The following is a 144179-nucleotide window of genomic DNA, read 5'->3' as shown; positions in this document are numbered from 1 at the left end:
CGGAAGGGAACGGAACAATTCTGAGTAGCACGTTAGCGATACTCGGTCGAATCTTTTATTTATAGGTTATTTGGATGTTTGAGTCACCTTCCGTAATGTGGTTATGTTTATGTAATTATCATAGTCGAATATTATAATCAACTAGCTACCCACCCCGGCTTCGCACGGGTGCAATACTGATACTAAATATACTACAGAATTTGTTTATATACGACATGACATCGCAAACTTCTAAAATTATCAGTGTTTCTTTACTATATTGTTCATGTATTATATACACAAACCTTCCCCTAGTCTAATTTTGCTAAGTCTATTTTTGCTTTATTCGCAAGTTTCCTTTGAAATTGTCCTCGTTGTCTTGTTTTTTGATAGATATACTGTAGGGTTTTATTGGCTGACACCGGCTCCAAATATACCAATAACTATAACTACATGATATAATCGTTAATCGACTTTTAAGTAGTCTAATATTTTTCATTTCATTTAACTTAGGAAGACTCTAAAAAATATGTTGAATACGCAATTATTTTTATTACTTTTTCGTGCATATTCATTTGTTTTAAAATAGTGTTTTGTTTGAAGTCGGTTTTTCTTTTTGTTAAAATTTTATTTATTATAATAAAATTCCACAGACATTTTTAACTTTGCAGTTTCATAAAATCAAATAATTTATAAAAATACATTGGTCAAGGAGGCATATTAGTCAGTACAAAGATAAAGATTAAACAGACGATAACAAAAGCATGGAATTAATATTTGTCGATTTCCAGGCAGGATATATGTAATACATACATATACATATAATTGTAATTAACTAAAATGACTGTATTTTTAAATGTTGAAAATGATCGAGTTACTTTGCCGGTTCTTTTCGGTAGAATCTACGTTCCTTCACTTCAGCTTCACTTAATATGTAATAATTGATGATTCAAAAGTGCTTGTAAAAGTCTACTTGAATAAATTTTGTTTTGATTTGATTCCATGGATCGCTCCTACATGATCATATAAGGGATTGTTGAATTGATAATTCGAATTGAAATATATGTATTTATTAGAACAACAGTATTAACTCACAAAAAGTAACTTTGCTTGCAGTAGCAAAAGCAAAAGCTAAAATTGGTAAAGTACTTTACCTAGATAAATTGCAAATCACAAATATAATTAGATAACATTATCCAACTGTAATATAGTAACAGTATAGGTAAAAAAGAATAAAAAGACCTTCGGCATCAGCGTCATATCCACATCGATGTAGCCAAAAGCCTGCGTTGTGCTTGTACGTCGTGATATTAAATGAAGGAAATCTTTGATTTCCTTATAATTTTTCATGTCTGGAATAAAAACAGTTATGACGTAGCAACTGTATTTGATATACTTTATTATAATATTATCTACTAGCTGTACCCGCGATGTCGTATATCTTTGAATATAACAAAAAAATATTATTGTAGACTAAGTTACTCCTTATTATATCAGTTATCTGCCAGTAAAAGTCTCGTCAAAATCAGTCCAGCCGTTCCAGAGATTAGACGGAACAAACCGACAGACAGACAAAAATTGTAAAAAATGTTCTTTGGTAAATGTACCGTGTATAAATACAAATGCATCGAGTAAAAAAGGACTATTTTAATATTAAAAACAGACACTCCAATTTTATTATATGTATAGATATGTTTTTACATTTCTAGCTCGTTTATCTCCTGGCTAAGATTCATCAAGTCTGATGATCTGAGCAGCACCGAGTATATGAATTTGAAGCGACATTCCCGTCCCTGGTAAAACACTCAACGCCTTTGGTCTTGTGTCTAGACTCTTTCTAGTTTTATCAGATTATCCGGGCCATCGGATTATTGTGTGAAGGAGTAGAAGGAACATATATGACACATACACACACACACACACACGTGTATTACAATATATCTTGCGTAATAGACGACTCCAAGTTGAGAATTATTGTCGAGCCTAAATCTGCTAGGTCAGACAAGACAGTTCAGGAGACCATATTTTAATGAGATACTAAAAATAAACACTGTACCCGTAGATACCGTCTGCAGAAGCATTTGCCCGAGGTAACGCCGCAATGTATTTATACTATTAAGGAGCCTTTGCGCACTTCGACACAAGGTAAACAGAGCAGTTAGAAGTACTGCAATCCTGTATACGGTCGAAATAAGTATGTATAATGTAAATACACCCTGAAAAATAAAAGATATTACTAAATAAAAAGTTTCAGAAAGTGTAATACAAAATATTTACTTTCCATGCACCATCATTATCGTCATCCTCCTGCCCTTATACCAATTTACTTGGGGTCAGCCCAGCATGTCTTCTTCTTTCATACTTCCCTATTCGACGTCAATTCACATGTAACATTTTTTCCAGCCATACAATCTTTCAAACAATCCATCCTTCGTTTAAACGGTCGTTTCCTTCCTCTACATCCATCCACATTCATGCAAAATCTTCCTCACAATATGTTCCTCATTCCTCCGCATTACATGCAAATACCATGAAATCCGCCTTTCCTATAACTTCTCGGCTATCGATGCCACTTTCAAATTTCCTCCTATTTAAAGTCCATACGTAAAATAATATTCAAGTTTATTTTTTAAAATTTATTGTGAAAATGCCTAAAATAGTGCTGTCTGACTTTTGTGTGAATGACTACATCAATTTCAAATATCACTAAATTACATAAAAAGATACGTACATGGATACTAGCAGAGACCACGGTATACAGGCGTATGATAAAGAATATTGTTGAGATCATCAAAAATAACGTAATCTGAATTGAAAAGAACAATATTAACATATTTAGTATTTTCTAAAGGTAAAAAAGGAACCAGTGAGTTTCACGGCCCGGCTAATGCCTCTTTGCTTGCCAAGTTTGAGGAGAGGGAGGACTATTCTACCACTCTGCTCTAGTGCGGATTGGTGACACACTCGTTAATAGTTTGTTTATCTTTTTCGTGCAGTTTTTCTTACGATATTCAACTCCATCGCCATGCATTTATCAATTATAAAAACAAGCACATGTAAAAAGAATCTTCAGGTTTCAGGTTATAAATCCTGGACCATCTTCGATCAAACTAATTTAATGTTATTATTATTATCTAAGAAAGTTTTAAGAAGACATATTTACATATCTTATTAATATATTTATCATTTATATATTTACATTCCATTACTTTTTTGTTAATAATGCGAATAATGACAGTTTTAAAAAAAGTCGATATGATGACAAATGAGTTGATAAAGATGAAATTGAAACTGGACCAGATTAAATCTGATAACTGTCATTTATAAATGCATTGTCTAACCTGAAATCCGAATATGGAATTAAATAAGTCCGAGCATATTTTGATGTTTATATAAACATCCGTCAGCTGATCGAAGTTGACCTCTTGCTGGTGATATGGAGCCTCTGCACTCGAATCCTCATTCACTGGTAATGTGATGGCGACATTCTCTCTCGATATTTCTCTCGTTATACAATTAACTTGCTCAGATAACAAATGTAACAAAGACCACATTAAAACATATTCGACCATAAAGCGATAGTTGCACGTGAAAGAATTGATCGAATAGAGTACATTAGTAAAGATGTAATATGGACCATAAATAATATTCTTATAGAGGTGTACACTAAAAAGCGAAACGAAATTAACAAGATAAACACACCATACAACTTTGTACATCCAGTTCACGTGATGTAAATATACAGAGTCCGTTGTAAAGTAAGCGTGTGTCGTCGAAATCTTTGTTGAGAGGTTAATAAATTTCCTTGAATGATATATTGACAAAATCGTCACAGAAAATGAGTAAAAAACGTTTAACGTATAAAATGAATTCTCACGCCGATCCTGTTCGGCATGATACCAGTGGATATAAAACCAAGTAATATTCAAAGCGATGTAAAGCAGTAGTCTTGATAAGTTAATCAGTCTTGATACTTTTGAAAGTACGGAATAATTTCTAGTAACGCCCATTAAATTCTCAACTGTGATCTGCGTGTTTAAGTGTCTAATGTTAACTTCAAGTGCCATTGCGCTACACACTTCTGAAAAGTACTGGTTGTGCATTGGCCTAAAATACTTCTTATATTGTAAAAGGTAATCTTTACACCGTCTATAAATAATTTGTTTTATTAGCGTTTAAGTACAATTGTAATTCCATATAATATAAAAAACTAATCATAATAATGGATACAACAATGTATTAACATTATATAAAAAATCAATACCATAAATTTTGACACATAGAACCATTTCACACTAGCGACAGAATCACTAAAAAATATAAAATGTATACGATTGCACGATCTTATTTATTACAAACTCAAACTAAAATTTCTATTATTCAACATAGAAGCATTACACTTACTTATTGATGGTCAAATCAAATACTACCACCGGTTCGAAAAAACCTTGGACTGAGGAGAACCGACGAAAGAAACTCATTGGGTCTTTTTTTGCCAAATTAATTAAATACATAATTGTATATTCATAGAAATAGCCAGGAGGCGATCGTTTCATTCCCAAGGTGTGCTATCAAGCATAAACTCACTTATTGTATAGTAGTACCCTTTCGCACACAAGCGTTCCTTAAAATATTTTTTTTTAATTTGGCAACAGAAGCATTTTTCACGCTTTCTGGGAACATGTTGTAGAAACGTATACATTGCCCCACAAAAGAGTTACTGAATCTATGCAGTCGAGTAACTTATACAACGATAAAGGTTACTTACTTTAAGTATTATTTATAAGTGTTCACTTATTAATTATTTAAGAAGAAGAACAAACCAGGGTACAGAACTTTGGGGCATTTGAGACCAGACACCCAGGTACTTACAATATTGGACTTCGCAGGAGATCCAGGTGCTCGATGCTTTAAAATACATGTCAGAAAAGTGTCAGTGATTACCGGCGATATTTGTAGATTGGTGGTTTTGGATAATTTTGTTTTTTGTATGGCTTTTATAATTTAATATATCGTATTTACTCACGCTAAATTTCATTTAATTCATATCAGTAGGTACTGTTCTCTAACCGATCAGTAACATTTTTTCGCTCTCTAAAATTAATTATTTGTTAAACACACTACGGTTTACGGATTACGGAGCGTGTATGTTGCTACCAAAAAACACCAATTATTATTTGTTAAGTTTACTTATTAAAACACCGATAAAATTGAGTTTGAAGCAGCGCATGAGTTAAATCAGTTTTTGAAGTTTCTGAAGTACAAAATCATAACATTGAATTTTATTTTATTTAAATTTCATAGATATAATAACAATGGATATAAAACCTTCAAGCTGAAACAAAAAAAAAATCAGAAAATGTCAATTAGTCGCGATCTCGAATACAATAAAAGAAAATTTTACGAGGTCCCATAACGGGGCATACAATTTCTCGTCCACATTAACGTGTGACATAAATCATGTCCTCGATATTTTATAGGTTTTAATTTAGGTGTTTTATGTTGTGATAACATCTGTAGAGTAATGGGCCCGCCAGACTGTGAGGGCTTTATGAGATCCGTTTTATAGCGACGGTATCACTCGAGTTTTCTTTTCGAAATAATCAGTTCGATCAATTTTCACATTGTTTGAATATTGCGTTACATTAAATATGCAAAATGTGGAAAGGGCCTACCACAGTGAATCTGACATTTATAAGATGGTATATTTTATTTGAACAAACAAATCTTAAATGAGTATCAAGATGACTATAGTATAGTATAGTAGAATATATATTTCTCATTAGCTCGGTGATAGGTCTTTGTGGAAGTACATTTGAATAGCAGCAGTAACTAGATGTACGCGTTCTAACCACTGGGCTATCTCAGCTCCTATTCACTGGGTCATCTTGGCTCTAAGGACATAACACACTATTGGAAAGTTGGTAGCATTGGTGATATAAGAAATGGAGTATTTATTTCATTGTGATGGTGATCACTTACAATTATGTGACCCTTCTGCACGACTACCTGCCTAATTCATAAAAAATTAACAATTTGTCCATCTACGCATCCATATTACTTTTTCTATACATTTTTTTAAGTCACAATTATCATGATTTTTTAAATATACATAATTTAATTTTAATATATATATAATTTTAATTGGAATAATAATATTTGGTACTGCTTTGATTTTTGAATCCTTTTTTTTTAAATTGAAATAACATTTATTAGTATGATTATTGATTCGGTTATCGACACCGTATTGTGTCACTCCCGGCACTTCCTATCGTGGCGTGGTGCGGCGAGCTGGTACTGCCTGGCAAGAGAAAAACAAAAGGCGGTTGATTTTGAGAAGATAATGGGGTTCTGGAATGGGCGGTAAAAGTGTATAATTAATATACAATAAGCGGATAATTAATACATGCATCAATTGTTAAATTAATATCGTGACATAATTTAATGTTATGTGAGTAGTTCAATTACACATAACTATGAAAACTACATACGCATCAAGCATAAAAGTCTCTTTCGAAGTCTATTAAAAATAGTTCTTTGTTCCTGCAGCCACGTTCAGGAGAAAGAACTGTATTAACCGGACGTCGGAAAACTGATGATTCGATTTGCATAACTCGTTCACATCCTCGTATAACTTGATTTCTGTTGACGGGTTAACACCCAACTTCGTTAAATGTTTTTGTTATCGAAGAGAAAATGTTTCGATGTAGAATAAATCTGATACAAATGAAAGGAATGTGTGATGATAGGTAGTATGAAACAAGTACTTAATAATTGATATGTACAGTCGGAGTAAGAAAAGGTTCGCCACCTTAAGATCTATTTTCGTGTGCTTAGTAAATAATAACGCCATTAAAATAATCATGTTGATAAAAAACTAGACGTAGTCCAAAGATGTTACACAATTTTGAACCAAGTTGTTATACCATGTAAGTTTCATTTTATATGCAGTTGTCAGTTTAGAGTTTTAGTTTCAAAATACACTAAGAGGTTATGACTTGACAAAGGAATAAATTTAAAAACTGACGAACGTTTTCTTACTCTGACTGTACATTCATTGATCTCCTTCTAATATAAAATGAAATGAAAAATATTAGACTACTTAAAAGTCGATTTACCAATATATAACGTAGTTACAGTTATTGTTATATTTGGAGCCGAGTCCCCATACTGACTTGTGAAAATAAAGTAGTCGAGGTGAACCCCTATTCTTCAAGTATTGCAACGGCTAGTGGAAAAAAGTCAACTCGAAGAGACAGTGTGGTTACCGCTAAATTTAAATACGTATTTTGGCTTTAGGAGGCAGAGATACCCACTTAAGCTTCGTATGGAGAAATGCTTCAATACGTTTTTTCAGTGGCATAAAAAACGCTATTAAATAGTATTATTTTAACGGTTTAAGTAAGACTAAGACTTTCGCCAAAAGTCTAATTTAATATTCCAAGTATCCTAAATTGATCCATCAACCCGCAGTGGAGCAGAGGAAAGTGATAAAAATGTAACTAATAAGCATTTATTAATTTTTAATGAGTACAATAATAACTAAATATGTACTGAGCAAGTGATTAAATAAAACGATATCTGCTAAATCGATTTAATAATTTATTTAACACAAAACACTATTAAATTACACAATATTACACAATATTAAATTTTAATTACACAATATTAAAGAGTATTAGAATAACATAGACAATACACAATGGTTAACCTCTACTAATATTATATGTACTTTAAACTACATATTACTTTCAAGAAACACCTTCTCTCAAAACGAATACCTTAAAACACACACAATTTTATATGCACTTCAAAGTCACTGCGTAAAAAAACAATAAAAGCACAACGCTCTCAGATTTAATAAATCAGTATAATTACACGACGTCATTTATCTGTAAAGCTAGAATAGTGTTGGTAGTAAAGAACATTATGTATTTGGGCACAAGCGTCATGTCCACGTCGATAGAAGGCACCGCCCGAGTGCGTATCGGTCGATTCGATATTAGGCCCAACAAGTTTTTAATTTCTTTGTAGTTTTGCATATCTGAAAAAAGAATAGTTGGTTAGTGATAGTCGTTATTCTGATGAATTTAACATACGATTTTAACAAGTGAAATTACTGCATAACCAAGCCCAACCTAACTATTAATTATTTATTCTATATTATTCTATATATAGGTAATATAGCAGAATATTAATATTCTATTTGTTCATTTTTAGTGCGACGTGTTGGTCAAATTCCATAAAGTCATATATGTACATACGGTAAATGATTAAAACGATGAGGATTAATATTGTACGTAGGTCTTACTATAACAACGGCAACAATATAATTAAGGTCGTAGATAAACATACTCGTGGACACCGATTGCAGGAGCAGTCTTCCCAAGCGACGACGCAGCACATCCACAGTGTTACGGACGCGTTGAGCGCTCCGACATAAGCTTACTATTAATACTTGTAAAAATATTACTTTAGCAACCCAAACACATACACGAAATGGTGTAACTGAATCCTGTATAATACGTATTTTCTTAATATCAATATAGAATCCGTTTTTGACAATCATACAGACAATTTTATTATACATTATACATACTTGAATGCTGACACGTATTACGCTATACAGAATTAAAATAAAGATGAGTGATGTCGACAAAAGGTAAAGTGTTATCTGCAAAGAACTTTCATATTTATATGTCATATAGAACCAATAAGCAAACTAACAGTTTAATCAGCAAATTGATGAACAGTTATCATCTATACAGGTCTCACCTGCAAGCCAAATATAGTGTTCATTAAATCTGAACAGGTTTTGATATTCCTGTAAATGGCTGTCCACTTGTCGAAGTCCAGATCACTCGAAACCAATGCCTCACTATCCGTTGCGATTGCGGGTACGTTCTCTTCCGGTATCTCACTAGTTAAAGCTACCAGCTGCTCAGATAATATATGCAATAAGGAATACGTTACTATCAATTGTGTAACCATACGAATTTGGTGCATTAGTGTATTAATGGTACTAATTGTATTGAGCAGTATGTCAGAGAAGTTACAAGAGAAACAAAAGGTCTCGAGGTAATGGTAAAATTGTACAAATATTAGTATAATACAATTGTAGGCATAAAAATATATTACATATTTATACTTGCGTTTCAAACTCTCTACATATGAAGTGTTCATAGTTAAAAACGAATGTGTTTGCGAGAGATTCGTAATAAGAATTTGATATTTTTTAGAATTATAAAAAGCCATAAACAACAGATATCGAATACACCACATTTACAGCGTAGACCAGGTATGGTATCGCATTACTTTCTAGTGAAATTGTAAAATAACTCCTACGAGTTATTACGTTAAACGCAGTCCAAGCTATTTCAAAAATAAGTCCAGTACAGCTCAAAAACACATATCTTAAAGAGGAATAATTTCTATGGATATACACACTGTGCTCTATAGCGGCGAAGAACGATAGAAACTTCTTCATTTTTACTTCCTATGTTCAACTCGCGACGCGACGACCTCGGTCGTATTATGTATCTCAAATATATTATATGTTTGTATTCATTGACAGTGTCTGAGCTAATTATTTAAACTGACTACATAGAAACTACAGTAATGATATATATTATATTCAACTATTCAAAGAAATATTTCCTGTTATAATTGTACGTAATATAAAACACAATTTCTAAAAAATATTAAGTGTCATTCAATCTCGTAAAACACAACGCGCGAGCTGTTACAAAGTTAACTCGAATGTTCAGAATTATTTTTATCGCTACTTATACATTAATCACTGAAATATGTTTGAAAAATAATAAAAAATATATTCTTTATTTGGATAAAGACCTTTTCCATAAAAATCAATCAACAAATTACATCAAAGGTAAGTGGTCATCATGAAGATTGGCTATTTACGAAGGAATGAGTAGCTGATCGTTCAATATAATTTGATACGCTCCTTGTATTTATTATTCTACTGAATCAAATGCTATTTACTAGATCACGGTACGGTAAAACATGTTTGACATGCTATTCCTCTTCTTCTTCGTGAGCTTCATTACTGAAGGTCGTGCTGGTCCTGAAATGCTTTCACCGATGTGCCGGCTAGCTTCTTCAAAAGCAATCTGTCTTCGGTTATTCTCAGGGTAGTCGGAATATTATGTTTAAAATTTAATACAGTACGCATAAATAATTTTGACATTAATGGCATGTTTCCTGACCTCATGAAACACGGAGTTTTACCAAAATTAAAATCAGGTAGTTTTTCAGACCGTAACAATTATGGCCCATCTCTGCAAAAAGTTTGACAAGATATTACTAAATCAAATGTTAGTCGTTTTAACAATAACAAGTTGCTACACGAGAAACAATTTGGATTTACAAGAGGCTTTTGTGAATTATCTAAGGCCTTTGATTATGTGCAGCACGAAACTTTGGTCAGGAAGCTACGTCATTATGGAATTAGAGATCCTGAACACAGGCTTCTGGTTTCGTATATAATAAATCGGATTCAGAGAGTTGATATATTATGAAGAGAACTACCAGGGATCCAGTAACTATGGATCAAACAACCTCAAGGATCAATTCTTGGCCCATTTATCTTCCTTGTTCATATAAATGACCTGTCACATCTCTTAGGTGTTAAACTCGCCATCCTATTTTTTGCTGATGATACAGCTCTATTTTTTAAAATAAGAAGACTTCTTTCAATACATGATGATGTGAACAATGCTCTCTCTGAAATAGTACATTGGTTTAGTGTTAATAATTTCCTATTAAATAGTAAAAGGATATAATTTACAACTCCCATTGCTATAATTCTATATCGATCTATGAAGTTGGACCTTCGTTCAAGTTTCAATTAGTTTGTTGTGCAACCACAAGTAATTATGTTCTGGATGATAATCCAAAAATAATCCAGTGTGGTTGCTTTTCATTAGATGTTCATATTGTTCTATTTAACAACTATTATTTTTGTCTCATCTAACAGAAAAATAAACTTTAATTCATGAAAACTAACAAAGTACCCCACCTACATTTTATCATATTTTTAATAGACGATGAATGTTGGCAGATATCAGATTAACATGTTCATTAGACGGTCGAACTTGACATAAGTAATGAAGAAAAAGTTAAAGAATCTTCAGTAAAAGCTAAGCTAAAACAGAAAATCTTCCCCTGCCTTAGTAAAATTCCATTATTGTAATACAAAGATAAGTGATAACACCTCTATTTTTTATCCGTGCAGAGACGGAGAATGAATAAAATTTGTCCTTCCCTTCGCCCTTTCCTTTCACCTTTCCTCCCATGGGTGCCGTAAGTGGCAACTAGGGGATATCTAAGTGACCAACTGCTCATCTGGAGGTAGAGAATTAATCAAACATTTGGCTTCTTGCTACCGTACGCATGGTGGACAGCTAGACCCGAAGAAACAGTTTTTCTGCTGCCTCACCGTGGTATAGTATAGAGATTCGAGCATGCCTAACCAGCTCGAGCGGCTGACACAGCATGCCAAGCATAATCTCGATATGGACCGTCTTGCTAGTTGGTGACCAGGTGGTGGGGTCCCGCCGTCAAATTCCGGGGGTATTTCTCTTCCATTCAGCGGATCAGTATATTTTCTCTTTTAGCAGCTTCTTGGGGCAACACTTCCCTGTGCTTTGACCACTTCAGTCGTGACATAGTGTCGCTCAATTCACGCCTTCTTTAAAAAAAACATATATAAATACAATTTGGTCAATTACTACACAAAAAATAATGTACTGGGTAAGCGACGAAATAAAACGATTAATCTTTAATGCTTTTAGTAAGTACATTTAACACAGAACGCTTATAATGCTGTCAAACATCACTCAAAGATGAATACCATAGATTAGTACCTAATATTAAATAGTATTAGAATAAATAACATAGACAATACACAATGGTTAACCTCTACTTGTATTATATGTGGTTTAAGCGTACATAACACTTTCAAGAAACAACTTCTCTTAAAGCGAATACCTTAAAAACACACTATTTTATTTGCACTTCAAACTCTGGTCACAACGTAATATATTTAAAATTAAAACAAAACGCGTTAAAGTGAATAGCAGCATACAAGAAACAATGAGAGCACGATACAGTCTGATTCAATAAATCGGTATAATTACACGACGTCATTTATCTGTAAAGCTAGAATAGTGTAGGAAGAAAAGAACATTATGTATTTGGGCAGAAGCGTCATGTCGACGTCGATAGAAGGCACCGCCCGAGTGCGTATCGGTCGATTCGATATTAAGCCCAACAAGTTTTTAATTTCTTTGTAGTTTTGCATATCTGAAAAACAAAAGACAGTTCTTGATAGTCATTTTTGATAATCGTTATTGTGATGAATTTAAAACACGGCTTTAACAATTGAAATTACTGCTTAACCAAGCCCAACCTAACTTTAATTTTATTTTCCTATAATATTAATTGTCTATATATATATATATATATATATATATATATATATATATATATATATATATATATTGTTATTTTATATATATATATATATATATATATATAAAATAACAAGTTCTGACTGACTCATCATCGCCGAGCTTAAACTGCTAAAGTTAGGCCCTTAACCTCTAAGGAGGTAAAATAGGGGTTAAACGTTTGTATGGAAATCCGTCAATTTTTAAGTTAGAAACATGACATTTTATTTTTGGATACTGATTAAAATTAAGTCGATACCTATTTCAGCATTTTTGGATTTTCTATTCCTAAAGGGGTGAAATAAGGGTTGAAAGTTTGTATGGAAGTCCGTCAGTTTTTAAGTTAGAAATTCGGCGTTTTTAGATATTCTATCCATAAAGGGGTGAAATAAGGGTAAAACGTTTGCACGGCAGTCCGTCATTTTTAATGTTTGAAACATAAAATTTGATGTTTCCGAAACTGATTAAAAATAAGTCGATACCTATTTCAGCGTTTTTGGGTATTCAGCCCCTAAAGGGGTGAAATAAGGGTTGCCATTTCATATTTATGTTAGTCTAACAGTCAGCCTATCTTGAAGTTAGATCCATGAAACTTTTTTCTTAAGAATTCTTTGTAGAAAAATGTAGATACATATTGAAGCATTTATGGAAATTATTTTTGGGATATTGGTTATGAATAAGTTTATACATATTTTAATTTTCTGGGTACTTCAGCCTTCGGGGGTTAATAAAAGTCTTTGATGTTAAAGACATGAAACTATATTTTTGGGAAACTGGTTAGAAATTATAAGATACGAGATGGCCCAGTAGTTAGAACACGTGCAAGATGAACCGATGATTTTGGGGTTTAAACCCAGGCAAGCACCACTGAATATTCATAAGCTTAATTTGTGTTTACAATTCATGTCAATTCAAACCTTTATGTGTCTAATTTCACAGAAATTCTGCCACATATGTATTCTACCAACTCGGATTGGAACAGCGTGGAATATGATCCAAATCTTCTCCTCAAAGGGTGGGGAGACCTTAACTTAGCAGTAAGAAATTTACAGGCTGTTGGTGTTTTTGTTGTTGTTGGTAAGAAATGAGTAGATATTTATTTAAGCGTTTTTGGATATCCTGTTCTGTTGATTGTGAGTGTGATTCTTTCCTAAGTGTTGAAATAGAAGTTGAAATTTCGTATACGAGTACAGGTTAGTCTTGATATACGTCATTTTTAAGTAACTAGATTGTCGTGCCAGTAATATTACTAAGTGATTTAAGACCTCCATATACAACGGCACCAGACTAATAGTTAAGGCACTCCATCGGAATGTCATACAGGGGCTACAGTTATCACTTGATGATGGATGGATAGATGAGAAACAGTGTAATATTTCTTTTAATTTCAAAAGGGAACAGTTCGCGCTTAAGTGAATTAACAAAACACAAGGTCAAATCTTTAAAATGGTCTGCTTAGACATTAATGAACCACCAGTGTTCTTTACAAAGAGATCTTAAACCAAAGTAATATTTTAAATTAGTCTATTAAGTTATTTAAAACCATTTTTCACGCGAAGAAAGCTGTGCCAACAGCTAATATAACATAAAATTAATATGATATTTGTTTATTGTTAGCGCGACCACAATAGCCTGTAAATTTCCCAATACTTTACTAAGGCCTCCTCTTCCTTCCAAGGAGAAAGAAAGCGGTTTGGTGGAATACACATGTGACAGAATTTTTAGGACATTAGACGAATGCGGGTTAAGATGCACGTGACAGATTAAGTAAGAAATTATTAAATAATTAGATTATTATATAAATATTTACATTATTTATTATATGGTTTAATTAAATATGTAATAATAATAATAAGATTTAAAGTATTTTTGAATTGTATTATACTTTATATTCAATAAGAGGGGACATTGACTTTTCTGTTCATTATTGTGAATCACGTGATTTGTAGTGAGGTTAATATAAGTGAGGGAAGCTCCTAATACCGAGACACTCTTTTTCGTGGACTAGCGAGGTGTTGACAATTAAGGTACGATATAACTGTGTGTTAAATTATAATTGTTGTTGCTTGTTAAATTATTGATAAATTATATGAATTGTTTATTGTATATAAATTGTAATTATCAAGATACAAAGTTAGTTTTGATATTTTGATAATTAGTTTGGTTGTAAATCAATACATATAATAAAATTGTAAGAGGTCGGTGTCTGTACATGGAAAATAAATATGAAAAACTTTATTAGGGGAACTTTATATATACAATAGAACCCAAAACAATGATTTTTAGAATTTTTGTCTGTTTGTCTGTTTGTCTGTACGTTTGTTCGCGCTAATCTCAAAAACGGCTTAACCTAATTGAATGCGGTTTTCACTATTGCCTTGTGGTTTTCTGGAGTTAACATTTAGTCTTTGTTTTATTTCAATCGGTTCATAAATAAAAAAGTTATGTCAATTTAAACAATCGCATCATTCCATCAATCAATCAAACCAAATTAAAAATAAAATGCCACAATATTGTATTTATCCTTATGGTAATAAGTAATTACATATTCAAGTCTGTTTCAACACCTACTAATTAATTTTTGAATTACTCAAATCGAAAATTCCATTCAAAATAAATGAAACTCAAAGCGCGACGGTTTAAATTTCTTCGTAGTTTTCGTTTAATTTGCCTAGATGGCTCTGTACCGTCTGTCACAGTTTCTAAAACGTAGTGTTACGATTTTTGTGAAAATAATGATCCTCCCAGGCAACTTTCCTTCGTGCAGGTTCTATCCGTTTGTGATAAATATTGGGTCGATTGGTCAATAATAAAAAGTAATCAATTCGGTAAATTAATTAATTGATAATTGTTTATTTTAACTCCTTGCAGGTTCTATCCCCGATTCGATGGGTATGTGGGGTGTTGTTTCGTATGCTTATGAGAGTAGGTCGTGAACTTAAAATAAATATCCGCTCTCAGTGTCAGCTCAGGTTCTATTCCTGACGCGAATTGTATGTGGAGTCCACATACACTGTGGAGCGAAAGTCGTTTCGCAAATTTAAATACTCGCTCTCAGGGTGTTAGGGTGTATCCCTGAATCGATCTATATGTGTAAGTCGATTCGTATGCTAAAGACAGTGAGGAGTATCGTAAATTAAAATGAAAATCACTACATAGTATAAAACAAAGTCGCTTTCTTTGTCCCTATGTCTCTTTGTATGCTTAAATCTTTAAACCAAGAAACGGATTTTAATGCGTTTTTTTTTAAATAGATAGAGTGATTCGAGAGGTATTTTTTGTATATAATACATAATACAGTAAAGAAACACTGATAAATTTAAAAGTTCGTAACGTGATTTCGTAAATAAATAAATTCTATAGTATATTTAGTATTGGTATTGCACCCGTGCGAAGCCGGGGCGGGTCGCTAGTATTATATAAAATTATATTAGATTTCTAAAGATGCTGTAATGGTTGAATAAATTATGTACATATATAATAGTAACTAACTAACATGATTGTATTTTTAAATGTTGAAAAGAGTCCCCAATGAGTTCCTTGCCGGTTCTTCTCGGTAGAATCTACTTTCCGAACCGGTGGTAGCTTACTTAAAATAGTTGTTAAATGACGATTCAAAGTGCTTGTAAAAGGGTACTTGAATAAAGTATATTATTGATTTTGAAATATATTTTCTTATTCATATCATCTTTTATTGCTTTAAAACATAAAATATTATGAAATGATAAATAAATAGATGTTATTTTTCAATTATCCTGACGTAATATTGTCATATTAAAAATATCTAAAAATATCTAACACACGCGTTCTAACCACTGGCCTATCTCATCTCTAACAAAGGAATCAGTCATTTCATAATTTAGATCATATATGAACATACTTGTAGAAACTGATTGCAGGAGCAGTTTTCCCAAGCGACGACGCAGCACATCTACGTTGTTACGGACGCGTTGAGCGCTCCGACATAAGCTTACTATTAATACTTTTAAAAATAACAATTTAGCAACCCAAATACATACTCGAAGTGATGTAACTGAACCCTGTAAAATACGCATTATCTTAATACCAATATGGAATCAATTTTGTGACAATCATAAAGACAATTTTAATACACATTATACATACATAAATGCTGAACCATATGACGGTATACAGAAGTAAAATAAAGACGAGTGATGTCGAGAAAAGGTAAAATGTTATCTGAAAAGAACTTTCATACTTATATGCTCTGTAGAATCAATAAACAAACGAACAGTGTAATCAGCAAATTGGTGAAACGCTGTCATTGATATGGTCTCACCTGCAAGCCAAATATTGTGTTCATTAAATCTGAACAGGTTTTGATATTCCTGTAAATGGCTGTCCACTTGTCGAAGTCCAGATCACTTGAAACCAATACCTCACTATCCGTTGCGATTGCCGGTACGTTCTCTTCCGGTATCTCACTAGTTAAAGCTACCAGCTGCTCAGATAATATATTCAATAGGGAATACATTATTATCAATTGCGTTACCATACGGATTTGGTGCATTAATAAATTAATGTTACTAATAGTATGGACCAGAGTGTCAGAGAAGTTACAAGAGAAACAAAAACCATAGAAGTAGTGGTAACATTGGAAAAGTATTAAGAGAATACAATTGTAGGCATAAAAATATATTACATATTTATACTTGCGTTTCAAACTCTCTATATATGAAGTGTTCATAGTTAAAAACGAATGTGTTTGCGAGAGATTCGTAATGAGTATTTGAAATTTTTTTGAATAACATAAAGCCGTAAGTATAATAGATATCGAATATACCACATTTACAGCGTAGAAGAGGCGTGGAATCGTATTATTATCTATTGCATTTGTTAAATTAAGCGTACCGGCTAATATGTTAAAAACAGCCCACGTTATTTCAAAAATAAGTCCTATAAAACTCAAAAACACATATGTTAATGAGGAATAATTTCTATGGACATATACGCTGTGCTCTATAGCAGCGAAGAACGATAGAAACCTATTCATTTGTAATAAGTATCTCAAATATATTGTATATATGTGTTGATTGCGCGATGTATTGGTTCAATTTGGTTTACTATTTTACACTTGACAGTGTCTGAGCGAACTATTTAACCTGCCTACGTAGAAACTGCTGTACTATTATATATTATATAAAACTATTAAATCCAATTTTGACGTTTCGTAAAATACAACAAACGAGCTCAATTCGAGTAAACAAAGTTTACTCGTACATACAGAATTAATTTGATTGCTACTAATACATTACTCGCTGGAAAATGTTGGAAAAATAATAGAAATACTAAAGTACTATTCAGGTAGTATAAAGAGACCTTTATCCGTCTCGCATCTAAAATCAATAACCAAATTACACCAAAGGTAAGTGGTCATCATGGAGATTGGCTTTTTACGAAGGAATGATTCGCTGATCGTTCAATTTAATTTGATACGCTCCTTGTATTTATTATTCTACTGAATCTATGCTATTTACCAGATCACGGTACAGTAAAACGTTTTCGTGTTTGACACGCTATTAGGAATGCAAAAATATCTGCATGATATGTATAATAGTCTACCCATCTACCCGTGTACCCGTGACCACGAATGCTGTAAAGTGCCCGAAACGTCGGGATGGTAAAAATAATTAATATACGCGATTTAAATCCGTTAAAACTAGTTTTATTTCAATGATATTATTTAATTTGCATCACATGACTTAAATGCGTAACAATCTTTTCGTAACAGCTTTTGCGTAGCCTGGCTGAGTTCGAGATCTAGCTCGGTTTAGTAAGAGCTTCGGTGGTCAAGCAGTCGCCTATACGGATAGTGGTTGTCGGTGACTTAAACGCAAAGTGGCGATGGCCTGGGGCAATCCTGCCACAAATCTGCTGGGGAGGGCTGTAAAGGTTACCGAGTTGGCACCGATCTTAACGCGTATTTTCAGGCAATCCTACTCAATAAACTTGGTCCCAAACTCCTGGAAGACTACTTTAGTATATCCAATACCTAGAAAGAACAACCGCACAGATCCGTCCGATTATAGGCCTATAGCTATTACTTCTTAATCTTCTAGTTAACCTTACTCACAGATGAGCGGAAGCAATTGAGAGCAAGGGGGAGGCATTAGCGACCAGTTTGGACATAGCGAAGGCCTTCGATTGCGTATAGCACAAAGCGCTTCTTCATAAGCTCCCGTCCTTTGGGCTTCCCGAAATATAATGTAATTGGAACACCAAATTTTTGGCAGATCGGAACATCAAAGTCGTTTTCGACGGTGCATATTCAGACTTAAAATTTATCAATTCTGGTGTTCCACAAGGCTGCGTTCTATCTCCCACTTTATTTCTTATTATATCAATGACTTGTTGCAAATCAGTAATATTCACTGCCATGCAGACGCCGTACCGTAGATACCTTATACACCGATCAGGCTAATTTCTCAGAAAAATGTCGAGAAAACCGAAATTAACTTGTGTCTGAAGTCCAGTCGTTATTAAATAAAGTTAGCAACAACAAAGATTTTTTTTTATGTTTGTTAATTTTGACCGACACTGTTTCTAAAAATAACAAAAAAGTTTAACAAAATATTGGATAATCGTAAATCGAATTTTAAGTAGTGTTAAATTTTGTGTTATTTAGGAGAACTCTAAGAACATTTTAATCATTGTTATACATCAATATTTGTTGAGTTAGATTGAACACATAATTTTTTTATCAGAAGAGATTAAAAAAATAAGTTCATTATTAGTTGTTGAACAATACGCAATTATTATTTTTTACTTTTTAGTGCATATTAATTTGTTATGCAATATTTTGGCTAGTGAGCGTATCAAACCAGACCAATTATTTGGTCTGCTTTAATATACTTCTTATATCGTAACACCTAAAATGCATTATGCTTTATAGTACATCAAAACAAGATATCCTCTGTTATAAATGATATGATCTAAGTAGCGCGAAAACTTATCGTTTTTATTGTATCTTAAGGGGTTCGGGGAAATCGTACTAGTATTTACAGTACATATTTACATTCAGGCTCAGATGGATAAGTGTAGTAACACTACATAAGAGGTGCACCGTTAGATAAAGCCTTGCAGTTCTCGCTGCTGAGAATCGCGCTTATCATACTGAATGTAGATGATTTCTGTCTGCACATCTCATGCAAAAGTTATTGAATGGAAACCTGAGCAGAGTCTCTCCACTGCCAAATCGGGAGGCGCTGGCTTAGCGATCCTCTAATCCCACTCAAAGAGACGGTGTGCGCAGATTTTTAACAATGATTTGGGCGTCTGGTTTCTTTGAGATGACCATTCAATACTTTATTTTGACGATATAACAGTTCAATTAATTTAATTTATCTCGGCGATAAATTGAAAGAATAAAATTAAGGAATTATCCAAAAGTCTAAAAAACAAATAAGTATTGCAATTTCTCAACAAAAAAAAAACAAATAGGTAAATACTGAGTCAGCCATTAAATAAAACGATTAATTCTTAATGCTTTTAGTAAATTTATTTAACTCAGAACGCTAATAATGTTATCAACCATCACTCTAAGATTATAACCATAGATAAGAACCTAATATGAAAGGGTATTAGAATAACATACACGGTATATAAAGTTTAGCCTCTATTAATGTTATATATACTTTAAACTACATAATACCTTCGACTTGTCTCAAAGAAAATACCTTAAAAGTACACAATTTTAATGACAATTGACAATCTGGACACACTATAACATATAACAAATAAACACAGAACGCGTTAAAGTGAACAGCTGTGTACAAATCAATTAACTCACTATAACTACACGACGTCATTTATCTGTAAAGCTAGAATAGTGTAAGAAGTAGAGAACATTATGAATTTGGGCAGAAGCGACATGTCGACGTCGATAGAAGGCACCGCCCGAGTGCGTATCGGTCGATTCGATATTAGGCCCAACAAGTTTTTATTCTCTTTGTAGTTTTGCATATCTGAAAAAAAAAATAGATAGTTAGTGATAATCATTTTATTATAATTCTGATGAATTTATGAAAGCGCTTTAATGATCGAAATTACTGTACAACCAAGCCCAACCTACCGATTTCCACAGATCCAAATTTGAAAACAAAGAGAAAGTCAATTCATTAACTTAGCTTAATTTATTTTTTCATATTTCTATCATCAGACACTACACACTTTCATCAAGTATTCAACTGCCTTAGCTGATGAGATTTGAAAACACCACATTTCATCAGTTAATATATTTTTATCTGTCATCTACATAGCAGAAAATTAATGTTAGTTTTGATCATTTTTAGCGCAACACATTGATCAAATTCCGTAAATTCATATATACGTACGTACGGAAAATGATTAGAAGGGGCCAATATTGTACGTAAATATAGGTAAGTTATTCACACACGATTAAGTTTGTATACGCCATACTATAGCAACAGCAACAATTGTTTTATAATTAGGGTCGTAGGTGAACATACTCGTGGACACCGATTGCAGGAGCAGTCTTCCCAAGCGACGTCGCAGCACATCCACAGTGTTACGGACGCGTTGAGCGCTCCGACATAAGCTTACTACTAACGTTTTTAAAAATAATACTTTAGAAAGCGAAACAACAAATTGAATTGTTGTCGTTGAACCCTGTAAAACAAGTATTTTCTTAAAGTCAAAGAAAATCCATTTATGAAAACCATACAGACAATTTCAATACACATTACAGGTACGTACTTGAATGCTGTTATATATTATGGTATAAAAAATCACAACGTAGAAGAGTGATGTCGTCAGGAGGTAAATTGTTATCTGTAAATAACATTCATATTTATTACCATCCGGGTTGCCTATAGGCATAGCTGGGCACCGTTAATCAAATAGTTAACTTCGTTAATCGTTAATCCGCTACAAAAAAAGTTAGCTTCGTTAAGCGTTAAAGCGTTACATTTCAGAAGAATTAACGCAAGTTAACGTTAATCGTTAATCCGTTAATACGTGTAAAATTGCATTTTTATATCGTTGCGTTAGTGAACTTATACAACTTGTTGGCTTAGGTTCTGGAAGTTAATAGGTTAGGAATAAAACAAAATATTTGTATAATTGTAATGTGTAATTTAATCGTCGGGCATAAGGTGCATATTCCCCTTCGTGAACATTAACATGTTGAAGTTCTCGTCTGAAAGCGAGGCTCGTTTTGGTGTTAAAATGTGTTTACCCGTGGAAAACAGACGTCCAACTGCAGCGCTTAAGGGTATAGCAGTATTGTATTTAATAAATAGATTTATGAATATCTGTTCCCCGAGGAACGCAGCATCGTTGAACGAGTCTTTTGATTTCATGTCCAGCAATATTTTAACGAGACTTTGTGCTTTACTCTTTAAAGAGTTGGAGCTCTTTGGTTTTTCTATAGACTGAGTGACAGAATTAAAAAAGTCTTCTTCCTCGTCATCATCGTTGTTACTCGCATTGCTCCCTCCGCCAGTTAAACTATCTCTGTCCTTCGAATTTTTCGCTGCTTCTTGTCGTAAAGCATCTTCTACCTTTTTTCCATGACCTTTTTTACTGCATCAACTCTACTGCTGTCATACGTTTCCAGCCATATCATCCGGAACTTTGGGTGAAATGCCGCGGCAAGTAGGCACTGTTCATCATTCAGGAGTAGACCAAACCTTTTCTCTATACCGTTTAATAAGGCATTGGCTAAAGGTGTGCAATTTACTAGGCCCTTAGATTTAATATTTTTTAATTTATAGACAGTTGCTGCAATTGTCGGTAGTAGTGATCCGAGATATGCTTGAGCTTCTCTGGATACGATCGAGAGGGACGTCATTCGTTTCATAATTTTCTGAAGCTGTTTTTCGCGCCGCGCCGCGGTGCCGAGCGGTAAATAGTAGGCATTAGATTAACGATTAACGGGCTTCTGCATATTAACGAAAGTTAACGTGTCCGTTAACATTTTTAAAAGTTAACTTAAAAGTTAATTCGTTAATCAAAATGTTAACTTCGTTAATAAATGATTAACGGATTAACGAGTTAATGCCCAGCTATGCCTATAGGTGAGTGGATGTGCAGTCCAAAAGCGAAAACGACCAGTACAGTGAGCCAGAATGCCCGCAAGATGCCTCTTCACGCTTCATTTAAAGGCATCCAGGTTATGAGAGGAACGCGTGTACTAGTAGAGAGTTCCAGTGTTTGGCGGTGCATGAAGAAAAGCGTTGCCAAATTTCTTTGAGCGCGAGGATAAATGTGGCAATGACGGTGAAATCGCGAGATTTGTGAAAGGAAGGGGAAGCAGGAATTAGAAATAATAAGTTTTGAGGGAGTTCAATCAGAATTCATGGTGAGCAATCACCCAAACCACCAAGTGGATTTGATGTTTTTGCGTTAGGTAACTAACTGCTCTTGCGCAATGACTGTCACCCGACTAAGGTGGTCAAACAGTCGGCTTGTCTCCCAAATTACCATTGTGGGATCTGTACACACGTACCACCAACAAAACTAAACGAAGAAGAAGGGTTTCCCGAAGTAGCGCAATTCGTAACAGCAAACATCCCCCCTGATGAACAAGCATACACCAGCTTTCGCTTCTTCTTCAAGCAAGTTGCCGAGATATTTAAGTTAACTAGTTTCGGCTGGTCGCAATTGTGTTTCCTTAAGAAACAGCAAGAATTTGCAGGTCTGTCTCAAGATAATGATGGACAGCAATGAGGTTAGTGTGAAGTCCACGGTGGACCATTGAAAGCTGAGATGACCCAGTGAAAGCTGAGATAGCCCAGTGGTTACAACGCATCTTAACCGATGATTTCGGGTTCAAACCCAGGCAAGTACCATTATATATATGTGCTCAATTTGAGTTTATAATTCATCTCGTGCACGGCGGTGAAGGAAAACATCTCGAGGAAACCTGCATGTGTCTAATTGCATCGAAATTCTGCCACATGTGTATTCCACCAAAGCGCATTGGAACAGCGTGGTGGTGAACAACACTGATATTAGGTACACTCGGGCCTATATACTATGCCACTTTACGAGACCTGTTCGACACTTTAATCCCTGGCATTGGTTCAATATTCCTCCCACTGATCCAACATATATCGCCACATATCTTGCTCAAGCACTGCCTGTATCCTAGCTGACTCCGAAACGCAATTGTTGCACAGCTATTTTACAAATTTTCAACAATTTTTCAATGCATACGATGCAATGGTTACAAGCCTGACGAATGTTAGACACGCTACTTACTACCAGATGAGCAATTGATCAATATATTTTAGTCGCCTTTTACAACACATTAGGCAGGAAGGAACAGTGGATTGTATTGTTTTTCCGTCTCTGGACGGATAATATATAGTATCATTAAGCAAATTAGTTTCTATACTTAATGATTCTTAGATACAATAACATAACAGTATTATAATAACATTAATAATTATTTTAATTACAAATTAATTAAAAGTAATCATTGTTATAGGTCTCACCTGCAAGCCAAACATTGTATTCATTAAATCTGAGCAGGTTTTGATATTCCTGTAAATGGCTGTCCACTTGTCGAAGTCCAGATCACTCGAAACCAATACCTCACTATCCGTTGAGATTGCCGGTACGTTCTCTTCCGGTATCTCACTAGTTAAAGCTACCAGCTGCTCAGATAATATATGCAATAGGGAATATATTATTAGCGATTCTGTTGCCATACGGACTTGGTGCAAACATGTATGAATATTATTAATAGTATTGAGTAGTAAGATAATAAAGTTACCAGAGAAACGATAGTACATATAGTCGACATAATGATAAATTTGCAAAAGTATTAAGTAAATACATTTACAGGCATAAATATATATTATAGATTTATACTTTCGATTAAAATTATCTAAATAAGATGCATTCATAGATAAGCACGAATGCGTATGCGAGAGATACAAAATAAGCGTTTGAAATTTTTTAGAATGATAAAAAGCTAAGAATATAACAGATATAGAATACACTACATTTAAAGCGTATATCAACTGTGGAATTGCATTCTCATTTACTGGAGTTTGAAAATAATTCATTTGAGTTATTAAATTTGAAGTAGCCCAGGCTAGTTCAAAAATAATTCCAATGCAACCTAAAGATTTCCCCACGTACGTTAATGAGGAATAATTTCTATAAATAGACACCTTGCCCTCAACAGCGGTGATGAAATGTTGTCTTAAATTTTCGCGATTATTACACATTTAAATAAAACTAATTATAACGGATGAAATCGTCTCGCATCTAAAATCAATAACCAAATTACACCAAAGGTAAGTGGTCATCATGGAGATTGGCTTTTTACGAAGGAATGATTCGCTGATCGTTCAATTTAATTTGATACGCTCCTTGTATTTATTATTCTACTGAATCTATGCTATTTACCAGATCACGGTACAGTAAAACGTTTTCGTGTTTGACACGCTATTAGGAATGCAAAAATATCTGCATGATATGTATAATAGTCTACCCATCTACCCGTGTACCCGTGACCACGAATGCTGTAAAGTGCCCGAAACGTCGGGATGGTAAAAATAATTAATATACGCGATTTAAATCCGTTAAAACTAGTTTTATTTCAATGATATTATTTAATTTGCATCACATGACTTAAATGCGTAACAATCTTTTCGTAACAGCTTTTGCGTAGCCTGGCTGAGTTCGAGATCTAGCTCGGTTTAGTAAGAGCTTCGGTGGTCAAGCAGTCGCCTATACGGATAGTGGTTGTCGGTGACTTAAACGCAAAGTGGCGATGGCCTGGGGCAATCCTGCCACAAATCTGCTGGGGAGGGCTGTAAAGGTTACCGAGTTGGCACCGATCTTAACGCGTATTTTCAGGCAATCCTACTCAATAAACTTGGTCCCAAACTCCTGGAAGACTACTTTAGTATATCCAATACCTAGAAAGAACAACCGCACAGATCCGTCCGATTATAGGCCTATAACTATTACTTCTTAATCTTCTAGTTAACCTTACTCACAGATGAGCGGAAGCAATTGAGAGCAAGGGGGAGGCATTAGCGACCAGTTTGGACATAGCGAAGGCCTTCGATTGCGTATAGCACAAAGCGCTTCTTCATAAGCTCCCGTCCTTTGGGCTTCCCGAAATATAATGTAATTGGAACACCAAATTTTTGGCAGATCGGAACATCAAAGTCGTTTTCGACGGTGCATATTCAGACTTAAAATTTATCAATTCTGGTGTTCCACAAGGCTGCGTTCTATCTCCCACTTTATTTCTTATTATATCAATGACTTGTTGCAAATCAGTAATATTCACTGCCATGCAGACGCCGTACCGTAGATACTTTATACACCGATCAGGCTAATTTCTCAGAAAAATGTCGAGAAAACCGAAATTAACTTGTGTCTGAAGTCCAGTCGTTATTAAATAAAGTTAGCAACAACAAAGATTTTTTTTTATGTTTGTTAATTTTGACCGACACTGTTTCTAAAAATAACAAAAAAGTTTAACAAAATATTGGATAATCGTAAATCGAATTTTAAGTAGTGTTAAATTTTGTGTTATTTAGGAGAACTCTAAGAACATTTTAATCATTGTTATACATCAATATTTGTTGAGTTAGATTGAACACATAATTTTTTTATCAGAAGAGATTAAAAAAATAAGTTCATTATTAGTTGTTGAACAATACGCAATTATTATTTTTTACTTTTTAGTGCATATTAATTTGTTATGCAATATTTTGGCTAGTGAGCGTATCAAACCAGACCAATTATTTGGTCTGCTTTAATATACTTCTTATATCGTAACACCTAAAATGCATTATGCTTTATAGTACATCAAAACAAGATATCCTCTGTTATAAATGATATGATCTAAGTAGCGCGAAAACTTATCGTTTTTATTGTATCTTAAGGGGTTCGGGGAAATCGTACTAGTATTTACAGTACATATTTACATTCAGGCTCAGATGGATAAGTGTAGTAACACTACATAAGAGGTGCACCGTTAGATAAAGCCTTGCAGTTCTCGCTGCTGAGAATCGCGCTTATCATACTGAATGTAGATGATTTCTGTCTGCACATCTCATGCAAAAGTTATTGAATGGAAACCTGAGCAGAGTCTCTCCACTGCCAAATCGGGAGGCGCTGGCTTAGCGATCCTCTAATCCCACTCAAAGAGACGGTGTGCGCAGATTTTTAACAATGATTTGGGCGTCTGGTTTCTTTGAGATGACCATTCAATACTTTATTTTGACGATATAACAGTTCAATTAATTTAATTTATCTCGGCGATAAATTGAAAGAATAAAATTAAGGAATTATCCAAAAGTCTAAAAAACAAATAAGTATTGCAATTTCTCAACAAAAAAAAAACAAATAGGTAAATACTGAGTCAGCCATTAAATAAAACGATTAATTCTTAATGCTTTTAGTAAATTTATTTAACTCAGAACGCTAATAATATTATCAACCATCACTCTAAGATTATAACCATAGATAAGAACCTAATATGAAAGGGTATTAGAATAACATACACGGTATATAAAGTTTAGCCTCTATTAATGTTATATATACTTTAAACTACATAATACCTTCGACTTGTCTCAAAGAAAATACCTTAAAAGTACACAATTTTAATGACAATTGACAATCTGGACACACTATAACATATAACAAATAAACACAGAACGCGTTAAAGTGAACAGCTGTGTACAAATCAATTAACTCACTATAACTACACGACGTCATTTATCTGTAAAGCTAGAATAGTGTAAGAAGTAGAGAACATTATGAATTTGGGCAGAAGCGACATGTCGACGTCGATAGAAGGCACCGCCCGAGTGCGTATCGGTCGATTCGATATTAGGCCCAACAAGTTTTTATTCTCTTTGTAGTTTTGCATATCTGAAAAAAAAAATAGATAGTTAGTGATAATCATTTTATTATAATTCTGATGAATTTATGAAAGCGCTTTAATGATCGAAATTACTGTACAACCAAGCCCAACCTACCGATTTCCACAGATCCAAATTTGAAAACAAAGAGAAAGTCAATTCATTAACTTAGCTTAATTTATTTTTTCATATTTCTATCATCAGACACTACACACTTTCATCAAGTATTCAACTGCCTTAGCTGATGAGATTTGAAAACACCACATTTCATCAGTTAATATATTTTTATCTGTCATCTACATAGCAGAAAATTAATGTTAGTTTTGATCATTTTTAGCGCAACACATTGATCAAATTCCGTAAATTCATATATACGTACGTACGGAAAATGATTAGAAGGGGCCAATATTGTACGTAAATATAGGTAAGTTATTCACACACGATTAAGTTTGTATACGCCATACTATAGCAACAGCAACAATTGTTTTATAATTAGGGTCGTAGGTGAACATACTCGTGGACACCGATTGCAGAAGCAGTCTTCCCAAGCGACGTCGCAGCACATCCACAGTGTTACGGACGCGTTGAGCGCTCCGACATAAGCTTACTACTAACGTTTTTAAAAATAATACTTTAGAAAGCGAAACAACAAATTGAATTGTTGTCGTTGAACCCTGTAAAACAAGTATTTTCTTAAAGTCAAAGAAAATCCATTTATGAAAACCATACAGACAATTTCAATACACATTATAGGTACGTACTTGAATGCTGGTATATATGATGGTATAAAAAATCACAACGTAGAAGAGTGATGTCGTCAGGAGGTAAATTGTTATCTGTAAATAACATTCATATTTATTACCATCCGGGTTGCCTGTAGGTAAGTGGAAGTGCAGTCCAAACGCGAAGACGACCAGTACAGTGAGCAAGAATGCCCGCAAGATGCCTCTTCACGCTTCGTTTAAAGGCACCCAGGTTATGAGAGGAACGCGTGTGCTAGTAGAGACTTGCCGCCAGTGTTTGGCGGTGCATGAAGAAAAGCGTTGCCAAATTTATTTGTGCGCGATGGGATCAATGTTACAATGACGGTGAAATCGCGAGCCAGCACGCGTGGATTTGTGTAGGAAAGAGGAAGCAGGAATTAGAAAGAATAAGTTTTGAGGGAGTTTAATCAGAATTCATGGTGAGCAATCACCCAAACCACCAAGTGGACTTGATGTTTTTGCGTTAGGTAACTAACTGCTCTTGCGCAATGACTGTCACCCGACTAAGGTGGTCAAACAGTCGGCTTGTCTCGAAGTTACCATTGTGGGATTTGTACACACGTACCACCAACAAAACTAAACGAAGAAGAAGGGGTTCCCCAAGTAGCGCAATTGGTGACAGCAAACATCCGTCCTGATGAACAAGCATACACCAGCTTTCGCTTCTTCTTCAAGCAAGTTGCCGGGATATTTGAGTTTACTAGTTTCGGCTGGTCGCAATTGTGTTTCCTTAAGAAACAGCAAGAATTTGCAGGTCTGTCTCAAGATAATGACGGACAGCAATGAGGTTAGTGTGAAGTCCACGGTGGACCATTGAAAGCTGAGATGACCCAGTGAAAGCTGAGATGGCCCAGTGGTTAGAACGCATGCATCTTAACCGATGATTTCGGGTTCAAACCCAGGCAAGTACCATTATATATATGTGCTTAATTTGAGTTTATAATTCATCTCGTGCTCGGCGGTGAAGGAAAACATCTCGAGGAAACCTGCATGTGTCTAATTTCATCGAAATTCTGCCACATGTGTATTCCACCAAAGCGCATTGGAACAGCGTGGTGGTGAACAACCCTGATAGTATGTATGGTATGGTGAGGCAGCCTTGCGAGCTGGTTCGGGACACTTGTGCCTATATACTATGCCACTTTAGGAGACCTGTTCGACACGTTAATACAGTCATCCCCAGAATTGGTTCAATATTCCTCCCACTGATCCAACATATATCGCCACACATCTTGCTCAAGCACTGCCTGTATCCTGGCTGACTCCGAAACGCAATTGTTGCACAGCTATTTTACAAATTTTCAACAATTTTTCTATGCATACGATGCAATGATTACAAGCCTGACGAATGTTTGACACGCTACTACCAGATGAGCAATTGATCAATATATTTTAGTCGCCTTTTACAACACATTAGGCACGAAGGAACAGTGGATTGTATTGTTTTTCCGTCTGTGGACGGATAATATATAGAATCATTAAGCAAATTAGAATCTATACTTAATGATTCTTAGATACAAAAACATAACAATATTATTATTTAATTAATTTTAGATTCATAATTATTTTAATTACAAAAATTAATTAGAAATTGTCATTATTAAAGGTCTCACCTGCAAGCCAAATATTGTATTCATTAAATCTGAGCAGGTTTTGATATTCCTGTAAATGGCTGTCCACTTGTCGAAGTCCAAATCACTTGAAACCAATACCTCACTATCCGTTGCGGTTGCCGGTACGTTTTCTTCCGGTATCTCACTAGTTAATGCTACCAGTTGCTCAGATAATATATGCAATAGGGAATATATTATTAGCGATTCCGTTGCCATACGGACTTGGTGCAAACATGTATGAATATTATTAATAGTATTGAGTAGTAAGATAATAAAGTTACCAGAGAAACGATAGTACATATAGTCGACATAATGATAAATTTGCAAAAGTATTAAGTAAATACATTTACAGGCATAAATATATATTATAGATTTATACTTAAGATTAAATTTATCTAAATAAGATGCATTCATAGATAAGCACGAATGCGTATGCGAGAGATACAAAATAAGTGTTTGAATTTTTTTTGAATGATAAAAAGCTAAGAATATAACAGATATGGAATACACTACATTTAAAGCGTATATCAACTGTGGAATTGCATTCTCATTTACTGGAGTTTGAAAATAATTCATTTGAGTTATTAAATTTAAAGTAGCCCAGGCTAATTCAAAAATAATTCCAATGCAACCTAAAGATTTCCACACGTACGTTAATGAGGAATAATTTCTATAAATAGACACATTGCCCTCAACAGCGGTGATGAAAGATAGAAACTTCTTCATTTTTATATCTTATGTACAACTTACGACAACGACCTCAGTTATGTTGGTCATACATTATATTTCTCGACAACGCGATGTATTGGTTTAATTTCAGTTAACTATTTCACTTGACATTGTCTGAGCGAACTACGAGACACTAAACTAAATTAAGCATTGTGAAAGTCTTATTGATCCACATTATTAGACCCGAAGCAACCGAACCTGATGAAATAGAAAGTGTAGCAATTTTGTAGTATATATATAATATTAATGTAATAATATAATATAGGTGCGTAATGTAAAAATACAATTTCACCAAATTTATTTAATGTCAGTCCAATAACGTTTTGATATTGTGAAGAAAAATTGTAAAACACAATAAACGAAGCCATTCATGAGCTGTTATAAAGTTTACTCGAATCTACAAAATTAATATTTTGATCGCTACTAATACAATACTGACTATGTGGGGATATGTGGGCGAAATAATAAAAATGTACCTATTCTTTGTTTCAGATACAGACCTTTATCCATAAAAACCAATAAATAAATTATACCAAACATAAGAGGTCATCATGAAGATTGACTTTATACGAAGAAATGAGTTGTATTTATTAATGTACTGTCTAAATGCTTTTTACTAGATCATAGTATTATAAAGTAAAATATTCGTGTTTAAAAACCTGCTATCAGTAATATACAAACATCAGTGTTGTACGAAATTATTTCATTGGGATCACACTGCTTAAATATGCGATGTTCACATTTTAGCGTGTAGGCTATCTTGAGATACTGAGGCATATAATATTCAGAGACGGATCCAGGTATGAGGCTAGCCAATACTCAAAGACCGAAGGAATAATATATTTTTATTTACGACATGTCACAATTGTTTGAGTACCCTGTACTGACTGACTGATTAATGTATTATAATAATCTAACAATAAATTGTTATGATTTCGTCATGCCAAATATGGAGTACAACTAAAAAGGCGATGTGCTGACGGCACAACATCTTATCGAAACTCCCTGTTTTGCCCGAAATTGTCAATTAAGCTCATTTCCTCAACTTAACTTAGGTTTACTACGATGTCTTTGAACGATGATGCATCACATACGTGTGACGTCATTTTTGTCACTTCACTAACGTCAACGCGTCACTCTCGTACTGTGTCAATATTCATTGCCAAATATTTTTTGTTTCTCTTCTCTATATTATTTTTAACCTAAGATGAGATATATGAAGTGTCAGATGTAGTAAGGATTTAATTATTTATTCTCTTTTCATTTTCATTTAATCTTAGAGATTCGATTATTACAGTTATTTTAGTGTTCCGTGATTTGCCTAAAGCATTTGATTGTGTAGAACACAAGATCTTTATAAGCTCAAATACTAAAGTGTTATAGGTAAAGCTTTTGATCTCATTGCTTCATACTTCAGTCAAAAAGTCCAACAAGTTTTCATTAATGGAATAGTCTTCTGGATCTACGTCAAAAATGGGTTCTCCATAAGGATAATTTTTTTCTAGTATCTATAAATGATTTTCCTTTCAATGTAAAAGGTATTTGTGATATAATGTTGTTTGCTGACGATACTTCACAGATTTTTAGGTCGACAGAAAATAAACTGATAATATGAACGGTGCATTATCACAGATACGATTGGTTTACAGTAAACAATTTCGTTTTATACGCTCAAAAAACTCAAAAATTTGTAGTCTTGATATAGCCTTCTTGGAGCAAGGTATCCGTTTTTATAATAAAATTCCACAGACATTTTTAACTTTGCAGTTTCATAAAATCAAATAATTTATAAAAATACATTGGTCAAGGAGGCATATTAGTCAGTACAAAGATAAAGATTAAACAGACGATAACAAAAGCATGGAATTAATATTTGTCGATTTCCAGGCAGGATACATGTAATACATACATATACATATAATTGTAACTAACTAAAATGACTGTATTTTTAAATGTTGAAAAAGATCGAGTTACTTTGCCGGTTCTTTTCGGTAGAATCTACGTTCCTTCACTTCAGCTTCACTTAATATGTAATAATTGATGATTCAAAAGTGCTTGTAAAAGTCTACTTGAATAAATTTTCTTTTGATTTGATTCCATGGATCGCTCCTACATGATCATATAAGGGATTGTTGTTTAATTGATAATTCGAATTGAAATATATATATTTATTAGAACAACAGTATTAACTCACAAAAAGTAACTTTGCTTGCAGTAGCAAAAGCAAAAGCTAAAATTGGTAAAGTACTTTACCTAGATAAATTGCAAATCACAAATATAATTAGATAACATTATCCAACTGTAATATAGTAACAGTAGGGTGAGTGGGGGGAAGATCGAACGATTTTTTGATGAGATAAGTAGTGTTGTGTTTGACGTCTTGTAGAATAGTACATATAAACTGTAGCTAAAATTACATATATGGTAAACAAAGTACACAGACCATATTTTTAAGTCATATCCATAAATGCCTGTTATATTTATTCAGAAGTAAAAATAAATGAATTACAATATTTTTATCGAAAGAAAAAACCAAGGGGAAAGATGAAAGGGTGACGGGGTAAGATCGAAGTAGTTTTTAAAACCGTTTAAATTAATGTCAGACGATGTGGACACTCAGTAGACTACAATTTTCATTCTCCTAACAGTTCAGAACTGTCTATAATATCAAAATACCTTTAAATTGCACAGATAACACTAATTATGTGTCTTCTATATTTCAATCTTGCCCCGCAGGGGTAAGATTGAACTAGAGGTTCTCAAACTTTTTTCTTTATTGGAAAAGATTATTCAGAAAATGAAAAATATATAAAATCTTTTATTGTTTATTGCCAAAATAATTTGAAACACAATCATGTAGATGTACCTTGTATCATTTTCTTCAGCAAAATATGTAGCACAAAACGTAAAAGAATAAATATTCCAAAATTAAAGAGCTAATAACTAACCATTCAATAAAATCTTAAAAAATTGCCTTAACAAAAAACAGGAAAACTTTTAAAAGAAATATCATTTATCTTCAATGTATTCAAATAAAAAATAATAATTAAAAAAAACCTAAAAAAAACACACTAATTGCATTGTCACTTAACACGTTTTAAGTTTCGAAATAATTTGACTTCTTTTAATAGCTGAAAGTCGCGATTAAAGATTCCGTTACACAGAGCCAAAGCTTATAAAAGCGTATTATAAAAAAATTAGTGTGTATTTGTAATATTAAAAAATCGTTTTTTACCTAATGCGTATGGATGTTCACAGCATACATACATACAAGTACCAAAATAGCATATTTATATAATATAAGATTCATTTAAATATTATTTATTTAAAAAAAATATTATTCTGCACGAGCCAAGTCGTTGGCAAAGCTAGTACCATATAAAAACAATAAATAATTAACTTAAATTTGGCATATTTAGGAACTTATATTTTGTAATCTGTAAGTCAAAGTCAAATTGCAAATTGATGTTGACTAAAATACCGATAACAAGTCTTTATTTTACCTAATACTTAACTTAAAAAATCAACGATTACGGATTTTCCAGAATGTTTCATTCTGCACTATGATGTAGTACGTGTAAAGAAATCCTATTAGCACAACCCCGAGTTTGGAAATCCCGAGCGATGTCAATAAGGCGACCACCAATTACATTGGGACCTAAAAATTTGTTCGGCCAGCGATGGATGCTATTGCACCTCTGCCCACCGGGTTCGGAGTACACAGGCATAAAGATAAAAAAAATAATAATTAAAAAAAACTATTCCAGCTATGTGCTTAAAAACTGACACGAAGTGGAAAAAGTTAATATAAAATATAAGATACTAAACACAATTGTTTAAACTAATCATAAACCTTTTTTAAAAAATCAACAAAAGAAAAAACAAAAACAACAATTAACGACTTATTGAATATTGAATTTTTTTAAATCGACTTCAAACCTTATTTGGCCGCGACGAGAAATTTCCGGTTGTGGAAGAATACAAACAATATCTTCCGTATGTTTTAGGACGCTTATATCTTCCACATCTGGATAGGTGAAAGATATAATCGTATTCGACCTCGTCTCTTTGACTTTTCGTACAAATTTTATTACAGGCATATGGTTTTCATATGACAAAATCGTTCCAACGAAATGTTTGACGTTTTTTCTTGTAGTAAATTGTACTACAACCCAATCGTCTTTCTTTAACTCACTAGATTTATCGTCAAAAGTTGTAATTTCACCTAGCCTCAATGGTGTATTTGGCCAAGGATTTACATTTTCCTGATCTTCGTCTTGTTCTTTTAAGCATTTGTCAATAAATTCTTCCATATTATTATAGTCAGAATCATCAGATTCAAGAGTTTTAGCTTCTATCTCACTTTCAGAGCTTTCCGTCTCGCTATACAATACTTTCATTTTTCTCTTTATATTTTTAGATATTTTCTTTTCCCGTTGGTCTTCTTTCTTCATTTGATATTTTTTAGTATTACGTTCTTTTTTTATTTTACTACTTTTTTTAATATTTCCCAGTTTTTCTTTTACAACTTGACTCTTTTTTGGAGTTTTCTTTGGTATTTCTATTTTGGTCTCAAGTATATTTTGTGTTGATTTTTCATTATAGTTTTTTTTCATAGTCTCTGTAATTACTTCCGCTCCTAACGCTATACGCCTTCTTTTGATCTTCGTATCGAGTCGAGGGGTTTGCTTGACTGTTTCAAGAAGAAGTTCTTCGAAGCTGACTAATTCATTAGAAATTATATTAATTTTTGATTTTTGTGCTGCCGATGTTGATACATTTTGGATTTTAACATTATCTGATGTCAAACATTCAGGTAATTCTTCTTTGTGGTACGCTATGAATTTTCGTGCGTATTCGTGATTCTTTGACACATCCGCCAACAGATGATCATTTTCTAAGTCTAAAGAAGTATTTTCATAATTTAAAAACATGTCATTTCTCATCCGAAGATTGATAGCATTAATGCAAATTTCTTTTAAACTAACTGGGCTTAACGTTGACAAAATATGCAATCGCGGATCTTGGTGTGATAACTGTGAATTTACATGTGGTGGTAGGGGGTATTGTGTATCATTTACTGACGGATTTTCAGACTGTGGATGTGAAGAGTGAGCGTTGTTTTTTTGCGCTTCTTCCCAACGCTTGTATGCTCTCGGGTCGTATTTATCAGTTGGAACCACCTTAGAGTTAAAAGGATATATTCCCACTTTTTTAAAGCCGTTTAATATTATTTCGTCTTTCGTATCGTTCCAAATTTCAGCAAAAAGTTCAGAAAATACCCTTTTAGGCACTTTAACACCTGTATTGTGTCGTTGCCATTCAATTAATTTTGCGTCCCATCTACTTTTAAAAGACTTGAATACAGCCACGTCCAACGGTTGTAGGATATGGGATGTGTGAGGCGGTAATTTTAAAATTGTTATGTTGTTTTGAATAGCTAATTCGACTACATTGAGATCAACGTGACTGCCATGTCCGTCGTAAACTAGAAGGATTGGTCTTTCTTTTCCAAGGGCTAGGGCAAGGATAAACACTTTTTCTATATAGTTATAAAATATTTGTGTATCCATCCATCCTCTTTGACTCGCGGCATAAGACAGCTCAAAATCATATTTGCCCTCGGTATCAGCTACCCATGAATCCCACACAAATTTCCCCTTAAATATGATTAAAGGACTTATTTTCTTGGCATTGGCACTAACAGCCGTTAAAACAGTGATATTTTCTCTGCCAGTACCATGTGTAGTTCGAGAAGATGGGGCTCCCTTCTTTCCGACTACTTTTGTTTTTGAAGGGTCTAAACATACTGATGTTTCATCTAAGTTCCATATTAAATTTGGCCGTTGTTCCAAATTTAATTCCTTTAACGTTGATTCCAAAATTGTGAAGTATTCATTTATAATAAAAGGATTAGTGTTATTTTTTCTTAAATGTTCCAGAGACTGAGCTTTTTTAAGTGAAAGGTTGTGTCGTTTTCGGAAGTTTGTGAACCAATCCGGTCCTGGAGTGTTATCTTTAAATGGGGTACTTATTTTATTCAATCGAACATAGCGTTCCACTAATAAAATGACTTCTTTTCTAGATAGACCGAAACCCCATTTTTCTAAAACTTTAAGACCATTTGCTAATCTTGTTTCTGTTTCATGATCAAATACGGGAGGGCGACCAAGTGTATCACTTTTAACACCGGTTTTTTTATTCAAACGATTATGAAGAGTAGCAATGGGTATTTTAAAAAATTTAGCCGCGCCGTATAATGTCAGTTCCTTCCTTTTCACTTTCTCAACGTCTTCATGAGTGTAGGAGCTTGCACGTAGAGATTTTCGGACGTAGTTACGTGGCATGGTAATGTTTCTAAATTGACAAACAGTATTTAATTTTTATTTAGTCGGTACTGCTGACATTTTATATATGGGCTGTAACAAAAAAAAATATATTCAAGTACACTTTGAGAGCATGTGACCATTAGTATGACTTTTGTAAACGGGGCAAGATGGAAACTTTTATATGTTTATCTTACCCCGTCAAATATTGGCGGGTAAAGACGGAATGTTACAATAAGTCCTAAAATACAAAAAGTAGCGATATTTGAACTTAAAAACATAACTAACAATTAAAAATAATAAGTATGTATACAAACAAAAAACTCGTACCTACCTCGTATATGAAGTTACGCGACACGGGGTAAGATTAAAACACCCGATTTGCTCGCGTAAATTCCGCAGCGCAAATATTCCCTTGTAACACACAACCGATCCCTCGATACGACAAGTTTCGACTGAGGTGTGGGACGTAATAAAATGGCGGTCTTACGAATGTTGCCTACATTGGATAAATTACACAAAATTTTTCTTTATTGATGCCTTTTTGTGTTACCCCGTTTTTCATCTTCCCCCCACTCACCCTATAGGTAAAAAAGAATAAAAAGACCTTCGGCATCAGCGTCATATCCACATCGATGTAGCCAAAAGTCTGCGTTGTGATTGTACGTCTTGATATTAAATGAAGGAAATCTTTGATTTCCTTATAATTTTTCATATCTGGAATAAAAACAGTTATGACGTAGCAACTGTATTTGATATACTTTATTATAATATTACATACTAGCTGTACCCGCGACCTTGTACGCCTTTGATTATAACAAAAAAATATTATTGTAGCCTAAGTTACTCCACTCCTTATTATATCAGTTACCTGCCAGTGAAAGTCCCATAAAATCAGTCCAGCCGTCCCAGAGATTAGCCGGAACAAACAGACAGACAGACAAAAATTGTAAATACATATGCATCGAGTAAAAAAGGACTATTTTAATATTACAAATATATATGTTTATACATTTCTAAATCGTTTGTCTCCTGGCTAAGATTCACCAAGTACCAGGTTGGACTATCAACAAGATTTAATTTTTCTGATGATCTGAACAGCACACTGTATAGGAGTTAGAAGTGACATTCCCGCCCCTGGTAAAACACTTAACGCCTTTGATCTTGTGTCTGGACTCTTCCTAGTTTTATCCGGGGCATCGGATTATTAAGTGAGGGAATAGAAACAACATATATGACACATACACACACACACACACACACACACACACACACACACACACACATACACACACTCTTGGACGGACGCACGCACGCAAACACACACTCACGGACGGACGCACGCACGCACACACACACTTGTATTATAATATATCTTGCGTAATAGACGACTCCTAATTGAGAATTATTATAGAGCCTAAATCTGCTAGGTGAGACAAGACAGGTCAGTCACCATATTTTAATGAGAGACTAAAAATAAACACTATACCCGTCGAAACCGTCTGCAGAAGCATTTGCCCAAGGTGACGCCGCAATGTATTTATACTATTAAGGAGTCTTTGCGCACTTCGACTCAAGGTAAACAGACCAGTTAGAAGTACTGCAATCCTATACACGGTCGAAATGAGTATGTATAATGTAAATACACCCTGAAAAATAAAAGACATTACTAAATAAAAAGTTTCAGAAAGTTTCATACAAATTATTTACATTCCATGCACCATTATTATCATCATCCTCCTGCAACAAACAACAACAACAACAGCCTGTAAATTCCCACTGCTGGGCTAAAGGCCTCCTCTCCCTTTGAGGGGGAGGTTTGTTTCCACGCTGTTCCAATGCGGGTTGGTGGAATACACATGTGGCAGAATTTCTATGAAACTTGTCACATGCAGGTTTCCTCACGATGTTTACCTTCACTGCTGAGCACGAGATAAATTATAAAGACAAATTAAGCACATGAATCAGGGGTTGGCTTGCCTGGGTTTGAACCCGCAATCATTGGTTAAGATACACGCGTTCTAACCACTGGGCCATCTCGACTCATCCTCCTGCCCTTATACCAATTTACTTGTGGTCAGCCCAGCATGTCTTCTTCTTCCACGCTTCCCTTTCCGAATTCAACTCACAAGTAACATTTTTTTCAGTCACATCATCTTTCACATAACCCATCCATCGTTTCATTGGTCATTCCCTTCCTCTACATCCATCCACAATCATGCAAAATCTTCCTCACAATATGTTCCTCATTCCTCCGCATAACATGCCCATACCACAAAAGCAGCCTTCCACATAACTTCTCAGCTATCAGTGCCACTTTCAAACTTCCTCCTATTTAAAGTCCATACGTAAAATAATACTCAAGTTTATTTTGAAATTTATCTTGAAAATACCTACAATAATGTTGTTTGACTTTTGTATGAATGTCTACATCAATTGCAAATATACATAAAAGATACGTACATGGATACTAGCAGAGACCACGGTATACAGGCGTATGATAAAGAATATTGTTGAGATCATCAAAAATAACGTAATCTGAATTGAAATGAACAATATTAACATATTTAGTATTTTCTAAAGCTAAAAAAGGAGCCAGTAAGTTTCACGGCCCGGCTAATGGCTCTTTGCTTGCCAAGTTTGAGGAGAGGGAGGACTATTCTACCACTCTGCTCTAATGCGGATTGGTGACACACTCGTTAATAGTTTGTTTATCCTTTTCATGCAGTTTTTCTTACGATATTCAACTCCATCGCCATGCATTTATCAATTATAAAAACAAGCACATGAAAAAAGAATCTTCAGGTTTCAGGTTATAAATCCTGGACCATCTTCGATCAAACTAATTTAATGTTATTATTATTATCTAAGAAAGTTTTAACAAGACATATTTACATATCTTATTTATATATTTATCATTTATATATTTACATTCCATTACTTTTTTGTTAATAATGCAAATAATGACAGTTTTAAAAAAAAGTCGATATGATGACAAATGAGTTGATAAAGATGAAATTGAAACTGGACCAGATTAAATCTGATAACTGTCATTTATAAATGCATTGTCTAACCTGAAATCCGAATATGGAATTAAATAAGTCTGAGCATATCTTGATGTTTATATAAACATCTGTCAGCTGATCGAAGTTGACTGCTTGCTGGTGATATGGAGCCTCTGCACTCGAATCCTCATTCACTGGTAATGTGATCGCGACATTCTCTCTCGATATTTCTCTCGTTATAGAATTAACTTGCTCAGATAACAAATGTAACAAAGACCACATTAAAACATATTCGACCATAAAGCGATAGTTGCACGTGAAAGAATTGATCGAATAGAGTACATTAGTAAAGATGTAATATGGACCATAAATAATATTCTTATAGAGGTGTACACTAAAAAGCGAAACGAAATTAACAAGATAAACACACCATACAGCTTTGTACATCCAGTTCACGTGATGTAAATATACAGAGTCCGTGGTAAAGTAAGCGTGTGTCGTCGAAATCTTTGTTAAGAGGTTAATAAAATTCCTTGAATGATATATTGACAAAATCGTCACAGAAAATGAGTAAAAACGTTTAACGTATAAAATGAATTCTCACGCCGATCCTGTTCGACATGATACCAGTGGATATAAAACCAAGTAATATTCAAAGCGACGTAAATCAGTAGTCTTGATAAGTTAATCAGTCTTGATACTTTTGAAAGTACGGAATAATTTCTAGTAACGCCCATTAAATTCTCAACTGTGATCTGCGTGTTTAAGTGTCTAATGTTAACTTCAAGTGCCATTGCGCTACACACTTCTGAAAAGTACTGGTTGTGCATTGGCCTAAAATACTTCTTATATTGTAAAAGGTAATCTTTACACCGTCTATAAATAATTTGTTTTATTAGCGTTTAAGTACAATTGTAATTCCATATAATATAAAAAACTCATCATAATAATGGATACAACAATGTATTAACATTATATAAAAAATCAATATCATAAATTTTGACACATATAACCATTTCACACTAGCGACAGAATCACTAAAAATATAAAATGTATACGATTGCACGATCTTATTTATTTCAAACTCAAACTCAAATCTGGGGGCACGGCAGTGCTCCAGCCAAGTCTCGAGCAAAACGGGCATGGCCGTACCATCTTTTCTCGAAGCGATTCGCGGCTGTTGGTTCGAAAAAAATAGCTCCCTGAACTGAGAAGAACCGACCGACCGAGTTAGGAAATAGTTCTTTCAACATTAACAGATGGATTTATAATCTTTTCTTCGTCGCTTTTATGAAGAGAAGTACAGGTTCATTAAACATTTCTTTTGTTATGTTATTGTTTGGTATATCAAGCTCCAGAAGTGGTCCCATATAAGTTTTATTGAAATGGGATCAGCGCTTTTTGAAAAAATCAACAAACAAATATTACATAAGGACTTTTAATTTCTATTTTGAGAAAATAACACTAAAAATAGTAAAATAAAATATTTTTTTTAGTTAACACTTTGAAGTCGGTGTTACTTTTTAGAAAAAATATGTTATTTATCAAATGAATTAGATACATAATTGTATATGAATAGAAACGGCCAGGAGGCGATCGTTTCATTCCCAATGTGTGCTGTCAAACATAAACTCACTAATTGTATAGTAAAAAAATAATAATTTGGTTACAGAAGTATTTTGAACGCTTTCTGGGATCCTGTTGTAGAAGCGTATACATTGCCCCACAAAATGGTTATTGACTCTATGCAGTCGAGTAACTTATACAACGATAAAGACTTATTACTTACTTTAATAAAGTCTTTTTACTTACTTTAAGTATTATTTATAAGTGTTCACTTATTAATTATTTAAGAAGAGGAACAAACCAGGGTACAGAAGTTTGGGCCATTTGAGACCAGACACCCAGATACTTACAATATTGGACTTCGCAGGAGATCCAGGTGCTCGATTCTTTAAAATACATGTCAGAAAAGTGTCAGTGATTACCGGCGATATTTGTAGATTGGTGGTTTTGGATAATTTTGTTTTTTGTATGGCTTTTATTATTTAGTATTCAATGTTTACTCTTTCTTTATTTAGGAATTTCGAATATTTTGATTTCATTTCATTCATAATAGTACTGCTCTCTAAGCGTTCAGTAAATTTTTTTCACTCTCTAAAATTAATTATTAGTTAAATAAACAACGTCTACGGTGCATGTATAGTACTACCAAAAGGGACTATTTTTTTCAACCGACTTCCAAAAGGAGGAGGTTATCAATTCGTCTGTATTTTTTTTATGTTTGTTACCTCATAACTTTTTACTGGGTGGACCGATTTTCATAATTTTTTTTTGTTTGAAAGGTAGTGCTTTCCGTGGGGTCCCATTTTTTTTTTATTTTTTTCCGATGATGGTATCCATATGAAAACGACATAAGTCTTAAATTTGCATTATGTATATGCGTGACAAATAGGTGAATAACTGAAAATCACGTTAACCAATTTTGATAATTCTTTTTTTATTATAAAATTTATACTTCAAGGGTAATTTGGTGAAAGTTTGGTAAGGTTCTGAGCACAGGATCCATGACAAAGTAACGGAACGGAAGGGAACGGAACAATTCTGAGGAGCACGTTAGCGATACTCAGTCGAATCTTTTATTTATAGGTTATTTGGATATATGAGTCACCTTCCGAAATGTGGTTATATTTATGTAATTATCATAGTCGAATATTATAATCAACTAGCTACCCACCCCGGCTTCGCACGGGTGTAATACTGATACTAAATATACTACAGAATTTGTTTATTTACGACATCGCAACCTTCTAAAATTATCAGTGTCTCTTTACTATATTGTTCATGTATTATATACACAAACCTACCCCTTGAATCACACTATCTTTTAAAAAAAACCTCATCAAAATCCGTTGCGTAGATTTAAAGATATAGGGACAGAGAAAGCGACTTTGTTTTATACTATGTAGTGATGGAACTCCTATACGGCTCGCAGTTAGGGTGCGATATAAGGCAGAATTTCTTACTATCTTTAATCAAATTTTGTGTATGTGATGTGATGTCATATGATGTGCGAAATATAGTTGGCCTTTTTCAAAGTTTTTTGCTGAGTTCGATTACAGCTCTTTCGAGGGATCCTTGCAGTTTACGCCGCGTGACGTATTAAATCCGCATTTTCGAAAGTCTATTTTTGCTTTATTCGCAAGTTTCCTTTGAAATTGTCCTCGAAGTAGTTTCTGACTCATATAAACGGAACGCTTAATTTATTCATATTAAAAAAAATTAGTTAGTCAACATCAGCTTCACTTAAAATCAAAAAATAAATAAAAATTTTAACAAAAAGAAAAACCGACTTCAAACAAAACACTATTTTAAAACAAATGAATATGCACGAAAAAGTAATAAAAATAATTGCGTATTCAACATATTTTTTAGAGTCTTCCTAAGTTAAATGAAATTAAAAATATTAGACTACTTAAAAGTCGATTAACGATTATATCATGTAGTTATAATTATTGTTATATTTGGAGTCGGTGTCAGCCAATAAAACCCTACAGTATATCTATCAAAAAACAATACGAGAATACTAAAGTATTAAGGTAAGTATTTAGGTAATTTGTAAAAAACATATTTGTTTTATTTACACAATAATATACTGGATCAATCAAGGGGCTCGTATCGCTTCTTTCTTTTGATTGTTGGGGCAAGGGCACCGTGGCTGACACCGGCTCCAAATATAGCAATATTTATAACTACATGATATAATCGTTAATCGACTTTTAAGTAGTCTAATATTTTTCATTTCATTTAACTTAGGAAGACTCTAAAAAATATGTTGAATACGCAATTATTTTTATTACTTTTTCGTGCATATTCATTTGTTTTAAAATAGTGTTTTGTTTGAAGTCGGTTTTTCTTTTTGTTAAAATTTTTATTTTTAAGTTTACTTATTAAAACACCGGTAATTTAGTTTGAAGGAGCGCATGAGTTGAATCAGTATCTAAAGTTTCTGAAGTACAAATTCATAACATTGAATTTAATTTAATTTAAATTTCATAGATATAATAACAATGGATATAAAACCTTCAAGCTGAAACAAAAAAAATTCAGAAAATGTCAATTAGTCGCGATCACGATTACAATAAAAGAAAATGTTACGAGGTCCCATAACGGGGCTTACAATTTCTCGTCCACATTAACGTGTGACATAAATCATGTCCTCGATATTTTATAGGTTTTAATTTAGGTGTTTTATGTTGTGATAACATCTGTAGAGTAATGGGCCCGCCAGACTGTGAGGGCTTTATGAGATCCGTTTTATAGCGACGGTATCACTCGAGTTTTCTTTAAGAAATAATCAGTTCGATCAATTTTCACATTGTTTGAATATTGCATTACATTAAATGTGAAAAATGTGGAAAGGGCCTACCACAGTTAAATTAATATTTAGCATCGGTGATATAAGAAATGGAATAATTTATCTCAGTGATGGTGATCACTTACAATTATGTGACTCTTTTGAACGACCTACCTAATTCATAAAAAATCAACAATATATCCAATATTTTTAATTTTCGTACCGTACGTATCTAAAGTACTGTACATATATTTCAAGTCACATACGTCATGATTTTTTAAATATACTTATATAATTTTAATTGAAATAACATTTATTTATTAGTATGATTATTGATTCGGTTATCGACACCGTATTGTGTCACTCCCGTCACTTCCTCTCGTGGCGGGGTGTGGCGAGCTGGTACTGCCTGGCACGAGAAAAACAAAAGGTGGTTGATTTTGAGAAGAAAATGGGGTTCTGAGATGGGCGGTAAAAGTGTATAATTAATATACAATGAGCGGATAATTATACTATTATTAATACAATCATGCATCAATTGTTAAATTAATATAGTGACATAATTTAATGTTATGTGAGTAGTTCAATTACACATAACTATGAAAACTACATACGCATCAAGCATAAAAGTCTCTCTCGCAGTCTATTAAAAATAGTTCTTTGTTCCCGCAGCCACGTTCAGGAGAAAGAACTGTATTAACCGGACGTTGGAAAACTGATGATTCGATTTGCATAACTCGTTCACATCCTCGTATAACTTAATTTCTGTTGACGGGTTAGCACCCAACTTCGTTAAATGTTTTTGTTATCGAAGAGAAAATGTTTCGATGTAGAATAAATCTGATACAAATGAAAGGAATGTGTGATGATAGGTAGTATGAAACAAGTACTTAATAATTGATATGTACAGTCGGAGTAAGAAAAGGTTCGCCACCTTAAGATCTATTTTCGTGTGCTTAGTAAATAATAACGCCATTAAAACAATCATGTTGATAAAAAACTAGACGTAGTCCAAAGATGTTACACAATTTTGAACCAAGTTGTTATACTATGTAAGTTTAATTTTATATGCAGTTGTCAGTTTAGAGTTTTAGTTTCAAAAGAAACTTAGAGTTTATGACTTGACAAAGGAATAAATTTGAAAACTGACGAACGTTTTCTTACTCTGACTGTACATTCATTGAACTACTTCTAATATAAAATGAAATGAAAAATATTAGACTACTTAAAAGTCGATTTACCAATATATAACGTAGTTACAGTTATTGTTATATTTGGAGCCGAGTCCCCATACTGACTTGTGAAAATAAAGTTGTCGAGGTGAACCCCTATTCTTCAAGTATTGCAACGGCTAGTGGAAAAAAGTCAACTCGAAGAGACAGTGTGGGTACCGCTAAATTTAAATACGTATTTTGGCTTTAGGAGGCAGAGATACCCACTTAAGCTTCGTATGGAGAAATGCTTCAATACGTTTTTTCAGTGGCATAAAAAACGCTATTAAGTAATATTATTTTAACGGTTTAAGTACTAAAACTTTCGCCAAAAGTCTAATCTGGGGGCACGGCAGTGCCCCCACCAAGTCGAGCAAAAAAGCAGCACGGCCGTACCATCCTTTTCTCGAAGCAATTCAGGCCATTTTCGACCCCCTGTAACTTCGTTGTGGATAAAACTAGAAGACTGAATTTTCAGTAACCATGCAAGCATTGTAAAGACACGGTATATTTCAAATTTCATTCAATTTGAACTAGTAGTTTAAGAATTATAACGGGTCAAAGTTTCTTAATTTTGTCACTCACTCACTGACTCACCGATCATCAAAATTCTAAGGCACTTCTAGCAGACCTAGAAGCTTCAAATTTGGAATATAAGTAGTGTTTAGTGTATGAACCAAGGAAAAACTAAAATAATTAACAAAATGATAAAATTAAAAAAAAAAAAAAATTACAAATTCAAAGGAAGATTATTTATTATATTATTATAATAACAATATAATAAATTTATTATATTAATAAGCTTTCGAAAATGTTTGTTAATTGTGTAATTACGTTCTCAACTAGTGCACACTTATAACTACAAGACCAGACTAAACTATGACCATGTTTCTTTACATTTCCAAAGACCGCTTTTCCTGTATTTATTTATTATTTTTTAATTTATTTTATAATATTATTAAATATTTGGATATTATGTATTATTATTTTTAATAATAAAATTAATATTATTAATAATAGTATATATTATTAATAATAATATACATATTAATATTTTAGTGTATTAATTACATAAAATATGGATATCGGTTCTGCAGTATTCACATCCGGTCAAGCTTACGTGGCACTTTCGAGAGTTACAAGTCTGGGCGGTTTACATCTAATTAACATCGACTTTGGAAGTGTTAAAGCGCAGGAATCCTCAATTTGTGAATACAACAGACTAAGAATCATTTACCGTCCAGATTTGTCAAAAATTTTAACATCAAGGCCTCCCAGAAAAACACATAGAGATAGGGAGTGGGCTCTTAGAAAAACTGTAGCTGAAGCTCAAGAAGTAGTACCGGAAAAGAGAAAACGGAAGGCTACCTACAAAAATAAGAAAAGTTAATAATTCAGAGAGAGGGGCTTTAAGAAAATTCGTTGCTGGTAGATATAAGTAGAAGGTACCGAAAAGAAAAAAAGTAGAACTGTCTACAAAATACAAAAAGAAATGAGATCCCATCAAAAACAATACTTGTCAAAAAAACCAAGTCTCGCAACTCAGTTGTTCTGCGGTAAAAAGTTGTGAGATCCATGTAATACCAAGTCTTATCCATGTAATACTTAAGCGACTTCCTGTCTTAATACGTCCACTCCCTAAGACCACGATCGTGGTCCATATATTGACTTGGTCATCGCACTAAATAATTTAATTAACACGTGTTTTTATGCGATGGCCGAGTCAATATATGGACCACGATCGTGGTCTTAGGGAGTGGACGTATTAAGACAGGAAGTCGCTTAAGTATTACATGGATAAGACTTGGTATTACATGGATCTCACAACTTTTTACCGCAGAACAACTGAGTTGCGAGACTTGGTTTTTTTGACAAGTATTGTTTTTGATGGGATTTAATATTCCAAGTATTTTAAATTGATCCATCAACTCGCAGTGGAGCAGAGGAAAGTGATAAAAATGTACTCAATAAGCTTTTATTAATTTTTAATGAGTACAATAATAACTAAATATGAACTGAGCAAGTGATTAAATAAAACGATATCTGCATAATGGTATTAATAAATATATTTAACATAAAACACTATTAATGTTGTCAACCATAGATAAGTATCCAATATTAAATACTATTAGAATAACATAGACAATACACAATGGTTAACCTCTACTAATATTATATGTACTTTAAACTACATACCACTTTCAAGAAACATCTTCTCTCAAAACGAATACCTTAAAACACACACAATTTTATAAGTCCTTCAAAATCTGCACACTGCGTAAAAAAACCATGAAAGCACAACACTCTCAGATTCAATAAATCAGTATAATTACACGACGTTATTTATCTGTAAAGCTAGAATAGTGTTGGTAGTAAAGAACATTATGTATTTGGGCAGAAGCGTCATGTCGACGTCGATAGAAGGCACCGCCCGAGTGCGTATCGGGCGATTCGATATTAGGCCCAACAAGTTTTTAATTTCTTTGTAGTTTTGCATATCTGAAAAAAGAATAGATGGTTAGTGATAGTCGTTAGTGATAGTCGTTATTCTGATGAATTTAACACACGGTTTTAACAAGTGAAATTACTGCATAACCAAGCCCAACCTAACTATTAATTATTTATTCTATATTATTCTATATATAGGTAATATAGCAGAATATTAATATTCTATTTGTTCATTTTTAGTGCGACGTGTTGGTCAAATTCCATAAAGTCATATATGTACTTACGGTAAATGATTAAAACGATGAGGATTAATATTGTACGTAGGTCATACTATAACAACGGCAACAATATAATTAAGGTCGTAGATAAACATACTCGTGGACACCGATTGCAGGAGCAGTCTTCCCAAGCGACGACGCAGCACATCCACAGTGTTACGGACGCGTTGAGCGCTCCGACATAAGCTTACTATTAATACTTGTAAAAATATTACTTTAGCAACCCAAACACATACACGAAATGGTGTAACTGAATCCTGTAAAATACGTATTTTCTTAATATCAATATAGAATCCGTTTTTGACAATCATACAGACAATTTTATTATACATTATACATACTTGAATGCTGACACGTATTACGCTATACAGAATTAAAATAAAGATGAGTGATGTCGACAAAAGGTAAAGTGTTATCTGCAAAGAACTTTCATATTTATATGTCATATAGAACCAATAAGCAAACTAACAGTTTAATCAGCAAATTGATGAACAGTTATCATCTATACAGGTCTCACCTGCAAGCCAAATATAGTGTTCATTAAATCTGAACAGGTTTTGATATTCCTGTAAATGGCTGTCCACTTGTCGAAGTCCAGATCACTCGAAACCAATACCTCACTATCCGTTGCGATTGCCGGTACGTTCTCTTCCGGTATCTCACTAGTTAAAGCTACCAGCTGCTCAGATAATATATGCAATAAGGAATACGTTACTATCAATTGTGTAACCATACGAATTTGGTGCATTAGTGTATTAATGGTACTAATTGTATTGAGCAGTATGTCGGAGAAGTTACAAGAGAAACAAAAGGCCTCGACGTAGTGGTAAAATTGTATAAATATTAATATAATACAATTGTAGGCATAAAAATATATTACATATTTATACTTGCGTTTCAAACTCTCTAAATATGAAGTGTTCATAGTTAAAAACGAATGTGTTTGCGAGAGATTCGTAATAAGAATTTGATATTTTTTAGAATTATAAAAAGCCATAAACATAACAGATATTGAATACACCACATTTACAGCGTAGACCAGGTATGGTATCGCATTACTTTCTAGTGAAATTGTAAAATAACTCATACGAGTTATTACGTTAAACGCAGTCCAAGCTATTTCAAAAATAAGTCCAGTACAGCTCAAAAACACATATCTTAAAGAGGAATAATTTCTATGGATATACACACTGTGCTCTATAGCGGCGAAGAACGATAGAAACTTCTTCATTTTTATTTCCTATGTTCAACTCGCGACGCGACGACCTCGGTCGTATTAGATGTCTCAAATATATTATATGTTTGTATTCATTGCGCGATGTATTGATTTAATTTCGGTTTACTATTACAATTGACAGTGTCTGAGCTAATTATTTAAACTGACTACATAGAAACTACAGTAATGTTATATATTATATTCAACTATTAAAATAAATATATCCTATAATTATACGTAATGTAAAACACAATTTATAAAAAATATTAAGTGTCATTCAATCTCGTAAAACACAACGCGCGAGCTGTTACAATGTTAACTCGAATGTTCAGAACTATTTTGATCGCTACTTATACATTAATCACTGAAATATGTTTGGAAAATAATCAAAAATATATTCTTTATTTGGATAAAGACCTTTTCCATAAAAATCAATCAACAAATTACATCAAAGGTAAGTGGTCATCATGAAGATTGGCTATTTACGAAGGAATGAGTAGCTGATCGTTCAATCTAATTTAATACGCTCCTTGTATTTATTATTCTACTGAATCAAATGCTATTTACTAGATCACGGTACGGTAAAACATGTTTGACATGCTATTCCTCTTCTTCTTCGTGAGCTTCATTACTGAAGGTCGTGCTGGTCCTGAAATGCTTTCACCGATGTGCCGGCTAGCTTCTTCAAAAGCAATCTGTCTTCGGTTATTCTCAGGGTAGTCGGAATATTATGTTTAAGATTTAATACAGTACGCATAAATAATTTTGACATTAATGGCATGTTTCCTGACCTCATGAAACACAGAGTTTTACCAAAATTAAAATCAGGTAGTTTTTCAGACCAGTAACAATTATGGCCCATCTCTGCAAAAAGTTTGACAAGATATTACTAAATCAAATGTTAGTCGTTTTAACAATAACAAGTTGCTACACGAGAAACAATTTTGATTTACAAGGGGCTTGGCAACTGAAGCTGATGTTGTACTTGTTAAAAATATTTACAAGGGAGGATTCAAAAGATGCCTCAGGGAAATTTTGTGAATTATCTAAGGCCTTTGATTATGTGCAGCACGAAACTTTGGTCAGGAAGCTACGTCATTATGGAATTAGAGATCCTGAACACAGGCTTCTGACAGTTAAAAAAATGTGAAGAGGTCTACCTGGGATCCAGTAACGGTGGATCAAACAATCTCAAGGATCAATTCTTGGACCATTTCTCTTCCTTGTTCATATAAATGACCTGTCACATCTCTTAGGTGTTAAACTCGCCATCCTATTTTTTGGTAATGATACTGCTCTAATTTTTAAAATAAGAAGACTTCTTTCAATACATGACGATGTATTAATAATTTACTGTTCAATAGAAAAAAAAGAAGGTATTAAATTTACTACTCTCATTATATATTTATAATATAATTCTATAATTCTATATAGTAACTATTTGACGACTATTATTTTTTGTCTCATCTTACAAAAAAATAAACTTTAGTACATTCATACTATACAAATACAAAGTACCCCACCCACATTTTATTATCTTTTTAATGAAAAAGTTATTGAATCCTCAGGGCAGAGCTTAGTTAATACAGAAAATCTTCTCTGCGATGATAAAATTCTATTATTGTAATACAAATATAAGTGATAACACCTCAATTTTTTTATTCGCGGCGTTAAATCCCTTGTGGTTTCGGGGGCCCTTACTTTCGGCGGATCAGTATATTTGCTCTTTTGGCAGCTTCTTTTGGCAACACTTCTCTGCACTTCGACCACTTCAGTCGTGGCAATGTGTCGCTCAAATCACGCCTTCTTTAAAAAAAACATATATAAATACAATTTGGTCAATTTCTACACAAAAGAGAAAATGTGTACTGGGTAAGCGATCAAATAAAACGATTAATCTTTAATGGTTTTAGTAAATATATTTAACGCAGAAAGCTTATTATATTGTAAAACATCACTCAAAGATTATAATCATAGATAAGTTCCTAATATTAAAGGGTATTAGAATAACATAGACAACACAGAATGGTTAACCTCTACTAATATTATATGTAGTTTAAACCACTACTTTCAACAAACCTCTTTTCTCAATATGAATACATTAAAACACACCATTTTATTTGCTCTTCAAAATCTGGACACACTGTAATATACATATTTTGTATTAACACAGAACGCGTTAAAGTGAACAGCTGCGTACAAAAAACTACGAAAGCAACACAATACGATCTGACCTAATCAGTATAATTACACGACGTCATTTATCTGTAAAGCTAGAATAGTGTAGGACGTAAAGAACATTATGTATTTGGGCAGAAGCGACATGTCGACGTCGATAGAAGGCACCGCCCGAGTGCGTATCGGTTGATTCGATATTAGGCCCAACAAGTTTTTAATTTCTTTGTAGTTTTGCATATCTGAAAAACAAAGGACAGTTCGTGATAGTCATTTTTGATAATCGTTATTCTGATGAATTTAAGACACGGCTTTAACAATTGAAATTACTGTACAACCAAGCCCAATCTACCGATTTTCATAACTCTAAACTTGGAAACGAATAGGAACTTCGATACATTTTTTCCCTAATTACTCTGTTCAGTAATAAATTATTAACAAATATTTTGCCGTCGCCTTCAATTCATTATCGTTAATATTATTTTCTATATTTCTAGCATCAGACATGAAACACTTTCATCAATCATTCAATCGCCTTAGGAGATGAGATTTGAAAAATCTTCTTTAACTGCTGGCCTACGTTTCATAAGGAATTCCTAACTATACGAATGCCTAATGCTACATTACATCGCGCTGGACCCAATCAGTCGGGAATATTAAAAATGTATTAAGAATATAGAAGAAAATTAATGGTCTAATTGTTCATTTTTAGAGCAACACACTAGTTGGTCAAATTCCGTAAATTCATATACATACATACGGTAAATTAATAAAATGGTTCGTTAACACATGATTAGGCTGATATACACCATACTATAACAACAACAACAAAACAACAACAACAACCAGTAACTCTCCCATAGCTGAGCTAAGGCCTCCTCTCACTTTGAGGAGAAGGTTTAGAACATATTCCACTACGATGTTCCAATGCGGGTTGGTGGAATACAGGATGTGCCAGAATTTATATGATATTAGACACATGCAGGTTTCCTCACGATGATTCTGTTTACTGCCGAGAACGAGATAAATTATAGACACAAATTAAGCGCACGAATATTCAGTGGTGCTCGCCTGGGTTTGAACCCGTTATAACTACTGGGTCATCTCGTCTCTAACAACGGCAACCGTTATTTTATAATAAAGATTGGACATGAACATACTTGTAGACACTGATTGCAGGAGCAGTCTTCCCAAGCGACGTCGCAGTACAACCACAGTGTTACGGACGCGTTGAGCGCTCCGACATAAGCTTACTACAAATACTTTTAAATATAACAATTTAGCAACCCAAATACATACTCGAAGTGGTGTAACTGAACCCTGTGAAATACGTATTTTCTTAATATCGATATAGAATCCATTTATGACAATCATACAGACAATTTAAATACACATTATACTTACTTGAATGCTGACACATATTACGGTATACAGAAGTATAATGTAGTAGAGAGATGTTGTCACGAGGCAAAATGTTATCTGCAAAGAACTTTCATATTTGTATGTTATATAAATTCATTAAGCAACTTTTTGGTTTGCCTTGTGATTCTCAGGTACAATTAATAAAAATTAAAAAAAAAAACGGAAAAATCGACTTTATACAAAACACTATTTAAAAAACAAATTAATATGCACTAAAAACTTAAAACCATTTGGAGTAGACTTAGAGTTTTCCTAAGTAAATTGAGATGAAAAATATGAGACCTCTTAAAAGTCGATTTTCGATTATGTAATACAGTTATAATTGTTGTTGTATTTGGAGCCTGTGTCAACCACGGGCACGCGCCTCACCGATCAAAAGAAAGAAGCGATACGAGTCTCTTGATTGACACAGTATATTGTAGTATAAAAGGTATTTTGTGACAACATACTTCTTAAAGTATTTACGAATTTTTTTTTTAATAAATATACTGTAGGGTTTTCTTGCGTTTATCACGCACATACGTATTGTAAATTTAAGACATATATGGCTTTCATATGGATACAATCACCAGAAATGGACCAAATTATTTTCCAAAATCCAAGTCAAAAGTGGGACCACATGGGAAGCACTAGCTTTAAAACAACAAAAAATGTGAAAATTGATTCACCCAGTGAAAAGTGATGAGAAAATAGCGGTGAAATGAGGTAAAAAATAGAGACGAATAACGTCCTCCATTTTAAACTCGGATAAAAACTTAACAGTGTAATCAGCAAAGTGATGAACAGTTATCATTGATATAGGTCCCACCTGCCAGCCAAATATTGTATTCATTAAATCTGAACAGGTTTTGATATTCCTGTAAATGGCTGTCCACTTGTCGAAGTCCAGATCACTTGAAACCAATGCCTCACTATCCATTGAGGTTAACGGTACGTTCTCTTCCGGTATCTCACTAGTTATAGCTACCAGCTGCTCAGATAATATATTTAATAGGGAAATTATTATTATCCATTGTGTAACCATACGGATCTGGTGCATAAATGTATTTAAGTTACTAACAGTAATGAGCAATATGTCAGAGAAGTTACAAGAGAAACAAAGGCCATCGACGTAGTGGTAAAATTGTATAAATATTATAAGAATACAATTATAGGCATAAATATATATTACATATATATACTTGCGTTTCAAACTCTCTAAATATGAAGTGTTCATAGTTAAATACGAATGTGTTTGCGAGAGATTCGTAGTAAGTTTTTGAAACTTTTTGGAATTATATAAAGCCATAAGTATAACAGATATCGAATACACCACATTTACAGCGTAAACCAGTCGTGGAATCGCGCTACTTTCTACTGAACTTGTAAAATAGCTCATACGAGTTATTATGTTAAACGCAGCCCACGCTATTTCAAAAATAAGTCCAGTACAGCTCAAAAACACATATCTTAAAGAGGAATAATTTCTATGGATATACACACTGTGCTCTATAGCGGCGAAGAACGATAGAAACTTCTTCATTTTTATTTCCTATGTTCAACTCGCGACGCGACGACCTCGGTCGTATTAGGTATCTCAAATATTTTATATGTTTGTATGCATTGCGCGATGTATTGATTTAATTTCGGTTTACACTTGACAGGGTCAGAGCGAACTATTTAAACTGACTAAATAGAAACTGCAGTACTATTATATATTATATTCAACTATTAAATGATTTTTTTCCTTTTATAATTATACGTAATGTAAAACACAATTTATAAAAAATATTAAGTGTCATTCGGTCTCGTAAAACACAACGCGCGTACTTTTACAAAGTAATACATTAATCACTGAAATATGTTGGGAAAATAATAAAACAATCATCAGTCATCACGAAGATTGGATTAATACGAAGGAATAAGTCGCTGATCGTTCAATCGAATTTGATACGCTACTTGTATTCATTAATGTGCTGACTCAATTGCAATTCGCTGGATCACGGTACAGTAAAACATATTTTGACATGCTATTCTTCTTCTTCGTGGACCAGCACGACCTTCAGTAACGAAGCCTCATTCTGTAGGTCTTGCTGGTCCTGAAATGCTTTCACAGATGTGTCGACTAGCTTCTTCCAAAACATTCCGACTTCGATTAGTCTCAGGGCAGTTGGAATATTGAGTTTAAAATTTAATACAGAAAATTGCCGATCTGTGGTGAATCTCTGTAAAGGTAGTCAATTCAATAAATTATGTAATCGTACCCTACCTTGGCAATGTTACACAGAAAACATAGAGTTTTACGAAAATGTGAGTCAGGTAGTACTTCAGACCCCAACAATTATCGCCCATCTCTGTACTACCAATTCTTAGCAAGATGTTTAAGAAGATATAACAAAATCAAATGGTAGTACATTTTAACCATAATAAATTGGTACACAAGAAACAATTTGGATTTACAAGGGGCTCGTCAACTGTCGCTGGTTTTGTACTTGTTAAAAATATTTACAAGACCTGGGAGGAGTCACAGGATGCCTCAGGGAAATTTTCTGATTTATCTATTTTGATTGTGTACAACATGAAACTTTTGTCAGGAAGCTACGTCATTATGGAATTAGAATCACTGTACACAGTCTTCTGACTTCGTATCTAAGCAATCGGATTCAGAGGGTTGATGTATCTCCAGTTACTACGGATCAAACACCCTCAAGGATCAATTCTTGGATCATTGCTCATCCTTGTTCATATAAATGACCTGTCACATCTCTTAGGTGATAAACTCGCCATGATATTGTTTGTTGTTGACACTGATCTAATTTTTAAAATAAGAAGACTTCTTTCAATACATGATGATGTGAACAATGCTCTCTCTGAAATAGTACATTGGTTTAGTGTTAATAATTTCCTATTAAATAGTAAAAGGATATAATTTACAACTCCCATTGCTATAATTCTATATCGATCTAAGAAGTTGAACCTTCGTTCAAGTTTCAATGAGTTTGTTGTGCAACCACAAGTAATTATGTTCTGGATGATAATCCAAAAATAATCCAGTGTGGTTGCTTTTCATTAGATGTTCATATTGTTCTATTTAACAACTATTATTTTTGTCTCATCTAACAGAAAAATAAACTTTAATTCATGAAAACTAACGAAGTACCCCACCTACATTTTATCATATTTTTAATAGACGATGAATGTTGGCAGATATCAGATTAACATGATCATTAGACGGTCGAACTTGACGTAAGTAATGAAGAAAAAGTTAAAGAATCTTCAGTCAAAGCTAAGCTAAAACAGAAAATCTTCCCCTGCCTTAGTAAAATTCCATTATTGTAATACAAAGATAAGTGATAACACCTCTATTTTTTATTCGTGCAGTGACGGAGGATGAATAAAATTTGTCCTTCCCTTCGCCCTTTCACCTTTCCTCCCATGGGTGCCGTAAGTGGCAACTAGGGGATATCTAAGTGACCAACTGCTCATCTGGAGGTAGAGAATTAATCAAACATTTGGCTTCTTACCACCCTACGCATGGTGGATAGCTAGACCCGAAGAAACAGTTTTTCTGCTGCCTCACCGTGGTATAGTATAGAGATTCGAGCATGCCTAACCAGCTCGAGCGGCTGACACAGCATGCCAAGCATAATCTCGATATGGACCGTCTTGCTAGTTGGTGACCAGGCGGTGGGGTCCCGCCGTCAAATTCCGGGGGTTTTTCTCTTCCATTCAGCGGATCAGTATATTTTCTCTTTTAACAGCTCCTTGGGGCAACACTTCCCTGTGCTTTGACCACTTCAGTCGTGACATAGTGTCGCTCAATTCACGCCTTCTTTAAAAAAAACATATATAAATACAATTTGGTCAATTACTACACAAAAAAATGTACTGGGTAAGCGACGAAATAAAACGATTAATATTTAATGCTTTTAGTAAGTATATTTAACACAGAACGCTAATAATACTGTCAAATATCACTCAAAGATTAATACCATAGATTAGTACCTAGTATTAAATAGTATTAGAATAACATAGACAATACACAATGGTTAACCTCTACTAATATTATATGTAGTTTAAGCTACATAACACTTTCAAGAAACTACTTCTCTTAAAGCGAATACCTTAAAAACACACTATTTTATTTGCACTTCAAACTCTGGTCACAACGTAATATATTTAAAATTAAAACAAAACGCGTTAAAGTGAATAGCAGCATACAAAAAAACAATGAGAGCACGATACAGTCTGATTCAATAAATCGGTATAATTACACGACGTCACTTATCTGTAAAGCTAGAATAGTGTAGGAAGAAAAGAACATTATGTATTTGGGCAGAAGCGTCATGTCGACGTCGATAGAAGGCACCGCCCGAGTGCGAATCGGTCGATTCGATATTAGGCCCAACAAGTTTTTAACTTCTTTGTAGTTTTGCATATCTGAAAAACAAAAGACAGTTCTTGATAGTCATTTTTGATAATATTTATTGTGATGAATTTAAGACACGGCTTTAGCAATTGAAATTACTGCTTAACCAAGCCCAACCTAACTAATTATTTTTCTATAATATTAATTATCTGTATATATAAAATAACAAGTTCTGACTGACTCATCATTGCCGAGCTTAAACTGCTAAAGTTAGGCCCTTGAAATTCTACCTCTAAGGGGGTAAAATAGGGGTTAAACGTTTGTATGGAAGTCCGTCAGTTTTTAAGTTAGAAACATGACATTTTATTTTTGGGATACTGATTAATAATAAATCGATACCTATTTCGGCGTTTTTAGATATTCTATCCATAAAGGGGTGAAATAAGGGTAAAACGTTTGCACGGAAGTCCGTCATTTTTAATGTATTGAATATTTGATGTTTGGGAAACTGATTAAAAATAAGTCGATACCTATTTCAGCGTTTTTGAATATTCAGACCCTAAAGGGGTGAAATAAGGGTTGCCATTTCATATTTATGTTAGTCTAACAGTCAGCCTATCTTGAAGTTAGATCCATGAAACTTTTTTTTTAGAATACTTTGTAGAAAAATGTAGATACATATTGAAGCATTTATGGAAATTATTTTTGGGATATTAGTTATGAATAAGTTGATACATATTTTAATTTTCTGGGTACTTCTGCCTTAGGGGGTGAAATAAAAATCTTTGATGTTAAAGACATGAAACTACATTTTTGGGAAACTGGTTAGAAATTATAAGATACGAGATGGCCCAGTAGTTAGAACACGTGCAAGATGAACCGATGATTTTGGGGTTTAAACCCAGGCAAGCACCACTGAATATTAATAAGCTTAATTTGTGTTTACAATTCATGTCAATTCAAACCTGTATGTGTCTAATTTCACAGAAATTCTGCCACATATGTATTCTACCAACTCGGATTGGAACAGCGTGGAATATGTTCCAAATCTTCTCCTCAAAGGGTGGGGAGACCTTAGCTTAGCAGTAAGAAATTTACAGGCTGTTGGTGTTTTTGTTGTTGTTGGTAAGAAATGAGTAGATATTTATTTAAGCGTTTTTGGATATCCTGTTCTGTTGATTGTGAGTGTGATTCTGTCCTAAGTGTTGAAATAGAAGTTAAAATTTCGTATACGAGTACAGGTTAGTCTTGATATACGTCATTTTTAAGTAAGAAGATTGTCGTGCCAGTAATATTACTAAGTGATTTAAGACCTCCATATGCAACGGCACCAGACTAATAGTTACGGCACTCCATCGGAATGTCATACAGGGGCTACAGTTATCACTTGATGATGGATGGATAGATGAGAAACAGTGTAATATTTCTTTTAAGTTCAAAAGGGAACAGTTAAGTGAATTAACAAAACACAAGGTCAAATCTTTAAAATGGTCTGCTTGGACATTAATGAACCACCAGTGTTCTTTACAAAGAGGTCTTAAACCAAAGTAATATTTTAAATTAGTCTATTGAGTTATTTAAAACCATTTTTCACGCGAAGAAAGCTGTGGCAACAGCTAATATAACATAAAATTAATATAATATTTGTTTATTGTTAGCGCGACCACAATAGCCTGTACATTTCCCAATACTTTACTAAGGCCTCCTCTTCCTTCCAAGGAGAAAGAAAGCGGTTTGGTGGAATACACATGTGACAGAATTTTTAGGACATTAGACGAATGCAGGTTAAGATGCACGTGACAGATTAAGTAAGAAATTATTAAATAATTAGATTAGTTTATAAATGTTTACATTATTTATGATATGGTTTAATTAAATATGTAATAATAATAATTTGATTTAAAGTATTTTTGAATTGTATTGATACTTTATATTCAATAAGAGGGGACATTGACTTTTCTGTTCATTATTTTGAATCACGTGATTTGTAGTGAGGTTAATATAAGTGAGGGAAGCTCCTAATACCGGGACACTCTTTTTCGTGGACTAGCGAGGTGTTGACAATTAAGGTACGATATAACTCTGAGTTAAATTATAATTGTTGTTGCTTGTTAAATTATTCATAAAATATATGAATTGTTTATTGTATTTAAATATTAATTATCAAGATACAAAGTCAGTTTTGATATAATTAGTTTGGTTGTAAATATTATATAAAATTATATTAGATTTCTAAAGATGCTATAATGGTTGAATAAATTATGTACATATATAATTGTAACTAACTAACATGATTGTATTTTTAAATGTTGAAAAGAGTCCCCAATGAGTTTCTTGCCGGTTCTTCTCGGTAGAATCTACTTTCCGAACCGGTGGTAGCTTACTTAAAATAGTTGTTAAATGACGATTCAAAGTGCTTGTAAAAGGGTACTTGAATCAAGTATATTATTGATTTTGAAATATATTTTCTTATTCATATCATCTTTTATTGCTTTAAAACATAAAATATTATGAAATGATAAATAAATAGATGTTATTTTTCAATTATCCTGACATAATATATTAAAAATATCTAACACACGCGTTCTAACCACTGGCCTATCTCATCTCTAACAAAGGCAACAGTCATTTCATAATTTAGATCATATATGAACATACTTGTAGAAACTGATTGCAGGAGCAGTTTTCCCAAGCGACGACGCAGCACATCTACGTTGTTACGGACGCGTTGAGCGCTCCGACATAAGCTTACTATTAATACTTTTAAAAATAACAATTTAGCAACCCAAATACATACTCGAAGTGATGTAACTGAACCCTGTAAAATACGCAATATGGAATCAATTTATGACAATCATAAAGACAATTTTAATACACATTATACATACATAAATGCTGAACCATATGACGGTATACAGAAGTAAAATAAAGACGAGTGATGTCGAGAAAAGGTAAAATGTTATCTGAAAAGAACTTTCATACTTATATGCTCTGTAGAATCAATAAACAAACGAACAGTGTAATCAGCAAATTGGTGAAAAGCTGTCATTGATATGGTCTCACCTGCAAGCCAAATATTGTGTTCATTAAATCTGAACAGGTTTTGATATTCCTGTAAATGGCTGTCCACTTGTCGAAGTCCAGATCACTTGAAACCAGTACCTCACTATCCGTTGCGATTGCCGGTACGTTCTCTTCCGGTATCTCACTAGTTAAAGCTACCAGCTGCTCAGATAATATATTCAATAGGGAATACATTATTATCAATTGCGTTACCATACGGATTTGGTGCATTAATAAATTAATGTTACTAATAGTAGGGACCAGTGTGTCAGAGTAGTTACAAGAGAAACAAAAACCATAGAAGTAGTGGTAACATTGGAAAAGTATTAAGAGAATACAATTGTAGGCATAAAAATATATTACATATTTATACTTGCGTTTCAAAGTCTCTAAATATAAATATGAAGTGTTCATAGTTAAAAACGAATGTGTTTGCGAGAGATTCGTTATGAGTATTTGAAATGTTTTTGAATAACATAAAGCCATAAGTATAATAGATATCGAATATACCACATTTACAGCGTAGAAGAGGCGTGGAATCGTATTATTATCTATTGCATTTGTCAAATTAAGCGTACCGGCTAATATGTTAAAAACAGCCCACGTTATTATATACTATATAAAACTATTAAATCCAATTTTGACGTTTCGTAAAATACAACAAACGAGCTCAATTCGAGTAAACAAAGTTTACTCGTACATACAGAATTAATTTGATTGCTACTAATACATTACTCGCTGGAATATGTTGGAAAAATAATAGAAATACTAAAGTACTATTCAGGTAGTATTAAGAGACCTTTATCCGTCTCGCATCTAAAATCAATAACCAAATTACACCAAAGGTAAGTGGTCATCATGGAGATTGGCTTTTTACGAAGGAATGATTCGCTGATCGTTCAATTTAATTTGATACGCGCCTTGTATTTATTATTCTAATGAATATATACTATTTACCAGATCACGGTACAGTAAAACAACATTTTCGTGTTTTACACGCTATTAGGAATGCAAGAATATGAAAGGCGTATTATATTATTTAATTTGCATCACATGACTTAAATGTGTAACACTCTTTTCGTAACTGCTTTTTGCGTAGCCTGGCGGAGTTTGAGTTCTAACTCGGTTTAGTGAGAGCCTCGGTGGTCAAGCAATCGCCTAAACCGATAGCGGTTGTCGGTGACTTAAACGCAAAGTGGCGCGCCACTTTGGGGCAATCCTGCCACGAATCCGCTGGGGAGGGCTGTATAAGTTACAGAGTTGGCACCGATCTTAACGCGTATTTTCGGGCAATCCTACTCAATAAACTTGGTCCCGAACTCCTGGATGACTACTCTAGTGCATCCAATACCTAGAAAGGACAACCGAACAGACCCGTCCGGTTATAGGCCTATAGCTATTACTTCTTGATCTTCTAGTTAACCTTACTCACAGATGAGCGGAAGCAATTGAGAGCAAGGGGGAGGCATTAGCGACCAGTTTGGACATAGTGAAGGCCTTCGTTTGCGTATAGCACAAAGCGCTTCTTCATAAGCTCCCGTCCTTTGGGCTTCCCGAAATATAATGCAATTGGAACACCAACTTTTTGGCAGATCGGAACATTAAAGTCGTTATCGACGGTGCATATTCAGACTTAAAATTCATCAATTCTGGTGTTCCACAAGGCTGCGTTCTATCACCCACTTTATTTCTTATATATATATTAATGACTTGTTGCAAATCAGTAACTTTCACTGCCATGCAGACAACAGTACCGTAGATAGCTTATACACCGACCAGGCTAATTTCTCGGAAAAACGACGAGAAAACCGAAATTAACTTGTGTCTGAAGTCCAGTCGTCATTAAATAAAGTTAGCAACAACAAAGATTTTTGTTATATCTGTTAATTTTGACCGACACTGTTTCTAAAAATAACAAAAAAGTTTAACAAAATATAGGATAATCGTAAATCGAATTTTAAGTAGTGTTAAATTTTGTGTTATTTAGGAGAACTCTAAGAACATTTTAATCATTGTTATACATCAATATTTGTTGAGTTAGATTGAACACATAATTTTTTTATCAGAATAGATTAAAAAAATAAGTTCATTATTAGTTGTTGAACAATACGCAATTATTATTTTTTACTTTTTAGTGCATATTAATTTGTTATGCAATATTTTGGCTAGTGAGCGTATCAAACCAGACCAATTATTTGGTCTGCTTTAATATACTTCTTATATCGTAACACCTAAAATGCATTATGCTTTATAGTACATCAAAACAAGATATCCTCTGTTATAAGTGATATGATCTAAGTAGCGCGAAAACTTATCGTATTTATTGTATCTTAAGGGGTTCGGGGAAATCGTACTAGTATTTACAGTACATATTTACATTCAGGCTCAGATGGATAAGTGTAGTAACACTACATAAGAGGTGCACCGTTAGACAAAGCCTTGCAGTTCTCGCTGCTGAGAATCGCGCTTATCATACTGAATGTAGATGATTTCTGTCTGCACATCTCATGCAAAAGTTATTGAATGGAAACCTGAGCAGAGTCTCTCCACTGCCAAATCGGGAGGCGCTGGCTTAGCGATCCTCTAATCCCACTCAAAGAGACGGTGTGCGCAGATTTTTAACAATGATTTGGGCGTCTGGTTACTTTGAGTTGACCATTCAATACTTTATTTTGACGATATAACAGTTCAATTAATTTAATTTATCTCGGCGATAAACTGAAAGAATAAAATTAAGGAATTATCCAAAAGTCTAAAAAATAAATAAGTATTGCAATTTCTCAACAAAAAAAAAAACAAATAGGTAAATACTGAGTCAGCCATTAAATAAAACGATTAATTCTTAATGCTTTTAGTAAATTTATTTAACTCAGAACGCTAATAATGTTATCAACCATCACTCTAAGATTATAACCATAGATAAGAACCTAATATGAAAGGGTATTAGAATAACATACACGGTATATAATGTTTAGCCTCTATTAATGTTATATATACTTTAAACTACATAATACCTTCGACTTGTCTCAAAGAAAATACCTTAAAAGTACACAATTTTAATGACAATTGATAATCTGGACACACTATAACATATAACAAATAAACACAGAACGCGTTAAAGTGAACAGCTGTGTACAAATCAATTAACTCACTATAACTACACGACGTCATTTATCTGTAAAGCTAGAATAGTGTTGGTAGTAAAGAACATTATGTATTTGGGCAGAAGCGACATGTCGACGTCGATAGAAGGCACCGCCCGAGTGCGTATCGGTCGATTCGATATTAGGCCCAACAAGTTTTTTATCTCTTTGTAGTTTTGCATATCTGAAAAAAAGAATAGATAGTTAGTGATTATCATTTTATGATAATTCTGATGAATTTATGAAAGCGCTTTAATGGTTGAAATTACTGTACAACCAAGCCCAACCTACCGATTTCCACAGATCCAAATTTGAAAACAAAGAGAAAGTCAATTCATTAACTTAGCTTAATTTATTTTTTCATATTTCTATCATCAGACACTACACACTTTCATCAAGTATTCAACTGCCTTAGCTGATGAGATTTGAAAACACCACATTTCATCAGTTAATATATTTTTATCTGTCATCTGCATAGCAGAAAATTAATGTTAGTTTTGATCATTTTTAGCGCAACACATTGATCAAATTCCGTAAATTCATATATACGTACGTACGGAAAATCTTGTACGCTAAAATAGGAAAGTTATTCACACACGATTAAGTTTGTATACGCCATACTATAGCATCATATAATTAAGGTCGTAGGTGAACATACTCGTGGACACCGATTGCAGGAGCAGTCTTCCCAAGCGACGTCGCAGCACATCCACAGTGTTACGGACGCGTTGAGCGCTCCGACATAAGCTTACTACTAACGTTTTTAAAAATAATACTTTAGAAAGCGAAACAACAAATTGAATTGTTGTCGTTGAACCCTGTAAAACAAGTATTTTCTTAAAATCAAAGAAAATCCATTTATGAAAGTCATACAGACAATTTCAATACACATTACAGGTACGTACTTGAATGCTGGTATATATTATGGTATAAAAAATCACAACGTAGAAGAGTGATGTCGTCAGGAGGTAAATTGTTATCTGTAAATAACATTCATATTTATTACCATCCGGGTTGCCTATAGGCTATAGGTGAGTGGAGGTGAGTGGAAGTGCAGTCCAAACGCGAAGACGACCAGTACAGTGAGCCAGAATGCCCGCAAGATGCCTCTTCACACTTCATTTAAAGGCATCCAGGTTATGAGAGGAACGCGTGTGCTAGTAGAGAGTTCCAGTGTTTGGCGGTGCATGAAGAAAAGCGTTGCCAAATTTCTTTGAGCGCGAGGATAAATGTGGCAATGACGGTGAAATCGCGAGATTTGTGAAAGGAAGGGGAAGCAGGAATTAGAAATAATAAGTTTTGAGGGAGTTCAATCAGAATTCATGGTGAGCAATCACCCAAACCACCAAGTGGATTTGATGTTTTTGCGTTAGGTAACTAACTGCTCTTGCGCAATGACTGTCACCCGATTAAGGAGGTCAAACAGTCGGCTTGTCTCCCAAGTTACCATTGTGGGATCTGTACACACGTACCACCAACAAAACTAAACGAAGAAGAAGGGTTTCCCCAAGTAGCGCAATTCGTAACAGCAAACATCCCCCCTGATGAACAAGCATACACCAGCTTTCGCTTCTTCTTCAAGCAAGTTGCCGGGATATTTGAGTTTACTAGTTTCGGCTGGTCGCAATTGTGTTTCCTTAAGAAACAGCAAGAATTTGCAGGTCTGTCTCAAGATAATGATGAACAGCAATGAGGTTAGTGTGAAGTCCACTTATGTTAGCGAACTCGACTTCAAACACCGAATTTATGGTGGACCATTGAAAGCAGAGATGGCCCAGTGGTTAGAACGCATGCATCTTAACCGATGATTTCGGGTTCAAACCCAGGCAAGTACCATTATATATATATATGTGCTCAATTTGAGTTTATAATTCATCTCGTGCTCGGCGGTGAAGGAAAACATCGCGAGGAAACCTGCATGTGTCTAATTTCATCGAAATTCTGCCACATGTGCATTCCACCAACCCGCATTGGAACAGCGTGGTGAAATATGTTCCCGGAGAGGGTTTGGAACATATTCCACCACGCTTAATAGAAGAGTAGGCCTTATTCCTGAACTGGGAAATTTACAGCCCGTTACTTTACTTTTTTACTTTATTGAACGACTGTTCTTTCATGCGCTACCATTTTTTTTAAAGAAGACGTAAAGTGAGCTGTACTTTGCCACAACTGTAGTTGTTGCCGACGAAGTGGTCGAACGGAAGGGCCCCCGAACCAACTGAAAGTGGCCACCGGAACCACCGCGAAGTTGCACACTGATATTATGTATGGTATGGTGAGGCAACCTCGTGAGCTGGTTCGGGACACTCGGGCCTATATACTATGCCACTTTACGAGACCTGTTCGACACGTTAATACAGTCATCCCCGGCATTGGTTCAATATTCCTCCCACTGATCCAACACATATCTTGCTCAAGCACTGCCTGTATCCTGGCTGACTTCGAAACGCAATTGTGCACAGCTATTTTACAAATTTTCAACAATTTTTCAATGCATACGCTACTACCAGATGAACAATTGGTCAATATATTTTAATCGCCTCTTACAACACATTAGACAGGAAGGAACAGTGGATTGTATTGTTTCTTCGTCTCTGGACAGATAATATATAGAATCATTAAGCAAATTAGAATCTTTACTAAATGATTCTTAGATACAAAAACATAACAGTATTATAATTATATTAATTTTAGATTAAAATTATTTTATTTACAAATTAATTAAAAGTAATCATTGTTATAGATCTCACCTGCAAGCCAAACATTGTATTCATTAAATCTGAACAGGTTTTGATATTCCTGTAAATGGCTGTCCACTTGTCGAAGTCCAGATCACTTGAAACCAATACCTCACTATCCGTTGCGGTTGCCGGTACGTTTTCTTCCGGTATCTCACTAGTTAAAGCTACCAGCTGCTCAGATAATATATGCAATAGGGAATATATTATTAGCGATTCCGTTGCCATACGGACTTGGTGCAAACATGTATGAATATTATTAATAGTATTGAGTAATAAGATAATAAAGTTACCAGAGAAACGATAGTAGATATAGTCGACATAATGATAAATTTGCAAAAGTATTAAGTAAATACATTTACAGGCATAAATATATATTATAGATTAATACTTTCGATTAGAATTATCTAAATAAGATGCATTCACAGATAAGCACGAATGCGTATGCGAGAGATACAAAATAAGTGCCTGAAATTTTTTAGAATGATAAAAAGCTAAGAATATAACAGATATGGAAAACACTACATTTAAAGCGTATATCAACTGTGGAATTGCATTTTTATTTACTGGAGTTTGAAAATAATTCATTTGAGTTATTAAATTTGAAGTAGCCCAGGCTAATTCAAAAATAATTCCAATGCAACCTAAAGATTTCCACACATACGTTAATGAGGAATAAGTTCTATAAATAGACACATTGCCCTCAACAGCGGTGATGAAAGATAGAAACTTCTTCATTTTTATATCCTATGTTCAACTTACGACAACGACCTCAGTTATGTTGGTCATACATTATATTTCCTAACAACGCGATGTATTGGTTTAATTTCAGTTAACTATTTCACTTGACATTGTCTGAGCGAACTACGAGACACTAAACTAAATTAAGCATTGTGAAAGTCTTATTGATCCACATTATTAGACCCGAAGCAACCTAACTTAATGAAATAAAAAGCATTTTGATATTGTGAAGAAAAATTGTAAAACACAATAAACGAAGCAATTCATGAGCCGTTATAAAGTTTACTCGAATCTACAAAATTAATACTTTGATTGCTACTAATACAATACTGACTGAAATATGTGGGCGAAATAATAAAAATGTACCTATTCTTTGTTTTAGATACAGACCTTTATCCATAAAAACCAATAAATAAATTACACCAAACATAAGTGGTCATCATGAAGATTGACTTTATACGAAGAAATGAGTTGTATTTATTAATCTACTGTCCAAATGCTTTTTACTAGATCACAGTAATATAAGTAAAACATTCGTGTTTTAAAACCTGCTGCGGTAGTCAAATCCACGTGACACGCATGTATAACTAAACAAAAACTAAATTGCGAGAAAACTTGTCGACGTATTAAAAAACGATGATTACCATTTTTTGTATTTCTATTATATAGTAATGGTAAGGTAAAAAACAATAACATAACATAATTTTCCAATTTATCTTGGAAATCTAAGGGAGTGTACTTCTGCTGTAGTGTCGATGCTCTGTTTGGCAGCCGTAAGTTTTACCGGATAGGATGCTGATCTAAATGTTCTGTCCAGTAAACTTATGGAGCAGTGTGATTACCTGTTCAATTCTAGGCAGGATATATTAATTTAAATAATTGTATAAACTAACATGACTGTATTTCTTTAAATGTTGAAAAAAGTAACTACTGAGTTTCTTGCCGGTTCTTCTCGGTAGAATCTACTTTCCGAACCGGTAGTAGCTTCACTTAATTGTTAAATGACGATTCAAAAGTGCTTGTAAAAGCTCACTTGAATAAAGTTTATTTTCCTTTGATTTGATATTCATATTATTCTATTTAATGCTTTCGAGACAAGTAATTTTTTGTCTTATCTTGCCAAAAAATTGCGTCGCAATAATAAATACCAAGTGCTAAACAGAAAAAGAACGCTGGTAGATCTCACAGTAGCATATCATAAGAAGGTGTCACTTGGAGCTGAATAACTGATAGCAAACAATATACGGAATCGTCACTGCAACCGAGATTCTCTAACATACATATACAGGTTGCAACCTTCAAAAGTATTGTGTGACTGAAGTACAGTGGAAATTTTACTTGGTGGTTAAACTTTGTGCGAGCTCATCTGGCTAGATAAGATTTTATTGGAAGTATTTGTGGAAAACTCAAATGGGAAATGATACCAATGAAACTGAACACAGGTAGTATAACAAGAGTTCTGAATTAGAAGTTGCAAATTTATTTGAAATACTTTTTGAAAACATACATAATAAAATAACATTTCATTTAAAATCATCTACATCAGATGCAGCTAGATTATTAAACAATAATATTTCTAAATGCGTTATTAATTTGTAATTTGGAACATTTTCTACTCTTACTCAGCTTTGATATCTGTTATATAAAAAGAATATTTTGAATCCTCAATATTACTTCGGGGCATTTTGGTAAAATTTATTAATGACAGGATGTCATACGATATTTAACAGGTAATAATGTTTTACCACTTTTTAAACAGAAGCGATCCCAGTAATTACAGGCCTATTTCAATATCTTCTTTAAGTTAAATATTCAAAAAAATATTTTAAATCAATTTCTCATCAGTTCGAATACTATTTTTCTTAGAGAGCAATTCGATTTTAGAAGAGGTCGCTCGACAACCGATGCGGCAATAGCACTTCTCAAACATATTTATAGTTATTGTAGTGTTCTGTGATTTGCCTAAATCTGATTTGAATTTGATTGTGTAGAACACGAGATCTTTATAAGCTCAAAGACTAAAGTGTTAGAGGTAAAGCTTTTGATCTCATTGCTTCATACTACAGTCAAAAAGTCCAACAAGTTTTCATTAATGGAATAGTCTTCTGGATCTACGTCAAAAATGGGTGCTCCATAAAGATAATTTTTTCTAGTATATATAATGATTGAATGATTTTCCTTTCTATGTAAAAGGTATTTGTGATATAATGTTGTTTGCTGACAATACTTCACAGATTTTTTAGGTCGACAGAAAATAAACTGACAATGTGAACAGTGCATTATCACAGATACACGATTAGTTTACAGTACAGTAAATACAGTAATTACAGTAAATAATTTTATACGCTCAAAAAACAAAATTTGTAGCTTTTACCCTACCCAATGAAAGAAAGCAAAATTATAATATATGTTTGAACGGTGGCTTGCTTGGAGCAAGGTATCCGTTTTTATTATAAAAAATATAATAAAAATTTCATAGATATTTTTAACTTTGCAGTTTCATAAATTCAAATAATTTGTAAAAGATACACTGTAAAGAAGGCATATAATTCAACACAAAAATAAAGATTAAACAGACGATAACATGCAGGCAGGATATATTACATACATATCTAATTGTATTTAACTAACATGACTGTATTTTTAAATGTTGAAAGAGGGTAACTATTGAATTACTTTGCCGGATCTTCTCAGTAGAATCTACTTTCCTTCACTTTAGCTTCACTTAATATGTAATAGTTGATGATTCAAAAGTGCTTGTAAAAGCCTACTTGAATAAATTTTCTTTTGATTTGATTCCATGGATCGCTTCTACATGATCGTATAAGGGATTGTTGAATTGATAATTCGGAGTGAAATATATATATATATATATATATTTATTAGAACCACAGTATTAACTCACAAAAAGTACCTTTCCTACAGTAGCAAAAGAAAAAGCTAAAATTGGTAAAGTACTTTACCTAGATAAATTGCAAATCACAAATATAATTAGATAACATTATCCAACTGTAATATAGTAACAGTATAGGTAAAAAAGAATAAAAAGACCTTCGGCATCAGCGTCATATCCACATCGATGTAGCCAAAAGCCTGCGTTGTGATTGTACGTCTTGATATTAAATGCAGGAAATCTTTGATTTCCTTATAATTTTTCATATCTGGAATAAAAACAGTTATGACGTAGCAACTGTATTTGATATACTTTATTATAATATTACATACTAGCTGTACCCGCGACCTTGTACGCCTTTGATTATAACAAAAAAATATTATTGTAGCCTAAGTTACTCCACTCCTTATTATATCAGTTACCTGCCAGTGAAAGTCCCATAAAATCAGTCCAGCCGTCCCAGAGATTAGCCGGAACAAACAGACAGACAGACAAAAATTGTAAATACATATGCATCGAGTAAAAAAGGACTATTTTAATATTACAAATATATATGTTTATACATTTCTAAATCGTTTGTCTCCTGGCTAAGATTCACCAAGTACCAGGTTGGACTATCAACAAGATTTAATTTTTCTGATGATCTGAACAGCACACAGTATAGGAGTTAGAAGTGACATTCCCGCCCCTGGTAAAACACTTAACGCCTTTGATCTTGTGTCTGGACTCTTCCTAGTTTTATCCGGGGCATCGGATTATTAAGTGAGGGAATAGAAACAACATATATGACACATACACACACACACACACACACACACACACACACACACACACACATACACACACTCTTGGACGGACGCACGCACGCAAACACACACTCACGGACGGACGCACGCACGCACACACACACACTTGTATTATAATATATCTTGCGTAATAGACGACTCCTAATTGAGAATTATTATAGAGCCTAAATCTGCTAGGTGAGACAAGACAGGTCAGTCACCATATTTTAATGAGAGACTAAAAATAAACACTATACCCGTCGAAACCGTCTGCAGAAGCATTTGCCCAAGGTGACGCCGCAATGTATTTATACTATTAAGGAGTCTTTGCGCACTTCGACTCAAGGTAAACAGAGCAGTTAGAAGTACTGCAATCCTATACACGGTCGAAATGAGTATGTATAATGTAAATACACCCTGAAAAATAAAAGACATTACTAAATAAAAAGTTTCAGAAAGTTTCATACAAATTATTTACATTCCATGCACCATTATTATCATCATCCTCCTGCAACAAACAACAACAACAACAGCCTGTAAATTCCCACTGCTGGGCTAAAGGCCTCCTCTCCCTTTGAGGGGGAGGTTTGTTTCCACGCTGTTCCAATGCGGGTTGGTGGAATACACATGTGGCAGAATTTCTATGAAACTTGTCACATGCAGGTTTCCTCACGATGTTTACCTTCACTGCTGAGCACGAGATAAATTATAAAGACAAATTAAGCACATGAATCAGGGGTTGGCTTGCCTGGGTTTGAACCCGCAATCATTGGTTAAGATACACGCGTTCTAACCACTGGGCCATCTCGACTCATCCTCCTGCCCTTATACCAATTTACTTGTGGTCAGCCCAGCATGTCTTCTTCTTCCACGCTTCCCTTTCCGAATTCAACTCACAAGTAACATTTTTTTCAGTCACATCATCTTTCACATAACCCATCCATCGTTTCATTGGTCATTCCCTTCCTCTACATCCATCCACAATCATGCAAAATCTTCCTCACAATATGTTCCTCATTCCTCCGCATAACATGCCCATACCACAAAAGCAGCCTTCCACATAACTTCTCAGCTATCAGTGCCACTTTCAAACTTCCTCCTATTTAAAGTCCATACGTAAAATAATACTCAAGTTTATTTTGAAATTTATCTTGAAAATACCTACAATAATGTTGTTTGACTTTTGTATGAATGTCTACATCAATTGCAAATATACATAAAAGATACGTACATGGATACTAGCAGAGACCACGGTATACAGGCGTATGATAAAGAATATTGTTGAGATCATCAAAAATAACGTAATCTGAATTGAAATGAACAATATTAACATATTTAGTATTTTCTAAAGCTAAAAAAGGAGCCAGTAAGTTTCACGGCCCGGCTAATGGCTCTTTGCTTGCCAAGTTTGAGGAGAGGGAGGACTATTCTACCACTCTGCTCTAATGCGGATTGGTGACACACTCGTTAATAGTTTGTTTATCCTTTTCATGCAGTTTTTCTTACGATATTCAACTCCATCGCCATGCATTTATCAATTATAAAAACAAGCACATGAAAAAAGAATCTTCAGGTTTCAGGTTATAAATCCTGGACCATCTTCGATCAAACTAATTTAATGTTATTATTATTATCTAAGAAAGTTTTAACAAGACATATTTACATATCTTATTTAAATATTTATCATTTATATATTTACATTCCATTACTTTTTTGTTAATAATGCAAATAATGACAGTTTTAAAAAAAAGTCGATATGATGACAAATGAGTTGATAAAGATGAAATTGAAACTGGACCAGATTAAATCTGATAACTGTCATTTATAAATGCATTGTCTAACCTGAAATCCGAATATGGAATTAAATAAGTCTGAGGATATTTTGATGTTTATATAAACATCCGTCAGCTGATCGAAGTTGACCTCTTGCTGGTGATATGGAGCCTCTGCACTCGAATCCTCATTCACTGGTAATGTGATCGCGACATTCTCTCTCGATATTTCTCTCGTTATAGAATTAACTTGCTCAGATAACAAATGTAACAAAGACCACATTAAAACTTATTCGACCATAAAGCGATAGTTGCACGTGAAAGAATTGATCGAATAGAGTACATTAGTAAAGATGTAATATGGACCATAAATAATATTCTTATAGAGGTGTACACTAAAAAGCGAAACGAAATTAACAAGATAAACACACCATACAGCTTTGTACATCCAGTTCACGTGATGTAAATATACAGAGTCCGTGGTAAAGTAAGCGTGTGTCGTCGAAATCTTTGTTAAGAGGTTAATAAATTTCCTTGAATGATATATTGACAAAATCGTCACAGAAAATGAGTAAAAAACGTTTAACGTATAAAATGAATTCTCACGCCGATCCTGTTCGACATGATACCAGTGGATATAAAACCAAGTTATATTCAAGGCGATGTAAATCAGTAGTCTTGATAAGTTAATCAGTCTTGATACTTTTGAAAGTACGGAATAATTTCTTGTAACGCCCATTAAATTCTCAACTGTGATCTGCGTGTTTAAGTGTCTAATGTTAACTTCAAGTGCCATTGCGCTACACACTTCTGAAAAGTACTGGTTGTGCATTGGCCTAAAATACTTCTTATATTGTAAAAGGTAATCTTTACACCGTCTATAAATAATTTTTTTTATTAGCGTTTAAGTACAATTGTAATTCCATATAATATAAAAAACTAATCATAATAATGGATACAACAATGTATTAACGTTATATAAAAAATCAATATCATAAATTTTGACACACACAGCAATTTCACCCTAGCGACAGAAGCATTAAAAATTATTACATATATAGGATTGTACGACCTTATTTATTTCCAACTAAAGCTCAAATTCCTTTATTCAACATAGAAAATTTACACTTACTTATTGATGGTCAAATTAAATACTACCACCGGTTTGGAAAAAAAACACCTGAACTGAGAAGAACCGGCGAAAGAAAGTCAGCGGGTCTTTTTTTGTCAAATTAATTAAATACATAATTGTATATGAATAGAAACAGCCAGGCGGCGATCGTTTCATCTCCAAGGTGTGCTATCAAACATAAACTCACTAATTATATAGTAACTTACCACACACAAGCGTTCCTTAACAATTTTTTTTAATTTGGCAACAGAAGCATTTTGAACGCTTTCTGGGATCCTGTTTTAGAAGCGTATACATTGCCCCACAAAAGAGTTATTGACTCTATGCAGTCGAGTAACTGAAACAACGATAAAGGCTACATACTTTAAATATTATTTAGAAGCGTTCACTTATTAATTGAATTGAATTAGTGCATGCTCCGACTAAAAGTTCGTCAATGCTGGTGTTCCACAAGGCTGCGTTCTATCACCCACTTTGTTTCTTCTGCATATCAATGACTTGCTGCAAATTGGGAACATTCATTGCTATGCAGACGTACCGTTGACACCTTATACACCGGCCGCGCTAATATTTCTCGGGAAAACGTCGAAGAAAACCGGAAGAAACTTGTGTTTGAAGTCGAGTTTTCGTTAAACGAAGTCTCGAACTGGGGCCGGCTAAATTTAGTCCATTTCAACCCCAAAAAGACGCAAGTTTGCGCGTTAACCGCTAAAAAAACACCATTTGTCGTATCTCCACGATTTGAGAACATCCCGATAGCCGCTACAGGTTGTATCGGAATACTTGGCGTCGATATTTCGAGCCTCGTTCAGTTCCGCGGTCAATTGGAAGGCAAAGCCAAATTGGCTTCAAAGAAGCTCGGTGTGCTCAGCAAGGCGGGACAGTATTTCAAGTCGGCCCATCGCTTAAAACTTTACAAGGCGAAAATTCGGCCTCACATGGAGTACTGCTTTCACCTCGGGGCGGGTGCTCCCCAGTACCAGATCCTTCCATTTGACCGCATCCAACGTAGAGCGGCTCGAGTTATCGACGATCAAGCCCTTTCCGATCTCCTTGATCCTTTGGCTTTGCGTAGAGATGTTGGATCACTCTGCATCTTCTACCGAATTTTTCACGGGGAATGTTCCGAGGAATTGTTCGGATTAATCCCGGCTGCTGAATTTCACCTTCGGACATCTCGTCAAAATTCTAAGTTTCACCCGCACCATCTTGATGTCCGAAAATCCACAACAGCGCGATTTCTTAGACATTTTCTGCCTCGCACAACCACTTTGTGGAACCAGCTTTCGCCGGCGGTTTTTCCGAACCGATACGACATGGGAACCTTCAAGAAAAGAGCCTACTCCTTTCTTAAAGGCCGGCAACGCACCTGCAAGCCTCCTGGTGTTGCAGATGTCCATGGGCGGTGGTAGTCACTTTCCATCACGTGAGCCTCCTGCTCGTTTGCCACCTATTCCATAAAAAAAAAAACATCCTGTACATTTCCCACTGCTGAGATCAGGCCTCCTCTTCCATTAAGGAGAGGGTTTGGAACATATTCCACCACGCTGTTCCAATGCGGGTTGGTGAAAGCATGCGTTCTAACCACTGAGCCATCTCAGCTCTTTAATCATTAATTATTTAAGAAGCATCTATATATGAAGAACAAACCAGTGTATAGAAGTTACTTACATTATTGGACTTCGCAGGAGATCCAGGTGCTCGATACTTTGAAATACATGTCAGAAAAGTGTCAGTGATTACCGGCGATATTTGCAAATTGGTGGTTTTGGATAATTTTGTTCTTTTTATGCCTTTTATAATTTAATATTATTTAGTCACGCTAAACTTTCGACTTTTTTAGGAATTTTGAATATTTTGATTATTTTGATTTCATTTTATTCATCATGCATCAGTATGTTCAGTAACATTTTTTCGCTCTCTAAAATTAATTATTTGTTAAATACACTACGGTTTACGGTCTACGGTGCGTGTCTCTTGGTCATATGATCTTGTACTACCAAAAACACAAATTATTTGTTAAGGTTATCTTATTAAAACACCGATAAAATTTAGTTTGAAGTAGCGCATGAGTTGAATCAGTATCTAAAGTTTCTGAAGTACAAATTCATGACATTGAATTTCATTTTATTTAAATTTCGTAGATATAATAACAATGGATATAAAATCTTCAAGCTGAAACAAAAAAAAAATTCAGGAATTTCAATTAGTCGCGATCACGATTACAATAAAAGAAAATTTTACGAGGTCCCATAACGGGGCTTACAATTTCTCGTCCACATTAACGTGTGACATAAATCATGTCCTCGATATTTTATAGGTTTTAATTTAGGTGTTTTATGTTGTGATAACATCTGTGGAGTAATGGGCCCGCCAAAATGTGAAGGCTTTATGAGATCCGTTTTATAACGACGGTATCACTCGAGTTTTCTTTTCGAAATAATCAGTTCGATCAATTTTCACATTGTTTGAATATTACGTTACATTAAATATGCAAAATGTGGAAAGGGCCTACCACAGTGAATCTGACATTTATAAGATGGTATATTTTATTTGAACAAACAAATCTTAAATGAGTATCAAGATGACTATAGTATAGTATAGTAGAATATATATTTCTCATTAGCTCGGTGGTAGGTCTTTGTGGAAGTACATTTGAATAGCAGCAGTAACTAGATGTACGCGTTCTAACCACTGGGCTATCTCAGCTCCTATTCACTGGGTCATCTTGGCTCTAAGGACATAACATACTATTGGAAAGTTGGTAGCATTGGTGATATAAGAAATGGAGTATTTATTTCATTGTGATGGTGATCACTTACAATTATGTGACCCTTCTGCACGACTACCTGCCTAATTCATAAAAAATCAACAATTTGTCCATCTACGCATCCATATTACTTTTTCTATACTTTTTTTCAAGTCACAATTATCCTGATTTTTTAAATATACTTATATAATTTTAATTGGAATAATAATATTTGGTACTGCTTTGATTTTTGAATCCTTTTTTTTTTTAATTGAAATAACATTTATTAGTATGATTATTGATTCGGTTATCGACACCGTATTGTGTCACTCGCGGCACTTCCTATCGTGGCGTGCTGCGGCGAGCTGGTACTGCCTGGCACGAGAAAAACAAAAGGCGGTTGATTTTGAGAAGATAATGGGGTTCTTGAATGGGCGGCAAAAGTGTATAATTAATATACAATAAGCGGATAATTAATATATGCATCAATTGTTAAATTAATATAGTGACATAATTTAATGTTATGTAAGTAGTTCAATTACACATAACTACGAAAACTACATATGCATCAAGCATAAAAGTCTCTTTCGAAGTCTATTAAAAATAGTTCTTTGTTCCCGCAGCCACGTTTAGGAGAAAGAACTGTATTAACCGGACGTTGGAAAACTGATGATTCGATTTGCATAACTCGTTCACATCCTCGTATAACTTGATTTCAGTTGACGGGTTAACACCCAACTTCGTTAAATGTTTTTGTTATTGAAGAGAAAATGTTTCGATGTAGAATAAATCTGATACAAATGAAAGGTAGTAAAGGTAGTAGTGAAATAAGTAAATGTGTGATAATAGGTAGTATGAAACAAGTACTTAATAATTGATATGTACAGTCGGAGTAAGAAAAGGTTCGCCACCTTAAGATCTATTTTCGTGTGCTTAGTAACTAATAACGCCATTAAAATAATCATGTTGATAAAAAACTAGACGTAGTCCAAAGATGTTACACAATTTTGAACCAAGTTGTTATACTATGTAAGTTTAATTTTATATGCAGTTGTCAGTTTAGAGTTATAGTTTCAAAATATACTAAGAGTTTATGACTTGACAAAGGAATAAATTTAAAAACTGACGAACGTTTTCTTACTCTGTCTGTACATTCATTGATCTCCTTCTAATATAAAATGAAATGAAAAATATTAGACTACTTAAAAGTCGATTTACGAATGTATAACGTAGTTACAGTTATTGTTATATTTGGAGCCGAGTCCCCATACTGACTTGTGAAAATAAGGTGGTGGAGTTGAACCCCTATTCTTCAATAATTGCAACGGCCAGCGGAAAAAAGTCAACTCGAAGAGACAGTGTGGTTACCGCTAAATTTAAATACGTATTTTGGCTTTAGGAGGCAGAGTTACCCACTTAAGCTTCGTATGGGGAAATGCTTCAATACGTTTTTTCAGTGGCATAAAAAACGCTATTAAGTAATATTATTTTAACGGTTTAAGTACTAAAACTTTCGCCAAAAGTCTAATTTAATATTCCAAGTATTTTAAATTGATCCATCAACTCGCAGTGGAGCAGAGGAAAGTGATAAAAATGTACTCAATAAGCTTTTATTAATTTTTAATGAGTACAATAATAACTAAATATGTACTGAGCAAGTGATTAAATAAAACGATATCTGCATAATGGTATTAATAAATATATTTGACATAAAACACTATTAATGTTGTCAACCATAGATAAGTATCCAATATTAAAGACTATTAGAATAACATAGACAATACACAATGGTTAACATCTACTAATATTATATGTACTTTAAACTACATATCACTTTCAACAAACATCTTCTCTCAAAACGAATACCTTAAAACACACACAATTTTATATGCACTTCAAAATCTGGTCACTGCGTAAAAAAACAATAAAAGCACAACGCTCTCAGATTTAATAAATCAGTATAATTACACGACGTCATTTATCTGTAAAGCTAGAATAGTGTTGGTAGTAAAGAACATTATGTATTTGGGCACAAGCGTCATGTCCACGTCGATAGAAGGCACCGCCCGAGTGCGTATCGGGCGATTCGATATTAGGCCCAACAAGTTTTTAATCTCTTTGTAGTTTTGCATATCTGAAAAAAGAATAGATGGTTAGTGATAGTCGTTTTTGATAATCGTTATTCTGTGAAATTTAACACACGGTTTTAACAATTGAAATTACTGCATAACCAAGCCCAACCTAACTATTAATTCTTTATTTGATATTAATTAGGTATATAGCAGAACATTAATATTATATTTGTTCATTTTTAGTGCGACGTGGTCAAATTCCATAAAGTCATATATGTACATACGGTAAATGATTAAAAGGATGAGGATTAATATTGTACGTAGGCCATACTAGAACAACGGGAACAATATAATTAAGGTCGTAGGTAAACATACTCGTGGACACCGATTGCAGGAGCAGTCTTCCCAAGCGACGACGCAGCACATCCACAGTGTTACGGACGCGTTGCGCGCTCCGACATAAGCTTACTATTAATACTTGTAAAAATAATATTTTAGCAACCCAAACACATACACGAAATGGTGTAACTGAATCCTGTAAAATACGTATTTTTTTAATATCAATATATAATCCATTTTTGACAATCATACAGATAATTTTATTATACATTATACATACTTGAATGCTGACACGTATTACGCTATACAGAATTAAAATAAAGATGAGTGATGTCGACAAAAGGTATAGTGTTATCTGCAAAGAACGTTCATATTTATATTTTATATAGAATCAATAAGTAAACTAAAAACACTACACTTACTACTACTAACTACTACTAACACTAAACTTTTATATAGAATCAATAAGTAAAGTAAACAATAAGTAAACAGTTTAATCAGCAAATTGATGAACAGTTATCACCTATTTAGGTCTCACCTGCAAGCCAAATATTGTATTCATTAAATCTGAACAGGTTTTGATATTCCTGTAAATGGCTGTCCACTTGTCGAAGTCCAAATCACTTGAAACCAATACCTCACTATCCGTTGCGATTGCCGGTACGTTCTCTTCCGGTATCTCACTAGTTAAAGCTACCAGCTGCTCAGATAATATATGCAATAAGGAATACGTTACTATCAATTGTGTAACCATACGAATTTGGTGCATTAGTGTATTAATGGTACTAATTGTATTGAGCAGTATGTCAGAGAAGTTACAATAGAAACAAAAGGCCTCGACGTAGTGGTAAAATTGTACAAATATTAATATAATACAATTGTAGGCATAAAAATATATTAAATATTTATACTTGTGTTTCAAACTCTCTATATATGAAGTGTTCATAGTTAATAACGAATGTGTTTGCGAGAGATTCGTAATAAGAATTTGATATTTTTTAGAATTATAAAAAGCCATAAATATAACAGATATCGAATACACCACATTTACAGCGTAAACCAGGTATGGTATCGCATTACTTTCTAGTGAAATTGTAAAATAACTCATACGAGTTATTACGTTAAACGCAGTCCAAGCTATTTCAAAAATAAGTCCAGTACAGCTCAAAAACACATATCTTAAAGAGGAATAATTTCTATGGATATACACACTGTGCTCTATAGCGGCGAAGAATGATAGAAACTTCTTCATTTTTATTTCCTATGTTCAACTCGCGACGCGACGACCTCGGTCGTATTAGGTATCTCAAATATATTATATGTTTGTATTCATTGCGCGATGTATTGATTTAATTTCGGTTTACTATTACAATTGACAGTGTCTGAGCTAATTATTTAAACTGACTACATAGAAACTACAGTAATGTTATATATTATATTCAACTATTAAAATAAATATATCCTATAATTATACGTAATGTAAAACACAATTTATAAAAAATATTAAGTGTCATTCAATCTCGTAAAACACAACGCGCGAGCTGTTACAATGTTAACTCGAATGTTCAGAACTATTTTGATCGCTACTTATACATTAATCACTGAAATATGTTTGGAAAATAATCAAAAATATATTCTTTATTTGGATAAAGACCTTTTCCATAAAAATCAATCAACAAATTACATCAAAGGTAAGTGGTCATCATGAAGATTGGCTATTTACGAAGGAATGAGTAGATGATCGTTCAATCTAATTTAATACGCTCCTTGTATTTATTATTCTACTGAATCAAATCCTATTTACTAGATCACGGTACGGTAAAACATGTTTGACATGCTATTCCTCTTCTTCTTCGTGAGCTTCATTACTGAAGGTCGTGCTGGTCCTGAAATGCTTTCACCGATGTGCCAGCTAGCTTCTTCAAAAGCAATCTGTCTTCGGTTATTCTCAGGGTAGTCGGAATATTATGTTTAATATTTAATACAGTACGCATAAATAATTTTGACATTAATGGCATGTGTCCTGACCTCATGAAATACAGAGTTTTACCAAAATTTAAGTCAGGTAGTTCTTCAGACCCTAACAATTATGGCCCATCTCTATACTACCAAATCTCAGCAAAATGTTTGACAAGATATTACTAAATCAAATATTAGTCGTTTTAACAATAACAAGTTGCTACACGAGAAACAATTTTGATTTACAAGGGGCTTGGCAACTAAAGCTGATGTTGTACTTGTTAAAAATATTTACAAGGGAGGATTCAAAAGATGCCTCAGGGAAATTTTGTGAATTATCTAAGGCCTTTGATTATGTGTAGCACGAAAATTTGGTCAGGAAGCTACGTCATTATGGAATTAGAGATCCTGAACACAGGCTTCTGGTTTCGTATATAATAAATCGGATTCAGAGAGTTGATATATTATGAAGAGAACTACCAGGGATCCAGTAACTATGGATCAAACAACCTCAAGGATCAATTCTTGGACCATTTATCTTCCTTGTTCATATAAATGACCTGTCGCCATCCTATGTTTTGCTGATGATACAGCTCTATTTTTTAAAATAATAAGACTTCTTTCAATACATGAACAATACGTTACTGAAAAAGTTATTGAATCTTCGGGGCAGAGCTTAGTTAATACGGAAAATCTTCTCTGCGATGATAAAATTCTATTATTGTAATAAAAAAATAAGTGATAACACCACCATTTTTTTATTCGGACGGTTTGACAACGTTGTGTGACGGAGAAAGAATAAAATTCATCCTTCCCTTCACCCTTTCACTCTTCCTCCCATGGGTATCGTAAGTGGCGACTAAGAGATATCTGAGTGAGGTCACTGGTGGTAGAGAATTAATCATCCATTTGGCTTGTTTCCACCGTCCGCATGGTGGAGTACTCGTGAAGTAGCTATGCGCAATCGCGTTTCGTGGTCAGCTAGACCCGAAGAAACAGTTTTTCTGTTGGCTCCCCAAGGTATAGTATACAGGCCCGAGCATGCCTAACTACCTCCTAGGCATGGTTAGTGACCAGGTGGTAGGTTCCCGGCGTCAAATTCCGTGTGGTTTCGGGGGCCCTTACTTTCGGCAGATCAGTAGATTTTCTCTACTTTATACTTCTCTACTAGATTTACTCAACACTTCTCTGCACTTCGACCAATTCAGTCGTGGTAAAGTATCGCTCAATTCACGCCTTCTTTAAAAAAACATATATAAATACTATTTGGTCAATTTCTACACCAAAAAGGAAATCAAAGTATGTACTGGGTAAGCGATCAAATGAAACAATAAATCTTTAATGGTTTTAGTAAATATATTTAACGCAGAAAGCTTATTATATTGTAAAACATCACTCAAAGATTATAATCATAGATAAGTTCCTAATATTAGAATAACCTAAGGGTATTAGAATAACATAGACAATACACAATGGTTAATCTCTACAAATATTATATGTAGTTTAAACCACTACTTTCGACAAACCTCTTCTCTCAATACGAATACCTTAAAAACACACCATTTTATTTGTTCTTCAAAATCTGGACACACTATAATATACATATTTTGAATTAACACAGAACGCGTTAAAGTGAACAGTTGCGTACAAAAAACTACGAAAGCACAATACAATCTGACCGAATTAGTATAATTACACTACGTCATTTATCTGTAAAGCTAGAATAGTGTAGGACGTAAAGAACATTATGTATTTGGGCAGAAGCGACATGTCGACGTCGATAGAAGGCACCGCCCGAGTGCGTATCGGTTGATTCGATATTAGGCCCAACAAGTTTTTAATTTCTTTGTAGTTTTGCATATCTGAAAAACAAAGGACAGTTCGTGATAGTCATTTTTGATAATCGTTATTCTGATGAATTTAAAACACGGCTTTAACAATTGAAATTACTGTACAACCAAGCCCAATCTACCGATTTTCATAATTCTAAACTTGGAAACGAATAGGAACTTCGATACATTTTTTCCCTAATTACTCTGTTCAGTAATAAATTATTAACAAATATTTTGCAGTCGCCTTCAATTCATTATCGTTAATATTGTTTTCTATATTTCTAGCATCAGATATGAAACACTTTCATCAATCATTCAATCGCCTTAGGAGATGAGATTTGAAAAATCTTCTTTTACTGCTGGCCTACGTTTCATAAGGAATTGCTAATTATACGAATGACTAATGCTACATTACATCGCGCTGGACCCAATCAGTCGTTCATATTAAAAATATATTAAGAATATAGAAGAAAATTATTGTTATATAGTTCATGTTTAGAGCAACACAGTAGTTGGTCAAATTCCGTAAATTCATATACATACATACGGTAAATTAAAAAATTGTTCTTTGACATATGATTAGGCTGATATACACCATACTATAAAAACAACAACAACAACCAGTAACTCTCCCATTGCTGGGCTAAGGCCTCCTCTCCCTTTGAGGAGAAGGTTTAGAACATATTCCACTACGATGTTCCAATGGTGGAACACAGGATGTGCCAGAATTTATATGATATTAGACACATGCAGGTTTCCTCACGATGATTTTGTTTACTGCCGAGAACGAGATAAAATATAAACACAAATTAAGCGCATGAATATTAAGCGGTGCTCGCCTGAGTTTGAACCCGTTCTAACTACTGGGTCATCTCGTCTCTAACAACGGCAACCGTTATTTTATAATAAAGATCGGAGATGAACATACTTGTAGACACTGATTGCAGGAGCAGTCTTCCCAAGCGACGTCGCAGTACAACCACAGTGTTACGAACGCGTTGAGCGCTCCGACATAAGCTTACTACAAATACTTTTAAATATAACAATTTAGCAACCCAAATACATACTCGAAGTGGTGTGACTGAACCCTGTGAAATACGTATTTTCTTAATATCGATATAGAATCCATTTATGACAATCATACAGACAATTTAAATACACATTATACTTACTTGAATGCTGACACATATTACGGTATACAGAAGTATAATGTAGTAGAGAGATGTTGTCACGAGGCAAAATGTTATCTGCAAAGAACTTTCATATTTGTATTTTATATAAATTCATTAAGCAACTTTTTGGTTTGCCTTGTGATTCTCAGGTACAATTAATAAAAATTAAAAAAAAAACGAAAATATCGACTTTATACAAAACACTATTTAAAAAACAAATCAATATGCACTAAAAACTTAAAACCATTTGGAGTAGACTTAGAGTTTTCTTAGTAAATTGAGATGAAAAATATGAGACCTCTTAAAAGTCGATTTTCGATTATGTAATACAGTTATAATTGTTGATGTATTTGGAGCCTGTGTCAACCACGGGCACGCGCCTCACCGATCAAAAGAAAGAAGCGATACGAGTCTCTTGATTGACAAAGTATATTGTAGTATAAAAGGTATTTTGTGACAACATACTTCTTAAAGTATTTACGAATTTTTTTTTTAATAAATATACTGTAGGGTTTTCTTGCGTTTATCACGCACATACGTATTGTAAATTTAAGACATATATGGCTTTCATATGGATACAATCACCAGAAATGGACCAAATTATTTTCCAAAATCCAAGTCAAAAGCGGGACCACATGGGAAGAACTAGCTTTAAAACAACAAAAAATGTGAAAATTTATTCACCCAGTGAAAAGTGATGAGAAAATAGCGGTGAAATGAGGTAAAAAATAGAGACGAATAACGTCCTCCATTTTAAACTCGGATAAAAACTTAACAGTGTAATCAGCAAAGTGATGAACAGTTATCATTGATATAGGTCCCACCAGCCAGCCAAATATTGTATTCATTAAATCTGAACAGGTTTTGATATTCCTGTAAATGGCTGTCCACTTGTCGAAGTCCAGATCACTTGAAACCAATGCCTCACTATCCATTGAGGTTAACGGTACGTTCTCTTCCGGTATCTCACTAGTTATAGCTACCAGCTGCTCAGATAATATATTTAATAGGGAAATTATTATTATCCATTGTGTAACCATACGGATCTGGTGCATAAATGTATTTAAGTTACTAACAGTAATGAGCAATATGTCAGAGAAGTTACAAGAGAAACAAAGGCCATCGACGTAGTGGTAAAATTGTATAAATATTATAAGAATACAATTATAGGCATAAATATATATTACATATTTATACTTGCGTTTCAAACTCTCTAAATATGAAGTGTTCATAGTTAAATATAAACTATACTATTTGAAGGAGCACAATATTATAACAAACTACCAAAAGAAATAAAAGAACTTAAAAACTTTAACATTTATAAAAACAGATTAAAAAAATATGTAACAAATAATTTTATTAATTAATGTCTTGAATCCGGCCCTGCATTCACAACAAAGTTAAATGTGGGTAGGTATGTCTTATTAAAAATCATTACTTTAAAACCAATATAGAACAATATTTTGGATTACCCACTTTAAAACATTATTATTTTCTTAGTAATTAAAATACATTTTGTTTTATATACCTATTATTATTTAAAAAAAAAAGATTATGTGAAAGATTATGTAAAAAAATCTGTCTAAAACGCTCACAGCTCAATTAGTACGTAATATTTTGTTTTGTTTTCTCATTAAGTGAAATGTAATTTCTTTTGAGAAATAAATGTCTTTAACCACAAATACGAATGTGTTTGCGAGAGATTCGTAGTAAGTTTTTGAAACTTTTTGGAATGATGTAAAGCCATAAGTATAACAGATATCGAATACACCACATTTACAGCGTAGACCAGTCGTGGAATCGCATTACTTTCTACTGAACTTGTAAAATAACTCATACGAGTTATTACGTTAAACGCAGCCCACGCTATTTCAAAAATAAGTCCAGTACAGCTCAAAAACACATATGTTAATGAGGAATAATTTCTATGGATATACACACTGTGCTCTATAGCGGCGAAGAACGATAGAAACTTCTTCATTTTTATTTCCTATGTTCAACTCGCGACGCGACGACCTCGGTCGTATTAGATGTCTCAAATATATTATATGTTTGTATTCATTGCGCGATGTATTGATTTAATTTCGGTTTACACTTGACAGGGTCAGAGCGAACTATTTAAACTGACTAAATAGAAACTGCAGTACTATTATATATTATATTCAACTATTAAATGAATTTTTTCCTTTTATAATTATACGTAATGTAAAACACAATTTATAAAAAATATTAAGTGTCATTCGGTCTCGTAAAACACAACGCGCGTACTTTTACAAAGTAATACATTAATCACTGAAATATGTTGGGAAAATAATAAAACAATCATCAGTCATCACGAAGATTGGATTAATACGAAGGAATAAGTCGCTGATCGTTCAATCGAATTTGATACGCTACTTGTATTCATTAATGTGCTGACTCAATTGCAATTCGCTGGATCACGGTACAGTAAAACATATTTGACATGCTATTCAAAAGGTAAGTAGGTAGGTAAAGGTAGTCAATTCAATAAATTATGTAATCGCACCCTACCTTGGCAATGTTACACAGAAAACATAGAGTTTTACGAAAATGTGAGTCAGGTAGTACTTCAGACCCCAACAATTATCGCCCATCTCTGTACTACCAATTCTTAGCAAGATGTTTAAGAAGATATAACAAAATCAAATGGTAGTACATTTTAACCATAATAAATTGGTACACAAGAAACAATTTGGATTTACAAGGGGCTCGTCAACTGTCGCTGGTTTTGTACTTGTTAAAAATATTTACAAGACCTGGGAGGAGTCACAGGATGCCTCAGGGAAATTTTCTGATTTATCTATTTTGATTGTGTACAACATGAAACTTTTGTCAGGAAGCTACGTCATTATGGAATTAGAATCACTGTACACAGTCTTCTGACTTCGTATCTAAGCAATCGGATTCAGAGGGTTGATGTATCTCCAGTTACTACGGATCAAACACCCTCAAGGATCAATTCTTGGATCATTGCTCATCCTTGTTCATATAAATGACCTGTCACATCTCTTAGGTGATAAACTCGCCATGATATTGTTTGTTGTTGACACTGATCTAATTTTTAAAATAAGAAGACTTCTTTCAATACATGATGATGTGAACAATGCTCTCTCTGAAATAGTACATTGGTTTAGTGTTAATAATTTCCTATTAAATAGTAAAAGGATATAATTTACAACTCCCATTGCTATAATTCTATATCGATCTAAGAAGTTGGACCTTCGTTCAAGTTTCAATGAGTTTGTTGTGCAACCACAAGTAATTATGTTCTGGATGATAATCCAAAAATAATCCAGTGTGGTTGCTTTTCATTAGATGTTCATATTGTTCTATTTAACAACTATTATTTTTGTCTCATCTAACAGAAAAATAAACTTTAATTCATGAAAACTAACGAAGTACCCCACCTACATTTTATCATATTTTTAATAGACGATGAATGTTGGCAGATATCAGATTAACATGTTCATTAGACGGTCGAACTTGACGTAAGTAATGAAGAAAAAGTTAAAGAATCTTCAGTCAAAGCTAAGCTAAAACAGAAAATCTTCCCCTGCCTTAGTAAAATTCCATTATTGTAATACAAAGATAAGTGATAACACCTCTATTTTTTATCCGTGCAGAGACGGAGAATGAATAAAATTTGTCCTTCCCTTCGCCCTTTCACCTTTCCTCCCATGGGTGCCGTAAGTGGCAACTAGGGGATATCTAAGTGACCAACTGCTCATCTGGAGGTAGAGAATTAATCAAACATTTGGCTTCTTACCACCGTACGCATGGTGGACAGCTAGACCCGAAGAAACAGTTTTTCTGCTGCCTCACCGTGGTATAGTATAGAGATTCGAGCATGCCTAACCAGCTCGAGCGGCTGACACAGCATGCCAAGCATAATCTCGATATGGACCGTCTTGCTAGTTGGTGACCAGGCGGTGGGGTCCCGCCGTCAAATTCCGGGGGTATTTCTCTTCCATTCAGCGGATCAGTATATTTTCTCTTTTAACAGCTCCTTGTGGCAACACTTTCCTGTGCTTTGACCACTTCAGTCGTGACATAGTGTCGCTCAATTCACGCCTTCTTTAAAAAAACATATATAAATACAATTTGGACAATTACTACACAAAAAAAATGTACTGGGTAAGCGACGAAATAAAACGATTAATATTTAATGCTTTTAGTAAGTATATTTAACACAGAACGCTAATAATACTGTCAAACATCACTCAAAGATTAATACCATAGATTAGTACCTACTATTAAATAGTATTAGAATAACATAGACAATACACAATGGTTAACCTCTACTAATATTATATGTAGTTTAAGCTACATAACACTTTCAAGAAACTACTTCTCTTAAAGCGAATACCTTAAAAACACACTATTTTATTTGCACTTCAAACTCTGGTCACAACGTAATATATTTAAAATTAAAACAAAACGCGTTAAAGTGAATAGCAGCATACAAAAAAACAATGAGAGCACGATACAGTCTGATTCAATAAATCGGTATAATTACACGACGTCATTTATCTGTAAAGCTAGAATAGTGTAGGAAGAAAAGAACATTATGTATTTGGGCAGAAGCGTCATGTCGACGTCGATAGAAGGCACCGCCCGAGTGCGTATCGGTCGATTCGATATTAGGCCCAACAAGTTTTTAATTTCTTTGTAGTTTTGCATATCTGAAAAACAAAAGACAGTTCTGGATAGTCATTTTTGATAATCTTTATTGTGATGAATTTAAGACACGGCTTTAGCAATTGAAATTACTGCTTAACCAAGCTCAACCTAACTAATTATTTTTCTATAATATTAATTATCTATATATATAAAATAACAAGTTCTGACTGACTCATCATTGCCGAGCTTAAACTGCTAAAGTTAGGCCCTTGAAATTCTACCTCTAAGGGGGTAAAATGGGGGTTAAACGTTTGTATGGAAGTCCGTCAGTTTTTAAGTTAGAAACATGACATTTTATTTTTGGGATACTGATTAATAATAAATCGATACCTATTTCGGCGTTTTTAGATATTCTATCCATAAAAAGGGTGAAATAAGGGTTGCCATTTCATATTTATGTTAGTCTAACAGTCAGCCTATCTTGAAGTTAGATCCATGAAACTTTTTTTTTAGAATACTTTGTAGATAAATGTAGATACATATTGAAGCATTTATGGAAATTATTTTTGGGATATTAGTTATGAATAAGTTGATACATATTTTAATTTTCTGGGTACTTCTGCCTTAGGGGGTGAAATAAAAATCTTTGATGTTAAAGACATGAAACTACATTTTTGGGAAACTGGTTAGAAATTATAAGATACGAGATGGCCCAGTAGTTAGAACACGTGCAAGATGAACCAAAGATTTTGGGACTTAAACCCAGGCAAGCACCACTGAATTATATTAATAAGCTTAAGTTGTGTTTACAATTCATGTCAATTCAAACCTGTATGTGTCTAATTTCACAGAAATTCTGCCACATATGTATTCTACCAACTCGGATTGGAACAGCGTGGAATATGTTCCAAATCTTCTCCTCAAAGGGTGGGGAGACCTTAGCTTAGCAGTAAGAAATTTACAGGCTGTTGGTGTTTTTGTTGTTGTTGGTAAGAAATGAGTAGATATTTATTTAAGCGTTTTTGGATATCCTGTTCTGTTGATTGTGAGTGTGATTCTGTCCTAAGTGTTGAAATAGAAGTTAAAATTTCGTATACGAGTACAGGTTAGTCTTGATATACGTCATTTTTAAGTAAGAAGATTGTCGTGCCAGTAATATTACTAAGTGATTTAAGACCTCCATATGCAACGGCACCAGACTAATAGTTACGGCACTCCATCGGAATGTCATACAGGGGCTACAGTTATCACTTGATGATGGATGGATAGATGAGAAACAGTGTAATATTTCTTTTAAGTTCAAAAGGGAACAGTTAAGTGAATTAACAAAACACAAGGTCAAATCTTTAAAATGGTCTGCTTGGACATTAATGAACCACCAGTGTTCTTTACAAAGAGGTCTTAAACAAAGTAATATTTTAAATTAGTCTATTGAGTTATTTAAAACCATTTTTCACGCGAGCAAAGCTGCGGCAACAGCTAGTATAACATAAAATTAATATGATATTTGTTTATTGTTAGCGCGACCACAATAGCCTGTACATTTTCCCAATACTTTACTAAGGCCTCCTCTTCCTACCAAGGAGAAAGAAAGCGGTTTGGTGGAATACACATGTGACAGAATTTTTAGGACATTAGACGTATGCGGGTTAAGATGCACGTGACAGATTAAGTTAGAAATTATTAAATAATTAGATTATTATATAAATGTTTACATTATTTATTATATGGTTTAATTAAATATGTAATAATAATAATTAGATTTAAAGTATTTTTGAATTGTATTGATACTTTATATTCAATAAGAGAGGACATTGACTTTTCTGTTCATTATTGTGAATCACGTGATTTGTAGTGAGGTTAATATAAGTGAGGGAAGCTCCTAATACCGGGACACTCTTTTTCGTGGACTAGCGAGGTGTTGACAATTAAGGTACGATATAACTGTGTGTTAAATTATAATTGTTGTTGCTTGTTAAATTATTGATAAATTATATGAATTGTTTATTGTATATAAATTGTAATTATCAAGATACAAAGTTAGTTTTGATATTTTGATAATTATATTTTGATAATTAGTTTGGTTGTAAATATTATATAAAATTATATTAGATTTCTAAAGATGCTATAATGGTTGAATAAATTATGTACATATATAATAGTAACTAACTAACATGATTGTATTTTTAAATGTTGACAAGAGTAACTACTGAGTTTCTTGCCGGTTCTTCTCGGTAGAATCTACTTTCCGAACCGGTGGTAGCTTACTTAAAATAGTTGTTAAATGACGATTCAAAGTGCTTGTAAAAGGGTACTTGAATAAAGTATATTATTAATTTTGAAATATATTTTCTTATTCATATCATCTTTTATTGCTTTAAAACATAAAATATTATGAAATGATAAATAAATAGATGTTATTTTTCAATTATCCTGACATAATATATTAAAAATATCTAACACACGCGTTCTAACCACTGGCCTATCTCATCTCTAACAAAGGCAACAGTCATTTCATAATTTAGATCATATATGAACATACTTGTAGAAACTGATTGCAGGAGCAGTTTTCCCAAGCGACGACGCAGCACATCTACGTTGTTACGGACGCGTTGAGCGCTCCGACATAAGCTTACTATTAAAACTTTTAAAAATAACAATTTAGCAACCCAAATACATACTCGAAGTGATGTAACTGAACCCTGTATAATACGCCTTATGTTAATATCAATATGGAATCAATTTATGACAATCATAAAGACAATTTTAATACACATTGTACATACATAAATGCTGAACCATATGACGGTATACAGAAGTAAAATAAAGACGAGTGATGTCGAGAAAAGGTAAAATGTTATCTGAAAAGAACTTTCATACCTATATGCTTTGTAGAATCAATAAACAAACGATCAGTGTAATCAGCAAATTGGTGAAAAGCTGTCATTGATATGGTCTCACCTGCAAGCCAAATATTGTGTTCATTAAATCTGAACAGGTTTTGATATTCCTGTAAATGGCTGTCCACTTGTCGAAGTCCAGATCACTTGAAACCAATACCTCACTATCCGTTGCGATTGCCGGTACGTTCTCTTCCGGTATCTCACTAGTTAAAGCTACCAGCTGCTCAGATAATATATTCAATAGGGAATACATTATTATCAATTGCGTTACCATACGGATTTGGTGCATTAATAAATTAATGTTACTAATAGTATGGACCAGAGTGTCAGAGAAGTTACAAGAGAAACAAAAACCATAGAAGTAGTGGTAACATTGGAAAAGTATTAAGAGAATACAATTGTAGGCATAAAAACATATTACATATTTATACTTGCGTTTCAAACTCTCTAAATATGAAGTGTTCATAGTTAAAAACGAATGTGTTTGCGAGAGATTCGTAATGAGTATTTTAAATTTTTTTGAATAACATAAAGCCATAAGTATAATAGATATCGAATATACCACATTTACAGCGTAGAAGAGGCGTGGAATCGTATTATTATCTATTGCATTTGTCAAATTAAGCGTACCGGCTAATATGTTAAAAACAGCCCACATTAGTTCAAAAATAAGTCCTATAAAACTCAAAAACACATATGTTAATGAGGAATAATTTCTATGGACATATACGCTGTGTTCTATAGCAGCGAAGAACGATAGAAACCTATTCATTTGTAATAAGTATCTCAAATATATTGTATATATGTGTTGATTGCGCGATGTATTGGTTCAATTTGGTTTACTATTTTACACTTGACAGTGTCTGAGCGAACTATTTAACCTGACTACGTAGAAACTGCTGTACTATTATATATTATATAAAACTATTAAATCCAATTTTGACGTTTCGTAAAATACAACAAACGAGCTCAATTCGAGTAAACAAAGTTTACTCGTACATACAGAATTAATTTGATTGCTACTAATACATTACTCGCTGGAATATGTTGGAAAAATAATAGAAATACTAAAATACTATTCAGGTAGTATAAAGAGACCTTTATCCGTCTCGCATCTAAAATCAATAACCAAATTACACCAAAGGTAAGTGGTCATCATGGAGATTGGCTTTTTACGAAGGAATGATTCGCTGATCGTTCAATTTAATTTGATACGCTCCTTGTATTTATTATTCTACTGAATCTATGCTATTTACCAGATCACGGTACAGCAAAACAACATTTTCGTGTTTGACACACTATTAGGAATGCAAAAATATCAAAGGCGTATGATAGTCTACCCACCTACCCGTGACCACGAATGCTATAAAGTGCTCGAAACGTCGGGATGGTAAAAATAATTAATATACGCGATTGAAATCCGTTAAAACTAGTTTTATTTAATTTGCATCACATGACTTAAATGTGTAACACTCTTTTCGTAACAGCTTTTGCGTAGCCTGGCTGAGTTCGAGATCTAGCTCGGTTTAGTAAGAGCTTCGGTGGTCAAGCAGTCGCCTATACGGATAGTGGTTGTCGGTGACTTAAACGCAAAGTGGCGATGGCCTGGGGCAATCCTGCCACAAATCTGCTGGGGAAGGCTGTAAAGGTTACCGAGTTGGCACCGATCTTAACGCGTATTTTCGGGCAATCCTACTCAATAAACTTGGTCCCGACCTCCTGGAAGACTACTTTAGTACATCCAATACCTAGAAAGGACAACCAAACAGACCCGTCCGATTATAGGCCTATAGCTATTATGATCTTCTAGTTAACCTTACTCACAGATGAGCGGAAGCAATTAAGAGCAAGGGGGAGGCATTAGCGACCAGTTTGGACATAGCGAAGGCCTTCGATTACGTATAGCACAAAGCGCTTCTTCATAAGCTCCCGTCCTTTGGGCTTCCCGAAATATAATGCAATTGGAACACCAACTTTTGGCAGATCGGAACATTAAAGTCGTTATCGACGGTGCATATTCAGACTTAAAATTCATCAATTCTGGTATTCCACAAGGGTGCGTTCTATCACCCACTTTATTTCTTATATATATATATCAATGACTTGTTGCAAATCAGTAACATTCACTGCCATGCAGACGACAGTACCGTAGATACCTTATATACCGACCAGGCTAATTTCTCGGAAAAACGACGAGAAAACCGAAATTAACTTGTGTCTGAAGTCCAGTCGTCATTAAATAAAGTTAGCAACAACAAAGATTTTTGTTATATTTGTTAATTTTGACCGACACTGTTTCTAAAAATAACAAAAAAGTTAAACAAAATATTGGATAATCGTAAATCGAATTTTAAGTAGTGTTAAATTTTGTGTTATTTAGGAGAACTCTAAGAACATTTTAATCATTGTTATACATCAATATTTGTTGAGTTAGATTGAACACATAATTTTTTTATCAGAAGAGATTAAAAAAATAAGTTCATTATTAGTTGTTGAACAATACGCAATTATTATTTTTTACTTTTTAGTGCATATTAATTTGTTATGCAATATTTTGGCTAGTGAGCGTATCAAACCAGACCAATTATTTGGTCTGCTTTAATATACTTCTTATATCGTAACACCTAAAATGCATTATGGTTTATAGTACATCAAAACAAGATATCCTCTGTTATAAATGATATGATCTAAGTAGCGCGAACACTTATCGTATTTATTGTATCTTAAGGGGTTCGGGGAAATCGTACTAGTATTTACAGTACATATTTACATTCAGGCTCAGATGGATAAGTGTAGTAACACTACATAAGAGGTGCACCGTTAGACAAAGCCTTGCAGTTCTCGCTGCTGAGAATCGCGCTTATCATACTGAATGTAGATGATTTCTGTCTGCACATCTCATGAAAAAGTTATTGAATGGAAACCTGAGCAGAGTCTCTCCACTGCCAAATCGGGAGGCGCTGGCTTAGCGATCCTCTAATCCCACTCAAAGAGACGGTGTGCGCAGAGTTTTAACAATGATTTGGGCGTCTGGTTACTTTGAGTTGACCATTCAATACTTTATTTTGACGATATAACAGTTCAATTAATTTAATTTATCTCGGCGATAAATTGAAAGAATAAAATTAAGGAATTATCCAAAAGTCTAAAAAATAAATAAGTATTGCAATTTCTCAACAAAAAAAAAAAAAACAAATAGGTAAATACTGAGTCAGCCATTAAATAAAACGATTAATTCTTAATGCTTTTAGTAAATTTATTTAACTCAGAACGCTAATAATGTTATCAACCATCACTCTAAGATTATAACCATAGATAAGAACCTAATATGAAAGGGTATTAGAATAACATACACGGTATATAATGTTTAGCCTCTATTAATGTTATATATACTTTAAACTACATAATACCTTCGACTTGTCTCAAAGAAAATACCTTAAAAGTACACAATTTTAATGACAATTGATAATCTGGACACACTATAACATATAACAAATAAACACAGAACGCGTTAAAGTGAACAGCTGTGTACAAATCAATTAACTCACTATAACTACACAACGTCATTTATCTGTAAAGCTAGAATAGTGTAGGAAGTAGAGAACATTATGAATTTGGGCAGAAGCGACATGTCGACGTCGATAGAAGGCACCGCCCGAGTGCGTATCGGTCGATTCGATATTAGGCCCAACAAGTTTTTAATCTCTTTGTAGTTTTGCATATCTGAAAAAAAGAATAGATAGTTAGTGATAAATATTTTATGATAATTCTGATGAATTTATGAAAGCGCTTTAATGGTTGAAATTACTGTACAACCAAGCCCAACCTACCGATTTCCACAGATCCAAATTTGAAAACAAAGAGAAAGTCAATTCATTAACTTAGCTTAATTTATTTTTTCATATTTCTATCATCAGACACTACACACTTTCATCAAGTATTCAACTACCTTAGCTGATGAGATTTGAAAACACCACATTTCATCAGTTAATATATTATTATCTGTCATCTGCATAGCAGAAAATTAATGTTAGTTTTGATCATTTTTAGCGCAACACATTGATCTAATTTCGTAAATTCATATATACGTACGTACGGAAAATCTTGTACGCTAAAATAGGAAAGTTATTCACACACGATTAAGTTTGTATACGCCATACTATAGCAACAGCAACAATTGTTTTAAGGTAATAATTAAGGTCGTAGGTGAACATACTCGTGGACACCGATTGCAGGAGCAGTCTTCCCAAGCGACGTCGCAGCACATCCACAGTGTTACGGACGCGTTGAGCGCTCCGACATAAGCTTACTACTAACGTTTTTAAAAATAATACTTTAGAAAGCGAAACAACAAATTGAATTGTTGTCGTTGAACCCTGTAAAACAAGTATTTTCTTAAAATCAAAGAAAATTCATTTATGAAAGTCATACAGACAATTTCAATACACATTACAGGTACGTACTTGAATGCTGGTATATATGATGGTATAAAAAATCACAACGTAGAAGAGTGATGTCGTCAGGAGGTAAATTGTTATCTGTAAATAACATTCGTATTTATTACCATCCGGGTTGCCTATAGGTAAGTGGAAGTGCAGTCCAAACGCGAAGACGACCAGTACAGTGAGCAAGAATGCCCGCAAGATGCCTCTTCACACTTCGTTTAAAGGCACCCAGGTTATGAGAGGAACGCGTGTGCTAGTAGAGAGTTCCAGTGTTTGGCGGTGCATGAAGAAAAGCGTTGCCAAATTTATTTGTGCGCGATGGGATCAATGTTACAATGACGGTGAAATCGCGAGCCAGCACGCGTGGATTTGTGTAGGAAAGAGGAAGCAGGAATTAGAAAGAATAAGTTTTGAGGGAGTTTAATCAGAATTCATGGTGAGCAATCACCCAAACCACCAAGTGGACTTGATGTTTTTGCGTTAGGTAACTAACTGCTCTTGCGCAATGACTGTCATCCGACTAAGATGGTCAAACAGTCGGCTTGTCTCCCAAGTTACCATTGTGGGATCTGTACACACGTACCACCAACAAAACTAAACGAAGAAGAAGGGGTTCCCCAAGTAGCGCAATTCGTGACAGTCGGGATATTTGAGGTTACTAGTTACGGCTGTTCGTAATTGTGTCTCCTTAAGAAACAGCAAGAATTTGCAGGTCTGTCTCAATATAATGATGGACAGCAATGAGGTTAGTGTGAAGTCCACGGTGGACCATTAAAAGCTGAGATGACCCAGTGAAAGCTGAGATGGCCCAGTGGTTACAACGCAAGCATCTTAACCGATGATTTCGGGTTAAAACCCAGGCAAGTACCATTATATATATGTGCTCAATTTGAGTTTATAATTCATCTCGTGCTCGGCGGTGAAGGAAAACATCTCGAGGAAACCTGCATGTGTCTAATTTCATCGAAATTCTGCCACATGTGTATTCCACCAAAGCGCATTGGAACAGCGTGGTGGTGAACAACCCTGATATTATGTATGGTATTATGTATGGTGAGGCAGCCTCGCGAGCTGGTTCGGGACACTCGGGCCTATATACTATGCCACTTTACGAGACCTGTTCGACACTTTAATACAGTCATCCGCGGCATTGGTTCAATATTCCTCCCACTGATCCAACACATATCGCCACATATCTTGCTAAAGCACTGCCTGTATCCTAGCTGACTCCGAAACGCAATTGTTGCACAGCTATTTTACAAATTTTCAACAATTTTTCAATGCATACGATGCAATGGTTACAAGCCTGACGAATGTTTGACACGCTACTACCAGATGAGCAATTGATCAATATATTTTAGTCGCCTTTTACAACACATTAGGCAGGAAGGAACAGTGGATTGTATTGTTTTTCCGTCTCTGGACGGATAATATATCATTAAGCAAATTAGAATATTTACTTAATGATTCTTAGATACAAAAACATGACAGTATTATAATTACATTAATTTTAGATTAATAATTAATTTTATTTAAAAATTATTAGAATTTGTCATTGTTAAAGGTCTCACCTGCAAGCCAAACATTGTATTCATTAAATCTGAGCAGGTTTTGATATTCCTGTAAATGGCTGTCCACTTGTCGAAGTCCAGATCACTTGAAACCAATACCTCACTATCCGTTGCGATTGCCGGTACGTTCTCTTCCAGTATCTCACTAGTTAAAGCTACCAGCTGCTCAGATAATATATGCAATAGGGAATATATTATTAGCGATTCCGTTGCCATGCGGACTTGGTGCAAACATGTATGAACATTATTAATAGTATTGAGTAGTAAGATAATAAAGTTACCAGAGAAACGATAGTACATATAGTCGACATAATGATAAATTTGCAAAAGTATTAAGTAAATACATTTACAGGCATAAATATATATTATAGATTTATACTTTCGATTAAAATTATCTAAATAAAATGCATTCACAGATAAGCACGAATGCGTATGCGAGAGATACAAAATAAGTGTTTGAAATTTTTTAGAATGATAAAAAGCTAAGAATATAACAGATATGGAATACACTACATTTATAGCGTATATCAACTGTGGAATTGCATTCTCATTTACTGGAGTTTGAAAATAATTCATTTGAGTTATTAAATTTAAAGTAGCCCAGGCTAATTCAAAAATAATTCCAATGCAACCTAAAGATTTCCACACAAACGTTAATGAGGAATAATTTCTATAAATAGACACATTGCCCTCAACAGCGGTGAAGAAAGATAGAACCTTCTTCATTTTTATATTCTATGTTCAACTTACGACAACGACCTCGGTTATGCTGGCCATACATTATATTTCCTAACAACGCGATGTATTGATTTAATTTCAGTTAACTATTTCACTTGACATTGTCTGAGCGAACTATGAGGCACTAAACTAAATTAAGCATTGTGAAAGTCTTATTGGGCCACATTATTAGACCCGAAGCAACCGAACCTGATGAAATAGAAAGTGTACCAATTTTGTAGTATATATATAATATTAATGTAATAATATAATATAGGTGCGTAAGGTAAAAATACAATTTCACCAAATTTATTTAATGTCAGTTAAATAACGTTTTGAAATTGTGAAGAAAAATTGTAAAACACAATAAACGAAGCAATTCATGAGCTGTTGTAAGGTTTACTCGAATCTACAAAATTAATATTTTGATCGCAACTAATACAATACTGACTGGAATATGTGGGCGAAATAATAAATATGTACCTATTCTTTGTTTTAGATATAGACCTTTATCCATAAAAACCAATAAATAAATTACACCAAACATAAGTGGTCATCATAAGATTGACTTTATACGAAGAAATATGTTGTATTTATTAATCTACTGTCCAAATGCTTTTTACTAGATCACAGTACTATTAAGTAAAATATTCGTGTTTAAAAACCTGCTATCAGAAATATAAAAACATCAGCGTTGTGAGAAATTATTTCATTCGGATCACACTGCTTAAATATGCGATGTTCACATCTTATCGAAACTTCCTGTTTTGCCCGAAATTTTCTATTAAGCTCATTTCTTCAACTTAACTTAGGTTTACTACGACGTCTTTGAACGATGATGCATCACATACGTGTGACGTCATTTTTGTCACTTTACTGACGACAACGCGTTACTTTCGTACTGTGTTAATATTCATTGCCTAATATTCTTTGTTTCTCTTCTCTATATTATTTTTAAGCTAAGATGAGATATATGCTGTGTCAGGTGTAGCAAGGATTTAAATAATTATTCTCTTTAACTTAATCTTAAACTATCGAAAAGATCAATACAACTAATTCTCATTTTCAGAAGGCCACAGTCATGTTTTTGTATGTTAAGCGCAGGTCGGCGGTAGTCGAATCCACGTGACACGTATAACTATAGTGTTATAGGTAAAGCTTTTGATCTCATTTCTTCATACTTCAATCAAAAAGTCCAACAAGTTTTCATTAATGCAATAGTCTTTTGGATCTACGTCAAAAATGGCTGCTCCATAAGGATAATTTTTTTCTAGTATATATAAATGATTTTCCTTTCTATGTAAAAGGTATTCGTGATATAATGTTGTTTGCTGACGACACTTCACAGATTTTTTAGGTCGACAGTAAATAAACTGACAATGTGAACAATGCATTATCACAGATACGATTGGTTTATAGTAAATAATTTAGTTTTATACGCTCAAAAAACAAAATTTGTAGTTTTTACCCTACCCAATGTAAGAAAGCAAAATTATAATATATGTATGAACTGTAGCTGTCTTGATATAGCCTTCTTGGAGCAAGGTATCCGTTTTTATTATAAAAAATATAATAAAAATTCCATAGATATTTTTAACTTTGCAGTTTCATAAATTCAAATAATTTCTAAAAGATACATTGTAAAGAAGGCATATAATTCAATACAAAAATAAAGATTAAACAGACGGTAACATGCAGGCAGGATATATTACATACATATCTAATTGTATTTAACTAACATGTGTATTTTTAAATGAAAGAGGGTAACTATTGAGTTACTTTGCCGGATCTTCTCGGTAGAATCTTCTTTCCTTCACTTCAGCTTCACTTAATATGTAATAGTTGATGATTCAAAAGTGCTTGTAAAAGCCTACTTGAATAAATTTTCTTTTGATTTGATTCCATGGATCGCTTCTACATGATCATATAGGGGATTGTTGAATTGATAATTCGAATTGAAATATATATATATTTATTAGAACAACAGTATTAATTAATAAAAAATACCTTTGCTTACAGTAGCAAAAGCAAAAGCAAAAATTGGTAAAGTACTTTACCTAGATAAATTGCAAATCACAAATATAATTAGATAACATTATCCAACTGTAATATAGTAACAGTATAGGTAAAAAAGAATAAAAAGACCTTCGGCATCAGCGTCATATCCACATCGATGTAGCCAAAAGCCTGCGTTGTGATTGTACGTCTTGATATTAAATGAAGGAAATCTTTGATTTCCTTATAATTTTTCATGTCTGGAATAAAAACAGTTATGACGTAGCAACTGTATTTGATATACCTTATTATAATATTATCTACTAGCTGTACCCGTGACCTCGTACGCCTTTGATTTAAACAAAAAAATATGATTGTAGCCTAAGTTACTTCCTAATATATCAGTTACCTGCCAGTGAAAGTCTCGTCAAAATCGGTCCAGCCGTTCCAGAGATTAGACGGAACAAACAGACAGACAGACAAAAATTGTAAAAAATGTTCTTTGGTATATGTACCGTGTATAAATACAAATGCATCGAGTAAAAAAGGACTATTCTAATATTAAAAACAGACACTCCAATTTTATTATATGTATAGATATGTTTTTACATTTCTAGCTCGTTTATCTCCTGGCTAAGATTCATCAAGTCTGATGATCTGAGCAGCACCGAGTATATGAATTTGAAGCGACATTCCCGTCCCTGGTAAAACACTCAACGCCTTTGGTCTTGTGTCTAGACTCTTTCTAGTTTTATCAGATTATCCGGGCCATCGGATTATTGTGTGAAGGAAAAGAAGGAACATATATGACACATACACACACACACGTGTATTACAATATATCTTGCGTAATAGACGACTCCAAGTTGAGAATTATTGTCGAGCCTAAATCTGCTAGGTCAGACAAGACAGTTCAGGAGACCATATTTTAATGAGAGACTAAAAATAAACACTATACCCGTAGATACCGTCTGCAGAAGCATTTGCCCGAGGTAACGCCGCAATGTATTTATACTATTAAGGAGTCTTTGCGCACTTCGACACAAGGTAAACAGAGCAGTTAGAAGTACTGCAATCCTATATACGGTCGAAATAAGTATGTATAATGTAAATACACCCTGAAAAATAAAAGATATTACTAAATAAAAAGTTTCAGAAAGTGTAATACAAAATATTTACTTTCCATGCACCATCATTATCGTCATCCTCCTGCCCTTATACCAATTTACTTGGGGTCAGCCCAGCATGTCTTCTTCTTTCATACTTCCCTATCCGACGTCAATTCACATGTAACATTTTTTCCAGCCATACAATCTTTACTTTCAAACAATCCATCCTTCGTTTAAACGGTCGTTTCCTTCCTCTACATCCATCCACATTCATGCAAAATCTTCCTCACAATATGTTCCTCATTCCTCCGCATTACATGCAAATACCATGAAATCCGCCTTTCCTATAACTTCTCGGCTATCAGTGCCACTTTCAAACTTCCTCCTATTTAAAGTCCATACGTAAAATAATACTCAAGTTTATTTTGAAATTTATCTTGAAAATACCTACAATAATGTTGTTTGACTTTTGTATGAATGTCTACATCAATTGCAAATATACATAAAAGATACGTACATGGATACTAGCAGAGACCACGGTATACAGGCGTATGATAAAGAATATTGTTGAGATCATCAAAAATAACGTAATCTGAATTGAAATGAACAATATTAACATATTTAGTATTTTCTAAAGGTAAAAAAGGAGCCAGTAAGTTTCACGGCCCGGCTAATGGCTCTTTGCTTGCCAAGTTTGAGGAGAGGGAGGACTATTCTACCACTCTGCTCTAGTGCGGATTGGTGACACACTCGTTAATAGTTTGTTTATCCTTTTCATGCAGTTTTTCTTACGATATTCAACTCCATCGCCATGCATTTATCAATTATAAAAACAAGCACATGAAAAAAGAATCTTCAGGTTTCAGGTTATAAATCCTGGACCATCTTCGATCAAACTAATTTAATGTTATTATTATTATCTAAGAAAGTTTTAAGAAGACATATTTACATATCTTATTAATATATTTATCATTTACATATTTACATTCCATTACTTTTTTGTTAATAATGAAAATAATAACAGTATTAAAAAAAAGTCGATATGATGACAAATGAGTCGATGAAGATGAAATTGAAACTGGACCAGAATAAATCTGATAACTGTCATTTATAAATGCATTGTCTAACCTGAAATCCGAATATGGAATTAAATAAGTCTGAGGATATTTTGATGTTTATATAAACATCCGTCAGCTGATTGAAGTTGACCTCTTGCTGGTGATATGGAGCCTCTGCACTCGAATCCTCATTCACTGGTAATGTGATCGCGACATTCTCTCTCGATATTTCTCTCGTTATACAATTAACTTGCTCAGATAACAAATGTAACAAAGACCACATTAAAACATATTCGACCATAAAACGATAGTTGCACGTAAAAGAATTGATCGAATAGAGTATATTAGTAAAGATGTAATATGGACCATAAATAATATTCTTATAGAGGTGTACACTAAAAAGCGAAACGAAATTAACAAGATAAACACACCATACAACTTTGTACATCCAGGTCACGTGATGTAAATATACAGAGTCCGTGGTAAAGTAAGCGTGTGTCGTCGAAATCTTTGTTGAGAGGTTAATAAATTTCCTTGAATGATATATTGACAAAATCGTCACAGAAAATGAGTAAAAAACGTTTAACGTATAAAATGAATTCTCACGCCGATCCTGTTCGGTATGATACCAGTGTATATAAAACCAAGTTATATTCAAAGCGATGTAAAGCAGTAGTCTTGATAAGTTAATCAGTCTTGATACTTTTGAAAGTACGGAATAATTTCTAGTAACGCCCATTAAATTCTCAACTGTGATCTGCGTGTTTAAGTGTCTAATGTTAACTTCAAGTGCCATTGCGCTACACACTTCTGAAAAGTACTGGTTGTGCATTGGCCTAAAATACTTCTTATATTGTAAAAGGTAATCTTTACACCGTCTATAAATAATTTGTTTTATTAGCGTTTAAGTACAATTGTAATTCCATATAATATAAAAAACTAATCATAATAATGGATACAACAATGTATTAACGTTATATAAAAAATCAATATCATAAATTTTGACACACACAGCAATTTCACACTAGCGACAGAAGCATTAAAATTATTTCATACATACGATTGTACGCCCTTATTTATTTCAAACTCAAACTCAAATTAATTTATTCAACATAGATGCATTACACTTACTTATTGATGGCCAAATTAAATACCACCACTGGTTCGAAAAAAAACCCTGAACTGAGAAGAACCGACAAAAGATACTCATCGGGTCTTTTTTTGTCAAAAAAATTAGATACATAATTGTATATGAACAGAAATAGCCAGGAGTCGATCGTTTCATTCCCAATGTGTGCTATCAAACATAAACTCACTAATTGTATAGAAACCTTTCGCGTTCCTTAACAAAAAAAAATAATTTGCCAACAGAAGCATTTTGAACCCCACAAAAGAGTTACTGACTCTATGCAGTCGAGTAACTTATACAACGATAAAGGCTACTTAGTTTAAGTATTATTTATAAGCTTTCACTTATTAATTATTTAAGTAGCATCTATATATGAAGAACAAATCAGGATACAGAAGTTTGGACATTTGAGACCAGACACCCAGATACTTACAATATTGGACTTCGCAGGAGATCCAGGTGCTCGATGCTTTAAAATACATGTCAGAAAAGTGTCAGTGATTACCGGCGATATTTGTAGATTGGTGGTTTTGGATAATTTTGTTTTTTGTATGGCTTTTATTATTTAATATTCAGTGTTTACTCTTTTTTTATTTAGGAATTTCGAATATTTTGATTTCATTTCATTCATAATAGTACTGCTCTCTAAGCGATCAGTAAATTTTTTTCACTCTCTAAAATTAATTATTTGTTAAATACACAACGTCTACGGTGCATGTATAGTACTACCAAAAGGGACTATTTTTTTTTAAGTTTACTTATTAAAACACCGGTAATTTAGTTTGAAGGAGCGCATGAGTTGAATCAGTATCTAAAGTTTCTGAAGTACAAATTCATAACATTGAATTTAATTTAATTTAAATTTCATAGATATAATAACAATGGATATAAAATCTTCAAGCTGAAACAAAAAAAAAATTCAGGAAATGTCAATTAGTCGCGATCACGATTACAATAAAAGAAAATATTACGAGGTCCCATAACGGGGCTTACAATTTCTCGTCCACATTAACGTGTGACATAAATCATGTCCTCGATATTTTATAGGTTTTAATTTAGGTGTTTTATGTTGTGATAACATCTGTGGAGTAACGGGCCCGCCAGACTGTGAGGGCTTTATGAGATCCGTTTTATAGCGACGGTATCACTCGAGTTTTCTTTAAGAAATAATCAGTTCGATCAATTTTCACATTGTTTGAATATTGCATTACATTAAATGTGAAAAATGTGGAAAGGGCCTACCACAGTTAAATTAATATTTAGCATCGGTGATATAAGAAATGGAATAATTTATCTCAGTGATGGTGATCACTAACAATTATGTCACTCTTTTGAACGACTACCTACCTAATTCATAAAAAATCAACAATATTTTTCAAAATTGAAAAATTTGAAACCAATATTTTTAATTTTCGTACCGTACGTATCTAAAGTATTGTACATATATTTCAAGTCACAAACGTCATGATTTTTTAAATATACTTATATAATTTTAATTGAAATAACATTTATTTATTAGTATGATTATTGATTCGGTTATCGACACCGTATTGTGTCACTCCCGTCACTTTCTCTCGTGGCGGGGTGTGGCGAGCTGGTACTGCCTGGCACGAGAAAAACAAAAGGTGGTTGATTTTGAGAAGAAAATGGGGTTCTGAGATGGGCGGTAAAAGTGTATAATTAATATACAATGAGCGGATAAATAATACATGCATCAATTGTTAAATTAATATCGTGACATAATTTAATGTTATGTGAGTAGTTCAATTACACATAACTATGAAAACTACATACGCATCAAGCATAAAAGTCTCTTTCGAAGTCTATTAAAAATAGTTCTTTGTTCCCGCAGCCACGTTTAGGAGGAAGAACTGTATTAACCGGACGTTGGAAAACTGATGATTCGATTTGCATAACTCGTTCACATCCTCGTATAACTTAATTTCAGTTGACGGGTTAACACCCAACTTCGTTAAATGTTTTTGTTATCGAAGAGAAAATGTTTCGATGTAGAATAAATCTGATACAAATGAAAGGAATGTGTGATGATAGGTAGTATGAAACAAGTACTTAATAATTGATATGTACAGTCGGAGTAAGAAAAGGTTCGCCACCTTAAGATCTATTTACGTGTGCTTAGTAAATAATAACGCCATTAAAATAATCATGTTGATAAAAAACTACACGTAGTCCAAAGATGTTACACAATTTTGAACCAAGTTGTTATAAAATGAAAGTTTAATTTTATATGCAGTTGTCAGTTTAGAGTTTTAGTTTCAAAATATACTAAGAGTTTATGACTTGACAAAGGAATAAATTTAAAAACTGACGAACGTTTTCTTACTCTGTCGGTATATTCATTGAACTCCTTCTAATATAAAATGAAATGAAAAATATTAGACTACTTAAAAGTCGATTTACGAATGTATAACGTAGTTACAGTTATTGTTATATTTGGAGCCGAGTCTCCATAGTGACTTGTGAAAATAAGGTGGTGGAGGTGAACCCCTATTCTTCAAGTATTGCAACGGCCAGCGGAAAAAGTCAACTCGAAGAGACAGTGTGGGTACCGCTAAATTTAAATACGTGTTTTGGCTTTAGGAGGCAGAGATACCCACTTAAGCTTCGTATGGAGAAATGCTTCAATACGTTTATTCAGTGGCATAAAAAACGCTATTAAGTAATATTATTTTAACGGTTTAAGTACTAAAACTTTCGCCAAAAGTCTAATTTAATATTCCAAGTATTTTAAATTGATCCATCAACTCGCAGTGGAGCAGAGGAAAGTGATAAAAATGTACTCAATAAGCTTTTATTAATTTTTAATGAGTACAATAATAACTAAATATGTACTGAGCAAGTGATTAAATAAAACGATATCTGCATAATGGTATTAATAAATATATTTAATATAAAACACTATTACATATAACTATGTTGTCAACCATAGATAAGTATCCAATATTAAAGACTATTAGAATAACATAGACAATACACAATGGTTAACCTCTACTAATATTATATGTACTTTAAACTACATACCACTTTCAAGAAACATCTTCTCTCAAAACGAATACCTTAAAACACACACAATTTTATAAGTCCTTCAAAATCTGCACACTGCGTAAAAAAACCATGAAAGCCCAACACTCTCAAATTCAATAAATCAGTATAATTACACGACGTTATTTATCTGTAAAGCTAGAATAGTGTTGGTAGTAAAGAACATTATGTATTTGGGCACAAGCGTCATGTCCACGTCGATAGAAGGCACCGCCCGAGTGCGTATCGGGCGATTCAATATTAGGCCCAACAAGTTTTTAATATCTTTGTAGTTTTGCATATCTGAAAAAAGAATAGATAGTTAGTGATAGTCGTTTTTGAAAATCGTTATTCTGATGAATTTAACACACGGTTTTAATAATTGAAATTGCTGCATAACCAAGCCCAACCTAACTATTAATTTTTTATTCTATATTATTCTATATATAGGTAATATAGCAGAAAATTAATATTATATTTGTTCATTTTTAGTGCGACGTGTTGGTCAAATTCCATAAAGTCATATATGCACATACGGTAAATGTTCAAAAGGATGACGATTAATATTGTACGTAGAATATACTATAACAACGGCAACAATATAATTAAGGTCGGTAAACATACTCGTGGACACCGATTGCAGTAGCAGTCTTCCCAAGCGACGTCGCAGGACATCTACAGTGTTACGGACGCGTTGAGCGCTCCGACATAAGCTTACTATTAATACTTGTAAAAATATTACTTTAGCAACCCAAACACATACACGAAATGGTGTAACTGAATCCTGTAAAATACGAATTTCCTTAATATCAATATAAAATCCATTTTTGACAATCATACAGATAATTTTATTATACATTATACATACTTGAATGCTGACACGTATTACGCTATACAGAATTAAAATAAAGATGAGTGATGTCGACAAAAGGTATAGTGTTATCTGCAAAGAACGTTCATATTTATATTTTATATAGAATCAATAAGTAAACTAACAGTTTAATCAGCAAATTGATGTCCACTTGTCGAAGTCCAGATCACTTGAAACCAATGCCTCACTATCCGTTGCGATTGCCGGTACGTTCTCTTCCGGTATCTCACTAGTTAAAGCTACCAACTGCTCAGATAATATATGCAATAAGGAATACGTTACTATCAATTGTGTAACCATACGAATTTGGTGCATTAGTGTATTAATGGTACTAATTGTATTGAGCAGTATGTCAGAGAAGTTACAAGAGAAACAAAAGGCCTCGACGTAGTGGTAAAATTATACAAATATTAATATAATACAATTGTAGGCATAAAAATATATTAAATGTTTATACTTGTGTTTCAAACTCTCTATATATGAAGTGTTCATAGTTAATAACGAATGTGTTTGCGAGAGATTCGTAATAAGAATTTGATATTTTTTAGAATTATAAAAAGCCATAAACATAACAGATATCGAATACACCACATTTACAGCGTAGACCAGGTATGGTATCGCATTACTTTCTAGTGAAATTGTAAAATAACTCATACGAGTTATTACGTTAAACGCAGTCCAAGCTATTTCAAAAATAAGTCCAGTGCAGCTCAAAAACACATATCTTAAAGAGGAATAATTTCTATGGATATACACACTGTGCTCTATAGCGGCGAAGAACGATAGAAACTTCTTCATTTTTACTTCCTATGTTCAACTCGCGACGCGACGACCTCGGTCGTATTAGGTATCTCAAATATATTATATGTTTGTATTCATTGCGCGATGTATTGATTTAATTTCGGTTTACTATTACAATTGACAGTGTCTGAGCTAATTATTTAAACTGACTACATAGAAACTACAGTAATGTTATATATTATATTCAACTATTAAAATAAATATATCCTATAATTATACGTAATGTAAAACACAATTTATAAAAAATATTAAGTGTCATTCAATCTCGTAAAATACAACGCGCGAGCTGTTACAAAGTTAACTCGAATGTTCATAATTATTTTTATCGCTACTTATACATTAATCACTGAAATATGTTTGAAAAATAATAAAAAATATATTCTTTATTTGGATAAAGACCTTTTCCATAAAAATTAATCAACAAATTACATCAAAGGTAAGTGGTCATCATGAAGATTGGCTGTTTACGAAGGAATGAGTAGCTGATCGTTCAATCTAATTTAATACGCTCCTTGTATTTATTATTCTACTGAATCAAATGCTATTTACTAGATCACGGTACGGTAAAACATGTTTGACATGCTATTCCTCTTCTTCTTCGTGAGCTTCATTACTGAAGGTCGTGCTGGTCCTGAAATGCTTTCACCGATGTGCCGACTAGCTTCTTCAAAAGCAATCTGTCTTCGGTTACTCTCAGGGTAGTCGGAATATTATGTTTAAAATTTAATACAGTACGCATAAATAATTTTGACATTAATGGCATGTGTCCTGACCTCATGAAACACAGAGTTTTACCAAAATTAAAATCAGGTAGTTTTTCAGACCGCAACAATTATGGCCCATCTCTGCAAAAGTTTGACAAGATATTACTAAATCAAATGTTAGTCGTTTTAACAATAACAAGTTGCTACACGAGAAACAATTTGGATTTACAAGAGGCTTGGCAACTGAAGCTGATGTTGTACTTGTTAAAAATATTTACAAGGGAGGATTCAAAAGATGCCTCAGGGAAATTTTGTGAATTATCTAAGGCCTTTGATTATGTGTAGCACGAAACTTTGGTCAGGAAGCTACGTCATTATGGAATTAGAGATCCTGAACACAGGCTTCTGGTTTCGTATATAATAAATCGGATTCAGAGAGTTGATATATTATGAAGAGAACTACCAGGGATCCAGTAACTATGGATCAAATAACCTCAAGGATCAATTCTTGGACCATTTATCTTCCTTGTTCATATAAATGACCTGTCACATCTCTTAGGTGTTAAACTCGCCATCCTATTTTTTGCTGATGATACAGCTCTATTTTTTAAAATAAGAAGACTTCTTTCAATACATGAACAATACGTTAATGAAAAAGTTATTGAATCTTCGGGGCAGAGCTTAGTTAATACGGAAAATCTTCTCTGCGATGATAAAATTCTATTATTGTAATAAAAAAATAAGTGATAACACCACCATTTTTTTATTCGGACGGTTTGACAACGTTATGTGACGGAGAAAGAATAAAATTCATCCTTCCCTTCACCCTTTCACTCTTCCTCCCATGGGTATCGTAAGTGGCGACTAAGGGATATCTGAGTGAGGTCACTGGTAGTACAGAATGAATCATCCATTTGGCTTGTTTCCACCATCCGCATGGTGGAGTACTCTTGAAGTAGCTATGCGCAATCGCGTTTCGTGGTCAGCTAGACCCGAAGAAACAGTTTTTCTGTTGGCTCCCCAAGGTATAGTATACAGGCCCGAGCATGCCTAACTACCTCCTAGGCATGGTTAGTGACCAGGTGGTAGGTTCCCGGCGTCAAATTCCGTGTGGTTTCGGGGGCCCTTACTTTCGACAGATCAGTAGATTTTCTCTTTTGGCAGCTTATTTTGACAACACTTCTCGGCACTTCGACCAATTCACGCCTTCTTTAAAAAAACATATATAAATACTATTTGGTCAATTTCTACACCAAAAAGGAAATCAAAATATGTACTGGGTAAGCGATCAAATGAAACGATAAATCTTTAATGGTTTTAGTAAATATATTTAACGCAGAAAGCTTATTATATTGTAAAACATCACTCAAAGATTATAATCATAGATAAGTTCCTAATATTAGAATAACCTAAGGGTATTAGAATAACATAGACAATACACAATGGTTAATCTCTACAAATATTATATGTAGTTTAAACCACTACTTTCGACAAACCTCTTCTCTCAATACGAATACCTTAAAAACACACCATTTTATTTGTTCTTCAAAATCTAGACACACTATAATATACATATTTTGAATTAACACAGAACGCGTTAAAGTGAACAGTTGCGTACAAAAAACTACGAAAGCACAATACAATCTGACCGAATTAGTATAATTACACTACGTCATTTATCTGTAAAGCTAAAATAGTGTAGGACGTAAAGAACATTATGTATTTGGGCAGAAGCGACATGTCGACGTCGATAGAAGGCACCGCCCGAGTGCGTATCGGTTGATTCGATATTAGGCCCAACAAGTTTTTAATTTCTTTGTAGTTTTGCATATCTGAAAAACAAAGGACAGTTCGTGATAGTCATTTTTGATAATCGTTATTCTGATGAATTTAAGACACGGCTTTAACAATTGAAATTACTGTACAACCAAGCTCAATCTACCGATTTTCATAATTCTAAACTTGGAAACGAATAGGAACTTCGATACATCTTTTCCCTAATTACTCTGTTCAGTAATAAATTATTAACAAATATTTTGCCGTCGCCTTCAATTCATTATCGTTAATATTATTTTCTATATTTCTAGCATCAGACATGAAACACTTTCATCAATCATTCAATCGCCTTAGGAGATGAGATTTGAAAAATCTTCTTTTACTGCTGGCCTACGTTTCATAAGGAATTCCTAATTATACGAATGCCTAATGCTACATTACATCGCGCTGGACCCAATCAGTCGGGAATATTAAAAATGTATTAAGAATATAGAAGAAAATTAATGTTCTAATTGTTCATTTTTAGAGCAACACACTAGTTGGTCAAATTCCGTAAATTCATATACATACATACGGTAAATTAATAAAATGGTTCGTTAACACATGATTAGGCTGATATACACCATACTATAACAACAACAAAACAACAACAACAACCAGTAACTCTCCCATAGCTGAGCTAAGGCCTCCTCTCCCTTTGAGGAGAAGGTTTAGAACATATTCCACTACGATGTTCCAATGCGGGTTGGTGGAATACAGGATGTGCCAGAATTTATATGATATTAGACACATGCAGGTTTCCTCACGATGATTCTGTTTACTGCCGAGAACGAGATAAATTATAGACACAAATTAAGCGCACGAATATTCAGTGGTGCTCGCCTGGGTTTGAACCCGTTATAACTACTGGGTCATCTCGTCTCTAACAACGGCAACCGTTATTTTATAATAAAGATCGGAGATGAACATACTTGTAGACACTGATTGCAGGAGCAGTCTTCCCAAGCGACGTCGCAGTACAACCACAGTGTTACGGACGCGTTGAGCGCTCCGACATAAGCTTACTACAAATACTTTTAAATATAACAATTTAGCAACCCAAATACATACTCGAAGTGGTGTAACTGAACCCTGTGAAATACGTATTTTCTTAATACCGATATAGAATCCATTTATGACAATCATACAGACAATTTAAATACACATTATACTTACTTGAATGCTGACACATATTACGGTATACAGAAGTATTATGTAGTAGAGAGATGTTGTCACGAGGCAAAATGTTATCTGCAAAGAACTTTCATATTTGTATGTTATATAAATTCATTAAGCAACTTTTTGGTTTGCCTTGTGATTCTCAGGTACAATTAATAAAAATTAAAAAAAAAAACGGAAAATTCGACTTTATACAAAACACTATTTAAAAAACAAATTAATATGCACTAAAAACTTAAAACCATTTGGAGTAGACTTAGTAGAGTTTTCCTAAGTAAATTGAGATGAAAAATATGAGACCTCTTAAAAGTCGATTTTCGATTATGTAATACAGTTATAATTGTTGTTGTATTTGGAGCCTGTGTTGACACAGGCTCCACGGGCACGCGCCTCACCGATCAAAAGAAAGAAGCGATACGAGTCTCTTGATTGACATAGTATATTGTAGTATAAAAGGTATTTTGTGACAACATACTTCTTAAAGTATTTACGAATTTTTTTTTTAATAAATATACTGTAGGGTTTTCTTGCGTTTATCACGCACATACGTATTGTAAATTTAAGACATATATGGCTTTCATATGGATACAATCACCAGAAATGGACCAAATTATTTTCCAAAATCCAAGTCAAAAGTGGGACCACATGGGAAGCACTAGCTTTAAAACAACAAAAAATGTGAAAATTGATTCACCCAGTGAAAAGTGATGAGAAAATAGCGGTGAAATGAGGTAAAAAAAAGAGACGAATAACGTCCTCCATTTTAAACTCGGATAAAAACTTAACAGTGTAATCAGCAAAGTGATGAACAGTTATCATTGATATAGGTCCCACCTGCCAGCCAAATATTGTATTCATTAAATCTGAACAGGTTTTGATATTCCTGTAAATGGCTGTCCACTTGTCGAAGTCCAGATCACTTGAAACCAATGCCTCACTATCCATTGAGGTTAACGGTACGTTCTCTTCCGGTATCTCACTAGTTATAGCTACCAGCTGCTCAGATAATATATTTAATAGGGAAATTATTATTATCCATTGTGTAACCATACGGATCTGGTGCATAAATGTATTTAAGTTACTAACAGTAATGAGCAATATGTCAGAGAAGTTACAAGAGAAACAAAGGCCATCGACGTAGTGGTAAAATTGTATAAATATTATAAGAATACAATTATAGGCATAAATATATATTACATATTTATACTTGCGTTTCAAACTCTCTAAATATGAAGTGTTCATAGTTAAATACGAATGTGTTTGCGAGAGATTCGTAGTAAGTTTTTGAAACTTTTTGGAATGATATAAAGCCATAAGTATAACAGATATCGAATACACCACATTCACAGCGTAGACCAGTCGTGGAATCGCATTACTTTCTACTGAACTTGTAAAATAACTCATACGAGTTATTACGTTAAACGCAGCCCACGCTATTTCAAAAATAAGTCCAGTACAGCTCAAAAACACATATGTTAATGAGGAATAATTTCTATGGATATACACACTGTGCTCTATAGCGGCGAAGAACGATAGAAACTTCTTCATTTTTATTTCCTATGTTCAACTCGCGACGCGACGACCTCGGTCGTATTAGATGTCTCAAATATATTATATGTTTGTATTCATTGCGCGATGTATTGATTTAATTTCGGTTTACACTTGACAGGGTCAGAGCGAACTATTTAAACTGACTAAATAGAAACTGCAGTACTATTATATATTATATTCAACTATTAAATGAATTTTTTCCTTTTATAATTATACGTAATGTAAAACACAATTTATAAAAAATATTAAGTGTCATTCGGTCTCGTAAAACACAACGCGCGTACTTTTACAAAGTAATACATTAATCACTGAAATATGTTGGGAAAATAATAAAACAATCATCAGTCATCACGAAGATTGGATTAATACGAAGGAATAAGTCGCTGATCGTTCAATCGAATTTGATACGCTACTTGTATTCATTAATGTGCTGACTCAAATGCAATTCGCTGGATCACGGTACAGTAAAACATATTTTGACATGCTATTCTTCTTCTTCGTGGACCAGCACGACCTTCAGTAACGAAGCCTCATTCTGTAAGTCTTGCTGGTCCTGAAATGCTTTCACAGATGTGTCGACTAGCTTCTTCCAAAATATTCCGACTTCGATTAGTCTCAGGGCAGTTGGAATATTGAGTTTAAAATTTAATACAGAAAATTGCCGATCTGTGGTGAATCTCTGTAAAGGTAGTCAATTCAATAAATTATGTAATCGCACCCTACCTTGGCAATGTTACACAGAAAACATAGAGTTTTACGAAAATGTGAGTCAGGTAGTACTTCAGACCCCAACACTTATCGCCCATCTCTGTACTACCAATTCTTAGCAAGATGTTTAAGAAGATATAACAAAATCAAATGGTAGTACATTTTAACCATAATAAATTGGTACACAAGAAACAATTTGGATTAAAAGGGGCTCGTCAACTGTCAATTTTTTTTTCTTTTTCTTTTTTTTTTTTTTTTTTTTTTTTTTTTTTTAATGGTATATGTGGCAAACGAGCAGGAGGCTCACCTGATGGAAAGTGACTACCATTTATAATATTATTTGATTTATCTATTTTGATTGTGTACAACATGAAACTTTTGTCAGGAAGCTACGTCATTATGGAATAAGAATCACTGTACACAGTCTTCGTATCTAAGCAATCGGATTCAGAGGGTTGATGTATCTCCAGTTACTACGGATCAAACACCCTCAAGGATCAATTCTTGGATCATTTCTCTTCCTTGTTCATATAAATGACCTGTCACATCTCTTAGGTGATAAACTCGCCATGATATTGTTTGTTGTTGACACTGATCTAATTTTTAAAATAAGAAGACTTCTTTCAATACATGATGATGTGAACAATGCTCTCTCTGAAATAGTACATTGGTTAAGTGTTAATAATTTCCTATTAAATAGTAAAAGGATATAATTTACAACTCCCATTGCTATAATTCTATATCGAACTAAGAAGTTGGACCTTCGTTCAAGTTTCATTGAGTTTTTTGTGCAACCACAAGTAATTATGTTCTGGATGATAATCCAAAAATAATCCAGTGTGGTTGCTTTTCATTAGATGTTCATATTACTCTATTTAACAACTATTATTTTTGTCTCATCTAACAAAAAAATAAACTTTAATACATGAAAACTAACGAAGTACCCCACCTACATTTTATCATATTTTTAATAGACGATGAATGTTGGCAGATATCAGATTCACATGTTCATTAGACGGTCGAACTTGACGTAAGTAGTGAAGAAAAAGTTAACGAATCTTCAGTCAAAACTAAGCTAAAACAGAAAATCTTCTCCTGCCTTAGTAAAATTCCATTATTGTAATACAAAGATAAGTGATAACACCTCTATTTTTTATCCGTGCAGTGACGGAGAATGAATAAAATTTGTCCTTCCCTTCGCCCTTTCACCTTTCCTCCCATGGGTGCCCTAAGTGGCAACTAGGGGATATCTAAGTGACCAACTGCTCATCTGGAGGTAGAGAATTAATCAAACATTTGGCTTCTTACCACCGTACGCATGGTGGACAGCTAGACCCGAAGAAACAGTTTTTCTGCTGCCTCACCGTAGTATAGTATAGAGATTCGAGCATGCCTAACCAGCTCGAGCGGCTGACACAGCATGCCAAGCATAATCTCGATATGGACCGTCTTGCTAGTTGGTGACCAGGCGGTGGGGTCCCGCCGTCAAATTCCGGGGGTATTTCTCTTCCATTCGGCGGATCAGTATATTTTCTCTTTTAGCAGCTCCTTGGGGCAACACTTCCCTGTGCTTTGACCGCTTCAGTTGTGACATAGTGTCGCTCAATTCACGCCTTCTTTAAAAAAAACATATATAAATACAATTTGGTCAATTACTACACAAAAAACTGTACTGGGTAAGCGACGAAATAAAACGATTAATCTTTAATGCTTTTAGTAAGTATATTTAACACAGAACGCTATTAATACTGTCAAACATCACTCAAAGATTAATACCATAGATTAATACCTACTATTAAATAGTATTAGAATAACATAGACAATACACAATGGTTAACCTCTACTAATATTATATGTAGTTTAAGCTACATAACACTTTCAAGAAACTACTTCTCTTAAAGCGAATACCTTAAAAACACACTAGTTTATTTGCACTTCAAACTCTGGTCACAACGTAATATATTTAAAATTAAAACAAAACGCGTTAAAGTGAATAGCAGCATATACAAAACATTGAAAGCACGATACACTTTGATTCAATAAATCGGTATAATTACACGACGTCATTTATCTGTAAAGCTAGAATAGTGTAGGAAGAAAAGAACATTATGTATTTGGGCAGAAGCGTCATGTCGACGTCGATAGAAGGCACCGCCCGAGTGCGTATCGGGCGATTCGATATTAAACCCAACAAGTTTTTAATTTCTTTGTAGTTTTGCATATCTGAAAAACAAAATACAGTTCTTGATAGTCATTTTTGATAATCGTTATTGTGATGAATTTAAGACACGGCTTTAACAATTGAAATTACTGCTTAACCAAGCCCAACCTAACTAATTATTTTTCTATAATATTAATTATCTATATATATAAAACAACAAGTTCTGACTGACTCATCATCGCCGAGTTTAAACTGCTAAAGTTAGGCCCTTGAAATTCTACCTCTAAGGGGGTAAAATAGGGGTTAAACGTATGTATGGAAGTCCGTCATTTTTAATGTTTGAAACATGAAATTTGATGTTTGGGAAACTGATTAAAAAGAAGTCTTTGATGTTACAGACATGAAACTATATTTTTGTGAAACTGGTTAGAAATTATAAGATACGAGATGGCCCAGTAGTTAGAACACGTGCAAGATGTACCGATGATTTTGGGGTTTAAACCCAGGCAAGCACCACTGAATATTAATAAGCTTAATTTGTGTTTACAATTCATGTCAATTCAAACCTGTATGTGTCTAATTTCACAGAAATTCTGCCACATATGTATTCGACCAACTCGGATTGGAACAGCGTGGAATATGTTCCAAATCTTCTCCTCAAAGGGTGGGGAGACCTTAGCTTAGCAGTAAGAAATTTACAGGCTGTTGGTGTTTTTGTTGTTGTTGGTAAGAAATGAGTAGATATTTATTTAAGCGTTTTTGGATATTCTGTTCTGTTGATTGTGAGTGTGATTCTGTCCTAAGTGTTGAAATAGAAGTTGAAATTTCGTATACGAGTACAGGTTAGTCTTGATATACGTCATTTTTAAGTAACTAGATTGTCGTGCCAGTAATATTACTAAGTGATTTAAGACCTCCATATGCAACGGCACCAGACTAATAGTTAAGGCACTCCATCGGAATGTCATACAGGGGCTACAGTTATCACTTGATGATGGATGGATAGATGAGAAACAGTGTAATATTTTTTTTAAGTTCAAAAGGGAACAGTTCGCGCTTAAGTGAATTAACAAAACACAAGGTCAAATCTTTAAAATGGTCTGCTTGGACATTAATGAACCACCAGTGTTCTTTACAAAGAGGTCTTAAACCAAAGTAATATTTTAAATTAGTCTATTAAGTTATTTATAACCATTTTTCACGCGAGCAAAGCTGCGGCAACAGCTAGTATAACATAAAATTAATATGATATTTGTTTATTGTTAGCGCGACCACAATAGCCTGTAAATTTCCCAATACTTTACTAAGGCCTCTTCTTCCTTCCAAGGAGAAAGAAAGCGGTTTGGTGGAATACACATGTGACAGAATTTTCAGGACATTAGACGAATGCGGGTTAAGATGCACGTGACAGATTAAGTAAGAAATTATTAAATAATTAGATTATTATATAAATGTTTACATTATTTATTATATGGTTTAATTAAATATGTAATAATAATAATTAGACTTAAAGTATTTTTGAATTGTATTGATACTTTATATTCAATAAGAGGGGACATTGACTTTTCTGTTCATTATTGTGAATCACGTGATTTGTAGTGAGGTTAATATAAGTGAGGGAAGCTCCTAATACCGGGACACTCTTTTCCGTGGACTAGCGAGGTGTTGACAATTAAGGTACGATATAACTGTGTGTTAAATTATAATTGTTGTTGCTTGTTAAATTATTGATGAAATATATGAATTGTTTATTGTATTTAAATATTAATTATCAAGATACAAAGTCAGTTTTGATATAATTAGTTTGGTTGTAAATATTATATAAAATTATATTAGATTTCTAAAGATGCTATAATGGTTGAATAAATTATGTACATATATAATAGTAACTAACTAACATGATTGTATTTTTAAATGTTGAAAAGAGTCCCCAATGAGTTTCTTGCCGGTTCTTCTCGGTAGAATCTACTTTCCGAACCGGTGGTAGCTTACTTAAAATAGTTGTTAAATGACGATTCAAAGTGCTTGTAAAAGGGTACTTGAATAAAGTATATTATTGATTTTGAAATATATTTTCTTATTCATATCATCTTTTATTGCTTTAAAACATAGAATATTATGAAATGATAAATAAATAGATGTTATTTTTCAATTATCCTGACATAATATTGTCATATTAAAAATATCTAAAAATATCTAACACACGCGTTCTAACCACTGGCCTATCTCATCTCTAACAAAGGCAACAGTCATTTCATAATTTAGATCATATATGAACATACTTGTAGAAACTGATTGCAGGAGCAGTTTTCCCAAGCGACGACGCAGCACATCTACGTTGTTACGGACGCGTTGAGCGCTCCGACATAAGCTTACTATTAATACTTTTAAAAATAAAAATTTAGCAACCCAAATACATACTCGAAGTGATGTAACTGAACCCTGTAAAATACGCATTATATTAATACCAATATGGAATCAATTTATGACAATCATAAAGACAATTTTAATACACATTATACATACATAAATGCTGAACCATATGACGGTATACAGAAGTAAAATAAAGACGAGTGATGTCAAGAAAAGGTAAAATGTTATCTGAAAAGAACTTTCATACTTATATGCTTTGTAGAATCAATAAACAAACGAACAGTGTAATCAGCAAATTGGTGAAAAGCTGTCATTGATATGGTCTCACCTGCAAGCCAAATATTGTGTTCATTAAATCTGAACAGGTTTTGATATTCCTGTAAATGGCTGTCCACTTGTCGAAGTCCAGATCACTTGAAACCAATACCTCACTATCCGTTGCGATTGCCGGTACGTTATCTTCCGGTATCTCACTAGTTAAAGCTACCAGCTGCTCAGATAATATATTCAATAGGGAATACATTATTATCAATTGCGTTACCATACGGATTTGGTGCATTAATAAATTAATGTTACTAATAGTATGGACCAGAGTGTCAGAGAAGTTACAAGAGAAACAAAAACCATAGAAGTAGTGGTAACATTGGAAAAGTATTAAGAGAATACAATTGTAGGCATAAAAACATATTACATATTTATACTTGCGTTTCAAACTCTCTAAATATGAAGTGTTCATAGTTAAAAACGAATGTGTTTGCGAGAGATTCGTAATGAGTATTTGAAATTTTTTTGAATAACATAAAGCCATAAGTATAATAAATATCGAATATACCACATTTACAGCGTAGAAGAGGCGTGGAATCGTATTATTATCTATTGCATTTGTCAAATTAAGCGTACCGGCTAATATGTTAAAAACAGCCCACGTTATTTCAATCATAAGTCCTATAAAACTCAAAAACACATATGTTAATGAGGAATAATTTCTATGGACATATACGCTGTGCTCTATAGCAGCGAAGAACGATAGAAACCTATTCATTTGTAATAAGTATCTCAAATATATTGTATATATGGGTTGATTGCGCGATGTATTGGTTCAATTTGGTTTACTATTTTACACTTGACAGTGTCTGAGCGAACTATTTAACCTGACTACGTAGAAACTGCTGTACTATTATATTTTATATTAAACTATTAAATCAATTTGACGTTTTGTAAAATACAACAAACGAGCTCAATTTGAGTAAACAAAGTTTACTCGTACATACAGAATTAATTTGATTGCTACTAATACATTACTCGCAGGAATATGTTGGAAAAATAATAGAAATACTAAAGTACTATTCAGGTAGTATAAAGAGACCTTTATCCGTCTCGCATCTAAAATCAATAACCAAATTACACCAAAGGTAAGTGGTCATCATGGAGATTGGCTTTTTACGAAGGAATGATTCGCTGATCGTTCAATTTAATTGTATTTATTATTCTACTGAATCTATGCTATTTACCAGATCACGGTACAGCAAAACAACATTTTCGTGTTTGACACGCTATTAGGAATGCAAAAATATCAAAGGCGTATGGTAGTCTACCCATCTACCCGTGACAACGAATGCTATAAAGTGCTCGAAACGTCGGGATGGTAAAAATAATTAATATACGCGATTTAAATCCGTTAAAACTAGTTTTATTTAATTTGCATCACATGACTTAAATGTGTAACCCTCTTTTCGTAACAGCTTTTGCGTAGCCGGGCTGAGTTCGAGATCTAGCTCGGTTTAGTAAGAGCTTCGGTGGTCAAGCAGTCGCCTATACGGATGGTGGTTGTCGGTGACTTAAACGCAAAGTGGCGATGGCCTGGAGCAATCCTGCCACAAATCTGCTGGGGAGGGCTGTAAAGGTTACCGAGTTGGCACCGATCTTAACGCGTATTTTCGGGCAATCCTACTCAATAAACTTGGTCCCGACCTCCTGGAAGACTACTTTAGTACATCCAATACCTAGAAAGGACAACCAAACAGACCCGTCCGATTATAGGCCTATAGCTATTATGATCTTCTCGTTAACCTTACTCACAGATGAGCGGAAGCAATTGAGAGCAAGGGGGAGGCATTAGCGACCAGTGTGGACATAGCGAAGGCCTTCGATTGCGTATAGCACAAAGCGCTTCTTCATAAGCTCCCGTCCTTTGGGCTTCCCGAAATATAATGCAATTGGAACACCAACTTTTGGCAGATCGGAACATTAAAGTCGTTATCGACGGTGCATATTCAGACTTACAACAACAACAACAGCCTGTAAATTCCCACTGCTGGGCTAAAGGCCTCCTCTCCCTTTGAGGAGAAGGTTTTTGGAACATATTCCACCACGCTGTTCCAATGCGGGTTGGTGGAATACACATGTGGCAGAATTTCTATGAAATTTGTCACATGCTGGTTTCCTCGCGATGTTTTCCTTCACCGCTGAGCACGAGATGAATTATAAAGACAAATTAAGCACATCAATCAGCGGTGCTTGCCTGGGTTTGAACCCGCAATCATCGGTTAAGATGCGCGCGTTCTTACCACTGGGCCATCTCGACTCTTTCAGACTTAAAATTCATCAATTCTGGTATTCCACAAGGGTGCGTTCTATCACCCACTTTATTTCTTATATATATATATATATATATATATATTCATAACATTCACTGCCATGCAGACGACAGTACCGTAGATACCTTATATACCGACCAGGCTAATTTCTCGGAAAAACGACGAGAAAACCGAAATTAACTTGTGTCTGAAGTCCAGTCGTCATTAAATAAAGTTATCACTTATCCATCTGAGCCTGAATGTAAATATGTACTGTAAATACTAGTACGATTTCCCCGAACCCCTTAAGATACAATAAATACGATAAGTTTTCGCGCTACTTAGATCATATCATTTATAACAGAGGATATCTTGTTTTGATGTACTATAAAGCATAATGCATTTTAGGTGTTACGATATAAGAAGTATATTAAAGCAGACCAAATAATTGGTCTGGTTTGATACGCTCACTAGCCAAAATATTGCATAACAAATTAATATGCACTAAAAAGTAAAAAATAATAATTGCGTATTGTTCAACAACTAATAATGAACTTATTTTTTTAATCTCTTCTGATAAAAAAATTATGTGTTCAATCTAACTCAACAAATATTGATGTATAACAATGATTATAAAATTTTAACAAAAAGAAAAACCGACTTCAAACAAAACACTATTTTAAAACAAATGAATATGCACGAAAAAGTAATAAAAATAATTGCGTATTCAACATATTTTTTAGAGTCTTCCTAAGTTAAATGAAATGAAAAATATTAGACTACTTAAAAGTCGATTAACGATTATATCATGTAGTTATAGTTATTGGTATATTTGGAGCCGGTGTCAGCCAATAAAACCCTATATCTTTAAATCTACGCAACGGATTTTGATGCGGTTTTTTTTAAAAGATAGTGTGATTCAAGGGGAAGGTTTGTGTATATAATACATGAACAATATAGTAAAGAAACACTGATAATTTTAGAAGTTTGCGATGTGATGTCGTAAATAAACAAGTTCTGTAGTATATTTATAGTAACAGTATTGCACCCGTGCGAAGCCGGGGTGGGTAGCTAGTTGATTATAATATTCGACTATGATAATTACATAAACATAACCACATTACGGAAGGTGACCCACGGGAAGCACTACCTTTCAAACAAAAAAAAAATTATCAAAATCGGTCCACCCAGTGAAAAGTTATGAGGTAACAAACATAAAAAAAAAAAAAAAAAAAAAAAATACAGACGAATTGATAACCTCCTCCGTTTGGAAGTCGGTTGAAAATGTTCTTAGAGTTCTCCTAAATAACACAAAATTTAACACTACTTAAAATTCGATTTACGATTATCCAATATTTTGTTAAACTTTTTTGTTATTTTTAGAAACAGTGTCGGTCAAAATTAACAAATATAACAAAAATCTTTGTTGTTGCTAGAATAAAATTAAGGAATTATCCAAAAGTCTAAAAAATAAATAAGTATTGCAATTTCTCAACAAAAAAAAAAACAAATAGGTAAATACTGAGTCAGCCATTAAATAAAACGATTAATTCTTAATGCTTTTAGTAAATTTATTTAACTCTGAACGCTAATAATGTTATCAACCATCACTCTAAGATTATAACCATACATAAGAACCTAATATGAAAGGGTATTAGAATAACATACACGGTATATAATGGTTTGCCTCTATTAATGTTATATATACTTTAAACTACATAATACCTTCGACTTGTCTCAAAGAAAATACCTTAAAAATACACAATTTTAATGACAATTGATAATCTGGACACACTATAACATATTTAAAATAAACACAGAACGCGTTAAAGTGGACAGCTGGGTACAAATCTAAAACTCACTATAATTACACGACGTCATTTATCTGTAAAGCTAGAATAGTGTAGGAAGTAGAGAACATTATGAATTTGGGCAGAAGCGACATGTCGACGTCGATAGAAGGCACCGCCCGAGTGCGTATCGGTCGATTCGATATTAGGCCCAACAAGTTTTTAATCTCTTTGTAGTTTTGCATATCTGAAAAAAAAAATAGATAGTTAGTGATAATCATTTTATGATGATTCTGATGAATTTATGAAAGCGCTTTAATGATTGAAATTACTGTACAACCAAGCCCAACCTACCGATTTCCACAGATCCAAATTTGAAAACAAAGAGAAAGTCAATTCATTAACTTAGCTTAATTTATTTTTTCATATTTCTATTATCAGACACTACACACTTTCATCAATTATTCTACTGCCTTAGCTGATGAGATTTGAAAACACCACATTTCATCAGTTAATATATTTTTATCTGTCATCTGCATAGCAAAAAATTAATGTTAGTTTTGATCATTTTTAGCGCAACACATTGATCAAATTCCGTAAATTCATATATACGTACGTACGGAAAATGATTAGAAGGGGCCAATATTGTACGTAAATATAGGTAAGTTATTCACACACGATTAAGTTTGTATACGCCATACTATAGCAACAGCAACAATTGTTTTATAATTAGGGTCGTAGGTGAACATACTCGTGGACACCGATTGCAGAAGCAGTCTTCCCAAGCGACGTCGCAGCACATCCACAGTGTTACGGACGCGTTGAGCGCTCCGACATAAGCTTACTACTAACGTTTTTAAAAATAATACTTTAGAAAGCGAAACAACAAATTGAATTGTTGTCGTTGAACCCTGTAAAACAAGTATTTCCTTAAAGTCAAAGAAAATCCATTTATGAAAACCATACAGACAATTTCAATACACATTATAGGTACGTACTTGAATGCTGGTATATATGATGGTATAAAAAATCACAACGTAGAAGACTGATGTCGTCAGGAGGTAAATTGTTATCTGTAAATAACATTCATATTTCTTACCATCCGGGTTGCCTATAGGTAAGTGGAAGTGCAGTCCAAACGCGAAGACGACCAGTACAGTGAGCAAGAATGCCCGCAAGATGCCTCTTCACGCTTCGTTTAAAGGCACCCAGGTTATGAGAGGAACGCGTGTGCTAGTAGAGACTTGCCGCCAATGTTTGGCGGTGCATGAAGAAAAGCGTTGCCAAATTTATTTGTGCGCGATGGGATCAATGTTACAATGACGGTGAAATCGCGAGCCAGCACGCGTGGATTTGTGTAGGAAAGAGGAAGCAGGAATTAGAAAGAATAAGTTTTGAGGGAGTTTAATCAGAATTCATGGTGAGCAATCACCCAAACCACCAAGTGGACTTAATGTTTTTGCGTTAGGTAACTAACTGTTCTTGCGCAATGACTGTCACCCGACTAAGGTGGTCAAACAGTCGGCTTGTCTCGAAGTTACCATTGTGGGATTTGTACACACGTACCACCAACAAAACTAAACGAAGAAGAAGGGGTTCCCCAAGTAGCGCAATTGGTGACAGCAAACATCCGTCCTGACGAACAAGCATACACCAGCTTTCGCTTCTTCTTCAAGCAAGTTGCCGGGATATTTGAGTTTACTAGTTTCGGCTGGTCGCAATTGTGTTTCCTTAAGAAACAGCAAGAATTTGCAGGTCTGTCTCAAGATAATGACGGACAGCAATGAGGTTAGTGTGAAGTCCACGGTGGACCATTGAAAGCTGAGATGACCCAGTGAAAGCTGAGATGGCCCAGTGGTTACAACGCATGCATCTTAACCGATAATTTCGGGTTCAAACCCAGGCAAGTACCATTATATATATGTGCTCAATTTGAGTTTATAATTCATCTCGTGCTCGGCGGTGAAGGAAAACATCTCGAGGAAACCTGCATGTGTCTAATTTCATCGAAATTCTGCCACATGTGTATTCCACCAAAGCGCATTGGAACAGCGTGGTGGTGAACAACCCTGATAGTATGTATGGTATGGTGAGGCAGCCTCGCGAGCTGGTTAGGGACACTTGTGCCTATATACTATGCCACTTTAGGAGACCTGTTCGACACGTTAATACAGTCATCCCCAGAATTGGTTCAATATTCCTCCCACTGATCCAACATATATCGCCACACATCTTGCTCAAGCACTGCCTGTATCCTGGCTGACTCCGAAACGCAATTGTTGCACAGCTATTTTACAAATTTTCAACAATTTTTCTATGCATACGATGCAATGATTACAAGCCTGACGAATGTTTGACACGCTACTACCAGATGAGCAATTGATCAATATATTTTAGTCGCCTTTTACAACACATTAGGCACGAAGGAACAGTGGATTGTATTGTTTTTCCGTCTGTGGACGGATAATATATAGAATCATTAAGCAAATTAGAATCTATACTTAATGATTCTTAGATACAAAAACATAACAGTATTATTATTTAATTAATTTTAGATTCATAATAATTTTAATTACAAAAATTAATTAGAAATTGTCTTTATTAAAGGTCTCACCTGCAAGCCAAATATTGTATTCATTAAATCTGAGCAGGTTTTGATATTCTTGTAAATGGCGGTCCACTTGTCGAAGTCCAAATCACTTGAAACCAATACCTCACTATCCGTTGCGGTTGCCGGTACGTTTTCTTCCGGTATCTCACTAGTTAATGCTACCAGTTGCTCAGATAATATATGCAATAGGGAATATATTATTAGCGATTCCGTTGCCATACGGACTTGGTGCAAACATGTATGAATATTATTAATAGTATTGAGTAGTAAGATAATAAAGTTACCAGAGAAACGATAGTACATATAGTCGACATAATGATAAATTTGCAAAAGTATTAAGTAAATACTTTTACAGGCATAAATATATATTATAGATTTATACTTAAGATTAAATTTATCTAAATAAGATGCATTCATAGATAAGCACGAATGCGTATGCGAGAGATACAAAATAAGTGTTTGAAATTTTTTAGAATGATAAAAAGCTAAGAATATAACAGATATGGAATACACTACATTTAAAGCGTATATCAACTGTGGAATTGCATTCTCATTTACTGGAGTTTGAAAATAATTCATTTGAGTTATTAAATTTAAAGTAGCCCAGGCTAATTCAAAAATAATTCCAGTGCAACCTAAAGATTTCCACACGTACGTTAATGAGGAATAATTTCTATAAATAGACACATTGCCCTCAACAGCGGTGATGAAAGATAGAAACTTCTTTATTTTTATATCTTATGTACAACTTACGACAACGACCTCAGTTATGTTGGTCATACATTATATTTCTCAACAACGCGATGTATTGGTTTATTTTCAGTTAACTATTTCACTTGAAATTGTCTGAGCGAACTACGAGACACTAAACTAAATTAAGCATTGTGAAAGTCTTATTGATCCACATTATTAGACCCGAAGCAACCGAACCTGATGAAATAGAAAGTGTACCAATTTTGTAGTATATATATATAATATTAATGTAATAATATAATATAGGTGCGTAATGTAAAAATACAATTTCACCAAATTTATTTAATGTCAGTCCAATAACGTTTTGATATTGTGAAGAAAAATTGTAAAACACAATAAACGAAGCCATTCATGAGCTGTTATAAAGTTTACTCGAATCTACAAAATTAATATTTTGATCGCTACTAATACAATACTGACTATGTGGGGATATGTGGGCGAAATAATAAAAATGTACCTATTCTTTGTTTTAGATACAGACCTTTATCCATAAAAACCAATAAATAAATTACACCAAACATAAGTAGTCATCATGAAGATTGACTTTATACGAAGAAATGAGTTGTATTTATTAATCTACTGTCCAAATGCTTTTTACTAGATCATAGTATTATAAAGTAAAATATTCGTGTTTAAAAACCTGCTATCAGTAATATACAAACATCAGTGTTGTACGAAATTATTTCATTGGGATCACACTGCTTAAATATGCGATGTTCACATTTTAGCGTGTAGGCTATCTTGAGATACTGAGGCATATAATATTCAGAGACGGATCCAGGTATGAGGCTAGCCAATACTCAAAGACCGAAGGAATAATATATTTTTATTTACGACATGTCACAATTGTTTGAGTACCCTGTACTGACTGACTGATTAATGTATTATAATAATCTAACAATAAATTGTTATGATTTCGTCATGCCAAATATGGAGTACAACTAAAAAGGCGATGTGCTGACGGCACAACATCTTATCGAAACTCCCTGTTTTGCCCGAAATTGTCAATTAAGCTCATTTCCTCAACTTAACTTAGGTTTACTACGATGTCTTTGAACGATGATGCATCACATACGTGTGACGTCATTTTTGTCACTTCACTAACGTCAACGCGTCACTCTCGTACTGTGTCAATATTCATTGCCAAATATTTTTTGTTTCTCTTCTCTATATTATTTTTAACCTAAGATGAGATATATGAAGTGTCAGATGTAGTAAGGATTTAATTATTTATTCTCTTTTCATTTTCATTTAATCTTAGAGATTCGATTATTACAGTTATTTTAGTGTTCCGTGATTTGCCTAAAGCATTTGAATGTGTAGAACACAAGATCTTTATAAGCTCAAATACTAAAGTGTTATAGGTAAAGCTTTTGATCTCATTGCTTCATACTTCAGTCAAAAAGTCCAACAAGTTTTCATTAATGGAATAGTCTTCTGGATCTACGTCAAAAATGGGTTCTCCATAAGGATATTTTTTTTCTAGTATCTATAAATGATTTTCCTTTCTATGTAAAAGGTATTTGTGATATAATGTTGTTTGCTGACGATACTTCACAGATTTTTAGGTCGACAGAAAATAAACTGATAATGTGAACGGTGCATTATCACAGATACGATTGGTTTACAGTAAATAATTTCGTTTTATACGCTCAAAAAACTCAAAAATTTGTAGTCTTGATATAGCCTTCTTGGAGCAAGGTATCCGTTTTTATAATAAAATTCCACAGACATTTTTAACTTTGCAGTTTCATAAAATCAAATAATTTATAAAAATACATTGGTCAAGGAGGCATATTAGTCAGTACAAAGATAAAGATTAAACAGACGATAACAAAAGCATGGAATTAATATTTGTCGATTTCCAGGCAGGATACATGTAATACATACATATACATATAATTGTAATTAACTAAAATGACTGTATTTTTAAATGTTGAAAAAGATCGAGTTACTTTGCCGGTTCTTTTCGGTAGAATCTACGTTCCTTCACTTCAGCTTCACTTAATATGTAATAATTGATGATTCAAAAGTGCTTGTAAAAGTCTACTTGAATAAATTTTCTTTTGATTTGATTCCATGGATCGCTCCTACATGATCATATAAGGGATTGAAATATATATATTTATTAGAACAACAGTATTAACTCACAAAAAGTAACTTTGCTTGCAGTAGCAAAAGCAAAAGCTAAAATTGGTAAAGTACTTTACCTAGATAAATTGCAAATCACAAATATAATTAGATAACATTATCCAACTGTAATATAGTAACAGTATAGGTAAAAAAGAATAAAAAGACCTTCGGCATCAGCGTCATATCCACATCGATGTAGCCAAAAGCCTGCGTTGTGATTGTACGTCTTGATATTAAATGGAGGAAATCTTTGATTTCCTTATAATTTTTCATGTCTGGAATAAAAACAGTTATGACGTAGCAACTGTATTTGATATACTTTATTATAATATTATCTACTAGCTGTACCCGCGATGTCGTATATCTTTGAATATAACAAAAAAATATTAGTGTAGACTAAGTTACTCCTTATTATATCAGTAATCTGCCAGTAAAAATCTCGTCAAAATCAGTCCAGCCGTTCCAGAGATTAGACGGAACAAACAGACAGACAGACAAAAATTGTAAAAAATGTTCTTTGGTATATGTACCGTGTATAAATACAAATGCATCGAGTAAAAAAGGACTATTCTAATATTAAAAACAGACACTCCAATTTTATTATATGTATAGATATGTTTTTACATTTCTAGCTCGTTTATCTCCTGGCTAAGATTCATCAAGTCTGATGATCTGAGCAGCACCGAGTATATGAATTTGAAGTGACATTCCCGTCCCTGGTAAAACACTCAACGCCTTTGATCTTGTGTCTAGACTCTTTCTAGTTTTATCAGATTATCCGGGCCATCGGATTATTGTGTGAAGGAATAGAAGGAACATATATGACACATACACACACACACACGTGTATTACAATATATCTTGCGTAATAGACGACTCCAAGTTGAGAATTATTGTCGAGCCTAAATCTGCTAGGTCAGACAAGACAGTTCAGGAGACCATATTTTAATGAGACACTAAAAATAAACACTATACCCGTAGATACCGTCTGCAGAAGCATTTGCCCGAGGTGACGCCGCAATGTATTTATACTATTAAGGAGTCTTTGCGCACTTCGACACAAGGTAAACAGAGCAGTTAGAAGTACTGCAATCCTATATACGGTCGAAATAAGTATGTATAATGTAAATACACCCTGAAAAATAAAAGATATTACTAAATAAAAAGTTTCAGAAAGTGTAATACAAAATATTTACTTTCCATGCACCATCATTATCGTCATCCTCCTGCCCTTATACCAATTTACTTGGGGTCAGCCTAGCATGTCTTATTCTTCCATACTTCCCTATCCGACGTCAACTCACATGTAACATTTTTTCCAGCCATACAATCTTTCAAACAATCCATCCTTCGTTTAAATGGTCGTTTCCTTCCTCTACATCCATCCACATTCATGCAAAATCTTCCTCACAATATGTTCCTCATTCCTCCGCATAACATGCCCATACCACAAAAGCCGCCTTCCCTATAACTTCTCAGCTATCAGTGCCACTTTCAAACTTCCTCCTATTTAAACTCCATACGTAAAATAATACTCAAGTTTATTTTGAAATTTATCATGAAAATGCCTAAAATAGTGCCGTCTGACTTTTGTATGAATGTCTACATCAAATTCAAATATACATAAAAAGATACGTACATGGATACTAGCAGAGACGACGGTATACAGGCGTATGATAAAGAATATTGTTGAGTTCATCAAAAATAACGTAATCTGAATTAAAATGAGCAATATTAATATATTTAGTATTTTCAAAAGATAAAAAAGGAGAGTAAGTTTCACGGCCCGGATAATGGCTCTTTGCTTGCCAAGTTTGAGGAGAGGGAGGACTATTCTACCACTCTGCTCTAATGCGGATTGGTGACACACTCGTTAATAGTTTGTTTATCCTTTTCATGCAGTTTTTCTTACGATATTCAACTCCATCGCCATGCAATTATCAATTATAAAAACAAGCACATGAAAAAAGAATCTTCAGGTTTCAGGTTATAAATCCTGGACCATCTTCGATCAAACTAATTTAATGTTATTATTATTATCTAAGAAAGTTTTAACAAGACATATTTACATATCTTATTTATATATTTATCATTTATATATTTACATTCCATTACTTTTTTGTTAATAATGCAAATAATGACAGTTTTAAAAAAAGTCGATATGATGACAAATGAGTTGATAAAGATGAAATTGAAACTGGACCAGATTAAATCTGATAACTGTCATTTATAAATGCATTGTCTAACCTGAAATCCGAATATGGAATTAAATAAGTCTGAGGATATTTTGATGTTTATATAAACATCCGTCAGCTGATTGAAGTTGACCTCTTGCTGGTGATATGGAGCCTCTGCACTCGAATCATCATTCACTGGTAATGTGATCGCGACATTCTCTCTCGATATTTCTCTCGTTATAGAATTAACTTGCTCAGATAACAAATGTAACAAAGACCACATTAAAACATATTCGACCATAAAACGATAGTTGCACGTAAAAGAATTGATCGAATAGAGTATATTAGTAAAGATGTAATATGGACCATAAATAATATTCTTATAGAGGTGTACACTAAAAAGCGAAACGAAATTAACAAGATAAACACACCATACAACTTTGTACATCCAGTTCACGTGATGTAAATATACAGAGTCCGTGGTAAAGTAAGCGTGTGTCGTCGAAATCTTTGTTGAGAGGTTAATAAATTTCCTTGAATGATATATTGACAAAATCGTCACAGAAAATGAGTAAAAAACGTTTAACGTATAAAATGAATTCTCACGCCGATCCTGTTCGGCATGATACCAGTGGATATAAAACCAAGTAATATTCAAAGCGATGTAAAGCAGTAGTCTTGATAAGTTAATCAGTCTTGATACTTTTGAAAGTACGGAATAATTTCTAGTAACGCCCATTAAATTCTCAACTGTGATCTGCGTGTTTAAGTGTCTAATGTTAACTTCAAGTGCCATTGCGCTACACACTTCTGAAAAGTACTGGTTGTGCATTGGCCTAAAATACTTCTTATATTGTAAAAGGTAATCTTTACACCGTCTATAAATAATTTGTTTTATTAGCGTTTAAGTACAATTGTAATTCCATATAATATAAAAAACTCATCATAATAATGGATACAACAATGTATTAACATTATATAAAAAATCAATATCATAAATTTTGACATATAGAACCATTTCACACTAGCGACAGAATCACTAAAAAATATAAAATGTATACGATTGCACGATCTTATTTATTTCAAACTCAAACTCAAATCTGGGGGCACGGCAGTGCTCCAGCCAAGTCTCGAGCAAAACGGGCATGGCCGTACCATATTTTCTCAAAGCGATTCGCGGCTGTTGGTTCGAAAAAAATAGCTCCCTGAACTGAGAAGAACCGACCGACCGAGTTAGGAAATAGTTCTTTCAACATTCACAGATGGATTTATAATCTTTTCTTCGTAGCTTTTATGAAGAGAAGTACAGGTTCATTAAACATTTCTTTTGTTATGTTATTGTTTGGTATATCAAGCTCCAGAAGTGGTCCCATATAAGTTTTATTGAAATGGGATCAGCGCTTTTTGAAAAAATCAACAAACAAATACCTATTACATAAGGACTTTTAATTTCTATTTTGAGAAAATAACACTAAAAAGAGTAAAATAAAATATTTTTTTTAGTTAACACTTTGAAGTCGGTGTTACTTTTTAGAAAAAATATGTTATTTATCAAATGAATTAGATACATAATTGTATATGAATAGAAACGGCCAGGAGGCGATCGTTTCATTCCCAATGTGTGCTGTCAAACATAAACTCACTAATTGTATAGTAAAAAAATAATAATTTGGTTACAGAAGCATTTTGAACGCTTTCTGGGATCCTGTTGTAGAAGCGTATACATTGCCCCACAAAATGGTTATTGACTCTATGCAGTCGAGTAACTTATACAACGATAAAGACTTATTACTTACTTTAATAAAGTCTTTTTACTTACTTTAAGTATTATTTATAAGTGTTCACTTATTAATTATTTAAGAAGAGGAACAAACCAGGGTACAGAAGTTTGGGCCATTTGAGACCAAACACCCAGATACTTACAATATTGGACTTCGCAGGAGATCCAGGTGCTCGATGCTTTAAAATACATGTCAGAAAAGTGTCAGTGATTACCGGCGATATTTGTAGATTGGTGGTTTTGGATAATTTTGTTTTTTGTATGGCTTTTATTATTTAGTATTCAATGTTTACTCTTTTTTTATTTAGGAATTTCGAATATTTTGATTTCATTTCATTCATAATAGTACTGCTCTCTAAGCGATCAGTAAATTTTTTTCACTCTCTAAAATTAATTATTTGTTAAATACACAACGTTTACGGTGCATGTATAGTACTACCAAAAGGGACTATTTTTTTTTTTTAAGTTTACTTATTAAAACACCGGTAATTTAGTTTGAAGGAGCGCATGAGTTGAATCAGTATCTAAAGTTTCTGAAGTACAAATTCATAACATTGAATTTAATTTAATTTAAATTTCATAGATATAATAACAATGGATATAAAACCTTCAAGCTGAAACAAAAAAAAAATTCAGAAAATGTCAATTAGTCGCGATCACGATTACAATAAAAGAAAATATTACGAGGTCCCATAACGGGGCTTACAATTTCTCGTCCACATTAACGTGTGACATAAATCATGTCCTCGATATTTTATAGGTTTTAATTTAGGTGTTTTATGTTGTGATAACATCTGTGGAGTAACGGGCCCGCCAGACTGTGAGGGCTTTATGAGATCCGTTTTATAGCGACGGTATCACTCGAGTTTTCTTTAAGAAATAATCAGTTCGATCAATTTTCACATTGTTTGAATATTGCGTTACATAAAACAAGAAAAATGTGGAAAGGGCCTACCACAGTTAAATTAATATTTAGCATCGGTGATATAAGAAATGGAATAATTTATCTTAGTGATGGTGATAACTTACAATTATGTGACTCTTTTGAACGACTACCTACCTAATTCATAAAAAATCAACAATGTCTCCAATATTTTTAATTTTCGTACCGTACGTATCTAAAGTATTGTACATATATTTCAAGTCACATACGTCATGATTTTTTAAATATACTTACATAATTTTAATTGAAATAACATTTATTTATTAGTATGATTATTGATTCGGTTATCGACACCGTATTGTGTCACTCCCGTCACTTCCTCTCGTGGCGGGGTGTGGCGAGCTGGTACTGCCTGGCACGAGAAAAACAAAAGGTGGTTGATTTTGAGAAGAAAATGGGGTTCTGAGATGGGCGGTAAAAGTGTATAATTAATATACAATGAGCGGATAATTAATACATGCATCACTTGTTAAATTAATATCGTGACATAATTTAATGTTATGTGAGTAGTTCAATTACACATAACTATGAAAACTACATACGCATCAAGCATAAAAGTCTCTTTCGAAGTCTATTAAAAATATTTCTTTGTTCCCGCAGCCACGTTCAGGAGAAAGAACTGTATTAACCGGACGTTGGAAAACTGATGATTCGATTTGCATAACTCGTTCACATCCTCGTATAACTTAATTTCTGTTGACGGGTTAACACCCAACTTCGTTAAGTGTTTTTGTTATCGAAGAGAAAATGTTTCGATGTAGAATAAATCTGACACGAATGAAAGGTATGTGTGATGATAGGTAGTATGAAACAAGTACTTAATAATTGATATGTACAGTCGGAGTAAGAAAAGGTTCGCCACCTTAAGCTCTATTTTCGTGTGCTTAGTAACTAATAACGCCATTAAAATAATCATGTTGATAAAAAACTACACGTAGTCCAAAGATGTTACACAATTTTGAACCAAGTTGTTATAATATAAAAGTTTAATTTTATATGCAGTTGTCAGTTTAGAGTTTTAGTTTCAAAATATACTAAGAGTTTATGACTTGACAAAGGAATAAATTTAAAAACTGACGAACGTTTTCTTACTCTGTCTGTATGTTCATTGAACTACTTCTAATATAAAATGAAATGAAAAATATTAGACTACTTAAAAGTCGATTTACCAATATATAACGTAGTTACAGTTATTGTTATATTTGGAGCCGAGTCCCCATACTGACTTGTGAAAATAAAGTAGTCGAGGTGAACCCCTATTCTTCAAGTATTGCAACGGCCAGCGGAAAAAAGTCAACTCGAAGAGACAGTGTGGGTACCGCTTAATTTAAATACGTATTTTGGCTTTAGGAGGCAGAGTTACCCACTTAAGCTTCGTATGGAGAAATGCTTCAATACGTTTTTTCAGTGGCATAAAAAACGCTATTAAGTAATATTATTTTAACGGTTTAAGTACTAAAACTTTCGCCAAAAGTCTAATTTAATATTCCAAGTATTTTAAATTGATCCATCAACTCGCAGTGGAGCAGAGGAAAGTGATAAAAATGTACTCAATAAGCTTTTATTAATTTTTAATGAGTACAATAATAACTAAATATGTACTAAGCAAGTGCATAATGGTATTAATAAATATATTCAACATAAAACACTATTAACGTTGTCAACCATAGATAAGTATCCAATATTAAATACTATTAGAATAACATAGACAATACACAATGGTTAACCTCTACTAATATTATATGTACTTTAAACTACATATCACTTTCAACAAACATCTTCTCTCAAAACGAATACCTTAAAACACACACAATTTTATATGCACTTCAAAATCTGGTCACTGCGTAAAAAAACAATAAAAGCACAACGCTCTCAGATTTAATAAATCAGTATAATTACACGACGTCATTTATCTGTAAAGCTAGAATAGTGTTGGTAGTAAAGAACATTATGTATTTGGGCACAAGCGTCATGTCCACGTCGATAGAAGGCACCGCCCGAGTGCGTATCGGGCGATTCGATATAAGGCCCAACAAGTTTTTAATCTCTTTGTAGTTTTGCATATCTGAAAAAAGAATAGATAGTTAGTGATAGTCGTTTTTGAAAATCGTTATTCTGATGAATTTAACACACGGTTTTAACAATTGAAATTGCTGCATAACCAAGCCCAACCTAACTATTAATTCTTTATTCTATATTATTCTATATATAGGTAATATAGCAGAATATTAATATTATATTTGGTCATTTTTAGTGCGACGTGTTGGTCAAATTCCATAAAGTCACATATGTACATACGGTAAAAGATTAAAAGGATGAGAATTAATATTGTACGTAGGCTATACTATAACAACGGCTACAATATAATTAAGGTTGTAGGTAAACATACTCGTGGACACCGATTGCAGGAGCAGTCTTCCCAAGCGACGTCGCAGCACATCCACAGTGTTACGGACGCGTTGAGCGCTCCGACATAAGCTTACTATTAATACTTGTAAAAATAATATTTTAGCAACCCAAACACATACACGAAATGGTGTAACTGAATCCTGTAAAATACGTATTTCCTTAATATCAATTTAGAATCCATTTTTGACAATCATACAGACAATTTTATTATACATTATACATACTTGAATGCTGACACGTATTACGCTATACAGAATTAAAATAAAGATGAGTGATGTCGACAAAAGGTATAGTGTTATCTGCAAAGAACGTTCATATTTATATTTTATATAGAATCAATAAGTAAACTAACAGTTTAATCAGCAAATTGATGAACAGTTATCATCTATATAGGTCTCACCTGCAGGCCAAATATAGTGTTCATTAAATCTGAACAGGTTTTGATATTCCTGTAAATGGCTGTCCACTTGTCGAAGTCCAGATCACTCGAAACCAATACCTCACTATCCGTTGCGATTGCCGGTACGTTCTCTTCCGGTATCTCACTAGTTAAAGCTACCAGCTGCTCAGATAATATATGCAATAAGGAATACATTACTATCAATTGTGTAACCATACGAATTTGGTGTATAAGTGTATTAATGATACTAATTTTATTTTGCAGTACTTCGAAGAAGTTACAAGAGAAACAAAAGGCCTTGACGTAGTGGTAAAATTGTATAAATATTAATATAATACAATTATAGGCATAAAAATATATTACATATTTATACTTGCGTTTCAAACTCTCTAAATATGAAGTGTTCATAGTTAAAAACGAATGTGTTTGCGAGAGATTCGTAATAAGAATTTGATATTTTTTAGAATTATAAAAAGCCATAAATATAACAGATATTGAATACACCACATTTACAGCGTAGACCAGGTATGGTATCGCATTACTTTCTAGTGAAATTGTAAAATAACTCATACGAGTTATTACGTTAAACGCAGTCCAAGCTATTTCAAAAATAAGTCCAGTGCAGCTCAAAAACACATATCTTAAAGAGGAATAATTTCTATGGATATACACACTGTGCTCTATAGCGGCGAAGAACGATAGAAACTTCTTCATTTTTATTTCCTATGTTCAACTCGCGACGCTACGACCTCGGTCGTATTAGGTATCTCAAATATATTATATGTTTGTATTCATTGCGCGATGTATTGATTTAATTTCGGTTTACTATTACAATTGACAATGTCTGAGCTAATTATTTAAACTGACTACATAGAAACTACAGTAATGTTATATATTATATTCAACTATTAAAATAAATATATCTTATAATTATACGTAATGTAAGACACAATTTATAAAAAAATATTAAGTGTCATTCAATCTCGTAAAACACAACGCGCGAGCTGTTACAATGTTAACTCGAATGGTCAGAATTATTTTTATCGCTACTTATACATTAATCACTGAAATATGTTTGAAAAATAATAAAAAATATATTCTTTATTTGGATAAAGACCTTTTCCATAAAAATCAATCAACAAATTACATCAAAGGTAAGTGGTCATCATGAAGATTGGCTATTTACGAAGGAATGAGTAGCTGGTCGTTCAATCTAATTTAATACGCTCCTTGTATTTATTATTCTACTGAATCAAATGCTATTTACTAGATCACGGTACGGTAAAACATGTTTGACATGCTATTCCACTTCTTCTTCGTGAACTTCATTACTGAAGGTCGTGCTGGTCCTGAAATGCTTTCACCGATGTGCCGGCTAGCTTCTTCAAAAGCAATCTGTCTTCGGTTACTCTCAGGGTAGTCGGAATATTATGTTTAAAATTTAATACAGTACGCATAAATAATTTTGACGTTAATGGCACGTTTCCTGACCTCATGAAACACAGAGTTTTACCAAAATTAAAATCTGGTAGTTTTTCAGACCGTAACAATTATGGCCCATCTCTGCAAAAAGTTTGACAAGATATTACTAAATCAAATGTTAGTCGTTTTAACAATAACAAGTTGCTACACGAGAAACAATTTGGATTTACAAGAGGCTCGGCAACTGAAGCTGATGTTGTACTTGTTAAAAATATTTACAAGGGAGGATTCAAAAGATGCCTCAGGGAAATTTTGTGAATTATCTAAGGCCTTTGATTATGTGCAGCACGAAACTTTGGTCAGGAAGCTACGTCATTATGGCATTAGAGATCCTGAACACAGGCTTCTGGTTTCGTATATAATAAATCGGATTCAGAAAGTTGATATATTATGAAGAGAACTACCAGGGATCCAGTAACTATGGATAAAACAACCTCAAGGATCAATTCTTGGACCATTTATCTTCCTTGTTCATATAAATGACCTGTCGCCATCCTATTTTTTGCTGATGATACAGCTCTATTTTTAAAATAAGAAGACTTCTTTCAATACATGAACAATACGTTACTGAAAAAGTTATTGAATCTTCGGGGCAGAGCTTAGTTAATACGGAAAATCTTCTCTGCGATGATAAAATTCTATTATTGTAATAAAAAAATAAGTGATAACACCACCATTTTTTTATTCCGACGGTTTGACAACGAATTGTGACGGAGAAAGAATAAAATTCATCCTTCTCTTCACCCTTTCACTCTTCCTCCCATGGGTATCGTAAGTGGCGACTAAGGGATATCTGAGTGAGGTCCCTGGTGGTAGAGAATTAATCATCCATTTGGCTTGTTTCCACCGTCCGCATGGAGGAGTACTCGTGAAGTAGCTATGCGCAATCGCGTTTCGTGGTCAGCTAGACCCGAAGAAACAGTTTTTCTGTTGGCTCCCCAAGGTATAGTATACAGGCCCGAGCATGCCTAACTACCTCCTAGGCATGGTTAGTGACCAGATGGTAGGTTCCCGGCGTCAAATTCCGTGTGGTTTCGGGAGCCCATACTTTCGGCAGATCAGTAGATTTTCTCTACTTTATACTTCTCTACTAGATTTACTCAACACTTCTCTGCACTTCGACCAATTCAGTCGTGGCAAAGTATCGCTCAATTCACGCCTTCTTTAAAAAAACATATATAAATACTATTTGGTCAATTTCTACACCAAAAAGGAAATCAAAATATGTACTGGGTAAGCGATCAAATGAAACGATAAATCTTTAATGGTTTTAGTAAATATATTTAACGCAGAAAGCTTATTATATTGTAAAACATCACTCAAAGATTATAATCATAGATAAGTTCCTAATATTAGAATAACCTAAGGGTATTAGAATAACATAGACAATACACAATGGTTAATCTCTACAAATATTATATGTAGTTTAAACCACTACTTTCGACAAACCTCTTCTCTCAATACGAATACCTTAAAAACACACCATTTTATTTGTTCTTCAAAATCTGGACACACTATAATATACATATTTTGAATTAACACAGAACGCGTTAAAGTGAACAGTTGCGTACAAAAAACTACGAAAGCACAATACAATCTGACCGAATTAGAATAATTACACTACGTCATTTATCTGTAAAGCTAAAATAGTGTAGGACGTAAAGAACATTATGTATTTGGGCAGAAGCGACATGTCGACGTCGATAGAAGGCACCGCCCGAGTGCGTATCGGTTGATTCGATATTAGGCCCAACAAGTTTTTAATTTCTTTGTAGTTTTGCATATCTGAAAAACAAAGGACAGTTCGTGATAGTCATTTTTGATAATCGTTATTCTGATGAATTTAATACACGGCTTTAACAATTGAAATTACTGTACAACCAAGCCCAATCTACCGATTTTCATAATTCTAAACTTGGAAACGAATAGGAACTTCGATACATTTTTTACTGAAACACTTTCATCAATCATTCAATCGCCTTAGGAGATGAGATTTGAAAAATCTTCTTTTACTGCTGGCCTACGTTTCATAAGGAATTCCTAATTATACGAATGTCTAATGCTACATTACACCGCGCTGGACCCAATCAGTCGGGAATATTAAAAATGTATTAAGAATATAGAAGAAAATTAATGTTCTAATTGTTCATTTTTAGAGCAACACACTAGTTGGTCAAATTCCGTAAATTCATATACATACATACGGTAAATTAATAAAATGGTTCGTTAATACATGATTAGGCTGATATACACCATACTATAACAACAACAAAACAACAACAAAACAACAACAACAACCAGTAACTCTCCCATAGCTGAGCTAAGGCCTCCTCTCCCTTTGAGGAGAAGGTTTAGAACATACTCCACTACGATGTTCCAATGCGGGTTGGTGGAATACAGGATGTGCCAGAATTTATATGATATTAGACACATGCAGGTTTCCTCACGATGATTCTGTTTACTGCCGAGAACGAGATAAATTATAGACACAAATTAAGCGCATGAATATTCAGTGGTGCTCGCCTGGGTTTGAACCCGTTATAACTACTGGGTCATCTCGTCTCTAACAAGGGCAACCGTTATTTTATAATAAAGATTGGACATGAACATACTTGTAGACACTGATTGCAGGAGCAGTCTTACCAAGCGACGTCGCAGTACAACCACAGTGTTACGGACGCGTTGAGCGCTCCGACATAAGCTTACTACTTATACTTTTAAATATAGCAATTTAGCAACCCATATACATACTAGAAGTGGTGTAACTGAACCCAGTAAAATACGTATTTATAATATCAATATAGAATCCATTTATGACAATCATACAAACAATTTTAATACACATTATACTTACTTGAATGCTGATACATATTACGGTATACAGAAGTAAAATGTAGTAGAGAGATGTTGTCACGAGGCAAAATGTTATCTGCAAAGAACTTTCATATTTGAATGTTAAAAAAAAAACGACAAAATCGACTTTATACAAAACACTATTTAAAAAACAAAATAATATGTACTAAAAACTAAAAAACATTTGGAGTAGACTTAGAGTTTTCCTAAGTAAAATGAGATGAAAAATATGAGACCTCTTAAAAGTCGATTTTCGATTATGCAATATAGTTATAATTATTGTTATATTTGGAGCCTGTGTCAACCACGGGCACGCGCCTTGCCGATCAAAAGAAAGAAGCGATACGAGTATTTTGAATGACACAGTATATTGTCGTATAAAAGGTATTTTGTGACAAAATACTTCTTAAAGTATGTACGTATTATTTTTTGCTAAATATATTGCAGGGTTTTCTTGCATTTATCACGCACATACATATTGCAAATTTAAGACCATCCATATGATACCCATATATGGGTATCATATGGATACAATCACCAGAACTAGACCAAATTAATTTCCAAAATCCAAGTCCAAAGTGGGACCACATGGAAAGCACTAGCTTTAAAACAACAAAAATATGAAAATTGATTCACCCAGTGAAAAGTGATGAAAAAATAGCGGTGAAATGAGGTAACAAACATAAAAAAATACAGGCGAATAACCTCCCCCATTTTGAAGTCGGATAAAAACTTAACAGTGTAATCAGCAAATTGGTGAAAACCTGTCATTGATATGGTCTCACCTGCAAGCCAAATATTGTGTTCATCAAATCTGAACAGGTTTTGATATTCCTGTAAATGGCTGTCCACTTGTCGAAGTCCAGATCACTTGAAACCAGTACCTCACTATCCGTTGCGATTGCCGGTACGTTCTCTTCCGGTATCTCACTAGTTAAAGCTACCAGCTGCTCAGATAATATATTCAATAGGGAATACATTATTATCAATTGCGTTACCATACGGATTTGGTGCATTAATAAATTAATGTTACTAATAGTATGGACCAGAGTGTCAGAGAAGTTACAAGAGAAACAAAAACCATAGAAGTAGTGGTAACATTGGAAAAGTATTAAGAGAATACAATTGTAGGCATAAAAACATATTACATATTTATACTTGCGTTTCAAACTCTCTAAATATGAAGTGTTCATAGTTAAAAACGAATGTGTTTGCGAGAGATTCGTAATGAGTATTTGAAATTTTTTTGAATAACATAAAGCCATAAGTATAATAAATATCGAATATACCACATTTACAGCGTAGAAGAGGCGTGGAATCGTATTATTATCTATTGCATTTGTCAAATTAAGCGTACCGGCTAATATGTTAAAAACAGCCCACGTTATTTCAAAAATAAGTCCTATAAAACTCAAAAACACATATGTTAATGAGGAATAATTTCTATGGACATATACGCTGTGCTCTATAGCAGCGAAGAACGATAGAAACCTATTCATTTGTAATAAGTATCTCAAATATATTGTATATATGTGTTGATTGCGCGATGTATTGGTTCAATTTGGTTTACTATTTTACACTTGACAGTGTCTGAGCGAACTATTTAACCTGACTACGTAGAAACTGCTGTACTATTATATATTATATAAAACTATTAAATCCAATTTTGACGTTTCGTAAAATACAACAAACGAACTCAATTCGAGTAAACAAAGTTTACTCGTACATACAGAATTAATTTGATTGCTACTAATACATTATTCGCTGGAATATGTTGGACAAAATAATAGAAATACTAAAGTACTATTCAGGTAGTATAACTCTTTATACCTTTATCCGTCTCGCATCTAAAATCAATAACCAAATTACACCAAAGGTAAGTGGTCATCATGGAGATTGGCTTTTTACGAAGGAATGATTCGCTGATCGTTCAATTTAATTTGATACGCTCCTTGTATTTATTATTCTACTGAATCTATGCTATTTACCAGATCACGGTACAGCAAAACAACATTTTCGTGTTTGACACACTATTAGGAATGCAAAAATATCAAAGGCGTATGATAGTCTACCCATCTATCTACCCGTGACCACGAATGCTATAAAGTGCTCGAAACGTCGGGATGGTAAAAATAATTAATATACGCGATTTAAATCCGTTAAAACTAGTTTTATTTAATTTGCATCACATGACTTAAATGTGTAACCCTCTTTTCGTAACAGCTTTTGCGTAGCCTGGCTGAGTTCGAGATCTAGCTCGGTTTAGTAAGAGCTTCGGTGGTCAAGCAGTCGCCTATACGGATAGTGGTTGTCGGTGACTTAAACGCAAAGTGGCGATGGCCTGGGGCAATCCTGCCACAAATCTGCTGGGGAAGGCTGTAAAGGTTACCGAGTTGACACCGATCTTAACGCGTATTTTCGGGCAATCCTACTCAATAAACTTGGTCCCGACCTCCTGGAAGACTACTTTAGTACATCCAATACCTAGAAAGGACAACCAAACAGACCCGTCCGATTATAGGCCTATAGCTATTATGATCTTCTAGTTAACCTTACTCACAGATGAGCGGAAGCAATTGAGAGCAAGGGGGAGGCATTAGCGACCAGTATGGACATAGCGAAGGCCTTCGATTACGTATAGCACAAAGCGCTTCTTCATAAGCTCCCGTCCTTTGGGCTTCCCGAAATGTAATGCAATTGGAACACCAACTTTTGGCAGATCGGAACATTAAAGTCGTTATCGACGGTGCATATTCAGACTTAAAATTCATCAATTCTGGTATTCCACAAGGGTGCGTTCTATCACCCACTTTATTTCTTATATATAGATATATATATATATATATATATATATATATAAGAAATAAAAAATATATAATATATATATATATATATATTCTTATATATATTATAATCTACTATTGACAAAAATACTATTAACAAATAAACACAATTATATTTAATAAAAAAAAGAACAACATAAGACAATACTTTAAAGATGCAACTGAAATCAATCTTTTTATTCTCTCTGTCTCAACTAATATGGCCGTCGCCTAGCCGCCTGTCAGATATATTCCTTTACGCTTAGTTGTATGTCCGGTGACGTCACTTCATTTTCGTTCAACACGGCCTCTCCTGACACGAGAACGTCCTCGTTCTCTTTTCTTGAATTAGTCTGTACTTCTCTGCTAGATCCCGCTCCTGGCGAGATACTAGGTTGAACACCTTCAGCAACTTGGTCTCGAATGGCCTCATCTTCTGATGAGTCTGCACCTACAGAAAAAAAATATAAAACATTTTAGAAAATAAATTACGCTATGAATTTATTCCTATTAACAAGTGAGATAGAGGCACAACGTGAAGCGTATCTCACAAACTTAACATAAGGGAGGAAGCGCTACGTGAGGCTGTCCCAAGTACACGAGATAGAGGCACAACGTGAAGCATATCTCAAAAACAAAACATAAGGGAGGAAGCACGACGTGAGGCTATCCCAAATGTACACGAGATAGAGGCACGACGTGAAGCATATCTCCAAAAAACAAAACATAAGGGAGGAAGCACGACGTGAAGCTATCCCAAATGTACACGAGATAGAGGCACGACGTGAAGCATATCTCCAAAAAACAAAACATAAGGGAGGAAGCACGACGTGAGGCTATCCCAAATGTACACGAGATAGAGGCACGACGTGAAGCATATCTCCAAAAAACAAAACATAAGGGAGGAAGCACGACGTGAGGCTATCCCAAATGTACGAGACAGAGGCACGACGTGAAGCATATCTCAAAAACAAAACATAAGGGAGGAAGCACGACGTGAGGCTATCCCAAATGTACACGAGATAGAGGCACGACGTGAAGCATATCTCAGGTACATAAGACAGAGG

The sequence above is a fragment of the Vanessa cardui genome, chromosome 5 (assembly GCF_905220365.1).
Source record: "Vanessa cardui chromosome 5, ilVanCard2.1, whole genome shotgun sequence".
Lineage (NCBI taxonomy): Eukaryota > Metazoa > Arthropoda > Insecta > Lepidoptera > Nymphalidae > Vanessa > Vanessa cardui.
The sequence above is the reverse complement of the archived record's forward strand: the minus strand, read 5'-3'. Positions refer to the sequence as shown.